Below are 139,972 nucleotides of genomic sequence, written 5' to 3' on the forward strand. Positions count from 1 at the left end.
AATAAGTGAAACATTAATTGATAATATATTCTCAAATGTCATACATGCAGAACATTTAAATGATATTCTGTACTCAGATATATCAGATCATCTACCCATTTTTGTTATATGCTATAATGTCATTAGTGAGAAAACTAGGAAAAATATTTTCGTTAAAAAGAGGAAAGAAACGGAACAAACTATTGATTCTTTAATTTCTGATTTGTCCAAAGAACAATGGCGCGAGATATTCTCGGTTGAAGATGCTAATTTATCATATCAAAACTTTTGCATAGACTCTCTTTTTATATAGATAAGAATATGCCATTTATTTAAAAAAAAGATAATATAAGTATAAAACAGCCATGGATTACTCGGGGGTTAATGAAATCAATTTTAACTCGCAATCGTTTGTATAAAATATCATTGCGTAAACCAAGTGCTCAGAATAAAGATAGATATAAACATTATAGAAATAGATTAACAACTTTAATTCGTGTATCACGTAAACGGTATTATTCAAATAAAATAGAATCTAATCAAGGGAATGTAAAGGTATTATGACAAACAATTAATGATCTCTTAAAAACTAAAAAGAAAGTATGCTCTGATATGATAGTTGAAAGTGGTAATGAAATCACGGACCCTCATTCAATTGCTACTGCTTTCAATAACTTTTTTTGTTAGTATAGGTCCACGTTTAGCCTCGACAATACACTCAAATGAAAACTTTAAGGATTATTTATTTGATGCTAATGAAAATTCATTATTTTTTATTCCAGTGAATGAAAATGAAATATTAGAGATAGTTCGATCGTTTAAGATGAGTAGATCATGCGGTTATGATGGAATAAGTGTGTATTTATTAAAGAAAATTATTTATTGTTTGGCCTCTCCCCTAGTTCATATTTGTAATTTATCACTTTCGACAGGCATTTTCCCGGACTCCTTAAAGATAGCCAAAGTGATTCCTATTCATAAAAAAGATGATTTAACTCAAATAAAAAATTATCGCCCTATCTCGCTATTGCCGGTCATTTCCAAGATTTTAGAAAAAATTGTTTATAAACGCCTTTATTCTTTTTTACAAGAAAATAATACTCTTATTTGCAATCAGTTTGGATTCCGAAAAGGTTTTTCTACTGATTATGTTTCGATACAATCTTGTGATAAAATAACTCAAACACTTAATAATAAGGAACATATAATTGGGGTTTTTATGGACCTGTCAAAAGCTTTTGACACCATGAATCATAACATTTTGTTGCAAAAACTTACTCATTATGGTATACGAGGCACAGCCTTAAACTTGTTTAAGAATTATTTAGTTAATCGAAAGCAATTTGTTTCATTTCAGTCAGTAAATTGCCCTAACTTAAATGTGTTATGTGGTGTTCCACAAGGATCAATTTTAGGCCCCCTTTTTTTTCTTATTTATATTAAAGGGAAAGTCCACCCTGAAATTAAGTTAGTTTTAATAGGAGTAGAAAAATGAGAGAAACAAGTCAGTGAAAGTTTGAGCAAATTCCGATTAAAAATAAGGAAGTTAGGATTTTTGAAGTTGTGATCAATCAAACACAAATTGGCAACTCTATGACGTATCATGCGAGCTCAACTTCCATTTGCTCAGTACTAACAAAATCTAAAATTTTCATTTTCCCTCAAGAAAAATTTCAACCATACATGCACCCTAAATATAATAATTGCAAATATGTTTCTATACTCCCCCTGCAAGGAACAAATATATATTCCGTCATCAATAACGAAGAAAACATGATTTTATGGAATATTATGCACAAAGCAAATGAAGGAGAGCTCGTATGATAAGTCACAGAGTTGCCAATTTGTATTTGATTGATCACAACTTCAATAATTCATAACTTTCTTATTTTCATTCAGAATTTGCTCAAACTTTCACTCACCTGATTTTCTTATTATTCTGCCTCTATCGAAACAAACTTATTTTTGGGGTGGACTTTCCCTTTAATGACATAGTAAAGTCATCACCACTTCTTACTTACGTGCTTTTCGCAGATGACACCAACATATTTTATTCTCATAAATGCTTGAATACTCTAATTTATACTCTCAATAATGAATTAGTTAAAATCTCAACATGGTTTAAATGCAATAAATTGTCCCTTAATTTAGATAAAACATGTTTTATAAATTTTTGTGCTTCCCAAACACACTTTGATCAGGTTATAAACATTGTTATTGATGATATTTCTATAGTTGAAAGGAAATCGACAAAATTTTTAGGTATAACTTTGGATTCAAAGCTTACTTGGAATAATCATGTAAATAATATTACAACATCAATTTCAAGGGCAGTTGGGGTAATTGTTAAAATGAGGGATCTTGTACCCGAGAAAATACTTTATACATTATATAATGCATTAGTGTTACCTTATTTTACATACTGTAATGTAGTTTGGGGGAACTGTAGTATAAGATTAATATAATTTTTCTCTTGCAAAAAAGAGCACTAAGGATTTGTACTCATTCTAATTACTTAGCTCATACAAATCCGTTATTTTATAGATTAAACATTTTAAAAGTGAGTGATTTGCACTTATATCAAACAGCAATCTGTATGTTTAAATACACACAAAATTCACTTCCTCTTTTTCATGACGTATTTATTCCTAATTCCCAGGTTCACTCATATCCAACGCGTAATTGTACTGATTTTCATTTACACAATCCTAAAACTTTGTTAGCGCATAAGTCCATAAGATATCACGGTCCAGACATTTGTACATCTCTCTATTCATTTAAAGCTACACTAAAAAAACACATTATTTCACAATATAATGTATAAAGATTTTTTAAAAAAATTTAAAAAAAGCGTTTTTTCTAAAACTTTAGAAACTACATTAAATTTTGGTCTGACGTTACATAGTAATACTGATGATTCAACATTTTTGGCGCTTGAGGACACTTGCACTTGCACACACACGCACCACTTGCACCCTTGTTTTTGTTTAGTTTCTCTCTTATCTCTGTCATTAACGTATAATTAGTAGCCATATAAATATGAGATTCATATGCTAATTCTATAATTATTTATATTGAATACAACTGTCTATATTCACATTTAATTGTAATATATATCATTTGAGTATCATGGCCCCCTCTTCTTGTTAATTTGCCAATATTTCACATCTCATTTTTATTTTAGCTCGGTTGACCGTCTACTCAAGCTTTTGCTTATAACGGCGACCTTCTGCTTTCTTTCTTTATACACGCAATGGCCCAACGTATAAGTTTACTCTTACTCATGTATTATACATTTGTTTCTATATTTTGTATATTGTTTGCATACCTTATGTTTTATATAATTATCAATATTTGTTGTATAACTGATTTGTTTGATTGCAGAAAATAAAGTCTTTGAAATGAAATGAAATGAAAATATAGTGATCTGCCAGTGTCACAAATGAGATATTGAAATATATGCTCATCTGACCGTAATTGAATGCCTAAAACCCAGAGGCGGCGGAGCCGGGGGTAGGGACACAGTGCCCCCCCCCCCCCAAAAAAAAGTCAGGTACCCCTAAAGTGACCCTTTTGACATAGGAAAAGTGCCCCTTTTACTTCAGATAAGTGCCCCTTTTTATTTCTAATAGTTGTCCGTTCCACATTCTTACGAGTACCTCTTACCACCTCTGATAATGAAGTGCCCCTTCACTTATGATAATTGCCCCTATTTGAATATGAGAGGTGCTCATTTTACTTTAACAAGTGCCCTCTTCTTTTGTAATAAATGCCAATTCTCACCTCTGATAAGTGCACTTTTTTTATTTTGACACAGGCCTCCTTTTTCTTTAAATAAATGCCCCTTTCCTTTTTAAATAAGATCCACTTCCCCTTGTCATAAAAGACACTTCCAACACCTTCGATAGATGCCTCTATTAAAATCTCATAGATGCCCATTTTCCTTTGTAATAAGTGCCCCTTTCAATTCATACAAGTGCTCCTATTCATCTCAGGTGAGTACCCCTTCCTATCTTTGATAATAAGCCAGTTTACGGTTGCAGTCTGAGCATGAGCAGATAAAGGTCATTGCAGAACAAATTTTGAAATACACGGAGACGAAATACTGGATACGTGTTCATGAAAGTTATGTAACATTATTCATTTATGCACATTCAGTGCCATCCATGATACACAGGTGGAAGTATTCTTTGAAAAGGGGAAACAAAGACTATTTATATAGCACCTCCATCGCTGTAGGAGTGATTATTTCAAAATGTAAAAAGTGGGACCTCTTCATGTTTTTAAGATCTGTGGATATTCGGGGTCATTGCAGTAATGTGCTAACCGTGAACTGGTCTATTGCCTCCTTCCAAATCTAAGAGGTCTCCCTTATATTTTGACAAACGCGTTTTTTCCTTTGTATGCCCCATTTAACTCTGTAACAAGTGCCCCTTTCCATCTCTGATAAGTGCCCCTTTTTCACACGTGCCCCCTTATCCTTTCCAATTAGTGCCATTTTCCTTTTGAAAATTTGCTCTTTTTGTTGTTGTTGTAATAAGTGCTCCTTAAAGCCCCACTGTACTACTTGTAGCTACTTAATCGGTGACTATTGGTCCCCCATGATCCTCTTTTTCTTATGTTAATTGAGAGCTGAGTTGATGAGATAGCCACCTGTCAGTGAGCACCTTGGGTGGTCTAATCCCTCCTAGCCAAACTAGTACAGACGGCCTTTAAGACGACTAACCTGGTGTGACTCAACTAAAGAATGACAACTGAAACATTTTTGAGAAAGCATCACAAAACTTTATTTGGAAAACAATTCAAGAAGTGGTGGACGGAAGTAAAGAATACAATGTACTTTGGTTCCTTTGCATGGCTGGAAGGCATGAATACAAATATCAGATATATAGTGGAAGTTTCCATGAGGCATAATTTTGTTCAATTTGAAAGCTCTATACAGTGTACGTATCTCATCTGTAAGTTTAAAAAGTACAATAATGTACAAACATCTCACATATGATACAGGTGGGCAAATTAGCAAAATTCACATTTCAACATTTCATAAAGCACATATATATTTATACAGTCAATATCTTACATAAAAACATGTTCATCACTGCAAAAAGAAACAGAATGCCACAAATCCTGTTAAATTAAAATGTCACATCATATATATATATATATATATATATATATCCCTCTTCAAACTTTACATGCATATTTACATATCAAACTTATAATGCATTATATTTCTGTAAGTCCATTGTAAATGAAAAGTGCAATCTAAATTATAAATAAATAAATCTTTTTCGGTAACTAAAACATCATCACATTCATATATGTCCTCAGATTTGATAAAGCTATTTCCAAATATTCTTTGTATCTGCATACATTATTTCTCAAAGAAATGATGTTCTGTGCAAAGCTAAGTGCCTGTATATGAATTTGTCTCTGATTTCTATTGAAACTGTACAATTCTCAATGTAAATCATGTGTGTTAATGCTCGTCCAGATATACTGCAGTAAACCTTGGCGCTCACACAACAAATATAGCGTTTTCAAAAACATGTATATATATATTGGTGGTTATTTTTTTTTTACCTGACTGCTATTAAGAATGCATAAATGCTTGTTAGTAAGCAACCAGAGGACCAAAGGCTTAAGGTCCTCTATGAGGGATCAACCTGGTAATGAGGATTAAAGCCTTAACAAAGGGCACAAGCGTATCGACTTGGTTTCTAAGCCCGGGTTGCCGGATTACAAGACCACTGAGCTCTGTGCTATAACATACAGCAATGTGAAACATATTAACTTTATATCATCGTTTTTTGTTTAAACTGCTGCATATCTGAACAAGGTTTTACTTATAATAGTACAAGATAAAAGACAATTACATTCTATCTGTTCCATATTGAAAAGAACAGTATAAGGTAATGAAAGAGTTAGTACCTAAATATTCTGATCAACTCAACCCCATTTGGAATGTTCATTTTTCATCATCAGCAAATAAATTGGTTAAATGGTACTGATACCGACTGGGCCCTCCATCCCATTGCATGCTCTTATCTTCACCTAGACTCTGTGTGCACATTGCAGTAACACACCTACCAACATTTCGCAGCAACAATTTAGAATCTCTCAAGGCAAAATAAGGAATACAGTTTACTTTGTATACATTTTTACATAGAATTTTTCAGAAAGACAATAACATTAGTTTGGAAGCAAACAAAGAGAAATCATTCCTCTCATTCAATTCACCTCAGGGCACTTTGTCACATGGAAATTCGTTCAGTAACGATGATACACACCTTGTATATGTATATCAATCAGTTGGCCCTTGTAAGAAAGCCCTGCATCGAATGTACCACAATAACAATGTTAAGAATACTCAAACTGCTCTAGAGCACCCTTAACAGTAATTGTACTCATATTGATATAGAATGTAGGCACTCTATACTCTAGTTTAAATCGTTTGCAGATACTTTGACAGGTTGTATAAAGATAGGCCTAGAAATAATACATTTAAGAGACATGGACCTCAACTCATTTTGGGTATTCAAGTTGTTCAGAATGATAGTACTAGATACTGAAAGATGATTTCAAAAGCAGCATAGAACATTCACGAGCATTTGAAGTTTTGAAACTAGTGTCCTCTCTTGTAAAGAGCTGTGATTGTTGTGATTGCTCCACATTTATTATAAACAATCACAACTTACAAAATCAAATCACTTTATTAACAGTTTCTGTAACTGATATCATGTTGTGATCAATTTGAGTAAGTCGCAGCTCTTTATAAAAACCGGGCCCAGGTTTCTCTGAAATCTGGGGAGTACATACATGTACCATTGTGTTGAAATGACAGTTTTCCACTTATCACAACACACATGAATCTACATTAACTTTTTGTTTAAAGGTGGTCCGGATCATACTTTATACAGTCTGTATGCATAAGCCCTAAGTAAAGGATTTCAATTTTTATCGGGGTCCAGACTTTTTTTTTTCTCTTTAACCTCAATCAGAGGAACTTTATTATTCAAATTGACATTCCTTTTTGTTTCTTTTCCTTCAAATAAACAAATTCAACTCATATACAATCATAAACAAATAAAATATTGCAACGTCCCATTAGTTTGTTCATGAGTACATCTGTTTTCGTTGTCTACAGCATCTCAATTAATTTCTGTACCATATTGTTATTTTCTCTTTTAATACTTTTACAGTTCAAATAAAATGTCAACTCATATTTAAGACTACGATATAGAGTTCTCGCATGTGTTCTATTAAATGATTGTAAATTCTTTATGTGGTTTCTATATATTACATACTCAGCAAAATTTATTATTAAATTTACTAAATGACAAATTGAGTTTTCAACTTCATAACCAAGTATTAAAATCTGTTCAGTCATCTGAATATTTAGACCACATAAATTGAAGATTACACCTGAAACAATTCTCCAAAACAATCTTACGTTTTCACACTCCAACATCATATGCTTAGTGGTTTCTAGCGTATTACATATCTCACATGTATTATAATCTAAGATCTTCCATTTGCATAAATTGTATCGTGATGGTAAAATCATATGCAAAAGTTTAAAGTTAAATTCTCTGATTTTATTATTCCGTACAACATGAAATTTAAACTGTAGAACAGATGACCAATTAAAATCCGCATGTAAGTGTAGTCGTTGTTGCCATGCGTTTAAAATATATGGTTTTTTCTTATTTTTTTGCACAATCAGTGAATATATTATTTTCGTATTAAGTTTTGACAAATCTATCATATCCCCTGTCGAAATCTCAATGGTCTGTAAATCAATTACTTCATCACGTTCTACATCCTGTGATTTACGCAACCATACCAAGGGGAAAGCCTTTTTCAACATAGCAAACTTAAAAGCAAATAACATTTTGGGTAACCCATATCTTTGGGCAGTTTCGTCAGAGTTTTTCCATCGACCGTCATTAAGAACATGGTGTACTCTTTTTATTCCTCCTCTCTCCCACACCTTAAAATGAAGCATTCGGTTCCTTATTTTAATATTACTATTATTCCATAGTATCGTTCTCATTATGTTATTCGTCCCCTCAATATTTACATATTTTAGTTCAGACCATATACAAAGCAAATCAAAGTAAAAATATGGCAAATTTGCTGTTTTACATAATTTTTCCATGTCTTTCTTGTGACAGTTAAATTCTAAACTTAAGGGTATTCCCCCAACCTTGTCAATCCAATAGGAAAACAATGTTTTCCATGAGGTATTTTGACAGTTCAAATATTTCATTATCCATGAAAGACGCAATGCACTAACTCTAGCTTCCAGATCAATCATTCCCAACCCCCCACTTGTAACATCATTAATACAAATATTTCTTCTTATTTTTTCTGTTTTTGAGCGCCACAAAAAGAATCGGGGTCCAGACTTAGATTTTTCGCACCCATGTGTCCTGGGCACCTGTCGTTGTCGAGCCCTAGGATGTGTGTATGTAAGTATGTTGAAAGATTCCTCAATTTCAAGGAATAATCTACAATACAGTTAACTCTGCATAACTCTAAGTCGATTAAGCTAAACTTTCCCTCAGTTGAATCAATTTTGTAACGAACCTATGCAAAAATAATATGATATTTCAACATCCTTACTCCAATTTTGCATAAGACTAGGCATCTTTTGCGGTCCCAACAGATTTTAGTAATGCAGAGTGAACCCTGTACTTCACGGAGCCACTTAACAACGTTTGCTAATAGGGCCTGATGGTGGCTGCCAAGCCTCGCAACGCCCACTTGGACGCAGACACATTATCGTGCTTCACGTCCAGGAGGAACACCGGTGACCTAGCGCAGATCCTGGTGGGGTACACGGGACACAGGTACATCTCACTGGTGCGCTGCTCATTGTACGCAGGCTTCTCACTGTAAGGCATGGTGGTGATGTGGATGATGGGTAGCAGGGTGGCGCCGTGGCGGGGAGGGGAGTCCTGGAGTTCACCGGTCGTCTTCTCCCAGGAGCAGCCCCAGACGTACACACCGTACACAAACATGCCTTCCTGAGGGGGGTCACGAACCTGTAGTTACACAAAGAAAACAAAATATGCAACTTCAAATTCAAGTTTTATTTGTTCCGTATGTTACAAAAAATATAGACATACAGGTGTACATATAAATTTAAAATTATACAATTCATGTATTATGTATGAGCACGTCTCAATGATTCTCAATTCATAAAATAGATTAAGTAGACTGTGAGGAACCTATTGAAAAGCAGTGCTTGTATATTATAGGTTCCTGGTAAAATAAGTATTGTAAATGTAACAACCGTAGCAGTAGAGAAAGACGTAATTTAGAGGGTAGAATTTAAAACACTATGGAATAAGGAAATTTGTATACAAAATAATGCATTATCCCCAATACCAATTAATACTTGTTACCCTGTCTGAGTTAACTGACAACCCCCTCCTCAAACAACCGAAACACAGATTTTAGAGCAGACTACAGCTACAAAACTTACATGATCTTTAATTGATTTGATTTCTGTCTCGAGGACTAAGGCCCCTATTTTTACTCAAATTTTTAATCAGATTCTGGGTTCAACCTTTTGTCTAAAATGGGGTTTCCGTAAGATGTTTGTCTATGGTTTCGTTTTCCTTTTGTCACACATGATCTTAGAGCAAGGGTTGTATCTAACTGAATTATTAGAAAATTCTACTCTCTATGAAGCGGTCCCTTCTCGATTCTAACTAATTTTCAAACTGAGAGGGGCTTCCTCACTGAGAGTGGGGGATTCCTCCTTTTCTTTAATAATCATTGTTTATCAATATCCAAGAACTTATTGAAACACTGGATTCAGAATGTTACTTGTTTAATTTTTTTTTTTTTTTTTTTTTTTTTTTTTTTTTTTTTTTTTTTTTTCTCTTTCAATGATACAATGATTATATTAATTGAACCTGGAACAATGGTCCACATTGATAGCTTCATATCCACATTATGCCACTCTTCTTAAATGATAACACCATAGGCCCTACTCAATATTTTGTGAATGATTATCAATCCTAATGCTTATTGCACCTTTAATTTCTGCAAAAATTGTACATTATTGTGGTACATGACGTTTTATAATTTCCTTGACTGTATAGCCCAAAACAATATTTACGCTCTATTCATATGTATATTTTTGTTATATACAAGAAATTGCTGGTCAGATTTACCTTGAACAATTACACATCTCTTCTTTTTTCTTTTTAATTAGAATTTCTTTGAATGAGACACCGTTGGATCAATTGAATAATGACGATTTATGTTAATTGTGTTCTGGTTATTTTAAGTTTTAAGTTTTTTCTGCATACAAATCTTAAAGCACTCTATTCATTGCAGCTTCATATCCTCTTAATGCATTTATCGAAATTTAATTTAATCATGATTTTCTGAATGATTGTTTGTAATTATTTTGTATACTTATATAATGTGAACCTTGCAATATATTCTATTATGTCTCGGAATGGCATGTGAGGGTGCACATGCCCCCGGGCAACAGGGAAGAATTTCGCTTTTGTGCACCCTGACCCACATGCTATTCCTTCTTTATCTTACTTTGTATTTTTCCTATTTCACTCTGTATACACCTATATACACTGTACATGCTGAATGTGTTTTTATGGTCGAATAAATAATAATAATAATAATAATAATATACCTATGGGTTCAAACTGTGACTAAGAAGATTGACCACTTGTTTAATCCCCCCCCCCCCCCTTCCTCTAACCAAGAACTAACCCACAGATTAAAGTGAAGATTATAGCTATGAAAAACAGTCACAAGAACTTCATCTGTATCGATCATCTTCATCCCTAGCTATAATTTCTGTCTGGGTAGACCACAGGTCCATGGTCAACCCCTGCATCTAAGTAGACTGACCAGCCCCCCTCCCCCTCCCAACAACACACACAATACAAGAATATAAATAAATCATTGATTAGAATCATAACATGGAGAATAATTCCCAATTTTTTTTTAAAACAAATAAACAATAACAACTATAAAATTGTAGAATCAAGAGGACAGTTGACAAAGATGATTGTGAGCATATGTCAAAAGTACAAGTATGACCCCCCCCCCCCCAAAAAAAAAAAAAAAAAAAAAAAAAACCAAAAAAAAAAAAAAATTATAAATAAATAAATAAATAAAAATAGTGAAATGACTTACATGGTCTTTATCCCTAGCCGTGATCTCCGTCTGGAAGACTACCGGCTCAGATTGTGAGATGTTATGTCCATACGCCCTAATGGCATCTTGTTTGAGTAGGGCTAGTAGAGCTCGGGGATGGAAGAATGCTCCAAGCCAGTAGGCAGGGAACTTGTCCTTACCCTGGTGGAGACACAAAGGAGAAATGTAGAAATAGGTTATATAATTTTGCTGCCTCACAAAAGACCTATTCCCAACCGTACAAAGTTTACTTTGGATTGGTACATGTTATTGATGTTGATGTTGATGTTTATGATATATGAATAATTTGGCTATGATATATATCATGGTTTAGAAAAAAATCTCTTTTGTTCTTTTGTTCTTGTTAAAGTGGAGTTGATTTCTTTTCATTTATTCTTGGCATTAACAACAACAAAATTTAAATATACATGTGCATCAAATTGATGATACATATACAATTCTTAGAGAGTTGTCTTGAAAACAAGTTATTTTCAAGGTGTAAACTTTCACCAGTTGCCTATGACAACCATTTTCTTGGCCAGAAATGTTCTTTATGGGAAAAATTGAAGACAAAAAAGCCTTGTTATTTCAGAGCAATCTAGAAACGCCTTATACTTAAAGAACATATCATGAGAATCCCCATGCATTACCTGTACTATAATCCTCTCTAGGTGTTGGCATCGATGACTCAGATCTGACATCCACTGAGCTAGGAACCAGTTAGGAGGTGGGGCGGAGTCACCGCACAACCCAGCCCAGACGGAAGGGATTCGATGATGGAAGAGATCATCGGCGATGTCTATCAGTCGTTCTGACATCTGATCACCGAACGTCTCGTTGGGATTCTCACAGAGGTGTTTCAGTTTCTGTCGGGCATAGAGGATTTTGAAATAAAGTTTAAATATCTGAATAGATTCTAGAGAATAACAGTTATGATAATAATATTCAGTTTTTTTAAAATAAAAGCGCTTCATTTATCTACAATGTCTCTTTAAAGCGCTTTACAGAGATATTATTACCCCAGTCATTGAATTCAGGATTTCCTGCACACAACATATGTACACTCTCCACTCCCTAGGGAGCTTTCCTGCCAGGTGCCATTGTACAGTTGCTCATATTGCAGAACACACTACAATGAATTTTGCATCCTACTAGGTCCCCGTTAATTTATTAAGCATTTACTTATTCATTAATTAACATCAAATCTAACGAGTCAATAGATTTGGCAAGTATTAGTGATTGTGCGCTTCTGTCGGCAACATGAAAAATTGTCTACAAATAGGTATTCTGTTATTCTACATATTATCTATCACAGGATAACTATTTTTATTTGGAATTAAATATTGGCCCAACTTTATCTACATGTTGGTTTAACCTAACAACTTTAATATGAAATTCAACGGGAGGAAACCCACAGGATGCATCAAATCTTTGCTAAACGACTGACATGAGATTTGACTCAAGGTAAATCTCAATAAACATCAAACTTACATTGTAAAAGAAAGCGATAAATAATGAAAACATGAACAAACCACTATACAGCCAAAGGTTACCCGAAAATTTTATATCATCTTTCTCTCATGGATGTTTTCATTATTTATTGCTTTCTTCTCAAGTATTCCATCAACTAATGCAGGACACTCTAATATACTCACGTTGAAGTAGCTTTGAGATCAGCTATGAGTCTGATCATTAAGTCAATCTCTCTCAGAACAAAGCGATTGAAAGGAGTATCCCCACCAATCTTATACTCACATTGAATGTAGCTTTGAGATCAGCTATGAGTCTGATCATCAAGTCAATCTCTCTCAGAACAAAGCGATTGAAAGGAGTATCACCACCGATCTTACGAACACGCTCTGTGATGTAATCCTGTGGAACAAGAAGCAGAATTTTAACAATACGGTACTTGAATGTATAATGAAATGTCCAACATCCAATCTTTCAAGAATTTATTAATTGAAAAAAATACTTTTTTACAACAGGTATTGTCTTTGAGTACTCTTCTGTCATCACCATTTTGGCTGTGTTACAGACTATGAATCTTTGATATGTGATCGATACATAATGAAATTGCTGCCAAGAGGATCATCCATCTTCAAACAAATAATAATATAATAATAAAAATACATTTATAGAGCGCAGAAACTATCCAACATTAAGTATATATTCTACTGCGCTACAAAAATTTATTTCAAGTTTTAAGAACATTATTAGGGGAGATTCCATACAATGTGTTCTGTACAACTTTATCAATATTTGTCTTTGTTTTTATTATTATTATTATCATTATTATCCCAAAATGAAAAGTCTCTTGACATGACCACTGCCTATTAGTAGTGATACTAAAAGAACCATTTTGATGATTTTTGATAAATTGATAAAAGTCATACGTTGTAATGGACAAAATGCACAGTATCACTCTCAGTCTTTTACTACAGTCAAACCTGCCTATAGCGACCACTCAAGGGAAACACAAAAAGTGGTCTTAGTAGACAGGTGGTCTTTGTAGAAAGGTTCCTTTAGTTCATGTTTCAATGAGAAACCATTTTCAAGGGAAACAAAAAGGTGGTCTTTGTAGAGAGGTGGTCTTTGTTGACAGGTAGTCACTAAAGCAGGTTTGACTGTATATGCAACCTTGAAATCACTTTCAAAGGGAACTTACCCTGTTCCATCCTTTGGGGATTTTGCTGACTATGTTATGACATATCTCCCAGATCTCTGTCTCTCGCTTGCTCTTGATGAATGAATGGCTAGCGCTGGCATAGACCCCCATGTCAGCCACGTTGGGCTGGAGGGCTGTACCATTCACAGAGGCAACGGAAGGACCTTGAGGTTGTGGGAGTAAGAGAGAAGAGAGAGGAGATGTTTAAAGATAAAGACTGGTAGTGGTAAAATTGTGGTTCAAGGGTTTTGGGTGCAAAATATCCATTCCATATTGTTTAAATATTGCCTTCAGAGGTTTACATGGCAATACTTCAACTTAAATTCGCAAAACAGCAGAAATGTATGCCCAAATGTTCAACGTTGAAGTGCATTCGCGATATCTATCCATGATAATTTACCAAATATATCAATTATAGTAGGCGGTTTCCCTGTAAAATTTGTACAATCACGTATTAGTCAAAACATATTCTTTCACATGATTGGTAGTAAGAGCTTCCATTTCATTTTTGAGAGGGGGGCATTTCCAAAACTGGTCTTTGCCTTTAATTGCAGGTAAAATACTTACTACTAATATCATTCACTCAATGGCAGCCCATTGTTAAAGAACATTACATGATATTATGCTACCCCCAATATTTTGAGAGGTGCCCTGACAAAAAAGGTGCTTATAAAGGATAAAAAGCTTGATTTATTATATATTTGTAACACAACAAATTGGAAATTTGTCCATGAATACGTCGCAATGTAGTGACCAAACTACCGACTTGCGATACGCATAGACTTAGTGATCTCATATTTCAAACACTCATAACTTTCTTATTTTTGGTCCGATTTATTTCAAACTTTCGCTATTCTGTTTCTCTTATATTTCTGCTTTCATACAAATGAAATGTTTCCAAGGGTTGGATTGCCCTTGAACTCTCTTCTGGCTCTAAGCCGACCAGGGGGATGTTTCACAAAACTTGTCATCAGTGACAAATGACAGTTTTTGTTATAAGCTACTGAAATCCTTGCTTCTGATTGGTTATCAGCAGATTTGTCACTGATTTTTATCATTCGTCGTTGAAAAAAGGCTTTGTGAAACACCCCCAGGTACTCACCATGGAAAGGTGTGGCTGGTCTGGGCTGCAGGACGTGGCTCAGGGTCTTAGTGGACGGCATCGCATCTAGGACTTGGTTGAGTCTTGTGAAGACATACTGGTCATCTCCTAAGACAGTCTGTATATACAGGTTGGTGATATACAACAAGATGAATTATGAAAATGGAGGATTTTCTTTAACAAAATACAAACCAGAATTCTGCAGTACAATGAATTAATATTGAAAACAATAGCATTATATTCCACATCAAATATGCCCTTGGCCTAAGTGAATGACTTTAGTTTGTTTTTAGCAAATCAAGTCAAATAATTCATAGTGCATCTTTGCGCTGATAGCCATTGCTTATTTTCATTCAAAGTTTTGTTTACAATACAGCTATTTTCAAGCAACAAATGTTATTTGTAATTAAAAGAAAGGCTTTTATTTTACCAAATATTAAATTAATAGATATTGAAGACAATCTCGATATTACAAAGTTTTTGGTGGTAAATATTGAATTAATGAACAGGATAAAATACTGAATCACTTAATTCACTCTGCGCTGTGTATTGTACCACCAATGTAAAATGTTAGTAAATTAGTCAAGTCTGCATGTATCAAAGGTTATGAAAGTTGTGCATTAGTGCCTGTGATATCCCAATGAATTTCACACTGTTAAAAATATCTATTTTTGCATCCCCGTTCTTTGCTCTTCATTTTGTTTATCGCCTTCCATCATTCCTGCACCTGTCTCCTTGAATTCCTACTCTGCCAATTAGTATCTCCTTATAGGCTCTTAATGCTTAAAACTCACAGCAAAACATACAATATTTACGTTTCTGCCAGTTTCCTACATTCATAATTGAGCTGTTAAAATAATGATAACCATAGCTTCTGATTTGCCGATATTTACTTTAACCCAAAATTATTATTGCATTCTACATATCTCACAAATCTTGAGTAGATGTAGACATATCAGTACAGTAACACACATGCACAAAGTTTACAAAAAGTAATTCTTATTCATAGTTACATTCGCTATTACCTCCAAGAAGAAGAACATCATCTCTGATGTGTTGTGAGATTGATTCGTCAGATTTCAAATACATGTACTGCCCATATTAAATAATTGTACATTACTTGTTAAGATTGAGATTAAATTACTATTAAGATTTCTTAAAATTACCCACTGAGGTTGAGCTGATCTGGGGAAAACACACATTTTTGAAATTCTCTGTCCTAAGTTACATTACATGTATCTCTCACACTGACTAACCTGACGATGACTAACATATAGTATGGAATTGCTTGAAATTTACTGATACCCATTACAACCTAATGAAAATTGGTAAAATTTAAACCTAGCCCACAGAAACCAATCAGAACAGAGCACATTAAAGTACACAAAATTACCCGAGCACCCAACTGCACATACAGTAGTAATAAGATATCCAATAAAAGACAGAGGAAGTTTAGAGAACCTTACTTTCCCTTTTCAGAATATGACACACGAAAAGCGTAAAGCACAGAGTACTAATAATCCAGTGAAAGATAAAATCCCATATCTTGAGAGAATTTAAGTATCAGCAATAATTTTCAACGTGGAGATACTGAATTGAAGGTACATTTTTCAGGGTTACACAGTGTAATTTGAATAAGAGCCCTGAAAACAGCTGGTGAGTTCCGCTAAGAGCCTTTGGTTCTCAACGTTTTGATCAGTATGCTCTGATTGTCTTCTTGAGAATCAGAGAGATCTTAGGAGAGCTCACCAGTACTCTTTGGGGCTCTTATTCCTTTGAAAGGATTACATGGTGTAACCCTAAAGACTGTACAACATCCTAAGGGAAGTTTAGGAGAGAGTGGCACAACTGGATCAACCATGAGAAACATTGGATCAATGAAGTTCACAAGACAGAGTGATAGAGATATAATCCATTACAGAGGGGTACAGGCCTGCCAATCTACTGAACATTGGTGTCCACAAGACTGATTCAAGCACATAAATGCAAGCTCTACACCAAATACATGAATTTAAACATTAAAGATACTTTCAGCTAATAATACTCACATCGATTGCTGCCAAACTCTGATATATTGCATTGTTTTTCGATAAAAATGCCATACATGGCAAATATGGATAAATAAATGAAAATTAAGTACCGTAGATAAAAATGGCTAATTTTGTTATTTCTTAGGAATGTTGTCAAGAATATTTTATGCCATTTATTGATTGAATTATCAGACATACCCACAAGTTTGTCCCAACACAAAACAGAGAATTTCTCCTTTCTCTACCCCCCTCCCCCAACCATACAAACAAATCATTATGGTCTTTCTTGTAATCCTTCTACTAGTAACACATTTGACACATTTATCTTAATTTTTAATGACTTTCAAATAGGTTTAATTAAGATATATCAAACATGGTTTTCAAAAGCTTTATAATAAAATCAAATTCTTAGAGATTATAATGATGGAGTGTGACCGAGAACTCTTTAATGCATCATTCATGTTTGCCATGACACAGAGATGTCTGTAAGTTCTTTTTTATTTCCTTTCCTCTAATGCTATTGGAAGAGGTCTACCGTCTCTCACACATTAAGATATATCAAATCAAATATCAACTTCTTACAGTAGGTACACAGTTACCATGTATTTGATACTAGATGCACAATCGTTGCAATTGCATATTCATTTCATGACTGGAACATTATGCGAAAAAATAGAGATGAATCTTGCTCTTTTTTTAATCACAAATTATGAAACATATTTCAAATTTCATGTAAAAAGGGAACTTTCTGACCATACACAGCAATCTGATTCCCAAAGATACCATAAAATTCCATTGCAATGAGTGCAGAATGGGATGAATCAGTCAAGAAATAATAGTTTCCCAAGAGAAAAGATGGGAAGGAGAGTTAAACAATTTATGCAAGTGAACATAGAGTTGCATGCAAACAGCCAGAGTATGGCTATTGTTTGAGCCTCAGCAGTCACTTCAATGCGATCCTCCTGTCCATACCAAAATTCCAGAGAATTCCAAGAGTGCATTAGAAGATCGAGTCCATGTTCCCTGGAGTTTGACCAAACACAGACACTTACAAATCAGTCTACCTTTGACAATGTAAAACTGAAGACAATACAGAACTGACAAACTCAATACACAGATTCCATCTTAATAATCAACACATAAATGTAACTCACTTCAAGTAAAATCATAAAAGAACACCAGAAAGGCAAGTACCCCAAAATGCAATTATAGACAAGGGCTAAGTTCCCACAAAAGGAAACCAGTGCTGAGTTCCAACAGCCAAAGTTTACAGCAGAAATTGTAACAAGATATTGATAAATGATTATCAATACTTAATTTTTCTCAAAGAGAAAACAAACAAGAGAGAGCGAGAGGGGGGAATCGAGAGATAGAAGATAGACAGGGGAGAGGAGAAAGAAAAGAGGTGCATAAATATACACATACGCAAAACAGAAAAGAAATCAAATTAAAGAGGCCAAGGGGAGGAGGCAGAAGGGGAAAGAGTCAAATAAACAAAGACAAAGAGATACAATGACATATTCATTCAGAAACAAAAGTTGTAACAAATAGATATTTATAAAGTAGAAAGAAAGATGCAATCAGGAAGAACAGAAAAAGTAAGTAAAACTATCAAAGAAAAAAAAATATCCAGAAGGTCATATAAAGAGGTAATTCCTATGCAGAGAGAGAGAGGTACAGTATAGATAAAAAGAAAAGAAAAGGCGTAAATATAATAAAGAAATATATAAAATGAGGTAGACATCCCTCCCCCCCAGAAAAAAGAAAAGAAAGAGATAAAATGAAAAACCTTTAAGCAAAAAATTTGAAAACGTGGCCAATTTGAATAGAAAAGCAATGCTTTTTAACTTCTCAATGTGTTGCCAATTTCAGGGTTTGAAAGCTTATTTTCCTTTTTTTTAATTCCAAGCATCAAACGCAGTCATACAACAACCTTCACCCAATGAGTGTAGACATGTTTGCCTTTTGGACTCATGTATTGGGTATATTTATATTGCTCAGAATCAAAAGTTATTGAGCTATCGTGAAAAGGAAAACAGAAAGAGAGATAATGAGAAAAGATGGATAGTGAAGATTGAAAACCCACAAGTCAAATGCCTTTCGTTCCCAGATTTTAAAACATCAGACATTCTTACCTTCTGAACTTGATTTCCAGCCATCTTAGGCAAAACAGGATCAAGTTTATAAATCAGTTAGAAATGATGCAAACTAAACATTTTACAAAACAAAAGATCTTTCAAGGGACCACAGACATCTTACAAATAAAGTAGTCATTAGACAGAACACCAATATCTAAACATAAGATTATTTTCGAACTGATGTACTAACATCTGTGTTTAAAATCTCAAAAGGCATTTATGTGTGAGGCTTCACCCTTTATGCCTCTGAGCCCCCCCCCCCCCCCCCCCCACCCTCCATCCCTCTGCAAGCAGATATCAAAGGGATTGGGTATCTTTGTCTCAGATTCTGAAACAAAATCCAGGATTTAGCTCATGCTGAAATTATAATTATACACCCTTAGGTCAGTCAGGAACCAAATGACTTTTTCAAGCCTATGTGTTATCAGTGTCTTTGATATGGTGTAATATTAAAGCCCCCTGTTTGATCATCAAGATATTTATGATTGGAAATCGAAATTTCAAAAAATAATTATTTAAAATACTACATTCTATTGGGGAAAATGAGTATGGTAAAACCGGTCACTCAAAGACTTTTTAATGTTTTGAGGCACTTCATGATCCTTTTGAAGCGCGATTGTTGTAGGGGCTTCAATATCACATCATATCAAAGACACTGCTAACACGTAGGATCATGTATCTCAGATTTAACATCGTTAAACAATGCCTTTAAGAAAAATAACTGGCAAAAACACATCATTTTCATGTACAAGTTAGTTCTATTTCTATTCTCACAATGCCACTCCCTTGTTAATGTCTTATTCAGACGTAAATATAAACACACTTGTTATTGTACAAATTACAAAACATTAAATATGTTGCAATAAAAAAAAAAAAATAACTGCACAACATTATAAACAATATCACGGGTTAGTCACAGATAATATATTTCCATGTATAAAATTGTATATCAAAGCAACAAATATGATAATAACAGTACTAGTAAATTAGTTCGTACAAATATTGTTAACTGCTGTAATCATGACGTATACATGCATGTACACAAATTAAGACTGGTTTAGCGATATTGAAAAGACAACCACTCCGCAAACTGCAGCCATGTTATATCACATTTTCAGCACTCAATTTTGCTTACCACAATACGCCATTCGTCCTATTAAGAAGGTTAGATTGAAAGAAGGTAAGGAGGGAAAATCATGGAAAATTAAAGGATAGATTTTCTTTTAACAGCTGAAAGAGGTTTTGTTTAACTGAATACAACAATAAAGTTCATGCAACATTGCTCATGCATCATGCATACATTGATCACTCCATGCAGGTTAAATAAATAGACTCTGTACTCTTGTGCATAAGCATAAGTTTGGCTATTATATTGCAATATATACCAATATATATGTTCAAGTGCATGCTTAAGCTGGGTATACATTTTATGAAGATTTAGTCTGAAAAAAAATGCTGTAGTAAAAACAGAAGAAAATTATTTCTACAAAGAAGCACAATTATTCACAATACATGTATAGCAGAAATTATGAGCTGTAAAGGCCAACGAAAATGTTTCTCATTTCTTATTCATGCATCTATGGATGTAATGGTCATAATGGTGGAAATTCAGGTATGAGGTTTTCATACAAATAAATAAAAGTAATATTGAATGGCCTGAAGGAGGATACAAAGGTACATTACATTCGCTTTGAGAATATTTTACTCATTATGCCTGTTTCATCAGCTCGAGTTTGCCAAATATCCCGCTATTTTCAGACTCTGAATATTGTCCCGAAGCTCAAAATCGCGTCTTCACCAGACCGATACACTCATCACAAACTAGCTCGGATGGATGCAAATTATCCCGCTATTTCGGAAATAGCGGATATTTTGGAAACAAGACCAAGATTTTTCAGGATATTTTCTCGACCAAATATCCCACTAATTGCAACTGCGGTCTGATGGAGACGCCAATTAACTGGCTTATTTGCGATCTGGATAGGTAAAATAGCAGGCTTTTTGGCAAACTTGGGCTGATGAGGACAGGCCTATTGTGCTGACTCATGAAATACGCTCTTCAGATTGTGCGATATACCTTGAATCCCATTCAAGGCCATTCAACATTATACAGTGCGTCCCAGAAAAAAACGAAACCGAGAACTATCAATGATTTATCATAACTTAATCACAATTATAATTAATAAATGACACAAGACTTTTTGGTTTCCTCTCTTCAAATTGCTTTTAATCACTCATGCGTGAGATATGAATCATATGAGTTGCATCAAATGAAAGAGGAGGATCTAACCTTTTTCAATATGTATCATATATTAATTATAATTGTGATTTAGTTATGATAAAACATCAATAATTCTCGGTTTCGTTTTTTCTGGGACGCACTGTATAAAGTGATTCCTGCATGTTATCACCCGTCCTTGGGGGGGGGGGGAGTGCAGATAGGAGATGAACAAGAAATGAGAATATAAACTTGGCCATTTAATCTTTTTTTAAATACAGTAATGCATGCAAGGCTGTGTGAGGAAAGAGACCATGTTTACATCACCATCGACTATCTACATACTATATACACCACATTTAGTACATTAGAGGTAATAATTTGGATTTGAGAATCTATTTATTCTCTTTTTCCCACATTTTCCAGGAAATCACCTCGTGTATCTTATCAATAGTAACAAACAACGAGTCTTCTGCACCGGTCTGTGGAATAATGGGCGATGAGATGGGAGAAAACAGGTGCAAAATTACGTACTTTTGAAAATACTTTCTTTCACTATACAAGTACCGGTACCTTCTATAGAGTACCGAAGCTGTGACGTCATAAAAATCTATTTTTAGAATTTCTCAATTTTTTTTCTTCATTTTCCGAAAGAACATCAAAAATAATGTCCAAATGTCGAAAAACCAATTGAATATGTTAAATATTGGCTGAGATATGACCATCTGAATAAAGATACTCTCCATAGGAACTCAGTGTTATATGCTCTGGCTCCTAATGGTTAGGAGCCAGAGCATATAACACTGAGTTCCCATAGGACATATATTCATTCAGATGGTCATATCTCAGCCAATATTTAACATATTCAATTGGTTTTCTACATTTGGACATTATTTTGGGTGTTCTTTCGGAATATGAAGAAAAAATTGAGAAATTCTAAAAATAGATTTTTGATGACGTCACACTTCACCACTCTATGTGGATTAAAGCTCTAGCACACATCTATCTTATCATCTACTCCTTTCAAAATGGTTTTGAATTTTGTGATGACGTAAATCAGACGTAAACAAGAATTCAATATGAATTCATTCAGGATATGCCAAAATCTTACAATAAAACATGGTTATATATCCATTTTTAAACACAGTTATAATCACTCTTGGTTATAAAAAATCATATAAGACTGGCAAATATAAAATATGCTGTATATGCTTGTATATTAGATAGTGTCTACATGGGAATCTAAATGCTGAAAGAGTCCAATGTGATGCCAACTACATGTATATTATATGATACAAAATGTATAATATATGCAGAAGTAGCTTATATAGACGCTCTTGATAATGATAAACCTGTACTCGTATACTGTACAGAAGGCCTTCACTAACTATGTAAATTGAAATAAGGTCCGCTGTAGCATCAATTATTCGTAGAGATCAAGAAAACTATGATGTAGAAGATCTTTACTATAATGCTGCATGTATATATTTTCCCAAACAAACTTCATCTTGAAATGGTGTACAGTACATGATGCTACTTCAAACATAGCAAATTTAGAAGACTTTTTAAGACAAATTTCAGATTTTTTAGCCTTCCTCAACAATTACAGGGTTGTCAAAATGTTATGCCAGCAATTTCCAACAATGAAGATTTCTACATAATTGATGCTTCCTACTACAGAAAACAAAAATGTGTAAGATAATGGTTAGAATCTGAGATATGAGCTAAGAAACAAGTAAAGAAGTCTACGATGAGATGTTGCCAATTCAAGCATGCATTGTGTAAAAATTCAGAATAGTGATCATTACCTCGTACGATGTATGCATACCACAGGCCTCTGGGACATCAAGAAAGTGGTTTGGCAAGGCTTCTATGGACTGAGTCAGAGAACTGACTCTCACATAGTTGCTGAAGAAAGCTGGCGGGATGCGGAATTTCACTGTAGTATTCATAGGAGAGAATAATAATAATAATAATAACAACATTTATAATGCGCACATATCCACCCCAAGAGAAAGAGGATAACAAATGACTAGCAGGTGCATTTGTAACACAAAAAGAAGCTGACCACTTTTTGGTAGAAATCTAGTCAGCCATTTTCAGAAACTAATATTGATAAGAGCAACATGCCCCAGTATTTAATTACATGGACATTCGTTCTCATGTGTCGGTTGATAAAAAGATTGCAAGGACTGAACAATCAATGAACAATACTTGGGGGTATAATAAAGGGATAGAGTGCCCATATCTGCAAGTGCATGTGTGACTATGCGATTCTAATAAAACAAAACACGCAACAAACACAAAATCTTCATTATATCTATTATACCAATAGGTATTCTTCCAAAAGTGAGTAAAAACTCATGAGAAAAGTCTAATATAGATCTAATTTTATACTAAAGCTTTGAATGCTATCTTTTATGTTAAGAATTCTAAAGTGCTTGTAAAATAAATCAGAGAGTAGAAATGGCAATCTTTTTTTTGCAAAGTCAAAATGATTTGTCCCCCTTTATTACTGAATTATGACAATTATTTTTCGGACACTTCCTCTTTAGAATATGAGGATTAATATCAGAGTAAGTATTAGAGGAATAAAATAAAAAGTTCTTGTCAATTTAGGTGCGTAGACATACAGTGTAGGGCTCTCCAAAATAATTGATATTATGTAAGACGGAATATCTAAACTTGTGTAGCAATATCAAATAAAAAGACATACACTTGGTAGCTTCAAACTCCCTCTTGGTTGCGTTGGGTCCAATCCAATAATCTACCATGGCCGATAGATTGGTCCTGTCGTAGTCATCGTTGATGTAGCTACCGTAGATGATCTCAGTCAGGATGTACCTCAGTCCCATCCAGGAAATACCCTTCAAAGACTCATTCTCTGAGGGGCTATCACTGAACACCATCCTGGCGATGTTGAATGCCTCCTGAGGGTTAAAGTTAAGATTACAAAAGAATCAGAGTAACTTGTTTCTTGAAGGTGTCTTTGTTAGAATGCTACTTAGTCTCTTCTATTAGATACCCTTCAAAGACCCACAATATTGCATTCCTCCTGCACTAATGTAGGTCACAGAAAGGGCAGATGATAACAAATTAGTTATACAAATCAAAATTCCTTTTGTTTTCTAAGAACCGTTTGTATCAGAGAGCCCCCCCCCCCTTCCATTAATATTTTCATGCACTTCATTACTCTGCTGTAACTGTCAGGTTGCTTAATAAGTATCTTGATGGAACAGTTACATCTTTAAAATTATGCAATTCAACATTAATGTGGAGCTCCGGATTATCATCTTGGCAAGTCAGGTTTTTAGGAGTAAAAAATACCGGGTACTGTACTACTGCTTTTTTTTGCAGGCAGGTGATGAAACAACAGTGTTGTGTATTTGTGTGACAGGCTATAGAATAAACATGTACATCTATACAGTCATGAAGCATTACCAATACATTGTGCAATGACATTGTTCAAATATGGAGTTTTTGTGACAAGTACATTGTTTGTCATCAAATAAGGTAAAGGTAAAGGTACTCACACTAAGCTCATTATGGGAGAAATCCATGACGTCTGGGTAATTCCACCCAGCGAGACCATAGCGCCCTCGCAGTCTGACGGTGGCATGAACCATGGCAATGTTATGAAGTAGAGGGACCCACTCGGACCGGGAGCTAGCCTTGAGCTGCTCTGGTTCAAAGGAGCTGACTGCTCGAAGGAGAGATTCTTTGACAATCTGTGAAGAGGAAAAGCAACGGGATGAAAGGGTTACTGCTTCGATGTTTTGATGTAAACATTTATTCATTTTTATAAATATTTTCCCATTTGCTATGTTTTCTTTATATATATATATATATATATATATATATATATAAATGTTTTTGAATGCTTTTATATATATATATATATATATATATATATGATTGTATGTTTGATGTAAACTTGCATTTTTAGTCTTTTGACTTTTTGACAAGTCTTGAATAAAACCTCATTTGAATTAAATTGAATTGAAAAGTACTACTTGTTGACACCAAAGATATTATCAAGGTGCTTGCACTAACTTAAATTTGTCTAATGATATTACATAATAGATAGAAACACTGTACTCAACCTCAATAGGGCAAGCACATGTAAATAAAATCATTATTATCCTCATCATCATCATCACCACTTTTAACATCACGTCATCATCATTACCATTGTCACAATAGGCAGCAGAAACAATGTCATATAATGTTAAAGATCATCTTCTCATTTTAATGAGTTAGATAACTTCAGAGCAATGTTTATAGCATCCATTATGTCTTCATTACATCATCATCATCATCCCATTCAGCAGCGTCGTCGTCGTCGTCGTCGTCGTTGCCGCCGCCGCCGCCACCACCACCATCACCATCATCAACTGCATCACCACCAGCACCACCATCATCACCACCACTACCACCACCAACACCACCACCATGATAATCATCATCACCATCACCACCACCACCACCACCACCACCACCACCACCACCACCACCACCACCACCACCACCACCACCACCACCACCACCACCACCACCACCACCACCACCATCATCACTACTACTACCACCACTACCACCACCACCACCACCACCACCACCACCACCACCACCACCACCACCATCATCACCACCACCACCACCATATTCATCATCATTCTGCTCTCCATCATCATCACCATGACAACCTCTTCCATGTTCTCCTTACCTTAGGTGTATCAATGACGACCTTGACCCCATACTGCAGGAGCCTGACTGGTATATTCCTGCTGACCTGTGCTGAGATCCACACTCTGAAGGGGCTTTCCCCGCCCTGTTTGTTATCATTCTCTTGGAGTAGAGTCTCTAGTGAGTTCAGTAGATGGGTGGCATTGTGAGCACTCTTCAGCATCACCCACGTACCCTGTGTAGAAGAACGGTCTGTTAATATCTGCATTCTTCATCTTTTAATTGTTTATTTTTTAACAAACATAAACACTTTATTTAATTCCCATTTAATACATACTACTGTTGTTGTTGTTGTTGTTGTTGTTGTTGCTCTTTATTCTTCTACATGTACTCGTAATGCTCTTACTAATAAAATTACATACATGTTTATATATATTTAGTTGTTTACAATTTGATTGTGAAATTCTTTGCGGCCTGAGGGCCAAATTGCAGATTCTTTTGTAATTATAAAAAAAAATATGATAATACATTGTAAAAAGATTAAAGAAATTCCAGCCATTATGAGGTTTGTAAAATACTACAAGAGCAATAATATTTTTAAATAAATTCATCTGATTGTGAGAGAAAAAGAGGAAGAGAGAAAGGGAGAGAGATAGAGAAAGAGAGAGAGAGAGAGAGAGAGAGAGAGAGAGAGAGAGAGAGCTTCCAAAAATGGTAACAACTTCAGCTTTACAGAGCCAGTGTCTAAACATTTAGATATCTCTAGTCATTCACAGAAGGCTTTCAATCCATGCAATTTATAGACTTTGGGATGACAAAGAACAAAGAAGAAGCTCTATCTTTAATTTTTGTGGTCAACATTTTCAAACAAATGGATTTAAGGGTACTTTTTTGACAATTATATATAGCACATATTGAAAGAGGCTTATAGAGTTTTCTTACTTCTTGCATTGCGTGCTGTACTGCTTTCCTGGCTCGTCTCTCCTCGTTGTGTTCAGCATTGCTGAGGTTGACCACGGTGCCTTGGACCTGTTTCTTGGCTGAGAACTCATGGAAGATCTTCTCTGCCACATCCCCCTCCCGGGTGTAGAGAAGCAGAACGGGGATGACGGGAGAGGTCTGCCTCAGGATCACGTTGGGATCAATGGCTACATCATTGGTATACCTGTATGATACAGAAGATTAGGATAATAATGATAATAATGATATTCTGGGTATCTTTGGCGGTTATTCATCAATGTCTCTATAAAGCGCTTTAAAGAATATACTTTTACCCCGATAATCGGATATAAGCTTGCCAACACACAATGCTTATACATTCTCCATTCCCTGGGGAGCATTCCAAGTCAAGTGCTATTTTTACGTACACTCACAATGCTCAGCAAATTGATCATGCATACTTATTCATATTTATATGGAATTACATGTGTCATTTCATACCTTTATTTGCTTATTAGATTCAAATTCAAATTATGAAGAACGAGCTAACTTTCCTATGGGGATCTGTACTTAAAGGCATCGTTTAATAATGTGAACAATATCTGAGATGCATGGCCCTCAGTGTCTGTGATATGATGCAATATTGAAACCCTAAAAAAATTGCCTTTCAAAATGATTATGAAGTGCCTCAAAAAAGTAATAATCTTTGAGTGACCGATTTTAACATACTCATTTCGCCCAATAGACTGTAGTGTTATAAAACTGTTAGGAAAACAAAAAATAAATTTTGATTTCCAATCATAAATATCTTGATAATCAGACAGACAATCGGCTTATAAAAGTCATTCCTGACTGACCTAAAGGTTTGTAATTATCATTGCAGCATGAGCTAAATCCAGAATTTTGTTCCAGAATCTGAAGCAATGTTACTGAGTCATTTTAATATGCTATGCTACAGGCTTGTCCTACGGCACTAAGCATACCTTACCTCTATTAAACCACTACTTACTTCTTGCCAAGTGACTTTCCTACAAACACAGTGGCGGCTTGCATGATCCTATCCGGTCTGAACGCTCGTATGACCATGAGCCTCTGCATGGGATTGTAGTTATCATCCATCTTCTCTGGTAGCGGATGAAGCTCTGGGTTCTCATGCTCGCCTAGGGTACGCCACTGGGTCTCTCTACCGTCCTTAGGCATCCTCTCAAACATGTCCTGGAACCACTCAAAATTGATGGCGAGGGACTGAGGAGAGGGGGGGGGGGCACGAGAATGGAACAGGGTTAGTATTGTAATCGGTATCTGTAATTCAATTATTAGGTATCCCGGGAAGTGTTTCACAAAGACATACTTTAAGTTGGCCTTAACTATGGCAGGCCATTCATGCCACTGTTTGCTCTCACCATTATGATCTTTAGATACGAAAATTCGTTCAATAATAAATTATAAAAAAAGAGTAAATTCTATAGATATGTGACAACGATTTGTACGTTCCTTGAGAGACCAATGCCAGTAATTGGTGAGAGCAAACAGTAGCATGAACTGCCTGCCATAGTTAGTCCAACTTAAAGTTAATCTTAGTCTTTGTGAAACATTCCCCAGATGTGACGAGGGGCAAATAAGCTACAGCTTTATGTCTCTACACCCAAGCAAATAAAAAAGTAAAACCAAAACCTGAATTCTATTTGGGATTGCTTAAAGGAGGGATTGGCTTTGGTAAGCATGAAATGTGTGGATGGTAGTCTCTTAAAAATCAGGACGCAAACATTACATGAGACCTGATTGTCAGTAGTAAAAATCTTAGATTACATGCTCTTCAGCAGAAAAATGAGAGAAACAATTTAGTGAAAGCAAATATCAAATAAAAATAGAAAAGTTATGAAGTTTTGAAGTTTTGAAGTTTTTAATAGTGAAACACAAATTTGCAACACTGTGATCATCTTGCCAGCTCCTCGCCAATTTGCTCATCCAGAAAATTTCATGAAGTTTCATTTTCTTAGTTATTGATGACGGAATTTTTCTTTTTTTCATACAGGGGTTGTATATAAACATATTTGCAACAACTATATATCGAGGGGTCAGTGACACAAAGACGTAACTCCATATTTTGCCAAAATGGGTATTTGATATAAAAATGTTCAGAAAAATGTGGGCTTTCCAGGAAACACAAAGACCTAACTCCACCCAACAACCCATTGAAGTCAATGGCTAATAGTAAAACATAGACTTAACTCCTTAAGGCCCAAGTGGAGATACGTCTTTGTGTCACTGACCCCTCGATATAAAGGGTGAATGAATGATTGAAAATATTCACCTGTAAGGAATGGAACTGATCATCCAGCATCCAATCGAAGGGTTTCCTGATCTGACAGACCCTGTGGTCTGAGGGAGCAGACAGACCCAAGCCACTCATAGTAGCAGAGCCAAGCTGAGGGGAGATCACATACTCGCGCTCACCATATCCTACGTTACCGATCGAATCTTCCACCTGTAATGTAAGATAGTAATTTATAACATTTTAACTTGAAAATAAGTTCAAAATTACATATTTCTATAAGCTTTTACATGCCGTGCTGCAAACTTCCACTTGATTGATTTCAAACAGGTTTATTCAACAGAACTTCAAAGCATAATGATTTAATTTTTTTCCCTTCAAAACAGGTACAAGCTACAATTAATGAATATTATACAACTCACTCCTATATCCTAATCAAATGATTGGTCAAATGTGATCACGTGTGATTCATTTACTGAGACTATCCCACTTTTTTCATGAAAAAGTGTGCAATAGTGTCTAGTACTATCCAAATGATGCATGTTCTCATTTGTTCATTACAGGATCTAGCTACTCTTGTTGAGGCTCTTTGTGCATCTATCATACTCGTACTGTATACTGCATACAGCCTCAACTCAAGTGCGGATAGATCGTGTAATAAACTCATTCGCATGCATCATTAGTGAATTAATTGATGTGTGCTTCTTGAAGAGATGAATGTATTGTCTATTTAACCCCTTGCCTACTGGAACCGAGTAGTCCCTGTATAAAGCCTATGGAAATGAGAGAATTTAGAAGTCAACAGGTCAAACATACCTCCATAGCTAGGAAGACAGAGTAGATATGTCTATCTCTCTCCAGCAGTGAGCGAGCTGTAGCCTGGAAGGCATTGTATGTCAACCGCTCAACGACAGCCTTGACTGCAGCTCTGAAGGAGACAAGATAGCATTTCAGTGGATGAAATTCAATAAATACTTTGTTGCAGGAGTTATCAACTTACTCACGGTGTACAGTACATGAAAGCTTGCAAAAATAAATATGTATTCAAACAAAAAGGTTCAATAAAGACTCAATCATTTAGGTACAAGCAAAAAGGCAAAGACAACTTTTAACACTGTTCGTTGTAGCACACGGCTTTTAGTCCAGTATCAAAGCGATTCTTGAGAAAGACCACCTACTAGCCACTCACAACAAGTATCACTTTTTGTTATCACTCATTTAGTTTGTATTTGATGTTGCTGCAATGAGCTGCCTTTAAATGACAATCAAATCTTTGTGGTACGCTCATTTGTAGGAAAGCAGACAAATCTGAGCATGAATATATATGATTATACAACGTGATGGACATGTGCGCTATATAAGAAGCCGCCATTATTATTATTATTATTATCATTATTATCATTATTATTAAACCTGGTTTTTAAATTGAGACACTATTTTCACTTTATGGACTGATAGCTTCAAATTGACCTGTTTCACATCGCCTTATATTAAAAGGAACTTCATTATACAGGGCTGATTTACTGTAGGTAAACATATATTCATTCATTTCAGCAAGAAGATGGTAACACATAAAATGAGCAGCACTGTCTAGATCATACACAATTTAGATCCAGAACTTAAGTAAAAGGCAAAGACAGCTCATAATGAAATTTATATAAATTAGGGAATGATTCAAATAATTTAGAATGAAAAATATAACACAATTTCACTTCAAGACCTTACTTTATTTGTTTCATCCCCATCACCTCAACATAAACAGGGCAGAGATTTTTAAACTGACAAATACTGAAATTGTTCAAAGAAAAGCCCATTAAATGAATATCCAACAAATGCATTCACCGCACAAATTTTCACAGTAAATCATTTTTCAATTTGCAAACAATAACTTATTTGAAAACCTTCATTTGGACGTCATTGTTTCTGTACCAAAAGTATGAAAACACTTTTGAGTGGGGCCAGAAAATACACACACGCACAGACAGAAAATGACTTTGTGAAATTCACCCATCACTTAATACAAATACACCCCTAGACATCCCTTCACTCAAGGAGAGAAACTTCACAGAGCATCAATTCAATAAAATTTTAGATGGAGTTGAAAAATGGGGCAGTATACTGAAAACTATGTTGTAGAAAGAAGAAGTCAATTGTCATAACAAACAAATTGAAATTGCGCTGACTAAACACTTATCACTGGTGCCTGCGCTGATGCCTCCCATCTTTGTGCACAAACTTTAATAACCGATGACTTAATTGACCTATTCTGGATTTGATTTTACAACTAACATCTTTTTACAAACATAAAAGTTAACATAGTTTTTACATTACCACCCATAGTAGAAACATATCACCACTGTTTCTTCTCCATTGATGATATATCATTCATAGGTATTTTGTTATAACTTTAAATGATGTTTTAGTGAACATATTACATTGTGTAATTTATGTCAGTGCTGAAATTTCAAAGTGCGTTGATGATATAATGCTACTAATCAGACTATTATTCTGCTAAGATTTATGTTAGAACTCAATGAAATACACATGTACTTGCCAAATTGCTTGATTTGTGCCTAAAATTACGATATGTACATGTAAGTCTTCAGTTAGGTAAATATTTTACACCTTCCTGTTAGTAATCAAAAGCATTAGAAAGGATGAAAGTAGATCAACTAAATTTTCATAATTATCTTTAAATACATGAATGAATCAATTCAAAGTGCAATTCTTTATCCAATAAAGATTTATGTATGTACACAATATGCAGATAGCATGAATATTTAATTTCCATGATATTAATGTGGGGTGATTTTTTTTCTTCCCCTTATTCTAGTGTGCAAAACTTCAAACATGTTATGGTTAAATGAAAGTGAGGTATTTCAAAAGAATGAAGGAAAGTGTGTGTCAGAAAAAACTTACGATCTGTGGCCATGCATGAACAAGCAGGAGGATTAAAAGATTGATTAAAATGATTATCCATGCAAGTAAAAGTCAACTAAATACAGAACAGAAATTAAAAGTAAAATATGAAATTATAAAGCATTAAAAACGAAATTATACAAGTAAAATTAATGAGGAATTGTAATGTAGTAGACATGTCAGATATGAAAATTTGAAAAAGAGGAAAAGAATATCTTAAATGCAAACATAAAAGAAACTAAGACTAATTGCTTGCCATTCCTGTACATGTACATGTGCATATGACTGTCTGAACTATTTCATCAGGAATTTATAGCTCCTGCATTTTCAAACTTCTCATGATCGTGATAAACTAGACTATGTATTCAATAAATTGATTGGGAAACTTTACACACATAATACAAAATGCCTTTCAGATATACATGTAGGATGTTAGATCTTAAAACAGATTGCATAATGGTGCTTTTTTTTTTTTTACATTATGGTTTTAAAATTATAGATTGCCAATATAAAGTAGAATGGTATTAGAAACAGTGTCTTAATTAAACGGAAGAACAAATACATTATGGAAAGAATTAAATGGATCATGCATAACACAAATTAGCTTTGGTAAAACTTATTACAAGCAGTTATAAAGATTGGTTATAAAGAAGAATGATTCATGCAATTTAACTTCTAACATTGATTCATGCAATCACTAATGAAAGCATACTACATTTCTTCTGCAAAGCAAAGATATAGGAATTAAACAGATCTTTTTCTTCGAATTGCTTTCTGCAACCTGATTCGCAATTCAATTCTAGTTATTCAACTTGAAGAATGATGTGCAAGAAGGTTGTGTATAAGTTTACTTTTTCTTTGTCTATTCATATCCAGTGTATAGTGATAGAATATTTAGTTAATATTTAGAAAGAGATTTCAATGGGCATGGATAGGAAAATGGGAGAGAATGAGTAAGAGATGTGGGGGTCATTTGCCCATTTTGTCTGTAATTGCTGTGCCAATAAAAAAATTGTTCTTATACACATCTCTTTAAATGCTATATGTGGGACTATCAAGAAGTATTCTCACCTCTCTGAATGCTTGATGGAGATGTCAAAGGTCTCTAAGAATTGTTGCCATGACGTCTGATAGATGAAGTTGACCTCTGACATCCCTCGAGAGACGTCAAAGCAGACCGCTCCTCTACGGGCGATGGAACGGTAGCCCTCCCTCGCATTGTGAATGGCATTCTCTGAGATCTGAACACGTTCTTGGCTACAAGGGAAATCAATATCAAAACATTCATCTTGACAAAAGCACAGTAAAAGCTTTTCAATCTTGGTACTTGGTAGGATTCCTCCAAAAGATGCAGTAAAGGTGTTTAAACTGGAGGTGTGTTGTCATGTGCGGCCACCAACTTAAGGTGCTGGTTTAAGCGCAGATTTCAAAGTATTTAAGGAAGGTTGGGCTACAATTAAGGGAGAAAGACTGTTCCAGTCCTTAACTGTCCTTGGGAAGAATGAGTATGCATGTGCATCCGTCCTGACTTGGTTGATATAGAATTGTTGGTCATGGCCCGTCTTGTTCGTTGTACCTCTGGTGAGATGTAATTGTTGTAGTTGATGTTCATCAAATGTAGATCAACAAGTATGATCAAGTATTTTTGTTGTACTATGCAAATACCTTTTACCTAAATCAATCAATCTTTGAAAGCCATGACAGCATCAAATACTGACCCTGTGTTCAGAATACTAATATTCATTGCATAGGTTCACAAGAAACATATCCTTATATGAAGTAATTAAATTTTTCTTCAGTTGTTTGAACATCATAAAGAAACGTATAACGAAATGTATGTTTCAGTACTGTTTCAAACAAAAAGTTGAAAATGAATCATGGTTCCCTTTCTCGTCTAAGCGTTATGGTATGAAAATCATATAACAGAGCGCACGCTGATGACTGCACGGCTAGTTGTCATGTCCATTTAACTCCTTACAAAATTTAGTGTCTTCATACTGGTACAAACCTTATACATATTCATGTATGTTAATGATTCGCATGAGTAGATGTGAAGATCTGATTTGTTATTATAACCTACGACCGTGTTTGTCACAGGTACTTTATTATTTTGTTTTGTATTAATATTGCTTTTGATGTGTTGTGAATGATTGTAGAATGTAATGTCAACTTGTTGTGACAATAATCTGTTGTTTTCTAGTCTGATAATGCTCCTTTCACTATACAAAGATCTTTTATTCTACATTTCTTTATACAATGTACGTCTAAATTTCCTATAGTCAAAACAGGCTATGGTATCCAACATTAAATTACATGTTATCTATAGAACTTCCTTTCTTTCCATTTTTGTTACAGACTCTGAACTTGCTAGTCTTACCTCTCAACTGTTTCATCGTAATGTTTCTTCATGTCAGCTAGTTTCTTTGTAGTAGCTAGATCATTGAGGAGTCTGTTGTCGGAGGCTAAGCATTCCAGCATCTGGTCTTCAAGTTGATCAAGCTGCTTCATGTTAGAGATCCTCTCCTGGAAATGAAATAACACATAAAAATATTATTATCAACTCCTATCTTCCACTTCTTCTTTTAATTGTTTTGTCATCCCTAAAGTGACCATGCTCTCCTCTTTAATAAAACTTTGATATTCATCTATAGCTCCTAAATCCTTTCTTGATGGACTACATGTAAGATATTTCAAGTTGTCCACCAAAGATTCGCTGAAATACAACAATTCCTTGATTATTGATCGATATATTCCATTCGACCATTTCTCTGCAACAGAGTTCCACAGATAATTATAACTTTTCTCCTCTTATTATGTTCTACTATTTAACCAACAAAAACAAGTTTTTTTAGAAATGTAAATCGTTATATTGATCCTTTTCAAGAACCAAGGGGAGCATAAAGACATGGAAAGGACTGACACTGTAAGAGTGTTCTAGAATGGCAGATAACAGAGATGTGTGGAAAAATGTTGCAATCAAACTGGGAGAAGATACCTGGGCCCGTCTTACAAAGAGTTACGATTGATCTGAATCAATCGTAAGTCCTCTAATTAATCACAAGTTTGCAGTCTCCTATCTTTTGTGTACATAGTTACGATTGATATCAATCGCAAATAAGTTGCGATCAATTTCAACTCTTTATATCAATCACAATTTTGCAGTTCCTATCTCTTATGTACTGTTACAATCGATAACAATTTCAACTCCTTTTAAGACGAGGCCCAGGATAGAAAGACTTTGCAAAGATCTTGAGTGAAGAGCTTACCTTGAGAGCAGTGATCCTATCCTCCTCAAGTCGAGCCTTCTCCAGGGTCATGAACCGATCAAGAAGCTCTTCTTCACAGTCTTCCCTCGTCTGATAGAAGTACATCACGCTGGTGTAAGCAGCCAGCTCATCAGGGACGCAGTGTGGCTGGCAGGTGGTATGAAGGTAGAGACGGAAGCCTGGATGACACTCAACCTCATGGTCAGCAACCTGTTAATGGAAGTCAAGGAACAAGGAGATGGTGTGACATAAATGCTGTTTTTTGGTAACAATGTCATCACTAGCAACACTGCTACCACATCCAGGAGAATCATACTCATCAATTATACTGATTTGCTTTTTTTAAAATTTATTGGAGTTGCTCTTATTGTCAATTAGCAATCATCTATGTCCTATTAGGAATCATTATCATCATCGCCATCAGCTTCATATTCATTATCATCATCATCATCATCATCATCATCACCGCAAAGAATCATCAAAATATAGATCTCAAATAATCTCCTCTGGTTCCTCTTCTCTCCTCCTCTTATCATCATCAATATCATCACCAGTATCATCATCATTATCATCATCATCATCACCACCACCAGCACCACCAGCACCACCAGCACTACCAGCATCATCATCATCATCAACATCATTAATATCATCACCATTATCACCATCATCACCATCAACACCACAATCAATATCATCATCATCAATGTCATCATCATCATCATCATCATCATCAACACCACCATCATCACCACAACAATCATCATCAACACCACCATCATCACCACCACCAACATCATCACCACCATTATCATCACCATCATCACCACAACCATCATCACCACCACCATCATCACCACCACCACCACCAACTTACCATCATCTTGAAGTTGCTCTTGCCATTGATGAACGCTAGTCTACTTCTCAGCAGCCGATAGAATCTTGGATCCTCAGCCAGCTTGTCTACGTCACAGTCCATCAGGACGAGGGGAGTCCCCTCAGTCAGGCACGTCTCAAGCTGGGCTCTAAGCTCCTACATGTCAAGGCATTATGAAAATCATTTAAAAGTGTCAAAGATTTTAAAAATCAAATTAAAGGTGCTATATATAAAAAAATGAACAACGAAAACAAATGAACAAAACACACACTAGGACAAGGATAATCCCCTTATTCAGTCAAATTTTAAGCAAGGCTTTCGGCTCAGAGTTCAGAAGTAGATAAAGCGCGTGTACAAGTAATTGTTGGAAAAAAATTATAGAAATAAACATACAGATATAAAGACCAAAGGAATCCCAATGGTCAGATAAGTCTCAAACTGGATTTTAAGCTCCTACAAAAATAAAAAAATCATGAATTTGAAGGTGTGGGGAAATTCTGGTCAATTTTATACAAAAGATTTCAGAATATCCAAAGTCTCTTTTAATGATGTTTCTTTCCCACCTTTACTATAATACATGTACTCCCTTTAATGTATTTAATCCACTTACAATTTAATTGACAAGATCTTTGGATATAAACAAATTGATCGGATATTGCAGACTTACATGGAACTTGATAACAACGAGCTGGCCGTTGAGATAAGATTTGATCCAGTCTAGGATCCGGCTAGTAGGATCACACAGAAGTGACCAGGCTGTAGCGCTATGTTCTTGCATGACAAAGCAAGCATTGTCCTGGGAATTAGGTGTACTAGGTAGCTTCAATGTCTTCAGCGATTCAATCTCAAACTGGTTATGAATGAAGAGTCAGGAAAATAAATGAATGACATTTCACTGCGAAACCTGGACAAAATTCTTGTATTTGATAATCACCCTTTAGCAACCCTCCCAACCATTCAACATTCAAAGCTAGACTTAGGAATGTCTATGATTCAAAAGTAGGAATATGGTTTACGGTGTGTTGGCTCAGTCAGTAGAGCGTATGCCTCACAACCGGGAATTCAAACCCCGGGATTCGAACCCCGGCCGAATTTCCATTTTCGTTTTAACTTAATAAAATTTGATTTGATTATTATTATTTTCAGGAATCCTCAATCCTCCCTCTCTCTCACATGGTGCACCCGCAAGCTTACTGTATATTATTATTATTATTATTTATAGGACAATCTGCAGACTTTCCTTATTACAAATTAATAATTATTGCAAAATACAGTGCACATTCTCGACTCCCTGGGGAGCCTTCCAGCTAGTGGTACACATACCAATCCAACCACAATGACTTTCACATCATAATGGGTACCCATACAACACTTTGGTGGAGAAAAGCAATGTAGATAAAAATGGCTTGTTCAAGGGACATTTGTAACAACATGGGCTAGATAAAATGCCTTGTTCAAGGGACATTTGTAACAACACGGGCTAGATAAAATGCCTTGTTCATGGGACATTTGTAACATGGGCTTTTTTTTTTTACTTACCGGAGTGTAGAGGAACTGTATGAGGGAGACATCTTTCAGAACTCGTCGTTTCGGGATGGGGAACCCCGTATCCACGCACACTTGGTTGATGTATTCTCCCATGCGCTGACGGGAATCTGACGTCATACCACCGCAGTACGTCAGGAAGGCGGCCGCTGTCATGCAGTTGCTAAGCAACCATTCGTTGTCTGCGTTCTCATCGACGTATGTCTGCCATCGCTCTTTCTCCTGCTGTAAGCTGCAGATATACAATGGTACATGTATATAACTCATACGTATAATCAATATGGTTATCAAAAAAAATATTGAACTTCAGGCAGTACAACTCTTAACTTAAAGCCCCAATACGTATAGTTACGTACACCCTCTTTATAACAAACAATGCATAATCGATGACCATCGGTCCCCCATGATCCTCTTTTTCTTATGCTAATTGAGAGTAGATTTGATGAGATAACCACCTGTCCAGCGACCTTGCAGGGTGATCTAATCCCTCCTGTACACTAGTACAGATGAGCTTTAATATGTCATCTACCTGACAATCATATTGGTGGCTGCCCTCAGTCTCTCATTGCTAGCAGACAGTTCGATCTCCAGAGAGTGCTTCCCAACGACAGAGGCATCAAGCTACACCCATCAAAATCCTAATCCCAATCCTAATCCCAGTCCTAATCCCAACCTAATATCCTTCAATCATGAACTTCATGACCAAAGGTCAGGGTTCACTATTATTAAGTTACCTGACAATCATTTTGGTGGCTGCCCTCAGTCTCTCATTGCTAGCAGACAGTTCGATCTCCAGGGAGTGCTTCCCAACAACAGAGGCATCAAGCTACACCCATCAAAATCTTAATCCCAATCCTATTCCCAGTCTTAATCCCAACCCAATATCCTTCAATCATGTATTGAGTTACCTGACAATCATATTGGTGGCTGCCCTCAGTCTCTCATTGCTAGCAGACAGTTCTATCTCCAGGGAGTGCTTCTCAACGACGGAGGCATCAAACTGTCGCTGGAGTTCAGTGACCTCCTCCTGGAGAATAGGGATGTCAGCCTCGGTGTACTCCTTCTCGGGCTCCGGGGCGGGCTCCACCTCCTTGCTGGCCTCCTTGGCATCCTGGAATCGTACATCAAATGAAACCAAGTATGGAGCTTATCAGAAACATTTAAGAAAAAATAATAAAAACAACAACAATAACTATAAAAGTTACAACAAAAACAAAAATAATACTATTAATACTACTACTAATAATAATAACAATAACAGTAATAACAATAACAGTAACAACAACAAAAATAATATTATTAATAATAACAATAATAATAACAATAATAATACAAATAATAGTGGATTCTTGTAAAGCACTCATGTCAGTCAAACTTGATACTCCTGGGTCCTGTTGCATAAAACTTATGATTGATGGTAACTTTGTCATCAATGGTAACTATCATGGTATTATTGCTCAACAGCCAATCAAAATCAAGTATTCCATGGAAGTTACTATTGATGGCAATTAAAGTTACCATCGATGATAAGTTTTATGCAACAGGACCCTGGCGCTCCATAATACTTTTATCAACTGAGGAAATCATCAGACCTGTTTACTAATGTTGTCCTATTTACATGGATGTTTCTCTCCAGAACCCTTGATTATTATCGACACTATTTCTGCTTAGCATAATGGCATCTCTAGAGATGTAATACGCTTTGCATACAATAGATGTTGTTATGTCTGGCAAGCCTCTGGCAAGCTTTTGAATTGTCACAATATATCTTTGGTACTTCTTTCTACGTGTGGGCAGAAATATATTCATACAGCTTTCTTTGCTGTACATAAAAAGTCATATGGAATGGGTTACTTTTGCATTCAAACAGACTGATGCAATCTTTGTATAGTAAGGTGATGTCAGTATACTTTGAATTCTAGTACATGGTCCCTGAGAAAAAATGATTTTGCCAGATGTTACTCTAAATCAGATACCCAGTACTGTCACAATGTTATTGAGTAGGTACATGTAGACAAAGAGTCAATACTGAGACAAATTAGTAAATAAAGAACAAGGCATGATCGAGGATTACATGCAAGCATAGGTTAGAATTCTAAAAGAGATTTTAATAATCAAAGCAACATCTTTATCTGATTGACATATTTAGCGCAATTTGGATCAAGATATATATATTCATGTATATATTTTTCCCCCAACGTCAAATGCAAAGGTTTTATATATAGTTTTTAAAGCAGGCTTTGTTGAATTAAATGTACATGTCTCATATATGGTTACATATTCTTTTTTAAATGAATATACGATATGAAATACAGCAATATCTTGCGCAATGTTTCTCTCTTTTTCAAATTCACTACATGTATCCCTTTTAAACAGCTACATGTAAGAAAGTTTAAAGATTAGTGCAGAATCATGAACAATGTTGGTCTTTGTTATTCTTTTTGTTTAAGGCTCGATCATCTGAAGTTATCACTTGATTCAATTGTACTCTGAAACCATGCAGAATTGCCATGAGGGTATAAATGGTATTTAGTATACTATATATTTGACAAATACCACCGGTAAACGTAATTATTATTATTTTTTTTTTGCATTTCAAAGCCATGCAATCAAAATCACTTGCAAAAACAATTCAACATCATGCAAGAAAACCAACAAGACTGAGAATTCAAACATCAATAATAAGATAAAATCAAAACAACAACAAAGATGTGCCTTCTCTGATAGATTCCAAATTAAAAAAAGTATTCCTGGAGAATGCATGAAAGACAGAAGCTAAGTTTTATGGCAATAATTTAATTTTCTTTTCTTCAGAGATCTGAGATCACTGTATAGTTCTGATTACATACAGTGTAATGTTGGCTAATAATGCTTCATGCAAATTGAATACAAACAGAATGAAAGGGGGGGGGGGAAGAAACCGAAGAAAGAGAAAAATGCTCTCAAGAAAAAACTTTTCATGGATTTGAACATTTCATGTCATATATGCTTTCAAATTTCAAATAAACAATTCCCATGAGAAACAAGAACAGGGTTATAAAAACGAGAAAAGAAATACAAAAGTAAGACCAAAATAGATGCAATCGAAAGATGCTAAAACTAGCTAAAACTACTTCTTTTTTTCAGAGCATGCATCGATCCTTACCACTTTATCAAGGATATCCTGTGCATTGATACATAACATGCAATTTAGAAAAAGAGAGAGAGAGTAAGAACAAAATGGTTTTATTTTCACAATCATACTTGGATGTTCAGCAAGAGATAAAGCAAACACACAAAGAGGAAGAAAAAAGCATGCTGGCTATTCCTTTTTTGAAAGAAAAACTGAGGGAACAACATCCCCTTGGGAGGACCCGGGTTCGAAACCAAGTAGATATGCTTGTGCCCTTTGGTATGGCATTAATCCTTATTCAAGTCTCTAGGAGAGGTCTTAAAGCTATCAGTCCCCTGGTTGCTGAATTATGAGCATACACATGCTTTTTATTAATAGCATCAATTAAAATCAAATATCAAATAATTTAATAATAATCATATCAATAACTATATTAATAATAAAAAGTCATATCTGTATAGCGCTTAATACTATATTCTATGAAGCGCTTTATATTGCTATCATTATTACCCCGGTTATTGGATCCAATTAAAATTCTGCACATCATAAGTGCACACACTGCGCTCCCTGGGGAGTATTCTGGCTCTAGTCACCAATTTACCAGTGCAAATGTGTGAATCCAACCACATTATTATTTGCAGCCTACCAGTTACCTATTGAAAACCTGGGTGGAGAGAAGCAACATGGATAAAATGCCTTGCTTAAGCCAGGGAACACATCTCCAGTCTTCTCCAGTCAAGTGTTTAACCACTCAACTACGATACATGTACATCTCTACACCGCCGCAGCACTTATGTCCTTTGGCAAGACATTGATCTACATTTGCCACACTCAACCCAGGTGATGTAAATGGGTACCTGGCAGGAATTAATTCTTTGGAAAGCTAGAGCGCCGTGATGACAGCACAGCTAAGGCCGGGGTAATAATCTCCAAGTTTGGAAGCGCTTAGTGATTGTAATAAGCGCTATATAAAAACTGAGAATTATTATTATTATCATTACACCTCCATTGATAAAACTTACCCTTTCATCTTTCTCCTTCTGGAGCCTCTCGGTCTCCCTCTGTTGCTCCTCCAGCTCCTTGACCTGCTTCAGAAGATTCTGGAGGGGTCCACAGGAGTGTGTGTACTCCACCATGGCACAGATGTAAGCCACCAGGTTACCCGCATCCTCCGAGCTGTAACGGGTGGCAGCGATGGTGATGTTGGGGGCGCCGTCACCGGGTGAGGGGCTACGCCGCGATGAGGGGGGCAGCTTAGGCCCACCTGGAAGGAGAAACGTGGGATATATAGTGTTGTTGTAGTAGTTCTAGTGGTGGTCATTTTACCTGACTGCTAAGAAAGCATAACTGCTTGTTAGTAAGCAACTAGAGGACCGATAGCTTTAGGTCCTCTCCAAGAGACCTGGTAAAGAGTATTAATGCCTTACCAAAGGGCACTAGCGCATCACCTTGGTTTCGGACCCGGGTCGCCGAGACCACTGCTCTACCAACTGAGCTATCGCTCCTCCGAATAACAAATGTTACAATTCTAAGGCAAGGAGAAGCATCTTCAGGCTGGATTGACAAACGATCAGTTGCAATTCATTTCAATCATATGGTGAAATAATTGATACTAATGTTAACATTCATTTCACCATACTGTTTTAGTGCAACTATACATGGCTTAAAGTCATATCCGAGGGACGAAGTAATTGAGAATATAAAAGGGTGTTAGAATATCAACTTAGCTTTGAAACAAGGTTTTATTGGATGTAAGATCACTGACTGTTCAATTTACTCATCCCCGAAGCATTCTTCATGTTAATGGTCATCATTTAGACAAGTAAATCTCCATTCAAAGTTTGTTAACAGAAACATATAAAAATTGATTCCAACTGATATGTTTACCCGGTATTTCTAGAAGTGAGCCCTCTCCAGTCACGCCATCGCCATCCTTGTTCTTACTGGGAAGGTAGTACTCTATGTTCGCCAGGATGTTACGATGGAGACCATTCTGCCAAGACACCCCATGGAGCATGTCAACAAACTTGACAGAGTCCTGGAGGAGTACTGCGATCTGTTTCCAGCGCTGCTTGTCTGAGGCTTGGTCTTTGCCCTCTGTCAAGGTTGGATGAAAAGAAGATAGAATAATGTACAATTAATGAATTATTCAAAATTGCTTTTGATGATTAGCTTACTCTGTTTACATTGATGTATATTTCATATGTATTGTAATTTGTAGGTTTGCTTACATTATTTTTTGTTTTGTATTTATATGTAATTGTTTGTCATTGTATTTTGTTTCTTATAGCGCTTAGAGACTTTGGTGGTAAGCACTTTATAAGCACTGTTTGTATTAATATTATTGTTATGATCTTCTATTAGCACCTGAGACAAGTTTGGTGATACATGTTTCTATCATAGCTAGGCTAAAAATGTAAGTTTTTAGTTTTGCATGCTTATTCCACAACATAAAGGTGGCAGAAAGAATAAAAAGAACAACACTACAGGATGTTCTCCTCTTAGAGTGTTCAAGTTAACATTGCATTTGATTGCAAATCATTGTCCTCTTCTACCTGTTGACAATTTTATAGAGAGTACATGGATATGTATTGATTTATTTCCATTTTAGGTGGGATGCATGTATAAACAGTGGTGATTGTTAAGATAAAGAAAAGTATCTGTATAGCCACTTTGGAAAAGGGAAACTAATCCATTCTGTGAAATTAAGATTTCTTTGTCTTCAATTGATTGAGTTATTTATGATTTAACTAGAAATCTATAAAAAGGACATTTCATTGAACCTTTATGTAGAATTTGAAGCATAATTTCAGCCCCATCAGGATTAACAAATTATAAGATCATGCTGAGTATATTCCAGCTTACTATATACGTGTTTCAAACTATAGCCTAAAAATGACAAAGGAAAGTTTGATCCAATTTAACTACCAAGCAGGAAAAAAAAGCTTCCTTGAAAGAATAAACTACAGGCATTTAAAAAAAAAAAATGTAGTTAAAGCAAAATATTTTGACACTAATTTTACTGGAATTTCTACTGCAAGCAAGCATAAAACAATCAAAAACTTGAAAATAAAAAAGATGAAAAATAAAATGCTTCACTCAAGCAACTTCAAAAAAGCATATTAATGTTCCAAAGAAACCCACTTAAAAAATGTCATGCATGTCTCAATGCAACATGAACATACAAAAGAGAGAAAGTTTTGTCAAGTAGAAGAGACAGAGAGACCCATCAGAAATGCCTGGGAAAGTATTTATACATAAAGACAAAATATTGTTACCATTAATCAAAAGTGACATACATGTAGACTGTAATTTCATTATATTAGGAAATATTAAGCATTTCACATCTCCTGCTTACACTTACTCACTCGCTCCCTCCCCCTCTACCCAACCATCACTCCCTCCCTCCCTCACCATCACTCACTCTCTCTCTCTCCCAGCCACCAACTCTCCCTCCCTCACTCCCTTCCTCTCCCACCCATCCATCAACTCTCCCTCTCTTCCAACCACCAATTAACTATCTCTCCCTCCCTCCCTTCCTCTCCCACCTACCAACTCTCCCTCCCTTCCTCTCTCTCTCTCTCCCACTCACCCACCAACTCTCCCACCCACCAACTCTCCCTCCCTTCCTCTCTCTCTCTCCCACTCACCCACCAACTCTCCCCCCTTCCTCTCTCTCTCCCACCCACCCACCAACTCTCCCTTCCTATCTCTCTCCCACTCACCCACCAACTCTCCCACCAACTCTCCCACCCACCCACCAACTCTACCTCCCTTCCCCTCTCTCTCCCACCCACCCACCAACTCTCCCTTCCTCTCTCTCTCTCCCACCCACCCACCAACGCTCCCTCCCTTCCTCTCTCTCTCTCCCACCCACCCACCAACTCTCCCTTCCTCTCTCTCTCCCACCCACCCACCAACTCTCCCTCCCTTCCCCTCTCTCTCCCACCCACCCACCAACTCTCCCTTCCTCTCTCTCTCCCACCCACCCACCAACTCTCCCTCCCTTCCTCTCTCTCTCTCCCACTCATCCACCAACTCTCCCCCCTTCCTCTCTCTCTCCCACCCACCCACCAACTCTCCCCCTTCCTCTCTCTCTCCCACTCACCCACCAACTCTCCCCCCTTCCTCTCTCTCTCCCACTCACCCACCAACTCTCCCACCCACCCACCAACTCTCCCTCCCTTCCCCTCTCTCTCCCACTCACCCACCAACTCTCCCACCCACCCACCAACTCTCCCTCCCTTCCTCTCCTACTCACCAACTCTCCCTCCATCCCTCCCTCTCTCCCAACCACCCACCCACCAACTCTCCCTCCTTTCCTCTCCCACTCACTCACCCACCCACCAACTCTTCTTCCCTCCCTCCCTCCCTCCCCCTCCATTCTTCCCTCTCTCTCCTGCTATAAGAATAATGTTCAAAGAGATGGATATTTTTGCTTACAATGGATCTTCCGGCACAAGCTACATCTAATGAATGATCATAGTACTATGTACAAACAAAACTATACAAACTTTATCACTAAAATCTATGAAAGCTGTCATAAAAAAATAATCACAAATATATCTAGTTGGGCAAAAACATCAACAATAAACAAATATTATGTCTAGATAAGTGTAAGCGTTTCGTATTACTGACTTTGTTATATTTTTTTTAAAAATTAATTCATAGCCTGCTACATGTTCATGTAATTCTGGAAAAACTCTTCCCCTATCATCATATTTTGATTAACATTTATTTAAAAATTAATACGCTAATAGTCAATGTCACAGATAAATTCATCCCTATTTTCACGAAGTGACGGTAGTGAGGACAATCGTCACGCAAATTGAATGAGATTTTCCTCACTACCGTCACTTCGTGAAAATAGGAACGAATTGTGTCAAATGTAGTGCATGCTGACAGTCCAGAGAACTTCCAGGGACTACTCCTGAGGTATCCAATGTCCTTATCCTTCTAAAAAAAATTGTTTGTCTTCCTCACACCACTTCTAATCTTTAGTTCATTCTTTGTGGATTGAAGATTACCAAAAGAAGAAGAAGAACTGGAAAACAATTTCTATAAACATACATAAAAGCTACAGGTGAATGGTGTGAACATGCTAGTACAACTACATGTGCGTGAAGAACTGCAAACTTTGGGTTTCTTTCACACTCTCTCATACCTACCTGACTGATTAGTGCTAGTATCTTTGGGCATTTCACCGGTTAGTAAGGGTGCTGTTTATTGAAAGTTAAAAACTAGGAGTAAAGTTAGTGTCAACCATTTCAACGACACCTGGAATTTAGCGACTTTGGTATGAAAAATGAGCCATCAAAATATAGAAATGAATCATGGGTACAAAATTTTCATCAAACATAAGCAAAGAAAATACAGTTGACTTCAAACATTTCAAATTTCATACTACAAGTAAATTAATTCAATGCCTTTTGTTTTCTTTTGCACAAGCTGCGCCTTGAGCATTTGACTGTCAAGTCGATTTGGTGCCTTATAAATCATATGAATTATTATTTATTATTATTAAAACAGGAGGAGGTATAGGATTTCTTTATCATTAATTTTGCTTGCTTCAAAAGAGAGATACCACATTTGACTGAAATTAGGACAATTGTATTGATTATACATACAGAACTTTGGGGAAAAAAATCATTTGGTTAAGAGCACATCCCTATTGTTATGAGGAAGAAAACAAATTAACTTTGAATATGCAATTTCTTGCAATTTCCTGATATTTTTTGTGCGCCTTTCGTGCCATTATAGGCAGATATGTGCACTAAAGAACTCTACACCGGTAACTATTATTATCATCACCATGTTATTATGCCTTTAGATTTAATTTCCAATGTATATAAAAATCGAAATCAGAGTATGGCATCTTGATTTTTCTTTGCAAATCGTATCAGAAATTTAGGTTTACACACTATCCGAGGGAGAAAAAGGAACAAAACATGTTAGTGCAACAAAGTCCCGTCACAAATACAAGTTTAATAGAGTTTAGTACATGTAGGTAAACACTGGGGGACGGGGGGGGGGGGGGGGGGGGGGGACGGGGGATTCAAACTTAAACAAAACCGACAATACAAAATATAACTGGATCAAGCCAATATTCAATTCAAGTTCAATCCATTATTTTTAGAAAAAGACTTACTTGACTTGGACCCAGTATCTCCTATGCAACGTGAAAGTGTGCGCATTAAAACAATAGGAGAGAGATCAAGGATCACGCAGAGTGTGCATTAAGATATAAAATATCTTGACTGTGTTATTCAGAAGAGTGTGCGATATGAATCAATAAATTCAGTCCTGTTTTGATAATCTGAAGCCTATATGCTTATCAATTTTAGCACTTTATATTTACGAAGTTTGAAACTCTAGATGGATCTTTATGTTAATGATCTGAAGATATGCAGAGATACAAATTGTAGGCTTCCAAAAAGACATATCAATTTTTGTTTGATATTTCTGAGTACACAGACTGCACTAAGAGTATGTGCATAGTGATTGCAAGTTGAAAGGAAATCACATAAAAAACGTTGAACTTTTTTGGACAAAAGTAAACACTATCACCACAAATATAAACACAACTCAAAACATAAAACTTCTTTTGCAAGTAGTCATTCTCGGTGAAGATGCGTAGAACATCCTTCAAAAACCTGTACTTGTTTACGAAATCAATGAACATTAACGATGCAATGCAAACAAAGACAGACACAAAGACTTAAAAGCACACAAAAAACATTCACATCATGAGACTCATTATCTGCAATTGAACTGTAAACCATTTGAAATCAGCCATGTCCATATATTTCCATACATTTCCATATATATCGAGATATATCCATGATTTCCATTATTTTCATTATCCCCATATATTTCCATAAATTTGCATATATTTCCATATATTTCCATATATAGATGTACTGTATCTGTAAAGTGCTTAGAGACGCTCTGAATGTACTCAGTGCTACATTTATATTTATCCAAAATATTATTATCATAATTTATGCCTACCGGTACAACATTTTCTACTTTGTATGAAAATTACAACAGAATTAAGAACAACACTTACAGCTTGCCTATAAGCACACATAGTGACAGGTATATTAGAACATTTTGCAAGAAGCAGATAACATATAATAATCAATTGCCCACCACCAATCGTAAAATACGTATTTTACTTGGTTGGCAAGCTAGCATTAGGGCTTCTGATTGGGCGTGGGCCCCATTTCACAAAACTCGTCATCAGTGACAATGACAGTTTTTGTTATAAGCTAGTGAAATGATTGCTTCTGATTGGTTATCAGCAGATTTGTCACTGATTTTTGTTATTTGTCATTGAAAAAAGGCTTTGTGAAACAGGTCCCAGGTGTTGAAGCCTGTCTGTACTAGTTTAGCCAGGGGGATTAGACCTCCCTGCAAGGTCATTGACAGGTGGTTATCTCATCAAATCAGCTCCAATTAACATAAGAAAAAGAGGATCATGGGGGACCAACAGGCACCGATTAGGCTTTATTTGCTATATAGAGGGCGCAAGTAGCTAGAAGTAGTGCAGTGGGGCTTTAAGAAAGAATGTACTTACTTTGCTTCCACTTGGAAGGGCTCTTCATCCCACCGCTGGACGATGTAGACTGTCGTCCAGACATCATGGAGGCCTCTTCGTTGGATGGTAGATGAAGAGACTTGTCTCCTTGGTAGTTTCCGACGGGTTTGTTCTTCCCTAGGAGGGCCATCACCATCTCCATCACTTGGAGGACGATGGGAGGTGGGTTGGTGAACGACTTGAGACGCTCGATGCATGGACGGTCCACCTTCTCTTTCCATTGCATTACCTGGTCAGTCACGCAAGGATTTCACGTTAATGTCCAATTTAAATATACATCCATTGTCTTATGCCTCAGTCACACCTTTGCGTATTTGGCTGGCGTATTGCTGCATTTTTATGGCAAGCCGCTTTAACATTTATTCCTATTTCTTGATATCAAGAATTACCATTGCTTTACAACAGAAAATCATTTTTTGATATCAAGAATTCATTTCCTGATTTCAAGAAATAGGAATAAATGTTAAAACGGCTTGTCATAAATATGCAGCAATACGCAAGCCAAATACGCAAAGGTGTGATTAAGGCATAAGTCATTGCATAATTTGAAAGTGTATTCACACACCTTTTTATGCGTTCACGCATGCCAAAGCATGAGATATTGAAACAATATTGTAGTCATCCAGGTATTCTTTTTAAAAACAAACTATGAAACATTGTTTTCAAAGTTGCAAGGTCATCCAGGTGCCATAGCGCAAAGCATGAAATACACCAGTTTTCCTGGTCAGCAAAAGCCTTCACACAAATAATACTAGTGATTGACAATCATCCTCATCCACCAACTATATCTGCATCACGTGCAGTTTAAGGAAACACTTTAAAACTGTTGAATAGTAAGCTGAAGATAACTTGGCCTAGCTTCACAGGGAATGCGTGTCTTAGGCCAATGAAACACGATTGCAAGTTTCCTGTCACATTATTTTCAGCTAATAATGAGGCAACTATTTCATTATTCGTTATTTGCAAGATTCCTTTGTGTTAATATATTTTTAATTGTTTTCATAACAAACAGACTGAAAGTGTGATAAAAACAATGTTTTATGAAATTTTTCAAAATAATGAATTATTTTCAGATTTTCAATCAGAAACGTGGGCAAAAAATCATAATGCAGCCGGGCAACGGGAAACTCAATATTGAGTTATAAGGGCCTTCTCTAATGGATTAAGTAGGTTTAGGATCCTACCTGATCATGTATTTTCTGTAGAGTGGCTCTGCATTCATCCATTTTCCTCCTGACGGTGGCGAGTTCTTCCTCTATAGCGACCTTCCTGGACTTGAGATTCTCCTCTCTCATACGATCAAACTCTCGATCATACTCATCCCTCTCATCTGAAAGTAAAGAGAAGTTTGGAGATCATTATGTATGATATTTTTCCGGTGACAAGCCTGTGATAGGCCTTTGTTTGTCCCTCCACATATTGTTATGTTTGTTGTTATTTTGGTCTGTCGCAATGTTGTACTACACCTTAAATTGTTGTTGAATTTCTTTATTACTAGATGGTTATGTTTATAGGTGGTTTTGTATGTTCGTATTCTCATATTTATCGAATTATGGACAGAATGAATTAAATTGAATTGAAAGTTTGGGTATTGTTAGAAACAAACAAGGAAACTTATTATACTAACAATAAAAAGTAATGGTCTATACATGCACATGCCTTATGAAATAGAATGAGCGAGAGATAGAGAAAGGAAAGATTTAGAAGAGGAGGAGGATATGATACTATGCTATATACAAAAAGTATACAAAGGAAATCAAAAGAAGTATAAATGGAGAATGGACGATCTGAAGTTATTTTGTTGCTTATAAAGTGGTACCAACATTACAAGATTCAATCGGACGTATACAACACTGTGCCCTGTTTCGGTACACTGTCTTCAATCATGCATACATGTAGATCTACCAAGGACTAGATAAATGCCAGGATTAGTGACTGTCTGCAGTTTTCAAAAACTGTCATTTGTAGCCGGATTTGATACTTTTTCACCATAATTTTACTACTCTTGAGGTATGATATCAATTTCCAGAGCAAAAATAATTGAACTGATGGGATGAAGTGAAGATGAAGAATCTATTAACTTAATGATTTGGCACCAGTCAACTTTTCTTTTGACTACTCTACATACAAAAGTAAAATCTCCCAATTATGAGCCCATGGGCCCGTTGCATAAAACTTACCATTGATTGTATCTTTGCCATCAATGGCAACTACCATGGTAACAGGGCTCAGCAGCCAATCAAAATCAAGGTTTCCATGGTAGTTACCATTGATGGCAAAGTTACCATAAATGGTACGTTTTGTGCTACGGGCCCAGTGCACCGTTTCCACTACTGTACTCTGTTCTGTAAAGCGCATATAGACATGCAATTATGCTTATGTGTTATACGCTATACAAACTAGATGGAACTTAGACTGCGCGCAGTCGAAAATGATGCCTCCGTCATAGAGCAATTACAAACCAAAACACAAGAAATTTTTCAAATTCAAGTTTCATTGCAATCCACTAACAGGTTCTCAGAATATCGTGATTACAAGTAATTTCTCATATACATATATGACCCTTTGATATTTGACCTCATGACCCTAAAATCTACTCAGTTCATTGGCTCTGCAAGATGTCCTGAGTTAAATAGTAATCCATCTTTCCCTAATGTAGTACCAGCACCAGCTTCAAGATCTTTTGCTCCAGGCCCTCGTCATGAACTCTCTGATTTCTGCCTTGTATCCCTCTCACAAGTCAGGAAGCTCATCACTTCACTTCCTTCTAAACACTGCAAGCTAGATCCGATTCCTACCTGGCTTCTAAAGGAAGTCCTCGATGAACTCCTTCCTCACATAACCAAACTGTTCAATCTCTCGTTATCATCCGGAATAGTTCCAGAGTCTTTTAAGACTTCTCTGCTTCTTCCCCTCCTAAAGAAGCCGAGTCTCGACACGAATGGACTTAAGAACTACAGGCCCATCGCAAACCTGCCATTCCTTGGGAAGGTTTTGGAACGTATTGTGTTACTACAGCTGAAAGCCCACATTGACAATCTCGGTTTGTTTCCAATCCACCAATCTGCCTATCGGAATCATCATTCTACTGAGACTGCAACTGTCAAGGTCCTAAATGACCTACTTCTAGCTGTAGATAAGGGTAATGAAGCTGTCCTCATCTTGCTTGATTACACTGCCGCATTTGACACTATCAACCACGACCTGTTACTCCATCGCTTAGAGAACGACTTCTCCATCACCGGCACCGTACTTCAATGGATTCGCTCCTATCTCATGCACCGAACTCAGAAGGTGATCATCAATGACACCAACTCGGAATCATTTCCCCTCATCTGCGGCGTTCCTCAGGGTTCCGTGGTCGGCCCCCTCCTGTTTATTCTTTACACCAGCCCTCTCTCAAATGTTATTAACCTTCATCAGAATATTCAACACACTATGTATGCAGACGACACCCAGATTTATGTAACTCTTCACCCAAACAGCAGGACAGTAGCCGCGAACAAACTCACCAGTTGCCTCAATGAAATCAAAACCTGGTCTTTTCAAAACTGTCTCTGCCTTAATGATTCAAAATCTGAAATGATTCATATTACTTCTAAATTTCGGAACTCAGACCCCTTTCCTGATCTTGTTATGAGTGATGGCTCTCTCAGTTGTTGTGCTTCTGTGCGTGACCTTGGTTTAAATATTGACAGCAATCTTACTTTCAAACAACACATTAGTAATATTTGTAAGTCTGCTTCCTTTGGTATATATAAGATCAGTAGAATCAGGAGGCTACTTGACCGACCCACAACTTCAAAATTAGTCCATGCTTTTGTCTCGACCCATATCGATTACTGTAATTCTTCTCTTTCTGGCCTCCCTCAGTCACATCTAGTCCCACTTCAAAGGGTACAGAATAGCGCTGCTCGGCTTGTGACTCTCTCGCGTAAATCAGAGCACATAACTCCAATATTGAACTCACTACATTGGCTTAAAATTCACCACCGCATATCCTTCAAAATTCTTCTCCTGTGCTATAAAGCTATCAATGGCTTAGCCCCCTCTTACCTTTCCGATCTCATATCCTTACGTTCCCGTACGTCGTCACGAACACTTCGTTCATCTTCCACATTACTGTTAACACCTGGACCCCGCACTAACACCCGGTATGGTGACCGCGCCTTTTCAGTTATTGCCCCCGCTCTCTGGAACAAACTGCCCGCCTTTATTCACTGCGCCCCCTCTGTATCTCAATTCAAATCTCTACTCAAAACCTATCTTTTCAAATTGTAAATTGCAGTTGTGCGTCGGTCAATGGAGGTGCGCACCATATTTGTATTTGTCTTTATTTAGTTGATTGCCACTGTTTTTCTTACCTTATCTATGTTACTTTTGTATTTTTGCTTTTTCTTCTAATTTAATTCTACGGGTTATAGTCTTCTCTTAATCAGAACACTGTGCGCTTAGAAACATCAGTATTAAGCGCCTAATAAATGTTATGTATTATTATTATTATTAGTTCTAATGAGAATGCGTTCACAAGCTATTTTTGCATACATAATGAGCCCATGACATTTGACCTTTGACCTCATGACCCAAGAATCTACTCAATTCATTGGCTCTGCAAGATACGTACATGATCTAAGTTTAGCAGGAATCCATCAATCTGTTCTAATGATAATGCGATCACAAGATATTTTTGCATACATAATGAGCCACATGACCTTTGACCTTGACCTCATGACCCCAAAATCTACTCAGTTCATCGGCTCTGCAAGTAACATACATGACCTAAGTTTGGCAGGAATCCATCAATCGGTTCTTGAGATAACTCGATCACGAGCTGTTTTTGCATACATAATGAGCCCTGTGACCTTTGACCTGGTGACCCCAAAATCTAATCAGTTCATCGGCTCTGCAAGAAACATACATGACCAAAGTTTTGCAGGAATCCATCAATCGGTTCTTGAGATAACGCGATCACGAGAATGGGACGTACGGACGGACAACCCGAAAACATAATGCCTCCGGCTACTTCGCAACAGAGGCATAAAAACGTTCAACTATTATTATTATTAAAGTCTTGTTTCAATTGACCACACAGTTACCCCCTCACCATCGATCAGGAGCTGATCTTCAACCTCCTCATCACTCTCCACCTCGTTCATATGCAGGAATGCACTGAGACTGTTACTGGCCTCTGTATACTGAGCCTTGGTCTTCTCCAGGATGGTGGCCTTCCCAGTCAGCTGCTGGAGAAGGTCAGCCGTCCTCTTACTCGCCTCCTCGTAGAGGGTATGCAGACGACGGATGTCAAGACGCTTGTTCTTGCAGTCGCTGTAGGTTCGGGCCAAGCAGTTCAGTGCTTTCCTGCAGGTAGGTGATGTAAGAATAAATGATTCATGATCAAGTTCAAGTTCAATTCTATTGATCATGCACAATGACATGGCATAAAAATCATTTTCCGGCTGTTTCTCAATTTATATAACATCAATTAACATAATAAGAGTCAAGTTGACAAGCATAAAACACCTTGTATAATATGCCTGAAAAGTTGTGGATAAACTTTCCATTGTACTTAATTCATTTATGAATGACTTGTTATGAGAGCAAGCATTATGTTTCACTAACTATCGTTCGTTCGTGTCTCCTTAGATCAAGATTACTGTAATCTTGATCTTCGGAGTAGTTGCTACAACCGGCCGTGTCAGACACGTTGCCCCGGGGTGTGAGATAGGACTCTTGTAGCGTGCCCCCATTTAAAACAATTATACAGTTACAGTTAATAATACATTTAATTAATAGTATGAAACTATTAAAATTACTCTCATGTTACGGGAAACTAGATGGAATTCGAGTGCGTGCAGTCGAAAATGATGCCTCCGTCATAGAGCAATTTTACAAACCAAAACAGAAGAAATTTTTCGGATTCAAGTTCAATTGTAATCCATTGACAGGTTCTCAGAATATCGTGATTACAAGTAATTTCTCATATACATATATATGACCCTTTGATCTTTGACCTCATGACCCTAAAATCTACTCAGTTCATTGGCTCTGCAAGATGTCCTGAGTTAAATAGTAATCCATCTGTCAGTTCTAATGAGAATGTGTTCACAAGCTATTTTTGCATACATAATGAGCCCATGATCTTTGACCTTTGACCTTATGAACCAAGAATCTACTCAGTTCATTGGCTCTGCAAGTAACATACATGACCTAATTTTGGCAGGAATCCATCAATCGGTTCTTGAGATAACGCGATCACAAGCTGTTATTGCATACATAATGTGTGCTGTGGCCTTTGACCTTTGACCTCATGACCACTCAATCTAATCAGTTCATCGGCTCTGCAAGTAACATACATGACCTAAGTTTGGCAGGAATCCATCAATCGGTTCTTGAGATAACGCGATCACAAGCTGTTTATGCATACATAATGAGCCCTGTGACCTTTGACCTTTAACCTCATGACCCCAAAATCTAATCAGTTCATTGGCTCTGCAAGATACATACATGACCAAAGTTTGGCAGGAATCCATCAATCGGTTCTTCAGATAACGCAATCACGATCTGTTTTTGCATACATAATGAGCCCTGTGACCTTTGACCTTTAACCTCATGACCCTAAAATCTAATCAGTTCATTGGCTCTGCAAGATACATACATGACCAAAGTTTGGCAGGAATCCATCAATCCGTTCTTCAGATAACGCGATCACAAGCTGTTTTTGCATACCTAATGAGCCCTGTGACCTTTGACCTTTGACCTCGTGACCCCAAAATCTAATCAGTTCATCGGCTCTGCAAGATACATACATGACCAAAGTTTGGCAGGAATCCATCGATCGGTTCTTCAGATAACGCGATCACAAGAACGGGACGTACGTACGTACAGACGTACGGACGGACAACCCGAAAACATAATGCCTCCAGCTACTTCGTAACGGAGGCATAAAAATATTGCATATACATATATTATGAATCAATCGATTTGGTCGATCCAGTTCGATGGCAGGCACTAACTATTAACAATAGACATATACATGAACATGTAGTGCTTGCGAAAGTTGATGACTCTCCCTCTCTTTCTTTCTTATTGTAAAGTGAATATGGTAAGGTCAAGAAAGCATTAACCAAAGACTCAGTGACCTGAATTCACATAGGAGGTTCCCTTTAAACCGTAGTCTAAACAATGGTCTCAACCTTCACCACACGCTTAAAGAGGTTTTAAATATGTATTAAGCCAAATTAACCTCCTATGTAAATTCGGGCCATTATGCATGCAAGCTCAACTTATCTTTCATACTATAAAGTTTTTCCAAGAATGTAATAATTGTACTTCTTTCTTACTTGAGTCTGCCCACTTTGGCAGTATTCTCTTTGCTCTTGTTATTGTAGATGTATCTGAAGCAATCCATGAATCGTCGGAATGTTCTGGGACCAACAAAGAGCTCTTGCTTGCCAGGGTTTCCTTCTAAGTAGTGCTTTTGCTGCCAGAGAAAATAGACGGAAACACATAACATATTCTGCAAAACTAAAGCTGGTGGTCAACTATTGCAATATAAGTACTTGTTTGGCCATGGAGCTTAACATTGCAAAAAGAATTTGCATACAAAAACATCAATATTGGATTCAGGCGATTTGTAAACACAATGAGCCTGAAAAGAGAGGCAGAGAGTTTGGAGTGCAATGTGTTCTACAATAAAGAGCCTGCAAACAGTCCTCTAGACTGTCCCACTTCTGCCTCTATATCATTGTTTCTTGTTCTCTAATTTATTTCTGTCTGTCTGTCTCTCTCTCTCTCTCTCCCATCCCTCCCTTCCCCTCTCTCCTCTTTCTCTCCTTTATATATTATTGTATGATTATGGTATACATGTATGTATAGATTTGTAAGATTTTTTTTTTTTTTTCCTTTTGTCATTCTACTTTGAAAGCTCCATGTAATTCAGCCCTTGGGCTACTACATGGAATTTCTTTTTTGTATCATAATATCAATACTAAAATACCAAAAACAAAAATGGGGATAAGTCAAGGCCTGAAATGGCGCTATGGCCTGAACACAAGCATCTTTATATGTCGTACCTTGATCCTCTCTTTCATGATGAGTTTGGTGTACGGGAGGTTGTCGACTCGCTGAGTGTGGACCTTGACGATCTCTTTCTTGCCATGTAATTTGAGCGTAGTGAGTTTAATCTTGTCTTCCACACTCCCAGCCCAGGGTATCTGGTTGCAATCGCCCAGCGCAAAGCTGTGTATGGTCGACATACAGGTCACAAGGTTTTCTCTGAAAGAACACCAACAAAAGAGACATAAATATCACAATTCCTAAATTTTAACACAAAGTTGGTGAAAATGAACAGGAGTTTTTAATCGAACAATTGAAGCAAAATAACACTAACAGTTTTTCTTATACTGCTACAATATTAAAAAAGAAATAATCATCTGAAATTTAAATTCAAATTCAAATTGGTCTCATAATAAAAATAAAATATGTTAGTGATTATAATGAAAAGTTTAAGGTGAAATGCTTAAATGAAAAAAAAAAAAAATGAATTGTACATTGTGTTGACAAATCAATATTTTCATTTTTTCTATTTTTCTCTTTTTTATTTTCGCTATTACTTGTTGAACTTTCTTACATCAAACGACATGTGGTACCGCAACAAAATGAACAAAACAAAAATTTAAGTTATCTATTTGTGTACACCTTTTAGGACCTTTGATTCATCAAGGAGTTAAAATGTAGGTCTGTGTAACATGGTATAGCATACACGTCACTGGACTGTGGATTGGCATGACATGAATCTACAAAAGCCACTCTCCATCCAGGTGAAGTAAATGGGTACCAGGGCAGCTGGGCTAAATGCCAGGGTAATAATAATACTATGGTGGTGCCCTAGGATGGATGTGTGAAATATATATGTAGCTATTATAATCATTTATCATTCCTGATGGATAGAGGGTTCGTGGTCGAGTGGATATGTCACCTCACCATGGATCATAAGGTCCATGGTTCGAGTCCCGCTGTGGCACTAATGTCGTTTAGCAAGATATTAATCTATACTTGCCACACTCGACCCAGGTGAGGTAAATGGGTACCTGGTAGGATTATTTCTTGAAATGCACTGTGCGCTGTTAACGGCTGCCGGAGCTAAAGCTAGGGTAATAATTTCAAAAGCTCTTTGGCAGCTCATAGAGACATTGTATAATGTGAAAAGCACTATACAAGAACCGAATATTATTATTATATTACCTTGTTTCGATTGAGCTGTCCTTGGCTAAGTGATGCTTCTGGATGTAGTAACCTCCTTCTCCAAGCAGAGCACTCTGAGACCAATCACATACCCAGTTCATCTGCATACCACTCAACAGACCAGGGTATTGACTGTAAGAAAACAATGAGGTTATCATTAACATTTGTTATAAGTTATTTACTTTTAGAAAAAGGGTATTATTCAGTGCAAAGATGAACCTGGAGAAGGGTATTCATGGAGCTTTCATTAAAAATATGATTTGAGAGTGTTTTTTCTAGACTAGCATGTCTTCAGCATGTACCACTTTGTTAATTCATGTACGTCCTAGTACCTTTCCCTTTCTCTAACTTCTATTCTACACCATCTTCATCATCCTCATCACCAGCTTCATCATCAAAATCCTCAACACCATTACCACTTTCATCAACAAGAAAAAAATTCTTTCACTGTCATCATCATCACTATCATCGCCACCATAGCCACCATGCACCATCACCATCATCATCATCAACAAGAACATTCTTTCACTGTCATCATCATCTGCACTATCATTATCATCATTGCCACAATCAGAACAATTCTTTCACTATCACCACCACCATCATCATCATCATCATCATCATCATCATCAAAATCCTCAACACCATTACCACTTTCATCAACAAGAAAAAAATTCTTTCACTGTCATCATCATCACTATCATCATCATCACTATCATCGCCACCACCATCATAATCATCATCATAATCATCAACATGCAAGAACAACAACATAGTGTACTATTAATAGACATGAAGATAGACCACAATGGCATTACAGTAATGGTGGTCATCAATGTTTGAAAAGGAGGCATACTATGGACCAGGGGCAAAAGTTGTCCTTACCTGGGAGCTATCTTCAGTAGCCTGTGAGTGGGTGGCAGGCAGAGGATGATATGCAAATTAGTCTTGACCCTAGACACAAAGAACTTCATGGGGTCAACCAGAACGTTTGGGAAACGTCTCTTCATAGCTGGAGTCAGAGCCTGGTAAGAAAATAAGTCAGATTAGAGATGTGCATAGCGAATCCACTGGGTCCTATCCCTAAAACTGTAGGTGAACGGGATAACCATGTCAAATTTGTCCCTTTTTTTGGGGGGGGGGGAAGAGGGAGACACTATGACCACTAGATGCATATAGTAATTTTCTTTACAATGTATGCTCTTAAGATCACTTTTATATTCTGCTGCCTCATACAACATTGATTATATATTCAAATAGACTATGATTCACATCAGAGCATACAAGGCAATCCCTGATAGATAGTGCATTAATAGTATGAATAAACTGCATGATCAGTGAGTGGCGGGAAAGGCAACTTTCCTTCTTCTTGTGGGTACTGGCCCAAACTCACCAACAGGGGTCATGCAAGCAAGCAAATGTCTTTAAGCAGAAAGAGACACAAATCAGAGGATATGAATATTACCTGTAAGAGTCCATCCAGTTCATCATTAGAGAAGAGAGGAGGGTATTCCCCACATATCAGGATACTGTTGATAGCATCCAGGTACACATCCTCTTTCAGGTCACGACCCTAGAGTGTCAAACAAAGAAACATAATACAGCACATGCCCTATAATCATTATTAGACATGTAGCAAGTGGATTTCATTTCTTTGTCTAATTGTGGCTTTTAAGTATCTTCATAAAAAATCTTAACACGTATATAACCATTATCTGGTTCAGGAAGATTACAATAATTATTTCTTTTCCAAACTTGTGGTAGCTAGAACCCAAATTTTGTTGGTAAAATCTGTTGCCCCTGTCACAGAACAGATTAAAGTTTATTCCTTTTACATCTAGGTGAAATGAACGACAAATCAATGTAGATGTCATTTGAAATATAGTTACCAAGGGTTGGTCAGCTATCAATTACGTATTCAATTCAATTCAATTTCTGTTCATTAATATCAACATATATAATGTACAATGCAGTAGTCCAAGGACCAATAATGCAATGTTTACATAAAATTTGCATAAAAACAGGATGATCATATACACGTACAATTAAAATGATAAGGAAATAAAGTTATGAAAATAAAGTTATGGAACTTACCGTGAACATGAGAGTGAGCATCTTGCCCTCTGTGCCTGATAGCCTGACTGCCGAGCGTAGGCCATCAAAGAATGTATTAGCCTTGGTTGTATCCATGGGATGGATAGGCATGTCGGCTACGTGGAGGGCAAGGTTGACCAGGGTGGTCAGGTGACTACCAATAGCACCTACTAACATCATGCTACCACTATAGGGATTGGGAAGAGGGGAGTGTGAAGAGGGGAGAGGGGAGAGGAAGAGAACAGAGATTAATTACATTGTATAATTTGAAGTACAAGGAGAAATTTAGGTGACCTTTTGTTATCATGATTCTGCTGAAATGTTTGTACTTTTTATACAGTCATACATGTATGTCATAACAATCAATGTAAGTATATGAAAATGAAGATTTGCAACCCTTACTTGGTTTTCCCAAACCTCAGTCAAAAGAATGACACACTATAATATATCAAATAATTTGAAGTTACACGATTACAGAGCAAAAACATTAAAGGATAATCAGCAATTTAAGGATGAGATGTACACATTTAGATGTTCCTCCTTCAAGGGAACATGGTACTATAGTGAAACCTGAATATACACACTGCTCAAAGCAGACAAGAAAAGTGATCTTTATGAGCAGGTGGTCTTTAGGTGTAGGTTCCTTTAATACAGATTTCAATTAGAAACTCTGCTCAGGGGAAACAAAAAATGTGGACTATATAGTGAGGTAGTCTTTCTACACAGGTGGTCGCTAAAGCAGGTTCGACTGTACTGATCTAACTTCGAACTGCTAAATAGAAGGGGACTATATGGTTGATTTCCCCTGATATTATAAATAGTTGCACTGTGCTACAATGCAATGCATTGAATTGCATTTATTTAATGACGGTAAAAACTTGTTTTCAGCTAGAACCTGCTTTTAATACAGCAAGACATACTTCCAAATGATTCCCCAAAATCCCCCTTTGGAAGGCTCGTTTGGTGAAACTTTTACCAGAATTAAAGGGAGTGTAGCTTGGGAAATACTGGTTAACGCCATCTACGTCTTCTTTTGGACAACTGCACGTAAACGAATGGACTTGATTAACGGTAGTCAGCGACTTAATCTCTCTACATGGTCAGCGTTCACGAAACAGACCGAAGTTCTCATCACGCTTCAATTTTGTGTATGTTGAACGCACTTGATTGCTGCGGTCGCATCGTCCGTAGTCGTATTATACCTGATCGGCCCCCGAGTCAGGCCACGGGAAAGACACGTAGTCTCCTCATGCTGCACCCCCTTTAAAATGAGTTCATCTTACCCATGATGGAAGCTGAGTACACGATGCATGCGGATCACATGATAGATGACATCATCGGACAGCATGATGTTCAGAGTGACGTTACCAAACTCCTCGTTGTATCGGGTCAGATGAGACAGGATGCATTTATGCACCTGCTCCAGATTGGACACTGGCTGTAGAATAACCTACATAGGAGTAGGTAGATCATTGATTAGTGAATCAAATTCATATGAATTCATTTAAAATGCAATTAAAGGTCAGTAACAATTTATTAGCTAATCATTTGATTGAGTTTTAAAGATTTAAAGTGCATTTACAAATACAGATATATACAAAAACAATAAGAATATTTAGGACATGAAAAATAGTTACCAAACATTTACTCAAATAAAGTAATGTAATTCTAACGGTAACACAAATATGGCCAATTAGAAATGTAATGCAGATACAAAGTGGACATTAGCAGAAAAGACAAGTTTTTAGGTGTTTCTTGAATGTGTCTAGATAACCTATTTTCTTGAGCAGATTGGGTAGATTGTTCCAAGTTTTCGGAGCAGTGTCTACAAATGCCCGCTTGCCAGCATTAGTGATTAACCCTTTCAGAACAGGATTTTTAAGGGGGTAAATTGATCACATATTATTCTTCAAATTGGAAACAGTCATATTCATCTTTTATCACTTCATTGTTAAATTATCATTTAATGTCTCTGTAAACAATAAACATGGGCAAGAATGTTGTAAAAAAGTAAAAAAATTGGGATAGAAAAACAATGATTTTGAATCTCTCAATATGTTGCCAACTGAAGGATTTTAAAGTTTATTTTTCTTTCTAAAGTTCCAGGCATCTAATGCAATATATTCATGAAACAAAAATTGATGCAGTGTGTGCAGAAATATTAGCCCTTACTACTCCTGCATCTGGTATATTTCAAAGGCTCTGAATAAAAATTTATCGAGCCAAAGGACAAAACGTGGGATGATAGTCTTGAAAGGGTTAAGTTGACTTTCGCCCTGGAAAGTAGAGAATACTCAAAGTACTTACCCTGACAGTCTTCTGTGACATGGAGGTGACTGGTCTCTGATAACCTCGATGCTCGATTGGGAACGTCACAAAGTGTTCAAAGATACCCTCATCATCCTCACACTGGGGGATCTCCTAAAAAAACATAAAAATTTATCAATTCCTAGTAAATATTTTCATAACTACCTTTTCAGACTAGAAGTTGGAAGGTATCAAACCCTTGTGGATGGAACATGGATGAACTTATCAAACAAGCCAGCTGGGAGGTATGTCAAGCTATGGGGCTCAAACCAACTTAACCAAGTAATTTCAAAGTATCTGAACTAATGTTTTGTAGAGGCTAAGAAGAGTTGAGCAAAATAAGGAAGTACATGTATGTACTTATTTATAGATACCACAACTATAAGAACAGTACAATGGGTACATGTACATCTAGACCTCCACTGTGAAAAAATAATGATTAATAATGGGGCAAATCAAGACAAGCCCATTAGATTTCAATTTGCCATATTCATTAAACCTGTGATACAGAGGCGATTTAACCATCTGAAAGAAACAACATGTTGTGTCCACAAAGAGGAAAAATACAGTTGTTTCTATAAACTATTAGTATTAATATTTTTTTAGTTATGTTTCAATTGTCAGTGGGATCATCAGAACTTACTGCTTTGCAGATTTCATCCAGGTTCTTGTCGAACCAGTTGATGTCAGACGTTCGGCAGAGACGATCACGCATGATCCTCTGCACCTCGTGTCGCCATAGCGATGACACCATGTTGATTTCTCCTCTGGCTTCTTCAGAGAGTCTAATCAGACACTGGTGGAAAGAACAAATGCACAAGGGATGATTATTTCAAATGTATTTTAGACCTCTCTTTAGAAATTTTCAGTAGTGTCAGGGCTGTGTTAGAGGCTCATCAATTCCGTTGTTATCAGGTTAAAGGGACTTACTGACTGACTAGCTGAATGAATGGCTTACTGCCCTGACTAACTGACTGACTGAATGTCTAACTAATTAACTGACTGACTATCTGACCAACTCACTAACTAACTAATTGAACGAATGACTTACTGACTGCATGACTGACTGAATGACTAACTAACTGACTGACTGACTGACTGACAAAGTGACTTACTGACTGACTAACTGATCCAAACATACCTGGAATGTCTTGGAGATGTCTCTGAGGGTGAACATGTAATGGTATCGTCCAGGCATTGGTGTGGGACGTAGGACCTTCTGGACAGAGGTCAAGAGCTTGCAGGAAGCATTGACGATAGCATCCTGGAGTTCCTGAGCCAGAGACTGACCGTTGTGTTTGGTCATGTTACCGTCCAGTACAGCATCCACAATGCTGCTCAGCGCTCCTTCCTTGGGCTCAGGAAGATGGATCAGTACAAAGTGACGCTGTGGAAGTAATGAAATTTAGATATACATAGAGATAAAAAAAAGGTTAAAAAAGTATGTTATATCACCAATTTAAGTACTCTAAAATCAGTTTTGTTATTGTTTCATCAAGCTTTCAAAACACAGCTCATCTCATAAGTACATGTACCTTGGGCAATTAAACAGAACAAATAATAAGTTAATATTACGTGTAAAGCTACGGTCACAAAAGTTCGTACTAATTCCAGAGTTTGTAGAGATTCGTAGATGGGGCATAGTTTCTTACGTCCTTCTTACAGAGTTTGTAAGAACGCTGTTTAATTAAGCTACCAAAACATTGCTCTTCTCATAAATACAGAGGGCAAATAAACATAACAAATACAAAGTAAATATCAAATGTTATGTACATTATAGACATTAAATCAAATATTAAAACTAAAGATGTAAAGTTTCATTTAAAGAGGAATTTTAGTTTCTGTCTGACCAGGTATACCAAATGGACAAATAAAGGAGGAATTCTTTGAATGTTTTGAGACAGCTGAATGTAAGTCAAGATTGAAACCATGGTAAATAATGGAATGCAAGAACAAAATATCACCGTCCTTATCATCATCATAAATCATCATCACCACCACACCATCATCATCTTCATCATTATCATTGGCACTATCACTATCGTTATCATTATCATTATCATAATCATCATCAGCACCTTCATCATCGTCACCATCATCATTATCATCATCATCTTCACCACATCATCATCATCATCACATCACCATCATATTCAGCATCATCATCATCATCACCACATCATCATCACTATCATTAACATCTACATCACCAAAATCATCTCCATCATCATCACCATTACTTTATCAATAATCATCATCCTCCTCCTCCTCATTATGATCATCTCCTTACCAGAAGCCTATCTGGTATCTTCCTGCTACTGGAACTGGGATAGTTGTTCATGGTGCAAGCAGACAAGACCACCAGGTCTTCAATGGTCCTCCATTCAAACGGCTTCTGCAGCGTGATAAGAAGGCGCTCATCTAGGAGCTGACGCATGAGCTCATTGCAGCGCTGGACGCCATGCTCGTCGCAGGGTGGCAGGTTGATGTCATCTACGAAGAGCTGGAAACGCTTGGTGTCACGGGCGCCATACACAAATCCTGCAAGATACAGAATTGGATGTTTGCACTTTAAGGAATACTGATTCTAATCATCACCATGCCTGCATTTCACAAAACTGTCCAAGTTCAAGTTCTCCGACAACCTACTGAAAAGTGTGTATTCAATTTAACACATGTTTCAATGGGATGTCAGTGAACTTGTACTTATGACGGTTTTGTGAACTATTGCCCATATTACCATGAATGGCATTGCAGTAATCCTACTATACACCTGGGCCCTGTCTTACAAAGAGTTACGATCGATTGATCCAAATCAATAGCAGATCTTCCAATCAATCGCAAGTTCAGTTTGCAGTCTCCTATCTAATATGTACATGGTTGCGATTGATATCAACTCTTTGTAAGACGGGGCCCTGATGTGTATCAGAAATTTGCCATTAAAAAATTTGTCAATAAGTGTAAAAGAGAAACATAAAGTGTGTTCTATTTCAACAGGCATTTAAAGTATAAAGTAAAAGCAATTACATAAATGGACACGTATTGGAAGGAGGGCTAGCAGTTTTGAAATGGAATCATACATGTTTATGGATAAAAGCGTTTTTTCAACAGATTTATCATTAGCAACTCCCAAGCATTGATATACACAAAAAGGGACTGGTAACCATTTCTCTTACCTTGCCTGTGGTGTATGTTGGTCTCAATGAACTGCTGTAGCTGTGAAGCAGTGGATGCTCCAGAGAATACCAGTCTCTTGGTTATCTGGTTGCTTGAATCTGTAAGGAAAAAAAAATGGCACTTAGATCGAGAAGTATTTCATTCCAAGATGCTTTCTTGCATTACAAGTTTGCAGAAATAAAGTTTATTATTTTGAATTGGGAAGATTACAGGAAGGAACAAATTTAGTTTGACAATCATTGAGGTCTATAATTCACAAGAATTTATTATATGTTAAGCAATAAAATTACACAGGTAGCTCCCTTGTTTTTTCTTTTCTCTCCCTCTGCTGATATTCTGATCATCCCTCTTAAGGGGATGACCTAGATAAGTATTCATACTTTTGTTTATCCCTGCACTTCGTTTAATTCACTTTGAACACTTTTATTTCATGTTTTGTGGAAATAAAAACTCAATTCAACCACTTCTCTCATCCGACAGAACAACCCATGAACTCACCCAGTGTATTGATGAAGTCATTAATCATAGCCGTCTTGCCGCACCCCGGTGGTCCTAGCAGCATCACATGCATGTTGGTCAGATTGGCAAACTCCATCAGAACTCGTGTACGAATCTAATAACATCAAATTACATTTTGACATGAAGTTATTATTATAAAAAATAATCGCTAGTGACATTCGTTTGGTCAACAAGGGATCTAAAAGATCACAACGTTTTGTGTGCTGCTGCTACACTTCGTGTTTTACACTCTACGGGTGGACCGGCGGTCAAATAATTTGATCAATAATTAGAACAATAACGGACAAGGCCTATTGGCTGAAGCACACCGGTGCTCAATCAATCAACGGGCCGCTGGCTCGGTGCGAGACAAATGAATGTCACTAGCGATATTATTTTTGATACTATATCCGCAATGAAATTGACGCATAAAAACATATGGTTACAGAATTCTAGATGGGTGTCCATTACTAAAAGTATGTCCTTAATTGATAAAATAATTGTTTAAACACTCTTCAGCATACATTCCATGTTCAATAACACAATAGTTTCATTTTCCACACTGGTAACTGCAGACGGATCTTCTACAGAGTTTTACAAAACGTTTGGGTATTCCTCAGACATTCTCTGATATATGTTTTTGAAAATTTCATATGAATGCCTGCTTGCATGTCCATGTTACTGAAAGTTGGATAGACTTACAGTGATTGTTACACTTGTAATAACACTGAATTATTTGAATGGTACAGTCAAACCTGTTTATAAAGGCCACCCAAGAGAAACAGACAAACTGGCCACTGTTGCCTTTCTAGACCGCTTCTACAACACACATTTCTTCTTTGATGAAGACAATATAGGTCACCACTATCAACAGGTGGCCTTTAAAGAGAGGTAGCCGCTAGGACAGGTTTGACTGTAGTAAAGAGAATACAGTCAAACCTGCTTTAGACCACCTGTCTACAAAGACCACCTGTCTACAAAGACCACCTGTCTACAACAAGCACATGTTCTGTTTCCCTTGAAAATGATTTCTTGTTGAAACATGTACTAAAGGAACCTGTCTACAAAGACCACCTGTCTACAAAGACCACTTTTTGTGTTTCCCTTGGGCGGTCGCTGTAGACAGGTTTGACTGCATATAGATCAAAATGTGATACACACGGAAGCTAGGGCTACTTACAGTATCGACGGTATCCACCAGGACATCTCCCAGTAGATCCCTGGTGTCTGTGTAGGCTACATCAGGTACCTTGGAGATCCAAGGATCCCATTCACCTGACTCATCAACATAGTAATCAAAGACAGAGATGTCATGGTCGTAGTCAGGCAGACTGAAACATAAATAGCAAAAATAAATAATAATAGTAGGTTCTTGTATAGCGCTCTAGCATTTTAAGGTATTAATTCCTGCCAGGTGACCATTTACATCACCTGGTTTGAGTGTGGCAAATGTAGATCAATGTATTGCCAAAGGACATTAGTGCCGCGGCGGGACTCGAACCGGGGACCTTGTGATCCGACTGTCCCATGACATATCCACTCGACCACGACACCTCTAAAGTTTAGAAAACAGCTCAAGCCATGTACTGATCAAAAGGGGGGATTCACAATTGACAGCGATAACACCAGAAAGCAATGACAGGCCAACGTTTCAGCTCACGGGTCGACATCTTTCAACCAGTGTAGCACGGCAAAATGCCAGCCAGCGCAAATTTTTATTTTGAATTTGGATGTCAAAACCGAACCATCAATTGATTCTGAATGAAACTTTGGCATGATTTTGGACATAATTAAATAACAATGGTCAGTGTTGGCCAAAGGGTGGCTAAATTGACCAAAAGTTTATGAGTAGGGTCAGTAAGATTGATATTTTTGGAATCAGTGCAAATTTTTACCCGGAAAAGCTATTCAAACCTTCCCCACCAAAAACTCTGATAACAATCCCTTATCCCCATGGTATATAACAATACCACAGCCGATTTATTTTTTTGGTCAATTTTTTTTCAATCATGCAGCACATGAAATTCACTATACAAAATTGTTTATGTGTAAACAACAGGGAATTCGGGATGAAAAAGTAGCTGCGCACAACGATGGTCCTGAGCACACTCACTGTGTGTTATACCAAGCAGAAATAAGGTGAAGCGTTTTACCCTCAAGTCAATATTATTATTTATTTGTTAATGTAATGTTTATCCAATACTATGTGAAAGAGCCTTCATTAAGAAATTCATTCCAGCATAGATGCAGTAAGGGGTTGAACACTTACGCTGATGTCAAGGTACGTAGAAGGTCACTGAATCCCTTCCTGTCTGACCCTTCTAGTAGTCCTCCAAACGTCCAGATCAGGCAGAACAAGAAGAGACGTTCAATATGAAGCTCTCCTCCGATCTCAATGTGTTCATTGAGCATAGACTCCAGGAGACCCAGGCAAGTCTTGAAGGTTCCTACTTCGGTCAGAGTGGCAAGGGGTCTGAAGGGATAAATTATATACATTGTTTGTTCTTAGGATCTCTAGATTTTTATCCTACAAAAAAAAAATCATCAACAGATTTTAGGTAAAGTGAGATATAACCCCCCCCCCCCCCTTCCTTATTTTATGATTGCTTTTTCTTTCTTAATGTTGAAGCAACTTGTTTTGTTAAAGGCAGCAGCAGAAGTAAACTGATACACTGCACTAACTTCAAATGGTTTACTGCCTCTTGTATTTTTGATATTTGTCACAAGTAAACTTGTGAAATAAATGTACAAAGCAGAGTTTGAATTGGTGATTACATATTTCACACAATTTATGCATTTTCTATTTAGTAAAGACAACCATTACAGCATGACGCTTTGCGTCAAAGAGTATAGATACACAAATTTAAAGAAAACCCTCTAATTTGTTACATCATTATTTTTTATTTTACTACAAAATTATATGTTACGTTTCCTCACGTACTACGGTACATTATCTAATACTCTAAACAGATACAGATCATGATTAAGAAACCAGAAAGTAGACAGGTAACTAAAGCATCTCAAATTCTTACTTGGTTTCAAAGAGGACATAGTTGACCACTGCATCCATAGTCTTGTTGAAGGCCTTCTGTAGACACTGTTAAAAAACATACACCACAAACCCATATAATCAAATATATTGATACCTTTTTCTTTGTAAATCTTTTTTTATACTTGTAACAACATTGCATCAACATCTAAATGTTTTGCATCCAGATACGCTTGCCCTGATATTAAAATGACTAGGAGAAATTTGTTTTATTATTTAAACTGGGTGTTAATCAATCTGTGATATATATTCTATGCTCTAAGCATATTTGCTCCACATCAATGTTATACCAACGCATCAAATCCTGATTGAAGTCTTCAATGGGTAATTAGACAGTATAAATATATTTAATCAAGTTTAGACTGAAATGGTTGTGAAGAAAACTGAATAGATGTAGATGATATCATGTTATTACATATTCTTTGAAATACACTGTACTGAACACTTTGCACATCGACTAAGAATGCTTTATATAATTTGCCATCCTCCTACTACATGTATGTCAATAATGCAATATGTGACTGTGCTAATAAGAGTAGCATGTTTTCACAAGTACTCACATGGATTTCTTGTTGGTTGCGGTTCTCTAACCAAGCTTGTGCAACAGGTCTCCAGCCAAGCACCTCACGGTCCAAGTAGACAATACCCTGCAATGGAATTGAAAATGAATTAATAAAAGCATTAAAGAACAATAGTATGGCAATATGAAACTTAACTTCAGTGGTTTACTTGTGAAGAGATCTACTCAGAAAACGTTGGGTTTAAACAAAGATATTGATGTATCATTGTTTTGATTCCTGTCACACTATAGACTTGATTGTTTCTCTTTATGATATCCATTTCTAAGTGCTAAAACTAGCCATCTAACACACTTGCAACTACATCGTAGGGCTCGACAGGTCTGGGAACAAATCATCCTGCACAATTCAATAATTCAGAATGATACACGACCTTACAATTATTCTATTCCAAGATACAGCATAACTTCTCCCACCCCCTTGGTGTTTTTTGTCGAAAATCCCTTGACATAGGGATCTGTGTGGTGCCCTACTAAATAAAATGACAAAACAAAAGTTAAAATGTTAGATGACTTTAACTCACAGCTCTCGCAACAGATGCTGGTGATGCATTGGACAGGCTGTCCGTTTCAAAGAGGAGCTTCACGTTATCAGCTAGGAAGAGCCTGTCTCCGTTACGGAGGTTCAGCACTCGGTCATTGTCCAGCACGGTGTTGAAGTTATCCGTCCAGCTGGGGGTCAAGGGACCGTCCAGACACAGCCAGGTCGTACTCACGTTCTACGGACAGAAACAAATATATAATGCTTAGGTTTGAATTTTTAAACGACATGTTTGACAATCAGTTACAGGTTTAAATCCTCCAAATTGAATGAAGAATTCACTATTGACGATAACAATACATTTTGCAACATTTCACTTTTGGCTTAGCCCCATGTTTAGTTCCATGATAACATAGCCATTTTGAAAAGGGCATGGTTTCGGAATAAACAGGCTTTTCAATGATACCAATGTCAAGTATGATAACATAGTGACTAGAGAGACATAAACTCTATAACTTGAATTGCAGATTTTTGTTTGAGGGGTTTATATGGAATTTTGTTTTTTTAACTACAGTGAAACCTGTCTATAAAGACCACCCAAGGGAGCAAAGTGGTCTTTATGTACAGGTTCCTTTGTATACATTTCATGAGAAACCATTTTTAAGGGAAACAACAAATGTGGCCTTTATAGACAGGTAGTCTTTGTAGACAGGTGGTCACTAAGGCAGGTTTGACTGTATATGGAATTTGGGGGGGGGGGGGATTACAGCAATTGCTACTTACCCTGTTTGCTTTCTTCCAGACGTTTGTGAAGACTCCGTCCGTCCAGTCATGGTTCTGATTGATGTACCCGAACATGAGTGAGAGATCATCCACCACCAGAGGGCTGATACGCTGCAGCTTGTGACTGATTGAGGTGATGCTGGAGACACTGCTGCGAGACTGACGTGACTGAGCAGGGTTCACGGCAGAGAGGGCCTCAACCAGGATCTGGATGCAGGTGGATTTGCCCGTACCAGGGCCACCGGCTACGATAACACCTGGGAGGGAGATTGATGATGGGGAGGTGGAAATAAAAAAGAAGGCTATAAATAATCATCATCAATAGTGATCTGTCAGTTTATGACAGGTTCAGTGACCCAATGAAAAATTTATATCAAGTGTCTCTCCAAGTTTCTCGGTCTTGAGCCATCCGTTTCAGCGTTTCATATAAATAATGCCATATGTTATTTTTATTTTTTTAAGTATGCCCATTGATATAGTGCAGCTACTCATCATCATCTAGTGCCGTCCCTTCGGAAGGGGTTGGCGGCTAGGCACCTCCATCGCTTTCTGTCATATAACCTCTTTCTGTCATGTAACCTCTCCGTAGTTAAGACCAGTCCATTTCTTGACATCATCAAACCAAGTGATTCACTGTCTACCCCTTTCTTTTTTACCCTCTACCATTCCTTCCAGCAAGTTCTTCTGCAGTCCTCCTCCTCTCATCACATGACCAACTAGTGCAGCTACTACTAAAATCATACTCTCCTGTGATTATTATAAAGTATCGTATTGTTACCCCAGTTTTAGCCGAACCACCATTAGGTGCTCACTTTAGCCATCCGTGTAGAGGGGTACATGCAGTGATCCTAGACTCACAGGCCAAGTACATGAAACAAATTGAACAACGTATCAAGAACTAAAGATGATGGCCTGTGAGATGGCACAGAACTGTATGACCTTGTGGAAAGACAAGTGTAATGGTTATAGACTTAAAATAACCACAACAAGGGGGGGGGGGTGTTTCACAAAGATCCAAAGTTGAACTTATCTCTGTAGAGGGGTACATTCAGTGATGCTAAGTTGGACATTACAATTATGGAGAGCCATTAGCATCATTGAAAATATTTTGTAGAAATTATTCTAAAAGACATAAAATGTTGATTCAAATTATTTTTTTTTTTCTATTATCTGGGGAGATTTCATGTTTTTGATGTGGAATATATGAAAAGTCAAAAATACTTGAATTTTGCTTTTGAATGTATTTCATTATAAGGCTACAAATGGCTCTCCATAATATTTAAGTCCAACTTAGAGTTAAATTCAACTTAGAATCTTTGTGAAACACCCCCAAGAACATGAAAATAAACTGACCAACCTCTCCAGAACTTACCATGATTAACCTGTGAGATGGCATAGAGCTGCATGACCTTGGCCACCCATGGAGAGGACGCAACGAGTCCATTCTCCTGAGCCTTCTCTATCACCATGTTCTCCACGCTCATCTTGTTGCGTCGGGCTCGGCTGGAGTGAGGGGTAGGTGCATCACCAACGCTGTTGAATACATCCTTGATCACGTTGTTGAAGAGGTACAGCGCCTACATAAAATCAAGAATGATAATAATAATATACCGTACTTACTGTATATAGCGCATATCATAATATGTCTCTATGCGCTGTAAGAAAGAGTAAGAAGTAACATAAGAAGAGTGAGATATGCTCAACATACTTTCTCTCGTTAACATTGGAAAGTATGGTTGAAAAGAAATGTTTTAAGACGCGCCTCAACAGTATCACAGTTTTTTAGATTTTCCGGTAGTCTGTTCCAAAGTTCGGCCGATGCAACCTGACAAGAGCGAGACCCGTAGAATTTAGTATGATATAATGAAGACAGTTGGATGGGTGAATGTGTCTTATTTGCTACAAAGGTGGCCATTAAAGGTAAATTTGATTGTACGTTTAGCTTTAAAACAAGACATGTGAGCAAGAAATTTGATGCTGATATGGGTAAGGAAGTGAACATGGTCTTACGTCAGGTTTAAGCCTTGGTCCCACGATGTCCTGAAGAGCTTGGGCCACCACCGCATGTTCAGCCTTCGCTGCAGGGGTCATAGGGTTAGTGTTTCCTGTCTTCCTGGGTTGCTTCTCAACGGTCTTTAACATGGCTGCAGAGGCTGCAAGATATTAACAAAATTAGTAATAATGATCATATGGCTTCGAGTACAGTGCTCATATTTGCCGCACTGCAATGCTCATAGCACTTCCACATTATTACACCAGTTATAGCAGAGCTACTAAAGTAACTAGTAACTCAGGTATATAACAAGAAAATTAGAAAGAAAAAGAGAAACTAGCTATTTATCAACAGGAATGAGAAAAAGGAAAAGAAGAGTTCCACTCAAAAGAGAAAACAGATTAAAAATGGATATACATATTAAGAGACAAAAATGTAGGAGAGAAATAGAAAGAGAGAGAGAGGGGGTAAGAGAGGGAGAGAGAGAGGGAGAAAGAGGGAGAGAGAAAAAAGGAGGGAGAGGAAGGAATGGGAAAGGGGGAGAAGATAAGATAAAGACTCGAGAAATGTCTTACGCATGGCGCTGCCCGGTTGGACCAGTGATCCTTGGCTGCTAGCCCTAGAGAGTTCCATTCTCTCTTCCTTGGTCAGCTTCCGTCCCATGTTAGCAAACATAACTGTAGCTGCAATGGATCCTATGCTGAACAGCTGGTGATATTCCTTAGACCTACAAAGGAATGTTGAAGAAAAGAACAAATATTAATTCCACTCATGGAAACAGCTTCAGTTTGTTTTCAATATGAATACATACTTTTTTTTTCTTTAGGGGGGTGGGGCGATTTCATAAGAATAGCTGGTAGTACTCCTTTGACCTACATGTACATTGGTAAAATGTACAATAGTAAGATAACCCTTGGCAACAAGTTATGTTTACCTCCAATACAAGTGTTGTCACGGGAGCTTACAATATAAAGAGTATCTATATGACTGTTTTTTATTATTATTTTTTTATTTTCTTTCTTGTATTAAAGTTGGACCTTTCTGGTTTTATGTTTTCATACATACATGGTATACCTTAGGTACCTCCGCCATGGGTTGTATGTGCTTAATTTGCAATTTCATCTAAACTTTGTTGTTATCATTAGATTATTGATGTCAAGTATGATGTCAAGGTCCCTATATACAGAGACCTCCAGCTTCATAGAAAGAAGGAATACCGTCATCTTAAAAAACAAATCCCTAGCATAAAAATAGCACCTCATTTTACATGATTCTCAGAGTTTAGGGTAGCCTTGTCGCATCATATTTAAGAGATAAACAAGATAACTTAAATTCAATATAATGCATCAACATATAGAAATAACTTGGAAGAAAAACGGAACTGAACAAGATTTAAAGTGTGTCAAAGAATCAAAAGCTTTCTACCTCTAAAGATACGTCTAAATGATAAGAAAGCAGATTTTACCAAATAGAAATACTGGAGATTATATCCCAAGTGGACTTCTAAGAATATGTGTTTTTTTTCCCCTTTTTCCATTAGGTGTATTTTATATAAAGCTTTAACCCAAAACCTTTGAGGCATTGAGTTTTAAAAAATCCAATGCTCTTTCTCATCCAATCAATAGCATTCAAACATAATAAAAATAGGCATTTGCAAATGTGAAGTGAACCAAAAACGTCTTCTCCAAGATTCATAATTATTAAATATACACTGTACTTCTGTAAAACAACAGAAATTACGCATTTTAAAACCAAACACATCTAAGAACACAAGTTACGCATTTCAAAACCAAACACACTTGAAAACACTTGAAAGTGTGCACCACTACAGGAAGAAAATGTGCATGTAAACAAACAAAAACACTAACAACATTGAAACAGTCATGTTTGCCAACAAACAAACATCATTTTTATCAGATCATTTAACTATGTTGACATCTGAAAAGCCAATTACTAAACTACTAAAATTCTATCTATAGGCATTCTCATTCACTGATAGAAGAATTATAGACATATCGTCCCTATTTTCACGAAGTGATGGTAATGAGGAAAATCGTCACGTAAATTGTATGCGATTTTCCTCAGTACCGTCACTTCGTGAAAATAGGGACAATATATATAATTATTGAATTGTCTTCATGTACTTTTGATATGTATTTTGGGTTATTAAACACACTAAAATAAAACATCTCTATATCCAGAAAGTCTCTACTATAACAGAAAGGGGTAGATTATCTTCAAAAAAGAAATTATGAATGATAAATTTTGAAAGAGAGAGAGAGAGAGAGAAGGTGGCGAGAGTGAAATGATTAAGTGAAACAAAACAAGCAATTCTACAAAAAAACTCAAAAGGAAAGTGCATATAATCTGGAGCATCAGAAAATCGGCAAACTGTTCTGTAGAATCACAACATTTCAAAATTGTCACATCTGGCACTCAAACAACACTTTGAATACATTTCAATTCACTCACTGAAACCCAAAGGTTGAGAAAAATAGGTGTGCCAACAATTTATATTAGAAAGGCAAAACAAAGTGCGACTATGTATTTTTTCTATAAGATTTACTGACTAATATAAAAGTTGATAAATCATTATGGTATTTTCCTGTTACTTTCTTTTTCTTCTCAATCTATTTAAGTGCCATGAAATTGATGAAAGGGATGATAGTTGACATCAAAAGTAAGTTGGAAAATGCTCCATTAATCAGAAATGCAAATAACTTTCTGATGAAAGATATATGATGTTCTACCATACAGCCTCAAAGTATGATGTCACAATATTGTCTAAGTAGCTGGTTCATAATTTCATGCAGTAAGCAAAGAATATCATGACATTCAATCAGCAATATAAACTTCTTAAGCTGTATACTCTGTCTACTCTCTGCCAAATAAATGAATGACAAATTTCCTCTGGGCTAACACTTTCAGTACTAAATTCTGTTAAAAAAAAAAAGAATTTAGACAGCAATTTGAGAACTGCAATTGTGTAGGTTGTTAATCATTGCCTCTCCATGACAATAGCATATCTCATAACAAAGGATACTGCATGAATTACATTGACCTTGATACCTTAGCTGTATTTTGAGTCATAAAATTCATTGAAAGTTACTGAATTTAGCATGTTACATAAATGGTGACATTAGTGTACCCTAGCCCCTTAAAAGTATTATAGAACCAGCCACCTTTACGCAAGCATGACATCATTAACTTTGGACCCTATGGTGCAGTGCACGTTTTCAACGCAAATAAACAAAAGTGCAAAAGGGCACATCTAGCTCTCAGGTCAGACCCAGGTCAAACCAAGGTCAAACCAAGGTCGAACCAAGGTCAGACTGAGGAGGTCAAAGGTCAATTGTTTACCCTTCCACATCTCGCCATGAGGAGACGGCATGCAGGAGGACGGTAACCATAGATTTGAGGTTAAAGAGCTCCACATCTCCGGGGTTCCTGTGTGCGTGTATGGGAAGGTATGGGGGAGGAGGTGAAAGTGCAGAGGGCAGAGGTCAAAGGTTGTTAGGGTTATGCAGAGAAAAGTTCATTGATAGTAAGGGTTGGTTACATAAAGGGGTGTAGAGTCATGGGTTAGTGAATTAAAGTTGGGTTGCAGAGGGAAAAGATGCCAGATAAAGTAAGGTCGATGAGGATAAGTTAGGGATGGTTATATCAATGAGGTATAGATTCACGGGTTAGTGGATTTTTGATAGGTTCAAGAACATGATGTAAATGAATTAAAGTTGAATAAGATAATTCAGGGTTGGTTATATCAAGGAGGGATGCAGCAATGGATTAGTTGGTTATATGATGAGTGATGATTGGGTTAGGTCAAGTATGGTTGGTTGGATGAGTAAAAGTGTCATACATTAACAATAATAAGATTGAAGAGAGTTTAGGTGTGCCATATTAGGAACAACATTAATGAGAGACAGAGGAGGTTAGACATGACGGAAGAGAACAATGTGTGTAAATATAGAAAGATGATATTAAATGGTTCATGTTATTAAATCAATGGGATCCCACAAAGACACATGTACACACACACACACACAAATGTACATCAAAGAAGATAATTTTTACAAATATAATGAGATATATCACAAGAAAAGGTGGAAAATTAATTAAGAAGGAAGCAACAGTGATATTTTGAGCAAAAATTTGTTAACAGTCCACACGCAGATTACAAGTATACACAGCAATCAATGTTTATGTCAATATTGGAGTGATAGAAATGAAATGGAGAAAAAGTATGGATAAGGGGAAACAAATAAATAAAAATTACTTCAATTGAAAACAAATCTACTGCATCACAGAAGGCCTCAAGTACATATATTACACTTATACGAACAATAATTGAAAAATCATATCACAGAGAGAGTTCATGCAAATTACATATTATTCATGCATCACTACAAAATATATCACTACAAATATATTTAACATGCAAAATATTTCTGTTATTAAGAAATCTGTTGTTGATTAGAAATCATGAGATTCAGGAAAATATCCAAAGAATATTAAATATCCAAATGACATACAGAGACTACATGATGAAAAGTTACTTGTAAAAGAAGTTTACGTATAAATGTTTGCACAAAACCTTCTTGTTACAACACCACAACATTTTGGACTGCCTTACTTTGCAATCGGTGAAGCTTCAATATTTACGAGTACATGTCATGACAGTGTTTTTTAATCTTTGTAGCCATCATGAACTATCGAGTATTCATGGCCAGTACCATGACCAACAAAAGAAATACTATATTTTTCATTTAATGATACAGAAAAATATGTTGGTTGATACTCGGGTTACAGAGCAACCATGCCGTTTTGCACAGTATTCGGTATCAAGTACAGAATTGTATAGCGTCCATACTGTAACGATGTGTTTTTATGACCCGTAATGACACCTCAGTAAAATCCAACAGACATACGCAAGAGTCATAATCCTCAGGTTAAGAACCATAATTGGTACATCTCTATCGTGTTATCGTGTGAGTCAAAAAAAGTTTACACTCAGAAATTTGTCACTTATTTTAAAAGTCAGCTATGAACGAAAGGTTATCATAAATGTTTTGAAAGAGTGTTACAGTATATCCCAAATTGTTTGGTATAATTTTTTTGTGGTATGTGTTCACTCTTGGATGAACAGGAGACATTGTTTGCGAGAGTGAAATAATCGACTAGCGCAAAAGTATTAACATGAGAGAATGAATGAGATCCATAGCAGAAACAAAGTCACACACACACACAAATGTTCTTTGATGTTTGATATTTGAAATATGTGGCATGATTAATTTTGTTAGGGATGTTTTTTTTTATCTGCAAAGACCAAATTAATACCCAAATCCCAATAGTTTTATTCAAACATCACATGTATTACTTTGGCGCAAGTAGATTTTGTATAAGATGTATAATAATTTACAGTTCATGGATGATTTTTAAAATAATAAGCGATTTTCTAGGTGTAAACTTTTTTTGACTCACACTGTATAGCCAAAATCTGCATGAATTTGATATGGTTTATCTTGTTATAGAAGTATAAAAGTTCAACTCACAGTTGATCTTTGCACTGTTGGACCACCATCTTGAGCCTGTCTGCCAGGACCTTGGGAGAGCGGAAGCCGTAGGCGGCGCAACGTGCCTTGAGGATCAGAGACATATCTGGTACAACCAGGGAGACGGTGCGGAAAAGAAGCTTGATGTCCATTGGTATATCACCATGGAGACCGGTCTCGTTGTTGACGGTGATGAAGAGGGCGATGTTGCGACCGAGAGTGATCTGGGAGAAGAATAACATTTTGGAAAGTTATACAAGCAATTTTTTCATTCTTAAAAATAGATTTTCTTCCTCAATCTGTATCAACATCCCCCTGGTTAGATGAGCAATACATATATGTGATTCAAGCTGGCTTTTGCTTTGGGCTAGACTTACTCACAAATACAGGGTTAAGAATAGGGCTGCAATTAGGTTTAAGTTAGGTTTTGGGTAAGGGTTGCATGGGTATGGTCTTAGGTCCATGATTAAAATTAGTATTTTGGCAACTTTAAGAAACTGACCAAGGAATAAATGTTACCAAAGCATGTTTCATAGAACCTGTTCGCAAGCCATATTTTTACTGCAATTCAGAATGATCTAAATATATCTTCCTGAAACTATTACTCAAAAAAATTCATATATTTGCGGTAAAAGAACCCTACCTCTTCTCCATCTCCTAAGACGGCAATCTTCTTCCTAGCCTGTAGGGCCGAGATGACTGCATGGACATGATCTAACACCATGGCAACTGCTTCCTTGTGAAGCAGCTGAAACTCATCAAAGCATCCCCAGCTCCCATCCTGAAACCATGCAAAAACAAAAGGTAATGTGTCAAGTTTGATTAGAGGGAAAGAGTATATAATGCATAGATCTACCAATTCTCACAACTATGTAACACCTACGGTATCTGACCATAGAGGGCAGCACTGGTCATGGGTACATTTGATTAATTTTTTCTACATCAACTTTTTGTATTATTAAATTTTGCTTGGGATAAACAATATGAATGAATTTGAAATTTAAATTTGAAATCTTTATTTGGAATATGTTAGCATTTGCTTGGTAAGAATAATTGACTCATGACAAATTATTACTATAATTATATCATTTTTGAATGATCGTTAATATTTTGTGTCTATGTTTGTACGTTGTATATTTATGCTCGGCACCACCCAGTGAGGAGAGCCTCTTGACAAAATTCCCAATCCTTTTTAATAGGCATTCCATAGGCCCTGGCTGGTTCCCATTATCTTTTATACCGATGTCTGTGTTACATTGCATTCTCCTGGATATTATATAAATAAATAGAAATGAATAATACAAATCATTATGCAAAAAAACAAGGTATATATGACATACATCATACAAATATTCCCCCATTCTGAACTTGAGGGATGAGTTGTATGACAAGATCTTCTTAATGCAGTTGCAACCATGTTAATGTTATCAACAGTACGATACACATTTGTTTGCTGATCTTACCATAGCAAGTCCTTGGACTACCTTTCCCAGTGCGGCAGGATCTGAATGAGGGGAGCAGCCAAACAAGGCAAGGTAGCGGCCCAAGAAGAAAGCTAGACCTTTGACTGTCTCTGTCTTACCCACGCCGGTGCCTCCCGTCAGGGCACTGCCTCGGAACTGGTTCATGCACTGAGGGTGGAGAAGGGTTAAAAAAGGAATACATGATGTGTTCTACAAACTTTTTAGCGTATAATTATCAAAGATGAATTAACAAGCAGAAATGTATTTGTAACCTGGCATATCTACTTGCTAATTTCACAAGGAAATTTTAGATTGCATGAACATCATGAAGCAATAATTCACACAGAAATGGGATTTCTTCAAGAGAATAATTCATGCACTGAGGGTGGAGAAAGGTTAAAAAAAGGATACAACATTTGATATTTACTCTGACAAGTTGTCTCAGTATGGATTATCAAAAGCAAATTTGACTGCAAGTTACCTCTGCAATATGGAGCAATAAAGCGCAAAGTAAATATATCTCAAAAAGAGCTGTACATATCCTTTCTTTACTACACTACCCAACTATTATTCAGGTACAACGTGCTTCTTCGAAACAAGTTTAAAGTACATGTGCCCACATATTCTATCTTGGGGGAAATACACATGCCCTCTAACAGTGGATATGTAGGGAATCTACCTTAATAAATGACTTTTGACTATTGTGTTCATCATTCATCATTTTGTTGGAAAGTATTGTCGATGTGGGATATAAAGCAAATAATCACCGACTACTATGGCGGGTAGGCAAACTATCATCGCCTTGGTGATCTCCTGGGGGTATAGAAGCCCCCAAGATCTCCTCTGCAATGTTAGTCTGTCCAATCGCCAGAGTATTCGGTAATTATTTGTTTACTATCACTATACAATCAAGTCTATCATTGTCATGTGACATCTCTTAGACCAATTGTGCTGTAAGATTCTTGGTATGTGAGATATGATGAGTATCTTACCATTGCCATAGTGAGGAAGCATCTCTCAGTGATGGGAGTGACAACAAGCGACGACTGCCCTCCAAAGAACTCATTACCGTACGGATGACGCTCCTCCAAGATGGTCATCTGAGGCTCATGGCTACCATCTGCAATTTATCAAGAAATATTACATACCGGTAACATGAATGACAGAATACCAATACAGTGGTGAAATGTGTAACGCGCAAGTTTAACAAAGAAGAGATGGAGGTGAGAAACATTTTATTGAATGATATTTTAAACACGATCGAGAGGGGATCAATACAGTTAAAGGGAATTAAAGGCAGAAAAGGTGGGAGTCAAGCTTAACATATTTCTATAAAATATAAAGTAAAGATAAAGGAAAAGGAATTAAGAATTTATAAAATTCAATTTTTTCTTAGTGACTTGAATTTGATAAAGAACAAACTTGGTAAACAATATTTGATGTAACATCACAATATGACATGAATAAATGCCGGAAATTAACAGATATTGTAATATGTTGACCTTTATTGATTTATATATTTTCAATCATATCAATGATTCATTTAGTCTTTTGCAAATTACATTTCCATACCAAATATCACCTTCACAACAAGCATGGTAACCTGATGAACGATGAAATGTAGTAAACAAACATTCCGACAAGAGGAATGAAAGATACATGGAATGAATGACAATGGAATGTAAGAGAATAAGACACACCGGTAGAAGACTGGAATTTGAAACCAACAAGAGTTGGAAGTAGATTTCATGAATAAACACTCAATAGGAAATACTGTTCCCTTTTCAAAAGAAAATGGTCTATGCAACTGGCCTCATCAGTATACATTTATATTTATACTGTTCAGACCAAGTTACATTAATCTTGATCTAAGGAGACACAAACGAACGAATACTGTTCGACCCGAGGGCCCTGCAAGCCTATTATTATCCCTGTGTATTTTGTGTAAAGTGAATTGAGATAAAGAAGGTAAAGCTAGAGAAAAACATCCCAAAACCCAGATGCATGTGCAATATTGCACCAAAGCACCAAAGGAAAGTTTTTCCTGCTGCTCATGCGAGTGCTTGCAGTACAATTATTTCCACTGAAGAATAGCCAGGAATGACGTTTAAAAGACTCTAACACACACAGAGAAAGGAAATCCATTGCAGTGATATGGTTCGTTGAATGATTCTATGAATAGCCCGATGACATGAATGTACACTGTATGATACAAGTATCATATACATACATTTACGCCTTGCTCTCCCTTTGGTAGTAAAGGAAGTATAATTTCATTAAACATGATATTAATCACAATTAATTGTACAGTAAACTTTATTTTCATTTTACATCATCGAATACTGACAAATTACAGATACTCTATACACAAATAACGGGCAAAGATGACTAATTAAACAAATAAAACTGTAAGTTTCCATTTTATCAAAAGAAAAGGATTCCTGCTTTACCATCAAACATTCGATATCTCATATCTAAAATAAATAATATTTAAAAAAAACTTTATTTCTACACTTTGCCCAACCTAGTATGTCTAACAAAGTTGATTCTTTACATACCAGACAAACAAAAAAACATAATGATAGTATTAAACAGTTTTACAATAGTGACATATAAACATTGTGTTATTTACATAATTATTCACTTTTCAATGAACTAAACATGTAAGATATAACTTGGGAACAATATTGCATTGTTAAACTAGGGCCGGACAGTGACAGTCATGTTGTATTAATTTGAAGGGAGGTGTCACAAAAGTTACAATCATATTGCATCTCTGAATGAGTATTACGCAAAATTTGATGTCACTGTGAATAATAAAAGGTTAATTTCTTGTTACCCTTGGCTCCACTATTTAATAGACTTAATAGAGAAGGACCAATGGCTCAGTGGTAGAGCAGTGGTCTTCTAACTGGGAGGTCCCGGGTTCAAAACCAAGTCAATGCGCTTGTGCCCTTTGGTAAGGCATTAGTCCTATTACCAAGTCCCTCGGAGAGGACTTAAAGCCGTTGATCCTCTAGTTAATTACTTACAGGTATATACATGCTTCCTTAGCAGTCAAGTCAAACAATCATCAAAAACATCAAACATCAAACATAATATACGATAAGCAGAAACAATTACATCCATGTAACAAGGCTCTGAGCAGAGATGACTGTTTTACGAGACCTACCTGATCTTTGCTTAGGATAGACTCTGATGCACCTCCGCCATTCAAAATCAGTGAGCTCTCGCAGCTTCCTGTTACCCATGTTATCCAGGATATCACGAAGATAGTAAGATTGCTGCGGGAGGGGAGAAAAGGAGAAACGTGTCATCATAATGAGACAAGGATGATGGTGCATTAGAACAAAAGGTGTACATGCCTAAAATGTATTAAAATCTACACACAGAGATTCTAATACTAGAATGTAATAACACATACAAAACTCAGCTGACTTAGAGCACCTATGGCTTCTGACAAAGGAGGATCGAGAGGAAGAAGCTAAAAATGGCCAATTGTCGAGATAGAAAAAGACTAGATGGAAATCGACTGCGCGCAGTCGAAAATGATGCCTCCTTCCTAGAGCAATTTTACAAACCGAAACGGAAGAAATTTTTCAAATTCAAGTTCAATTGTATGAATCCATTAACATGTTCTTAGAATATCGTGATTACAAGCAATTTCTCATATACATATATGACCCTTTGATCTTTGACCTCATGACCCTAAAATCTACTCAGTTCATTGGCTCTGCAAGATGTCCTGAGTTAAATAGTAATCCATCTGTCAGTTCTAATGAGAATGCTTTCACAAGCTATTTTTGCATACATAATGAGCCCATGACCTTTGATCTTATGAATCAAGAATCTACTCAGTTCATTGGCTCTGCAAGATTCATAAATGATCTAAGTTTGGCAGGAATCCATCAATCTGTTCTAATGATAATACGATCACAAGCTATTTTTGCATACATAATGAGCCGCATGACCTTGACCTTTACCTCATGACCCCAAAATCTAATCAGTTCATCAGCTCTGCAAGTAACATACATGACCTAAGTTTGGCAGGAATCCATCAATCGGTTCTTGAGATAACGCGATCACGAGCTGTTTTTGCATACATAATGTGCACTGTGACCTTTGACCTCGTGACCCCAAAATCTATCAGTTCATCGGCTCTGCAAGTAACATACATGACCCAAGTTTGGCAGGAATCCATCAATCGGTTCTTGAGATAACGCAATCACAAGCTGTTTTTGCATACATAATGATCCCTGTGACCTTTGACCTTTGACCTCGTGACCCCAAAATCTAATTAGTTCATCGGCTCTGCAAGATACATACATGACCAAAGTTTGGCAGGAATCCATTAATCGGTTCTTCAGATAACGCGATCACAAGCTGTTTTTGCATACATAATGAGCCCTGTGACCTTTGACCTTTGACCTCGTGACCCCAAAATCTAATCAGTTCATCGGCTCTGCAAGATACATACATGACCAAAGTTTGGCAGGAATCCATTTATCGGTTCTTCAGATAACGCGATCACGAGAACGGGACGTACGTACAGACGTACGTACGGACGGACAACCCGAAAACATAATGCCTCCGGCTACTTCGTAACGGAGGCATAAAAACTGCTTCGTACACAGATTATATGAGTCTTGATTATTTACTTCATTGTAATTTGGCATACCGGCACAATATCTCTTAATTTTTTTCTGCCATTTTCCCAAAGAAATCATGCGAGTTACATGCCTTGACACTAACAGGTTCAAGGACCTGTGGGCACCCAAAATTTAAGTCTAAACCCCAATTTTGAGTTTTTCCAGAGGGCTCATGCATACAGAATGTAAAAGTTCAATCCAGCCCTCCTTCCAAAAGGGTTAGTGTGGAGCCAAGCTGTCTGTATAGAGAAGAACATCTCTACTGTTTATCTGTGGTAGGATCTTCATCCACGTACAAATTGAGTAAATTTTCATCTCCGTGCAATATGGTTTTAAGAACAATCAAAGACAAGATCATCATTACACTGTATGTACATATCACCATCCCAAATATACATGGAACAATATCTCATAAATGAGCTAGCAACTCGAGATGCACTTATAAACTAAACATTTCTGAACACAAGGCTTCTCTTTAGTTGAATTAAATTATGAATTGCAACCTATGGACAAAAATTTGTCTCACAGATGCCCTTTGTATATCTCCTACAGCATTTACAAGTTTAGGGAAATATCACCCTTAGCCGTTCGCAGTGTAATTTTTGCATTGCAATCCCAAATCATTGCTTTAAAGCCCCACTGCACTACTTACAGCTACTTGCACCCTCTACATAGCAAACTATGCTTAATCGGTAACCATTGGTCCCCCATGATCCTCTTTTTCTTATGTTAAGTGAGAGCTGAGTTGATGAGATAGCCACCTGTCAGTGACCTTGCAGGGTGGTGTAATCCCTCCTGTAAACTAGTACAGATGGGCTTTAAAACCCCCAGGATGGACTTACGGCAATCATGCTCTCCAGACGCAGCCGATGGAGCGGTGTCACGTGTTCCTCAGTGGCCTTCCACGCCCCCTTGGTCAGGACCTGGGTCAACCTGGACATGGTGGTCACAAACTTCTTGGAGGTGTTAGGGATGGCCTTGCGGTCATTACGGATCTCCATGATGCCCAGTTCACACTCCTTGGTCCAGTACATGGTCAGGCCTAGGGCGGCTACTTGGGTCGGGTACTGGGAGGGAGAATGAAAATGAGGAATCATTGTACATGAACAGTTCTATTTTCATTCCCCTATCGATATAACAAGCAGTATTGTAGTGTAACAAAATAAGACATTTTCATGCACGACCATTTGCTTATCAACGTTTGCTAAACAAAAAGTTTAATATTACATTGCCACAAGTTGTATAAAGATCAATGAAAGATGCTATTAGCATGATGAGCTATGCTGATTATTATATATAATTACTCTCTCTCTCTCTCCGACATGCATCTCTCTTTTCTTCACTCTAACCCTGTCCCTGAGATCTTTTCTTCTTGTATATTTCATGGTTTTTACATGCTTTGTGATATATCTTATTAAACATATCTCTACAACCCTCTCATTTTCTGACACTTATCTCAATCACCCTTACAAATGTTTTAACCCCCTCCCCACCTCCTCTCTCTCTCTCTCTCTCTCTCTCTCTCTCTCTTCACAAACCTTCTCTTTATTTTTTCCCCCATATCATAATGCAACAGTCCATATTCAAACACACCAATCTATATTTCATTGATACTATAGGTCACCCCACATCATATTCCTCCTTTCCTAAAACTTGTTATAATATGAAATGTTTCCATACTGTTAAAGAATGTAGATTACCTTGTACGCCAGCTCCTCTACTGCTAGATTGTTCTCCATATCTTGGATCATGTTTGAGACTGTGCTACACATGGTCTTGGTGATGGATTCCTTCAAACCCTTCAGCCACACCTCTACGCCATCTTTGATAGGAACCTACAAAATAAAGTCATACAAATCGTAAGAAAACAGGCAAGTTTGTCAATATACGTCAACTGGGCGGTTTCAATGTTTTGCAAAGTAAAACAACTTTTACAACAACCTGCCATGTCCCTTCTTTAAACAAAATTTGGGCTTACAGAGTTTTATGAAAAAAGCAATTGGAACATGTCGATTATGTAAATTTGCATTGTAATTGCCATACTGAAATCATAGTCAATGGTAATAGACAATATCACTAGAGTGCACAAACCATTCTCTGTTCAAAAGAATTCTATGTGTCACTTTTTTTATCAGTTATCAATTATCATATATTTATACTTTTCTTCTTTTTTTGCAGCTCCATAGTTCTATTGAGCTTTCCAGAACTAGTGTATAAACTTGAGCTCAAAACCAGTAACTGATTGTGATATATAATGCATTCATACCCACTCATTTCCCTGATAACTGTAAATTTAATGAACCCATCACTCTTAATCTGACACTTTTGTTTGTGAGCGTGTGAAAACACAAGTGGTTCCAACCTCTTGGTCCAGACTAAGCATTTCCCCTTCCTTGGATGTGACTGCTATTGCCTGCATCAGCCCTCCCTCTGTACCATCCTGAACACCCCCCTCCATTCCAGTGGCAGCTCCCATCCTGCTGTCAACGGAGAGTCGTGATTGGATGCCTGCCAGCCCATGGCCTGATCCACTCCGCGTCGGGGAGGCATGTGGCTCCTTGGTGGGGCTGTGTAAGATGCCTTTCTCAGGGGATGGGGTACGCTGTGTCTGAGCGGTGAGGGGCTGGATGCGCTCCAGACGGATGTCATACACGTAGTTAAAGATGCATCTACATGTACACATGGAAGAGGAAGGTTATATGAAAAGGGGCATTGGTTAGATGGGAAAGGGGCTCTTTTTTGTAAATAGGGCACTTTTTACATAGGAAAAAGGGCACTTGTCATTAAAGGGGCACCTTTCAGATTTGAATAGGGCAATTATCGGAGGTGAAGGATACAAGAATCTCCCAATCTGATTAAAAAGTACAGTAAAACCTGTATATAAGGCCTGCTCAAGGAAGACAATAAAAGCTGTCTATATAGGTAGGTGGTCTTTATGTACATCTTCCTTTCATACACATTTCACTGACAAACACTGACGAGAGGAAACAGAAAATGTTGTCTTTATAAACAGGTGGTCTTACTATACAAGTTTTTACTGAAATATGATTCAGTACTATTGCATGTAATGCCATGGTGACTTTTTGAGTGGTAGAGTATTTCACACAATGGCTACATCTTGTCTTCTTTTTTCTTTTTTCCTGTGGCTATGTGGACAAGATGAATTTCTTTCTACCAGCCTGGCTTTAGGCCAGTTGCCTTGATGCTGCACTAAAGCACTCAAAGAATTTCTCCATATCGTGTACTCACTTACATGTATTATAACTAGGTTGACATTGACAGTGAGAAATATCTTATTTAAGGACAATAGTTCCATGGATGGAATTCTAAACAATTAAACCACTTGATCCACAGTAATCTCAAACATTCCTTAGACTACAACACCCTTAGACCCTTTTACTTCTCATAAATCAATGTGTACATTTCATTCATCTTTTTCTAGCGATATCTTGTTCTGTCAATAAGCACTGATGCTTCACCCAAGACTTTGCTAGCATTTTCAAATTACTGAACGTTTTAATACAGTTGTTCTTTGTGCGTTTGTTTAGTGTCACAACAATCATTTTTCTATTCACTCAAATCATTCAAACATTGAATACAAGAGACACCTACCTGAGATGAGGTTTGACAGATTCAAGGTCGAAAGGTCGACTGAGGACAGCCAGGAGGACAGGGTCAGACAGGAAGTAAAACCTTGGGAAGACCTGTCTCTTCTTGTCTAGGTAGCCTGTCAGAGACTTGAAGCAGATCTCAAGCTCTTCATGGATGTGACGCAAGACGACTCCTTTAGGCACTTCTCCACCGTAGGTGCACTGCAGAGGAACAGGATAGTATTAAAGCCCCACTGCACTTCTTGTAGCTACATGTACTTACGCCCTCTATATAGCTAACAATGCTTAAGTGGTACCCATTGATCCCCCTGTTCCCCTTTTTCTTATGTTAATTGAGAGCTGATTTGATGAGATAACCACCTGTCAGTGACCATGCAGGGAGGTTTTATCCCTCCTGGCCAAACTAGTGCAGATAGGCTTTAAGATGTAGAAAACAATCAAAGAGATTGAAACAACTATGGCCTATTAAAGAAATGAAGGAGATTGATCTTAACCTAGGATATGTGTTACGTCTCGGTCCTACTCTGGATTTCCTCCAGCAAGATACATCAATCAAATCAAATCAAATATGATACAGGGTTATGGAATAACTTTGTTTATCATTATTAACATCACTGATTAATTCATTACAAAAGCACATGAAGCTCGAAAGCTCTAACTGTTCAATTAAATAAAATAAAAAATACTTACTTGAAGGACATTCCTTGTGTCGTAAGCTCTTCTCTGGATCTTACTCCAGCTCTTATCAATCCTGTTGAAGCGTTTGGCCTCCTGGGGAAGCTCTTTGGCTGTCCTAGGAATACTGAAGACTGCCTCCAGGTACTGCCATAGGTCCTGGACCTCTAGCCACTGCTCCAAAACCTCTCCAACACCTCTGAGTTTCTCTGCCCATCCTGCAGCCTCCTCTCTCAGCGGTCCCACAAACCTTGATGTCAGCATGTTGGCCAGGACGGCCTGGGCGTTCTCCAGCTGCTCCAGAAGGTGCTCCATAGAGTCCTTCTCCAAGTAGATGGGTCCGCGTCTCTTGTAGTCTGTGAAGGTCATGACCTGCTCCGTCCACTCTTCCTCGGTGACCCTGAGCTTCACCTCCAGCTCCAGCTCCTTGCTGGCACAGTGACAGATCTCTTCAATCTCTGCCTGGTGCCTGCATGGTGAGTAGAATAACAACTTGTGAAATTAGTTTCCTAATGAATGATTTATACAATGATAACGAAAATATGCCCATTTCTATAGCACTAATGTCCTTTGGCAAGACATTTATCTACATTTGCCATTCTCCACCCAGGTGTTAAATGGGTACGGCAGGAAGGAATTCCTTGAATGCTGTGAGCACCTAAATTGGTAGCCTAGTAGAGCCGGGTAATATTGGAGCGCTTTGAGCACCTTGCAGGGTGGATATGTGTGCTATATAAATATCCAATACTATTATTATTATAATGCAGCTACTATCAAACTGCGCTGAATACAAAGTATCACATTATTACCCTGGCTGAAGCTTTACCCCCATGATAAGGCAATAACGGGTTCTAGAAATTACTTCCTACCAGGTACCCATTTACTTCACCTGGGTGGAAAGTGGCATCACTTTGCCATTAAACATACTGTCAATTTATTTGAATTCTGCCATCCAATTTGGTTTATATATATATATATACGGTTTTTCAAGCATCCCTAATGGAAATAATACTCACGGTATAAGGCCTATGTCAAGGATATGACACAGTTTGAAGACGTTAGCCTCAAGCTGGAAAGAGCTCCCAGTCACTCCCATCACTTGGAGCCAGTGACGATTGCGGATTTCCTGCAATCAAGAATAATATCAAAACATTTCATGGTCCACTGGATGAATCAAAGGACTACAGATCGAGTGGTAGAGATTTCATATCCCAGCCAATCCCAGGAATACAGTATATTTGTAAACTCTTTACACACAGAATTTTTCAGAAAAAGAGAGGAATCTATATGTATGGTTCAAAACAGTTGTTTGAATGCCCCAAATTAGGAATAATTCCCCCCAAAAAGGAATACTTGGCAGCTATCTTTTATTAGTGATTATGCCAACTTGCTCAATATCACCCACATGCATCATCATTTATCATGGATGAAATAGCATCTGACTTTTAGAACAAAATTGTAAACAGGGGTGATAGTGAGCACTAAAAAAAAAATAGGTTTTTTGTTTTCCCCTCAACCACGCCCCCCTTGAGTAAAAAAAAAAAAAGACGATTCGCGGGGAAAAAATGGCATCTAACAACATTCCCCCCTTTCGAGTAAGAAAATTGAGACAAACTTGGGAAAATTGGGGGAAAAATAGGGAAGAATAGAGATAATAAGAGGGAAATCGAGAAAATCAGGATAAAATAGGGAAGGAAAAAAAAATTGGTAAAAAAAAAAAAAAAAATGATTTTTTTTTTTTTTTTTTTTTTTTAAATCGGGAAGAAAAAAAAAATCGGGAAAAAATCGGGAAAAATAAAAAAAATCGGGAAACCGATTTAAATCGGGTTTTTATCAGGCCTGTGTAAAGGACAAGTCACATCTAATCATAAAAATCTCAATATGCTATAGAATATTAAAAGAATTTTGTTCCTAATAAAACATACATGAAGTGTGTTTTTCATTAGATCAGATACTGTACTGCATAAATATGGGGCAAAAGAACCATAACGCAAATTCCCATTTGTATAAAAGGGGAAAAAAAGTTTGATGTGATGATGCAAAATTGGATTGGACACATCAAACAAGCAGCTCGCATGCTGAAAATGTTCAATTTACAAACAAATTAAAACAAAACTAAAATATATATTGTAAGTCAACTTTTGCAGAAATGATTTAGCATTGGTAAGATGAAATCAAAATTGCAAAACTTTTTATATTGAAAGACCAACACGGTGGAAAGGAGAGAATGGAGAAGAAAAAATTAAAGTTGTTTGAGCGACAGAGTTGAGAAAGTATTTAACAATTGCTATACATACAATTATATTACAAAAATTTAAATTAAGCATAAAAATATGTATTGGAAAAGGTGAGGTTACGCCGTAAATATCAAAATGACAGCCTCTATTCTGTTTTCCCCTCTAATATAAATGTAATGACAGCATTCATCTTAATCAAGAAAGTTGTTTAATAAAATTAGAATGAGTATTTAAATAACAATATAGTGTGATTTAAAATTAGATATTGCACATTAATTGGAGAAAAAGGCCCAAATCAAATAATTGGCAAGAGCAAAATTATTTATTACTCGAATGATAGTAAAAATGTTTCTGGTGATTACCTTTGATGCCAGCTTGTGTAGGATAGGGAAGACATCGAGATAGAACTTGATGCTGTTCTTCATGTTGTTATATGCATCCCAGTCCTTGATCTTATCTGGTAGGCTCTGACACTCATCCCAGTACTGCTCAACCTGGTGGGAAAAGAGACAAGATTGTGAGTATGCATGGTGCTGGTCTACGAATGATCTATGAACCAGGGGTGGTATTCTCAAAACAATGTTATCTTTTGTCAGTGTTAGTTAAACAACGCTAATTGCCATAAGGCATCAAAATATGCCAAGTCATTGATAAATATCGCTCATCATCATCATCCATCTGCCTCACAAGAAACATACTGGTGAATTGTCTTTCCCATTGGTTGCTGCAAAACTGTGAAACCAAATACCTACTGCTGTTCAGACGGCCTCATCTGTTTACCAGTTCAAGAAATTACTAAGTCACATCTATTCTGCTAAAAATAACTTTAATACCAGCCTACATATACATGTACCTAAGTAACCTAACTGATCTCTGAGAAGTGATTAACTTTTGCTTATAAGTTCTGTTACCGCAAGGAAAGGCGCTATATCAAATGTCTTTTGATTGATTGATTGATGAAGTTAAGAGACATCTGTGCAAGCATGAAGGTAAGTGTTAGTTCCAAGTGAACTCTCATAATTGTTCTTGGACGGTTGTTTTAGACTTCAAGGTTTCGCAAAATTGAAGTTTAAAACTATGGTGGTTCCATATAAACAACTATAAACACCAAGCAAAAATAATGACGTTCTAGTGCCTTACCTCCTTGTTGGCCTTTGGTAGATCTGCATCGGCCCAGAGTCTGTCTCTGAACTGATTGTCAAAGGCTATGAACTTCTGGAAGAGACCATAGAGCAGTCCTAGAAGATCCAGTTCCTGTGGAATTAATCAAGTATTATCCAAAGAATAATGACATGTATGTTTATGTTTAGGGATAGTTTATCTTATTGAATTGAAGATGTGACTTTTATATGAATGGGCCTTGCAAGCGGACTGAACGCTGCGATTCTATTCAAAATATCACTCATTTAGTCATGTTGACGTAAATGTAGTTTCTCTGCAATACTTCACATTAGCTAAGAAGCTTATAATTGGGGGAAGGATAAGTTTAGTAGAGGCGAAAAAACATCTTAATCCACTTTCATCAATAAAGCAGAACAATTCTCCTTAAGGAAAGAGTATAACTCTCTGTCTTGCTTTCATGAGAATACTTAGTAGCGATAAGGTTGGATTGCATTCCTATTTTCTACACAAGATAAAATCTCCAGCTCAAGGCTAACGTCTTCAAACTGTGTCATATCCTTGACAAAGGCCTTATACTGTGAGCATTATTTGTATAAGGGAAGCATTACATTTATTAAAAGATAAAATGTGTAGAAAACGGCTATTATCTCAGAAAGCCAATATCATAATTCTTCCACTGATTATCGACGACTACACAAACATTTCTTTATTCAATACCTCTCCTGTCTTGTCCAGTTCAGGGAAGGGCTTACAGACAATACCAAAGAGCCTGGACACCGAGTCTAAGGTCCTCCTCTTAGAGTCATAGAGCTTGAAGATCTCCTGGAACTCATGGAGTCTTGCTACAGCCTCGGCTGGCTGGACGCCTGGGACGGCTGGACCCTGGGAGTCAAAGCTGTTTCTGAACTGTATCACCTCTACCACAAACATCTGTGACAGATATAGAGAAATTCAATTCAATTCAATGTATTTATAATAATAATAATAATATTTGGTTCTTGTATAGCGCGGAATTAATTCCTGCCAGGTACCCATTTACATCACCTGGGTTGAGTGTGGCAAATGAAGATCAATGTCTTGCCAAAGGACATTAGTGCCGCGGCGGGACTCGAACCGTGGACCTTAAGATCAACAGTCCGTACCACTACACCTCTGAGTAATAGAGCTGTGCACATTTTCCTCTTTTTTCTCAATAGAAAATATGTGTAGATAACATAGGAATACAACAAACATTCACGTATTCCTTTAATGGAGCGGCGTTGTGCCCGATAATTTACAAACATGCCTTTCTCACATGTTTTTATTGCTTTTAATACTTTTACAATATGTCAGGATTTAGCAAACAAACGGAAAAAACATACAAGCATGGCCAGATGATAAAGTGTACATTTTGAAATGCCAATTACAGAATCTTGGGTGGAAAAAAACTTGGTTTTGCAATAAATAACATATCCTGGAAAACTTAATAGGCTCCTGAGGAATTAATGGATCACCATGAATTTTCAATCTGTAATCTTAAGGGGTATTTCTGTCTGATGAGTTAATAATAATAATAATATTCAGCTTTTATATAGCGCTTAATACATCTCGGACGTCTCTAAGTGCTTTACAGATATACTATTACCCCGGTCATTGGATTCAGTGCTTGCCCGCACACACTGTGTGCACAATCTCCTCTCCCTGGGGAGCATTCCGGCCAGGCATGACTTGACGCTCAAAAACTGTTTGACCAACAATGACGGTAGCATCCTACCAGGTACCCATTTTAACACCTGGGTGGAGAGTAGCAAGGGTAGGTTAATATCTTACCAAAGGATATTAGTGCCGTGTCAGGATTTGAACCCTCAACCTTCGCATCTGCAGTCAAGCGCCTTAAACCACTCAACCATGACACTCCCACAGTTACTGCATAATTGTATTGCATTGCATCATTTGTGTTTGTTATTGCTTTCGCAAGTGTATTGGGGAGTCACTGACCTTGACTTGTTTGTCAAGCTCCTGCTCAAAGGCTCCACGTCTCTCCTTGAGGAGCCTGATCCGACATTTCTCAGCGAGATCCACCACCTCCTGCCAGTTATCTCTCAGCTTCTCCACCTCCTCCACCTCGGAGCGCGGCAGACGAAGACGGTAGCTTCTATAAGGTGGAGAAAATTATGAGGTATACATGAGAAAGTGTGAAATGTCAACAGGAAAGTCATGGGAAACTCACAACCAATGCTCACAATAATATACTAACATACAGTACCTGCCATTCCCGGCATGCTATACCTTGCGGCAAATTGCGGCACATGATAAAACAATCTTAATTTGGCTTTAGCAATTTTTTACAAAAAAATTATTAAAATCAAAATTTCGAAAAATTTGAAATATGTAGGTCTTTAAAGGTAAAGACCAGTATTGGAAACGCCCCAATTTCAAAAAATGAAATGGAAGCTCTTATTACCAATCATGTGAAAGAATATGTTTTGAATAATACATGATGATAAAAATGTTGATGGGAAACCGCTGACTAATTGATATATTTGGTAAATTAGTGTATCTCTTGCCTGTTGAGAGATACAAATGCACGTGTTGCGCACGTGTGTGTAGTCCCATATACATCTTTCTGTGTACAGTGATTCTAACTTCATGAAGTCTTGGCCAAATTTCTTATCATTTTGATGATTCCAGAACCTTGCAGTACATCTATGCTAGATGATCAACCTTTTCTGATCAATTTCACAATGTTTCTTACACAATGCAATCGCATGACCATAACTGGTCTTTAGCTTTAAAATCCTAAAAATCAGAATATTATGGATTATTTGGAAGGATTGGCAGGTATGTACTAATAATAAGAGCTGAGTTTAAGTTGAGGCATCGCAGTCAGACGAATTTTGCTCAAATATTCACGCAGGATTTAATATATACGCTCTTTCATGGTTCCTGTTGTAGATGCTGCCACAATTACTAGTTCTCAACTTCACTTTCCTTTCTTTAATAATAGAGGAGAAAATGTAAAATATTAGAAGAAAAAAACATTTCACTCAATATATTCCAGGCATGTCATATTTGAAATGCTTCTATTACACACATAATCAGAATGCTGAGACAATGGTAAAACTCATATCAGTGTTTAAATGTAAGATCAGGTATTATTATAATGACCTAGATCTAGATCTTAGCACGTAGAGACTTCAGTGGTAAGCACATTATAAGTAACGTTTTTATTATTATTATTATTATATGGGGAGAGAAAACGTTAAGAATCATAACAGTACTTACATGAGGTCTGCATACATGGTCTCAATGGGTAGATAGATAGCATCGATCTTATTCTCCATATCCCTGACCTCCTCAAGGAGATTGAGGGTGCCATTCAGCTGGTCAAGGGTTACCACATCGGCCATGAGCTTGGACTTGATGCTTGTCCGGTAATTGATGGCATTGTCCAGTTGACGCTGCAATTAAATGCAATAGGAATTAAAGTATTTCTTAAAAGATCTCTTCAGTATCATATCTACTGTGCACAATGTATGAAAATGGATCGTTGTACCAATATATTTTTCCACTTGCATATTAATAACTTCAACTATGTTCCTACAGTACTCGAATTTTTCTCTGACAATTAAAGTGACTGGCTTTTCTCATTTTTAACCTGTTGAGTCTTAAATGTTAACAGGAAATATATTCAACAAAGGGGCAAAAAGCAGCTGCTCAGCCTGAGCCTCTAGCCATGGACCCCACTGCAAGCCACAGGCAACCTAAGGTTAGCTGTGTTCACCGGGTGCGCTCACCAAGCAGCTGATCCAAAAAATAGCGGTAAAAGTTTTCTTCACTTTTCACTGATTATTAACTATCGACTTCGAAAAATATCGCTATCGAACTCAACTGACAGTGTGAAAACTCAGAAACAAATCAAGTTTGCTGTGTCCATATTTCTTCATTTTTTTTGCTCAAATTGATGACGTATTAAAGTTACGATGAAATTGACGTGAAATCACTCAATTCTGTGCTTGCAAGATTCTATTCTGGTGCCCGTACAAAAAGTGGGGCATTGTATAGCAAAACATCAATGCAGTCAATCAGATTCAGATTGCAGAGACATTTTCAGAAATCTCTGAAAGTTGACATTATCAACGATCCTTCTTTCACTTTGAGTAACAAACGCTTCAAAGCCCTGATCAAGAAGTTGAAATTGAGTGGCATTTAAGCCAACGTCAAGTACCACCCACCCATCAGCAAAGATGTCATGGTATTGATTCATAACAGTTTGGACACGAACACACCCGATGGCCTGCAAAGAAAGTCTTTATAGACGTAATGAGGGATGGAGAACCTGAGGAGCATCGAAGCCAACTGATTTCACTTTGCATGAACGAGAGGATGGAGATTTTTACACAATGCGAGACATGAATACCAAAAATCACCAAGATGGCCATAAAGATCGAGGCACAAGAAGGAGAAATGCACTCACTCCAGGGCCCAGGTAATGTCGATCACTGCCCAGTTAAAAATATGAAGAAAAACTTGTCAAAATTAAAGCCCAATTGTGAATTCATGTTGCAGAGGGGCAAAGGCAAATCAGGAAAGAAGTTTGATGCGGATGATTGCTGGTATGACAATCAGGTCTTAGGGAAAATCACTCTTGCAACCATGACTAAAGCAATCACTATGAATGCCAGATGTTCTAAGAACTATACCAATCACTCATTGAGGGCAACAAGTATCTCAATGTTAGATCATACTGGCTATGCCTCAAGAGACATTTTGTCGGGCCACTGATTTGAGACAAGCGTCAAGAACTATTCCTGTACAAGTGAAATGCAGAAGAAAAGTATGTTGCATGCGTTATCAACGATTCATTGTCCAACAACTTCTTCATCAAATGGTGAGAGTGGGGAGAATGATACTAGACCCTCTACTTCTGGTGAAGAAGACCCAAATTTTAACAGACAGTCAATGTCCTGGATGATATCACAAACACAGTTGGTAGTCCACCTCAACGTCACCCCCAACCACTTACTATGAGACCGTCAGTCGGCAACACTGAACATGAGGAACCAGCAAACATATCTCATGGCTGCACTGTTGAAGATGTTCATGCTTCGGTATGTAGTCGTTTGTGAAGTAGGCAACTTGGCGATCACTACATAACACTGAGCCAACAGGTATTACGCTCCTGTGCGTACGTCCGTGGGTTGCCCTTTATATACCCACGCTTTAGCAACTTTAACAATTACCACAACTAAAAAGGAGTGAGAATATAGCCTTGTACATTTGTTATTGTTTTACATTTATGCGTTTTGAATTGTTCCTGCTGTTAACTATTTGGTAAAAATTTCCATGGAAAACTTTGTTGAACTTTTGGACGCACTACTTAAACAACTTTGTTGAACTTTTGGATACATCAGGATCAGCAATATACTAGACTAGGTACTTAGGTGGAGGTAAGTTAGAACTGGTTCTTTTATTTCTTTTTTGAATGTGATGTGAATGTGAGTATGGTACATGTTATTATAAAAGTGTTCAAGGAATGATACAGGTGGAAGGGATATAAAACAAATATTCAATGACTCATTCTTGGAACAAGCTAAAACTATTCACATTCATGCAGGTACATCAATAGTACTATTTAATGTTCCTTTGATGCAAATAGTTTTAGCTAGACCCTCGAGTGCCCTCGAGTGCCATTGTATATTTGCATAATATCTCAAGACAGTGTATCTTATCATACTACAAGTACTTATGTATTATGTATCAAGCACTATAGATATATAATCTATCATTGTATTTTCCATAAAGCCAATGAAAACTCCATCAATCAAGGCTAACACTCATCAAAATGTCTTTCAAAATTTACATAAATGTGTAAACGATCTACAGATCTATTGCCTCTGTGTTGACAGGTTTGCATGAATTCTATCAAGACATGCCAAAGACAAGGCAACAAACAACTATTATTTGTGTTTTTTCTAACCTAATAATCCCTCATCCTTCTGCAAAACCAAGTGGCAGTGACCTCTCAAGAAAAGCCTGGGTCAACATCAACCGTATCAGAACCGGAGTTGCCCGTACACAATATTTCCTGCATAAAATTGGAGCTGATCCATCGCCAAACTGTGCCTGTGGGGAGATCCAAACTATGGATCATATCATAGATGCTTGTCCTATCTACAAATCCCCTCAAGGTGCTTCAGGACTTTGTGAGCTCAATGATGAGACAATCAGTTGGTTAATGAGGATCTTCCTATTTAGATGATGTACTCCTTGATATTCTTTGTTAGAACAAACGATCTCTCATTAATAATTCTTAACCGTTGTTAACTAAAGCTTGGTTTGGTTGCTTTGACATATATGAATGAAAATATGCACGGTCTTTGAGAGGCCTACAGTATCTAACAGTTAATGTGCGAGTGATCAAAACCCACCTTGCCCTCCTCATGCAGCACCTGTGCATACTGTGCCTTCCACTGCATGGCGAAACCATAGAGGGCGTCTGTGATGGGTCTAGTCTCCAGGGAGATTGGACCGATGGGAAGGATCTTTGGAATACCCTGGATCTTATCCTCGATGTGGAGGAGGCGCTCCACCTCTCGCTTGATGGCGAAGGTGCCAGGATCGTTGGCGATGAAGTCGTAGTAAGAGCCATACATGTCGTCCTTCCACAGGAAGTCGTAGAATCGGAAGTGGAACAGGTGCTTGTCAATGTCCCTCTGGAGGTCTAGATAGTGACAATTTAAAGGAAGAGGGTCATCAGTTTCCATGTGCAGAAGGTCCTTATTTGCAGAAACTAGACGTGGGGGGAGTACCATTAGTGGGTGAACAAATCTGCACACCAATAGTCCTATCAAGAAATAACCCCTAGTCTCTCAGAGTCATTAGGTGAGGGGAAAATATAAGATAATGACTTTACCATATACAAGTATGTGGGGGAATGTGGGGAAATGCAGAGCATTAAATAAGGCTGGTTGGTCAAAAAACTTAAAGCTAATCCTTGTGATTGACAACACCCGAATGGTGTCGAATTCCCCATGAGAGCTCACTACTATACATCCTTCTGTGAGTTTATTCTCATTGAATGTATTACATAATATTCAGGAAAAAATGTACAGAAGAAAATTCACATCAATACTTTTGCTTGATTATCATCTTTGACACATCATTTAAGATAATATTTGCATTAGGTTATTCAAAATATTATTAAAAAATTTATTGTTATTTGACATACTTTACACCTCTTTTTATAAGTATACATCATTGATTTTTTTCTTTCTTTATCCAAGAAATTGTTACAGAAAAGTAATTACAGTAAATTAAAGTCTAAATATGCTACTTAAACCTTAAAAAATCTTTTGAATGTCTAACCTTCTACGACACCGTCCAGCTGCCTGAGTGAGCTCTGCACCATGAGTTCATCTGAGATGTCTCCTAGCATGGTCTCCCCGACCCCATCCCCAGCCCACCAGGTCACCTTGTCTGCTACGCTCAGGATGACCTGAGCTATCTGACCCAACGAGGTCTTCACTGCATCCAGGGTCGGCTCGATGATGATCTTAGGGATGGCAAACTTGACCGCTACTTCAAACCTGTGGCAATTGAATTCAGTTAGGACCATTATAAAGTGAATTCACTAAGCTCTGTAGTTGGATGTTAAAGGTATAGACCAGTTTTGGAAACGCCCCCCTCTCAAAAAATGAAATGGAAGCTCTTATTACCAATCATGTGACAGAATATGTTTTGACTTATACGTGATGATACATATTTTGCCGGGAAACCGGCTACTAATTAATACATTTGGTAAATTATCATATCGATCCAGCCTGGATAGATATCGCGATTGCACTTCAACATTGAACATTTGGCATATATTTCTGCTTTTTTGCGAATTTAGGTTGAAGTTTTACCATCTAAACCTCTGAGGGCAATATTTAAACAATATTGAATGGATATTTTGCACCCAAAACCCTTGAACCGCAATTTTACCACTACCGGTCTATATCTTGAAGGATTTTGACAGTACAATATTTTAATTTGCCTCTTAAGATCTTCTTTTATATGCATAATAGAGTATCTATCAAGCCACTACCTGCAAGTATATAGAATGACGCTTCCTTCCTTCTATCCTGTGATTTGGTAAAGGCCACCTGTCTAAAAAGGCCACCTATCTTCAGAGGGTTTTTTTTTAGCGTTTCCCTTGGGTGCTTTAATAGACGGGTTTGACTGTATATTGTTTAAAGCCAAATAATTATGCTGGTGTCATTTGTAAGGCATCAATGTGACATAACGTAATCCATAAGAAACATGTATGTATTAAAACTGTAGGCACCTTAGCTAACAAACACGCATAAATTAAACTCTTTTATGTTTTAATTTGGTAATTCAAACAATGAAGTGATCAAATAAAAGTACAGTTTTACTAAGTTATAATTTTGCTACAATCCAATTAAATTTTAAAATCTATTCATACATGTACATGTATGAACACAACTAACAGTAGAAACATTCATCTCACGTAAGATTTTGTTTTTTCCAATTGTTTGGATCCTCCGACAGGCCATTTTATTCAAAATCTATCTCTGAATAACATATTTGAATACATGTACAAATGAATATCATATACTGCTTGAGAATAAGATATACACAATGTACATGTACATCAACCATAATAAGCGGTAACTGAAAGCGTAGCATATTGATAATAATAATATCTCACCTAAGATGGGTGTAGTCCCGGTTCTTATTCAGAGTCCAGGTCATGTCTGACATGTAGGACATAGACGAGTCTGGTCTGCTGGTCCTGGTCCTACCGGTGCTAGCCCTGGACCTGCCATAGTACGGCGTGGACTCCGGGGACATGGTGTAAGGGGTGCTGGCAGGGGGGGAGCTGGTCTGGTGGGTCTCCAGGTCCTCGGCTATGGTCTCAAGGACGCTGTCACAGCCGGCTGCCTCGGCAAGGGTGATCAGAGAACGACAGATGGCAGAGAGGATGGACTGGTAGACAAGCTCTGAGTGGAAGACTAGAAGAAAAAATGGCACAATAACTCAAATAAGTGTGTTGTGTTGTGTTGTGGACTAGTGGATAAGTCACCCGACTGCACATCACAAGGTACAGGGTTCAAGTCCTGCTGCAGAACTAATGTCCTTTGGCAAGACATAAATCTACATTTGCCACTCTTCACCCAGCTGTAAATGGGTACCTGATATGCTTGAGCACTAGTTACTTTGGCAGCTCGGCTACAACCAGGGTAATATGTGTAAAGCGCCATGAGCCTGGCGGATACCAATTTGGATAAATATCCATCTTATTATTATAAGGGACAAAAGCAGAAAGAACTTACAGAGAAGCTCTGCTACCAGGACATCATCAGCTGTGACATCAGTCACTCCTGCCTCTGACCGAGGGGACGGGAAGGCCTGGAGATGCTTAGTAGCTGACAGACGCTGCTTGGAGCTAGCAGAGAGGCTCTTGGTACCGGTAATAGAGGGCTGCTTGCCCTGGTGGGAGAAGAATAGAATAGAAGAGTCAATGTCAGAAATAATGCAGTGAGGGAGATAGGTGATCTTTGATGCAGTTACCTTATGCATGGTGGTGTGTATAAATTAATTCATGATTTTACAGTTTCACCATGTGAGTCCTGAAAGGGACTGTTTGGTTTGAAATGAGGGAAATATAGTGCCATAAACATGACACTAAAGGAATACAACTACATATACATGCAATAATTCTTCAGTTTCAATAATAAGACAAGATCCAAGCTTTTCTCTTTTTGTTTATCATAAAAACTGTTAAACTATGCTTCCTTTAAATTCAATTCAACTTAATTTATTTGGCATCATAGAAAAAAATCAAGTAAAAATCATACATAGAGAATATGCCAAATTTTGTTAACAATGAAAATTGAAGTCATATTGGAACAACAACAGATTTTTAATATGATTAATTCATTACTTGTTCATTTCATTTGAAACTGCAGAATTCATAGCTAGGTGACTGAAAAACTATGCGTGGTTAAAGCACTGTCAACTGTTTCTGAAAAACTGTTTAAATTTAATTCATTATAATATTTATTCTATGTCATAGGGTCAACAAACAAGAACATCATAAGAGGAGAACTTATTTCCATTCCTTCCAAATCGTGGATTTAAAGAATATAAAGTATAGAACCAAAAGTGACAATAAGTTTTTTCTTACCTGTCCAAGTAGTATGTTAAGGAGTTCATGGCAAGCGCTCTTGATATCATTGACGTAGGCAAAGAGGATCTCACTCTGATCCCCGATGCTGTCTAGCATGACCTCGGTGAAGACATCAGGGGGCTGGGAGAGAGAGTCAAAGCAGCGAGAAATTAAATGATATTATGATAGTTTTATGTCCAACTTGTGTTATCATTTGCTTCATTGAGCAAGTATGTGATCTCTATAAACATCAATGACAAAACAGTAAAATTTACTAGAAATGAACAATACTATCTTGTGTTGTCAGCCACTACTAATTTACTTGGTAATGATACATAATATAACCTTCCTAATTTCAATACAGATACGGTATACAGAACAGAGCAGTTAGTTTACTGGATCCTATTGTATAGTCACTAAACAATAGGATCCATAGTAGAGGAAGGATTGTTAAACTTGGGATAATCCCCTACCCGCCACCCACGTCTGTTGTTACAAACAATGTATCAACCTTGACTTTGCTTGAGGAAACAATGGATTAAAACTTCAACGATCAAGCGCACCCCCCCCCCCCTCCAAGAAGCTCATGGGTGAAATGAAATCTACATGTATATATCATTCTGCTTTAGGATCAGTTGAACTACATGTATACTAAGCTCTTTATCAAAGTTTTAAGCTTACTGTTTACCCTGCCTGTCTCTAGAGTTACTTTCTTATCATTATATAAAGCCACACAGTCATCAAGATTCCAGGTAGTGAAGATTAAATGGCACTATTCCTCGCTTCCTCTTCAATGCCATGATAGAGAATCCTAGCCTAAATCATTTATTTGGGTACTTAATATGACAAGTCATCAGAATGTTCTGGCCTAGCTAGAATAAACGAATGAGATTTCAAACAGCCTAATAACAGTATTCAGGTTTCATCTGAACTGCCTGCATAATTAATTACAACGAAGTATAGTGCTATCTACACCTCATCCCTAAGACTCTAGCTTGATATGACATAACATATCCTGAATGTTAATATCTATTGTACATTCTAGTTCCATATTTAATAATGTAAATTACATAAAATGTATTGAAGCATACATATTTCGTGAAACATTCAAGAATCCCAATTGGATCTGACTTCAAGATAAGACATTAATTTAAATAAAGGCCTCAATGATGACTAAGAGCGACTTACCCATGATCTTTCAAAAGACTTCTCCACATCAAACAGGAAGAGTTCTGATATCTTCTTGAGTTTGGAATCAATCTTGGTATCGATCACATGGTTGACCTGATCAACAATGCTCCTCAGCTTCGCATTGGCTGAAAAAAATTAATATTCAATTCAATGAAAATATGTTTTTATTTATTCAATTGTCTAAACAAAGAAAACTTCATATTTACAGGGGAAATCATGTTATGAACGGACAATTAAAACTTAAACATGGCCTTCCACTTCAAGAGTTGTTTATTTAAAGTCTATTGTCTGCCAAGAGCCAGAAGGCATTAACTCTATGCAAAAATCATATCATTAATGCCCTTCTGGATCTCGACTGATGGCATACAACTTATATTCATTTTAATTGGTTTAATTACCACACTGCAATTACATTCAAGAGTAATACTTATATCAGTCTATAAGGGACTGTAAGAGTGAAAACAAAAATGCACAAAATACTGATCTATATGAATATGTATTCATCTCTGTTATATATTTTTTGTCTGGAAATATATTCTGAATTGAATTGAATTTAATTCATTGCATTATCAAAAAGTCATGACCTTGACCCTTGACCTACCTGTATGTACTTGATGTAGGAAGGCATCGATATTCATAGAGTTCCAGGCCAGTGAAGAGAGCCCAGGCTGCAAGGCCACCATGACGGCTCGAGTATGGGTCTGGAACAAGCCATGGACCGGTTCCCTGATCTTGTAGCAGATGTCTTTGAACTCCTTCAGACACAGTTCAAGATGGTTCATGTAGCTCTTGAAGCGTTGCTCCTACCGTCGGAGGAAAAGCAAAATATTTTCATTGTCAGCTATAAAATAAAGATATTCAAAACTTGTTGCAACATAATGGCCATTAAAGCCCCATGCACTGCACTACTTGTAGCTACTTGCGCCCTCTATACAGCAAACAATGCCTAATTGGTGCCTGTCGGTCCCCCATGATCCTCTTTTTCTTGTGTTAATTGAGAGCTGAGTTGACGAGATAGCCACCTGTCAGTGACCTTGCTGGGTGGTCTAATCCCTCCTGTCCACACACGTACTGACGAGCTTTAAAACTTGTCGCAACATAATGGCCATTACAAATTAAAATGGAAGTAATCATCAAAATTATTTTGATCTCTTTATGTAGAGGCGTCATAGTCGAGCACTTGACTAAAAAAGCATAGATTATGGATTCAGTCCCTGACATGGCATTAGTGTACTTTGGCAAGGCATTCATCTACATTTGCCACTCCATACCTAGGAGAGAAATGGGGACCTTATAGGTGACGAAAGCATTTTTGATAGTAATTGCCATATGCCCTCATGTTGACCATATGGTAGGAATACTCCCCAGGGAGTGGAGATGGTGCACACTGTGTGCCTGAAAGAATCCAATGACCCCATGGTAATAATAATCTGTAAAGTGCTTAGGTACATCTACCTGTGTTGCGCGCTAAATAAATCCAGATTTAGTATCCTACACCATGATCAGTCTACTTTTTCAGCTTTTACTTTAAATTCTATAAGGCGACTGAGAAAAGGTTTTAATAATCTTGAGAATATCTTTATTATAAAAGCAATCATCAACTAGTAAAGCACCAAAAAGTTTTCATCATTTGGAAAGGAGCTAAGATTGAAAGAAGAAGGAAAAGAACATACCTGTTTGGCTACAGCTAGGGCAGACTCTGGGATCTCGATATCCAGTCTCTTCATCCAACGACATTCTTGAACTAGCTGCAGCACTCTGAAAGGTCAGGCAAAGATAGGGAAAATAAACCGTTGATGAAACAGTAGACAATAATTTCAACAGCATCACAGTCTTTAAAACAATGCCAAGTTACCAGCATTCATGTAAATGATAATCGCATTGCTCTGACAGGCATACATTTACAGGTAGCAATATTACAAGTCTTCATCATCTCACATAGACGTATTCTGTACAAACTATAAATCAATGATATGGTAAAACAGATGTAAAAGGTTTTATAGATATGACACAGGAGTATCGTTAAGAGACTGTGATGACGATGATAACGATTATGATTACCATGAGGTTCATGGTACTGATGATGATGATGATGATGGTGTTGATGATGATACAATGGGAAACTTGTAAATATTTGGAGGTCATCCTAAATTTTACAGGTCCTCATTGCCCATGAACCTTAATCTTATTAAACCCTACTTACAGTCTACGCAATTAGGCAAAATAAACTTAGTTTGCAGGCACAAACGCTGTCTGTGCGAGACTATGATGACTGCAAGGTCTACTGCACACCACAGGCTCTATAAGGTACATGTATAGACAAGTTTTGGAAACGCCCCCTCTCAAAAAATGAAATGGAAGCTCTTATTACCAATCATGTGAAAGAATATGTTTTGATTAATACATGATGATACAAATTTTGCTGGGAAACCACCTACTAATTGATATATTTGGTAAATTATTATATCTATTCGGACTGGATAGATATCGCGTAGTCCCATATACGTCTTTCTGTGTACAGTGCTTGTAACTTTACCAGGACTGGGCCAAATTTCTTATCATTTTGATGATTCCAGAACCTTGCAGTACACACCAATACTTATATGCTAGATGATCAACCATTTCTGATCGATTCCATAACGTTTCTTTCACAATGCGATCGCATGACCAGAACTGGTCTATATCTTTAAGCTGCTCCTTCACACTGCCAGAGACTGATAGAGCTAAGGTCGACTCAAGGTTTTAGGAACAAGAAATACCTGCAGACTAAACTAACCTGTCATCAGCATTGACGACCACCTCTCCAGTATTGGGATGCACTACAAGCAGCGTGGCCCTCAGTCCCAACTTGGCTTGTTCAATACACCCCTTCCACTGCTGAAGCCAAAGACTTTCAAAGGTCACTAGAGCCGTAGCGACCCTGTTGTAGAACTTGACGATGCGGGCGAATTCCCGTAGGTGGACCACGGCTCGATTCTCTCTGAACACCTTCATGGGTTCCTCGATGCGCTCCAGGAGCTGCCGGGACCAGTGGACGGCACCAGAGACGGGAGGTGCATTGCGTACCATCGGTGGATCCTCCTATAATTGGAAAAATATTCAACATCATCAGTGAGAACTTTAGCCATTACCTCCCAATTCCAAAGCAAATGCCTCCCTCAAAAGCTGATGCCAGTTTGTACTGTTCTAAGTGGCCACTTTCATCTTTGTCATGCCCATTAATACAAAATTTACACTAGTTGTAACTTTAGATATTGAGAAGTTATCATTGTTGTTAAAGCAAAACCAGTACCAGATTTTTTGTGTGTTTGAGGGAAATATTGAAACAATCATTTTTATGTCAAAGTTAACATTCTATCATATTTGGAAGACTTGAGTACTATATCTACAATCCAAAGTCTTATCAGCAGGAAAACTATCAAATCAATTCAGAATATCATTCCTTTGTTGATTCATATAATATGTCCCTATAATATCACATCAATACCGAGGTCCCTGGTTCTTTACATGTACAAATGATTACAATACTTCCCTATCATCAAACAGATCACAGCAGACAACACCACAACCATGTTTTTATCAATTTAGTCATAGCATTTTTTGTCAGAAGGTCAAGGGTCAACCTACCTTGTTCTTCTCGTAGAGTTCTTTGACTTCTTCCAGATCTGTCTCGTACCACTTGAAGATATCAATGTACTTCTCAGAGACCGTACGCTTCATTCCGTAACGATGCATCACTGGAAGAAACCTGGTGAGTGATAAAAGGTATAGTCATCAATCATCAACATATTATTTTATTAGACAAAGTGACAGGAGAAATGATTTTCAGGTATTTTGAAGCTTGAAGACATCGGTCAAAGTCAATCAATCAGGATCTCTGCTGACTACTTGAGTCATCTTCATCAGTCTCTTTAATTGTATCGTTTTTCACAATTTATTCCAGTCCCTAAAATTGTACAGTAAAACCTGTATATAAGGATCACTCAAGGGAGTCAAGAAAAGGGTTGTTGGTTTGTTTGTTTTCTTTGGGGGGGGGGGAGGGGAGTTCAGCTAGTCTATTAGTCTATTATGTAAAGGTTGCTTTGTTCAATGGTCTTTAAAGATCGGTGGACTTCTAGGTAAATTGCTGTTTCGTCTATAACCACTTCATCAACTACCCAAATAGTCTATTCCCATATGGTCTACACCCAACAAAATGACAAAATGGGCATTAGTCATGCTGGGAGTTAGACCATCTCGAAATTAGACCAAATGACTATTAGCTTAAATGGTCATTAGACCAAATGACTATTAGCTTAAATGGTCATTAGACCAAATGATAAGAAGACAAAGTTATTTTTAGACCATGTGGATAGTAGACAGGCTGGGTGTAGACCAAACGGCAAAGCAGGTTTGATTCTGCATGGTTCCATCAAACGTACACCTCATTATTCAACTCACCTAGTGAGAACATCGAGGCCCTCGTGAGTCTTCATCTTCCTCACAAACACAGCCTGTAGGTACGCACTGAGGTACAGCTCAATCTGCTGTACGGTCGTCAAGAACTCCTCGTACGCCTCATTGAACTTGTCCTTCTCCCGACCTTCGACATCTAGCATGATCGCCGTGGTGATGTTACTCTCCAGGAGCTTCTTCATCGTCTGCATGTGATCAACGACGATCGACATGACGCTTGGACCATCATCATTCACGTCATCGACCTTGTACAGCTTACCTGTAAGTAAATGATAAACCCAGAGGATTTTTTTGTATTAACTTTTTGTTGTTGATGTTAAATGACACAAGAATTACTGCACGTTGTGGACCGATTTTTTCAACGATGAAATACTGTATAACACACATTTTCCCTTAAGTCTGGCCCATGTAAACTCTAGCTTAATATTCAACATTTTAAAGAATACCATAAAAGTTCCAAACTGCAACACATGAAAAAATCCACAGACACATAAATGTAAACCTTACAAGTATCCTAAGTAGATATGACACACTCAAATCTTTATTTTACTCACACTATGACAAAGCTATAATTTCAGGAGGGTAACCGTATAGTGGCAAATATTTCACTCTTCTTATGTTACTCTATCCACCTTTCCATCTTACTCTTTCTTAAAGCGCATAGACATATTGTGATATGTGCTATATAAGTACGGTATATTATTATTATTATTAAATAGAATAGAAAATATCTTACGCAGGAGGGCAGCATTCTGGGCCGTCAATCCAGTACCATTGCTGTTCATTTCATTGATCTCATCTGCGTTGGACAAGGCCTCACTCATGGAGGGATCATCATTAGGACTGTCAGCCCTGGTGCTCACCCCTTCTTCCTCCTCCACGATGCCTTCCAGCACTCCTGCGTGTGTCATGGTGGCTGTCTTGGTGGGACTCACAGATTTGGGAATGTCTGGATGGATCAGGGGAACAATTCACAAAATTGTCTTATCTGCAATGTCTTGTTTTATCTTGTCCTGTTATGAATTGTTTTGTCATGTCCTTGTCTTATCATATTATGTCATTTTATGTCCTTTGTGTCCCGTCTTGTCATTCTTTCGATTATTTAGACACTTTAAAATGGGTTATGAAAATTTGTTATTATATTATATCTATTTTACTGTGATTACTAAGACACTTTAAAAAGATTTATGAAAACAATGTTCATAATATATTTATTCTTAGGAACCTACAAAAACAAGCTATGCTTTCCTGTAGGTTCCTGTTTCATTTCATAATTTGTTAACTTACTTTGTCAACTATGTTCTTTATCGTGTAAACAATTGATATGAAATAGAATAAATTTGAATCAATATACAAGCAATGCTAGACTGTCATTATAAACTACAATATATAAATGCATTTGGTAAAAACTCTCTGTGCTACACATGACAATAATCTTCACTTCATCTGAGCTTTTGTCCTAGGATATTCTCATTTCAAATACCTTGCATTTCTTTGTGTACTTCATACTAAAAGTTGATTTCTTGTAATGTTATTTCAAAGAGGAACCCTAGGTAACTCAAATTTTCACGCAAGCTGCAAATTCAAGTCTTATCTAAATATGAAATGGTAAACCAAACAAACAATAGTTATTTTCTTCTAGTGACATATTAAAGTGCAATACGCTTTACATCTTTTTAATGTTATAACACAGAGCTCAATGAATACGCGGAGAACCTTGTTGTGCGCAGTTGACATTTATTTGCACGTTAGTAAAAAACAAAAAACATAGTTTACCAATTCATATCTGAACACGCCCCTATGTTTCCAACATCTTTTCTAATAATGTCAATCAATCAAAAATCAAGTAAATGAACCAAATTCCCTTCCATGGTGAAAAGACTGCCGTGGTCGGGTGGTTAAGTCGCTGGACTGTCAATCACAACGTCCGCAGATCAAGACCTGCCGCGGCACTAATGTCCTATGGCAAGATACTGATCTACATTTGCCACTCTCCACCCAGGTGTTAAATGGGTACCCAGTAGGATGCGAAAGCTAAATGTGATTAGATTAGCAAGCGTGCGCTTGTAAAAATGATGCCTGGCTGGAATGCTCCCCAGGGAGTGGAGAATGTGCATACATTGTGTGCGGGTAAGCCTGAATCCGATGACAAGGGTAATAATATATATTTCTGTAAAGCACTATGAGGGCATAATTCGGTCCTGAAAAGTGCTATATAAGAACAAACTATTATTTTTATTATTATTTTGATAATGTCAATCAATCAAAAATCGAGTAAATGAACCAAATTCCTTTCCATGGTGGAAAGACTCCACCAACTCACCAAGGGAGTCACTGGCCACACTACCTCCAGGTCCAGCCAGCTCCATGAGCTCATCAGAGGCATCGTCCTCCAGCAGTAGGTCCTCCTTACGAGGGCGCGGAAGACCTTCTGCATTCTTGGCCAGCTTGCCGTACTGGACCAAGGTGTAGACGGCATCAATGACCTGCCGGATGCGGGCGCAGAAGGAGTCCAGGTGACCAAAGATGGATTCCTCATCATTGAAGGCCACTCCATGACCCTGCTCAGAGTCACCTGAGAAAGGAGAAAGTGGAAAAATGTTAAGTTCGTTTCCATAAATATGTATCATTAAGATCTGATTATTTTCATCTGAGGACTATGACCTTATAACTTCACTATCTGAAAGATTCATATCTGAATCGTCTCACTAGACTAATTCCTATCCAAACTACAGACATGTTCATTTCAAGGTCTCTGCAACATCACTCTATACTGCCATGGTTATATACAATGTAGGCTTTAGAGACTTCTTGTTCAATGTAAATGTCTTTGTTTTTGATAATCAATTATTGGTAGTTAAGTTATCAATCTTAACAATAGAATTTCAATAAATAAAGTGAAACCAGTAGGTCTTCCCTGCTAACAAGCATATCCAACAGTGAACATGCACAAATGCAATCTCACACCTCAAACTAAGTCTGTTTCATCATTTCAGTACATGAGATCAATATACAAATGCTGTTCATATTGGAACAAAGAAAGTATGTGCATATCATCAATCCTGACACCATATTGTTTTCCGTCAAGAAAACAAACAAGTCCCTGGAACAAGAACCAAATATGACAATCCACCAACAGACGGAATAACAATGCATTTATTTTAAGTTTACAAATCAATATCATTACTATTCTTAAGACAAATCTCTACACTTACCAGTCAAATTAATCAAGCAGAATTAAAATATCATCAGATTTATAGCAATTCCCAATAGAAAGATTTTTATATACAAAACAAAGCCATTACCTAAAGGATCTATAACCATCTTCAGTGCATGGGACCAAAACAAAAGGGTGAATAATGTGACTGAATGCTCACAGTAAAATTCAGAACAACCTTCAATAAACGTGTACATCAGCAATCGACCCTGCTATCAAAACTTCACCTAACATTAATCAGACTCACCAAAAGACAAATTAGGGATATCTGGAGAAAAAAAGATTAATCATAAAACCAATATGTCATCATCAACAGTAAACAAGGTAGCTAAGTGGAACCTGGGCTCTGGCTGTTTCACCTAGCTACCATAGTGCAGACAGTGTGAGGGGGGGGGGGGCGGGGTGAAGATTGTTGCTAGTACTATATTTAGTATAAAAAGCAAACAACATGGTAATAGAAGATTAAGTGAATATATTACAAGTTTGAAAATGACTATTTTGATCTTATTTTCATTTAACAATTTAATTTATGAGGCAGAGTTGGATTTCTTTATTTAGATTTCACTCACAAATAACTCCAGTTTATTAAGCTTCATTTCCCAAGCACTCACTATCCTTTCAATGGTTCATTAACTATATTCCTCCTACACCTAATATGAAATCACATTAAACATAGTAATACACATTATATACTATATAATGAATATCCAGTCAAACCTGCTTTAGCGACCACCTGTATAGAAAGACCACCTGTCTACAAAGACCACATTTTTTGTTTCCCTTGAAAATGGTTTCTCATTGAAACATGTACTAAAGGAACCTGTACATAAAGACCATCTGCCTATAAAGACCACTTTTCGTGTCTCCCTTGGGTGGTCTTTATAGACAGGTTTCACTGTAGTAATATGCAAAGCACAAAGAGTGAACTGACCTGCAACAGAGGGTGTCTTGGAGGACTTGCCATGGCTGAGCCCCGCCCTAGAAAGCACACCCCTCTGTAGCCTTGAGGAGGGGGCACCTAGGGAGCTGATAGAGGGGAAATGGGTCAGGTTATGGGCCCCTCCTAGTCCGTCCCGTAGGCTTCGTACCATGTCCTTGTATGTGTTCTGAAAGAGAGGGATCATAAAGCGATTACAGTCATTTTCTGTTGAAAGCGGTTATAGTGAATTTCTGTTGACAGCTAGGAATTGCACCATATCCTTGCATGCGTTCTAAAATAGAAGGATCACAAATGAGCAGTTAAAGGGATTTCCTGTTAAATTTTTGGGCCCCTCCTAGTCCATCCTGCCGGCTTTGTACCATGTCCTTGTATGTGTTCTGAAAGAGAGGGATCATAGATGAGCGAATATAGAGACTTTCTGTTGCCCGGACTTATCCAGCATGAACATGGGGATTTAGACCCTCAAAGCAATACGATGGTTACAAGGCTTTACTCAAGATAAATACAATGAGTGCTACAGCTAGAATGATGGTCCTGGAAAATGTGTATCTTGGGTTGGACACCATGTAAATGTGCTAGTGCCTTATTTGATAGGATTTCAAATTGCTAGAAAGCCTAAAGAAATGTCAGTATGGTCCCTTGGAGCATATTGAAAGCATGCAGGCATATAGCCTGCATGCTTTAAACTGTGGCCATATTAAATGAGAAATTATGGTTTAATTTTTTTTTTTTTTTTACTGAAGAATAATGTTTATGATACCAAGGCCACTAGCTTGATATCAAGCATCCTGCAGTTCCAAAACAACTGATAACCTGCTAAATAATGTAGGGTAGCCTGTATGGCTAAGGTAAGAATTAGGTCTAACTTGCAGAGAACAAGAAACATACATCTTCACTCCATGCTTGCCTGTGGGGAACTGCCTGGGATTATGCATGCTTGCAACCTCAGGGGCATATATCTATATTACCTAACATGTACATTTTTATCACAATATTCAAATAACAGAGCTTGTAAATGTAAGGGGGTTCATGAATATACATATATTTGTGTGCATATAAATGACCTGTTCTGATTGTACTGAACCATGAACATGAAAGAAGGAACAAAAGACACTAAAGTTGAGAGAGTGAACATAGCATGAGAGAAGGTAATGGGGATGGTGATATTTTGCATATTGATGAATGCATTACTGAACAAATGAATATAATCCTCCTTAATATCCTGAGAATATAATAGAACCTCACATAGAGAGTGATGCAAGCCTTCATCCTTCCAAGGAGTGTATCGTCTGCAGGCATGACTTCCTTGCCTCGTTTCTTGACAGCCCTGGTCTTGCCCTGTGGGTCTGTACTCAAGATCCTGGTCTCAATCTCACTGTAGAACTTGGGCCAGAGAAGGTCTTCTTGGCCCGGTCCCTGGGTCTCCGAGAGAAGGAACTCCTTGCATGAGTTCACCAGCTGGTTGGTGACCTGGAGTCATTATCAAAGATAGATGTGGGATTGTTAGGAGGAAGATCTCAAGTTATATATTTATATTTCATTTTTTTTTAATAATTATTTCAATATTATGTGTTGGTATATAAGTAAACTATGACTTCACATGCCCTAAGGACTTTATTTATGTAGATCCCTCATCTCATTTTGTTAATGCAAATTATTTGTACTTATATTCAAGGTATTTTTTAATCAATAATGAAATAAATGAAATAAATGAATGAATTTGAATAGGTACAAGTACAATCAGGCCTTCTCATCTAAAGGGAAGACAATTTATTTGATATGATTAGATCATTTATTACCAAATTTCCTTTCACATAGATACAATAAACATAATATACGTATGTATGTAGAAATATGCTAATTGAGGTTAGTGCCATCAATATATATATATATATATACATAGTTATTTGAAATTAAAATTTATTTACAATTAACGTCAAAATTTAAAATTGACAATATTTACAGAAAAATGTTACATTTGAATCAAAAATTTTCTTTCATCAATATTTGTTTGGGGTTTCTTCAGTCAAACAAGTTGAATCACTCCCAAATAAACGAATGTCATATGATACTGATAGGCTCTTCAAATTAAGGTTACAATACAAATGAAATCTCATTCAGTATACCACAAGAAAGGAACAACTGAATTTCGATAATAACAAGACATAACACTTTCAAACTGAATTTCAATCAAAATAAAAACAAGTATTTAGAATATCAATAAATACATGTAGGCCTAAAAGGTGTCCTATTTTCAACGAATCATGATGAAATTATACCTTGGTGAAGAGGAGTCCAAGGTAGCCCTTCCTGGCGTAGAACCTTGAGATAGAATCCATCTGCTTGACGCTGCTCATCAGACCTGGTAGGGCTCCACTCACGATGGATAGAGGGGTAGCTCCATGGTAGAGAAGCTCAAAGTGCCTCCGTAGGGCCTCAAGGTACTTCACCTTGTCTTTCGTCTCATTGGCTGCGTCCGTGATGCTGCAAGGGTGTGTCAGGATTAAAATTGCAGGAATTGAGAATTTAGGAGAGGTATACTGTATTAGAGAACCGGTAATGATTTAATAATATGTCATTATTGAATATAAATTAAATCTCAGTAATAGAGCAGTGGTTCTGTAACCAGAAGGTCCCGGGTTCAACACCAAAAGGATACGCTAGTGACCTTTAATCCTCATCACCAAGAGCCTTAGAGAGGATTTAAAGCAGTTGGTCCCCCTGGTTGCTTACTTGCAAGCATGTTTTCTTAGCAGTCAGGCAAAAGAAACAAAGCAATTTAAAATTGGGGGATGGGCAAAAAAGGGCAACCCCCCCCCCCCCCAAAAAAAAAAAAATGGGTATGCTGTCATTGCTGTGTGAATGAAATGTAAACAAAAACTGTTTATTCATTGCAATGTGTACTTATCATGGTTATAGACAGTAGGTATTATACTGTACATGTATGCATCAAAATAATTATAGTATCCTTGGGCTATATTTTTCATAAGTATTCCAAGGAGCACTGGCACATGGACTATAAGTTCATTAGCCAGGGTGTCCTATCACAAAACCAAAGCTCAAACGATCAATACCTGCCACGTACGTTTGGCGATTGCTAAGCTTTGTGTTCCTGGGCCCTGATTGGCTATTATTGACTAGGCTGTTCTAAGTACAGAACATTGATCAGACTATTTCTTACCTTGCATCAATGGCTTTCCATTTCTTGATGATCTTAGACTTGGATGTGATGAGGACACCAATAACAGTCTTACACTCCTTACCCTTGAGCTGCTCTATGATACTGGACAGCATGCGCTGACGACGCCTCCATCGTTCCAGCTCGTTAAGAGGCCCAGAGGTAGGGTCCATGAACCTACAGTAGAAAAGACAGAGAGAATGCATGATAACCTAATACAGTCAAACCTGTCTATACCGACCACCCAAGGGAAACACAAAAAGTGGTCTTTATAGACAGTTTCCTTTAGTACATGTTTCAAAGAGAAACCATTTTCAAGGGAAACAGAAAATGTGGTCCTTGTAGACAGGTGGTCTTTGAAGACAGGTGGTCACTAAAGCAGGTTTGACTGTTTGTCATATTCAGAAAGTATTCTAGTTTAAGCAAATAAAAAGATGGGACTTTCTTTACCCGGATTTCTATGGGCTAATGATTGAGAAGTACAGAGAAAATATAGAATAACATAAACCCTGTACACGGAACCCATGTCGGAATTGGTTCAGTGCGAGATCTATTTCAAGCAAGTGCATAAAGGTGTGTCGATCAGTCTACTCACAAGTCACTTCTATGTTGATTGAGAGCACATCTTAACTTGAAAAGTCTCTATACACAAGTAAAATTGCAAGCTCATATGTTGAAGTATTATGACATGGAACTACAGTGAAACCTGTACATAAAGACTGCTCAAGGGAAAGATGGAAAGTGGTCATTATAGGCAGGTGGTCTTAATGTGCAGGTTCCTTTAGTACAGGTTTCTATGAGAAATGATTGTCAAGGCCAAGGGAAACAAAAATATGTGGTCTTTACAGACAGGTGGTCTTTATGCAGGTGGACGCTATAGATTACAAAAACAGGTTTCATATACAAAACAAATTATATTTGGGTGATCGATAGACTTTAAGCCTTTCTGCATCTCACCTCTCATCTCCCCCATCAGCCAAGGCATTGTCGATGGTTGAGATCCACTCAGTGACTAGGGCCTCGTACTCACTGACGATACCCTGATCATACGATGTCGTACGATGCTTGCTGAACTCCTGGCTCACGATGTTATCTGGTCTTCTCAGTACCTGCAAACAACACCCAGAAAGTTTTCATAAATAATATAAATCATAACATTTTCTTTCATAAATTTCTTACATAAACATTTTATGTAATTTTATTTAGTCTAGGAATCACCTTATATGCCTGTTGGCTTAATTGTTATTCCTACCAAATCAAGAGTAGTACAAGTTTCTATTTTATCTTTGTTATTAATTGTTGATTTATTCTTTTTGTTTTTAACCAAATGTGGAAATAAACTTGAATTGAATTGATATATTTCTTATAACCCAGTGCACTTATAGCAAATTGCATTTAATTAAAAGTAAATGGGTTAAAAACAACCAAACCACAAAATTAAAAATATATTTAAGTTCAGAAGCAAAAGGTGCATACTACATGTACAAGTATATGATTGTTAAACTTAAGATGAAGTACTGTAATTAAGTCATCAAATTTTGAAGAATGTTCATGGTCTATTTGCTTCTCCTGAAAGAACTATTCTTCTGATGATATAAACCACTCAGTCTAATCACTGAATAACTTTTGTCTGGTAAACTAGTAATCCCTAAATCACTTTCATAAATTGCAAAAGCATAAATACTTGACAAGACATGTACTAATGAAGTCCTTGCCTTCTTTTCCCTTCTTTTCCCTTACAGACCTGAGCATGAATTCTTTTTAAAAATCTAATTATAAATGATTACAAAGTAGATTTACATCTACATACAGTACATGGACGAACAACATGCAACATTACAGCAAAATATCTAATTTTAGATTTCCCTTATGAAAAGAGAGCTATGAATGGATGACTAATACGACACTAACTATTAAAGAACATACAGTAAACATCATACAAAACAGGTACATTACTGACATTGTTTACAAAAGCTGGTTGGAAATACTTAAATAGAGCAAAATTGATGTTAATCAGTCTACAGACATGTTGCCAGTGTATGGGCAAATGTTTTAAATGAGCTTGGCATAATAAGTGAAGCGAGTGATTGAGCATTTCAAAGATCTCTCTCAGAGCAAGTTCTGTTTGCTGTATCGAGCGATTTACTACAAAACAAGTACACCCTATAAGGAACAACAGTAAGTTTTGCATAATATGACAAAACAGATACCCTGATATGTTGGATCCCTATGTACAATTGAATGAATAGAACCTGAAAAATACTCAAACAAGAGAGGTGTTAAACCTGAAATCAATAGAGAATCATTCATTTGATAACTGACTTAAACAGATTCAGGGAAGAAAAAGAAAATACCTAGAAAAGAAAACAAATTGGGAGGAGGGGGTCTACAACATGCAATTTTTAACTAATCTTCGATTCTAGTATGATTTTTTTTCCTGAATGTACCGTACATGTACACTGATGCAAGCACACTAGAGGAGGGGGGGGGGGGAAGGATGGTCTCATTGATTAGCTTTGACAAAATCATGTTCAAGCAAAGCACAATAAGCAGGCATAACATTAATCTACCTTCTGACACATATTCCTGGAAGAAAAAATGTATATATTGCTGGCCTCTTTATTAATACAAATTATGACATATTGTAAGAAAAAACGGGTTATTTGAAATGCAGATGGAAACAATTTTTTTTCATGCGTAATCAAGCAACATGCACATGCATATAATACAAAGTCCCTCACCACCGAAGTATAAAGTAAAGGAGACCCTTGTCTGGAAATCAGAAGCTGTTAGTATTCAATCGAAATGGCAATAAAAACATTATTATTAGTATCACATAGGTTTAAATAATATATATATCCTCAGTGATGTTCATCCTTTTTTTTTTTTTTTAACTGCTAAACAAGGTATAGATGAATGTAGATCGATCTAGACCTTAATGGTTTTAGATCTACCACTAGTATCAGGAAAGATCTATCAAACCAAGAAGTTACTTGATTAAACTAGATCTACATCTAAAAGTACCCAACCACCTACGGACAGAGTTAAACTTCTCCTACAATCCTAATTACCCAAGGTCTCAGCTCAACCCTCTGGAATTCACAGCTCTTAATTCTCCTCTTTCCTCAACCTGAGCTCTTCTCTCTCGCCAACTCTACCCTTGCAACTATTGTTTTACAATACATCCACCAAATTCATTCTACCTGTGCCTCCTGCTATACCCTCTCACTACCAGTTTTAGGGACCTAATCAGACCCTTGCAGCAGTATACCACCAATCTACAAAGTCAACGAAGGAAGGAAGAGAAGAAGAAATACTGTATCTCCATGCAATGCACCCAATGCCACAGTGCTAATCTCTATTGTTTTTGTGCCAGCCACAAATCCCCTGATCCATGGTTCAAGTGCGTGTATTTTAAATCTTTACTATCTGATCCACTACAACTTCTCATCCGTATCTTGTACCTGACAAAAAAAAATTGTACATGAAAGTTCTAGGAAATTTCACCCTCTTTCCATTGATACCAATATCATTTCATAAATTTGTAATTTTGCTGATGTGAATTAGCACTATCCGTCAGTTGTCAAACCAATCTGTTGTCTCATATGGTCTCTGTATTGAATATGTACAGTGTACAGTGCACGCAACAAAGTACTTTGACACTGTGCTTGTTACACTCTTTTGTTTTTTAAATATCCAAGTGTAACTGTTTTATTCATGGAAAAGAAATTGAATAGTCTGTCAGTCCTGCCACAACCTGTGCTGTGTTTGTTTGATTTTTTTTTCATATAATTTAGCTTTCATGTACGCACGCAATGCGCATGGCACAATGGGCATAAACAATTGGCGTTAGTACTTTTGCACAAAAATGTGTGCCTGTACGTGGCACGCAAGGAATGAGAGATTCTGTGTGCACGGCAAGCGACCGGAAACCTGATTTAATATGTGAGCGTGGCACATCAGTGCATTCACAGATCAGTGTTTTTGGCACGATATGAGTAAATAAGCAGTTGAAAAAATTGTTTCCATATAATCATATATATGACATTTTAACTGAGTTTAAAAGAGTATAGTTAGGCCATAAGCCCTCTGCCATCTGTGTATAGCAGCATATTTCATGCAATTTTTAATCAAAAGCAAACTTGTTAAAACATTTTCTTAATTTAACATTGCATCGTCACTTCAAAATTTGCATACAAAATGTGATGGATGGAGTAAGACATATAAATGTTTATGTCAGAGGAAATGCTTAGGCACTTTGGTGATTTGTAACAAGAGTCTACAATACAATAAGTAGCCTAGATCTAGATCCATCTTTTAATGAAGATTTAATTTTGTACGGAATAAAGTTATAGGCCTAGATATTAGAAAACAAAAACAATCCAGGGCAACGTTTTCACGAACACGTCATATGTATGTAGTTCACCGACCTCCCATTGAAACATGAATGAAGGCATTTCAATGGGCTGTCAGCAAAATTGTACTTATTTATGAATTTATGTCAGTATGACCGTTTCGTGAAACGCTGCCCAGGAAGCCAAACTTGTTGTGGCAAAATCAATTCTTCTTCTCTTTTTCTCGTAAAGTACAATCCACCATCAGGTGTATGAATTCTTGAAACAATAATTAACAAATTAGTCCCCCCGAAACAAAAAAAGTATTAAAAGTCATTAACAAGTATAATATTTAGGAACTTCACAAAAGAAATCAAGGACTAAGTCAGACCCTAACTTATTTGAGGTTAGTCTTAATATGTTAATAAACTCTGCACACGTAACTGAAGACTATCAGAATCGGCGCTAGTTCAAAAGTCTATCCAAAATTTGACCCGTAACTCCAGTGTGGAGATACCCTACTAAAACATACCCAAAATGAAGTACCGGTAAATATTCATCAAATGTCCAAATAAAACCTAAAGGTCATAATTTAAAAGTCGATATGTTTGTTACCTGTTTTGTGTCAATTTTCTTATCTCATCTTATTCAGAGTATTTTTCCTAAAAAACGAAGACTTACAATATCCACTTTCTCACGGGATTCACAGCAAACTGAAGCACAACAATTGCATACCGTCCCCATACTCCATAGGCCATACCGTCCCGATGTGTGTTACGTTAGCGACTGTAATCTTAGTAATACGGTCGCTAACTGAACACATGCGCGCGCCCGCACCCCACCGTCGGTACGGTATGCAATTGTGCTGCAGTTTGCCGTGAATCCTATGAGAAAGTGCATATTATAAGCCTTCGTTTTTAGGAAAAACACTCTGATTATAAGATAAGATGAGAAAATTGACACGAAACAGGTTAGGCCTACTTTTAAATCATGACCTTTATTTGGACATTTGATATTGTTTACTTCATTTTGGGGAGGTTTTAGTAGGTTAACTCCACGCCGGAGTTACGGGTCAACTTTTGGATAGGCTTCTGAACTAGCGCCTCAGAATCTTCACTCTTCCATTTAGAAAATTAGAACTTAGTCAAACTCAAACAAAGATGCAGACCTGCTGCCTCGCAGATGAAGGAACGTTGACGGTCTCGCTGAGAGCAGCAGCATAACGTTCCAGATTGTTGAGGCATTGATTCTTATTTTCTTCACTGCACAAGCCCCAGTCTTTCTGAGCCTTCAGAAGAGGAAGGAAGATGTCAGACAGTAAAGTGTTCAGGTTGTCCAAAACACTGTGTCTGAGCTCCCCACAGAAAATATCCTTCTCCATGCGAACTGGATCCACTTCTTTCTCGACAGAATGCCGCAGAAAATACAGACATGTGGTTTCCTCAATGTTGACATCATTAAGATTTGCGAGCGAATCAACAACATGCAATTGCCTGGTGCTTTGCAAGCCACTGGGCTGAAGAGCTGAAGTTTGAGGGCGATCCGAGTAAAAGAAAAGTTTATTCAGACCTCCCTGTCCCAGAAATTGATTGATGAGTTCCAGGGTCCGAGGCTCGCACAGAAAATCTTCCAGCAGTGTCGGGTTGTCATTGAATCCTCCAATGTGGAAAGACTCTTGAATTTTGGTGGCAATCCACCAATGTCTTTCATCCATGTTTGAATACGTTCTTTAGCAGTCACTTGAATACATGGTTATATTTCACATTGCTGTCAAAGTTTAACTAGAAAATACTTGTGAATCTTCTAAAGTTTCGGCTTCGCTGTAAGGCGCCATATTGTGTACGGTAGTTATTGACAACAATCCGGTCTTTTCAGATATCCGACCTAGATCTATCCGACCAATTTCGTATTCATGTAAACGCCCTCTCCGTTATGGACATTACACTTTCTGATAAGGTTTTTATCATAACATTTTTTGTTTCTGTTTATATTTTCAGTATTATGTCATTTCTTTCTTCTATTAAGATCCATAGCGAATCGATTTTTTTTTTGTGCTCAAAAGGTAGTGCGCAGTCCAGTCTCCACAGAAAATGTCCTCCCGTGGCGCGTATTGATATCCATAATAAAGGCGGGGGCAACAGCCGGGGACAAAATTGTATTGACATTTATTTTTTCCCTTTCAAATATAATTTCGGGGAACCCATCCGCCCTCTGCTTGTCTGCAGACCGGGCTGCAGACTACCTTCATGGAGTAGTCCTATATTTCACGGGGAAAAAGCTCATGTGTTAAATTCTTTTTCCATGGTAGTTCAAGCTCAAATGTGGATATTCGAACCTCCCCTTTTTAAATTTGTATAATCACATTTTTTTTTTGGGGGGGAGGGGGTGTTTAAAGTGAAATTGTGCATTTGAAAGACTGAGAGCGAATTAGTAGTCATGGACATGAAGCATCTGTTTTGATAACAAGTTTATATAACATTGGGAAGGAAGGACTGTAGGCCATGGTTATTTAGTCTACCAATTCCAGGCCACCTGTTAGGGTGCTGCAGTGTCTATACCTTTTGTCCTTCTTTTTTTATTTAAAAATTGTATAGAAAGTGACAAATAAATAATAATATTAGTATGTCCGTGATCATGATAATTCACTGGCGAAGAAGCATATAACGAGAAAGAAGATAAGTTACAAGAATGTGGTACTAAACTAACTTGGGGCTGCTGCTTAAATATTTCAATCTGCTTCCGATTAAAACAGAATGTACAACATTATTATTTGTAATTATCCTCCTCGAAATAATATTTCAAGTTGATAGTGCTGTTGGTGCATAATACGTTTTATTACATTTCTTTCTTTTTTAATAATAAAATGAAAATTAATAATGATTTATTTGTATCAATAAATACAGTTTTTGAAACCAAGTTTTCGGAAGAATGACAAGAGCGTGTATGTCCACTAATAAACAGATACAAACTAAGCCAAATTTTCGACGACACATGATTGATGTGTGACATGGAATGAGGACGTATATATAGCGCTAGTGTTTTTTTTTTTTAATAATCATGTTTGATTTTCGAGAAGACTGTAAATATGTTTTTCACAGAATTGGAATAAATTTGGTATTCATAAGTATTACTTTCCGTAATGTGTCACAGCGTTCATAATTGTTATGTGATGCTTAGACTAGATTACTCGGATCCTTTTGATGACGAGAGTGATCAAAATAATACACTTCGACTAGATTTCTAGTCAGAATACTTGACTAGATTTTCCGGATCGTTGTGCAGGTGCCCGTGCATGGGATCACTTTTTCTAGTCAAATATGATTAGATTATATTTGTATTTGACTGTATTGTTCTTAGATTTTTTTTATTATTATTTTTTTTTTGGGGGGGGGGGGGGGGAGTGATTTCACGTTGAGGATTTATTTGGATCAACAAGAGAAAAGAGGTCGTAGGCATCCCCCCATCACATTGCCCCCATTATCCCTTAGTTTGGTCTGAAATTTTTGAAATTCATCCCTTTCCTCGGCATCTCACGAGCAGGTCCGACAATGTTTTGTGGTTGATGACAAGGTAGACAACTCTCTGTCCTCACATAATGACGTAATGACTCAAAATAGGACATCATTTATCTATAGGGTTTGAGTCTGACAAGGACAACCTCATCGATAAATTAGGACGATCTACGTAACAACTTCAAATCGGTTGACATGCTTTAATGAAGGAATGACGTTCATTTATAGAACTACAATGAATTATTTAACATTTCGAAAAGAGTTTTCATGTGCAGGAAAAATAAAACTAATTTATGTGTGGTAAAATTAGAATCCAGGGGGTGTTTCACAGAGATCCTAAGTTGAACTTATCTCTAAGTTGAACTTAACATTCATGGAAAGCCGTTAGCATCATTGAAAATATTTTGTAAAAGTTATTTCAAAAGGCATAAAAATGTTGATTGAAACTCATTCATATTTTCTATTATTAAGGAGATTTCATGTTATTGATGTGGAATTTATGAAAAGTCTAAAATACTTCATTTTTTGCTTTTGGAAATATTTAATTTTACGGCTACAAATGGCTTTCCATAATTGTTAAGTCCAACTTAGAGTTAAGTTCGACTTAAGATCTTTGTGAAACATCCCCTGGTTAGATTGCATGACCATTTTTTTTTAAAGCCCGGGAGAGGGAGGGGGAGACAGGAAAAGTCACAGAAGCAGAAGATAAAGAGAAAGGGAGGGAAAATAGCTTGTGTGTATATTTGAGAGAGGGGGAGAGAAAAATAGAGAGGGGAAAATGGAGAGAAATTAAGGAGGGGGGGGGAGGTAAAGGGGGATACATATAGGGAGAGAGAGAGAGGGGGCGGAGAGGCAGGGAGAGTGAGAAAGAGGAAGATACAAGGGAGAGGGGATCGAGGAGGAGGATGACGATGAGGAGGAGGAGAGCCAGAGAGAGAGAGAGAGAGAGAGAGAGAGAGGGGGGGGGGGGGGGGGGGGGTGGGGAGGATCGAAGCAGATCGAGGCAAAGCAGATGGAGGAGGTTGAGGGATCCATTAGATGGAACAATTGAAAATCAATATTCTTCATCTATTGAATGATAAATCGAAAGGAATTAATAAACACACATTATCATGAAGAAATCATTGGCTTTTGTCATACTCTAATTTTTATTTATATGGCCCTGACATTTAAAATATCACAAAGGACTTCATCTGTTTTTAATCATTATTTTGTTTAATCGTTCTGTGTGTCGAGATCGACACTTGCTGGGAAGTCTGGCCTGATATTAAATTGGTTTCAATAGAAGCAGAAAAATGAGAGGATCAGGTCAGTGAAAGTAAGAGCAAATTCCGATTAAAAATTAGAAAGTTGTGAATTTTAAAAAGTTACAATCAATCAAACACAAATTGGCAACCCTGTAACGTATTTTGAGAGCTCTTCTCCAATTACGTAAAGTCTCATAAACTTTAATTTTCTTCATTATTGATTACGGCAGTGGCGGATCCAGGGGGAGGGCCCCCCACCCTCTGGGAAAAAAATGAGTATTATTACATTTTGTAACGTTAATTTTACCTTTTCTTGGAGATGCCCCCCCCCCCCCTGGCGCTCAAGGGGGGGGGGGGGGGTGCAATTTTTCAAATTTAGTGCTAACTATACCCCCCCCCCCCCCCACTAAGCGAATTTTCGGCTGGCGCGATTCTTAATTTTTTAGGAGCCAAACAAAAATTAGTGCTCACTACCACCACCCCCCCCCCCCTCCATTGAGCGAAATATTGGCCGGCACGATTTTCATATTTCAGCACACTAAATTTTAAATTGATTTCAAATTTGGGCCCCCACCCCTTAGAAATCCTGGATCCGCGCCTGGATTACGGAATAGATTTTTGAAAAGAAAAATATTTGCAATAATTGTATCTAGGGTGTTTGCATGTTTGAAAATTTTCTTGAGGGAAAATAAAGAGTTTCGATAAAGCAAATGAATAAAGCAAAACAAAAAAAAGCCAAGGGAGCTCGCAAGATACCTCACAGAGCTACCAATTTGTGTTTGATTGATCGCAACCTCCTAATTAATAACTTTCTTATTTTTAATCGGAATTTGCTCAAACTTTTGCTAACATGTTAGTTCCTCTCATTTTTTCTGCTTCTATTAAAACCAGCTTTATATCAGGTTAGACCTTCAATATGCATGCAAAATTAGTAGGCATAATCAAAGCTCATAAGTCTTTGAATGGATCTGAACTGGGTCTAGTTTTAATTCTTCTAAAAAAGATTCCATTATTATACAGCAAATGAATGCGTATTGGAGGCGGCATGGGCGTATATGATGACAGATATCCATTAGATGCCCCATTCCGAGGTGGATATTTAGGTTGATGGCCGTGAATAATGCATATACTTTTGCTACCCCCATACATTTGCTGGGAAGAAGCCGGGAGAAGCAGAAACAATATCAGTAAAATGAAGATGGCTCCTGCAAATATATACGCGAAGCGCCTGACGGGAATGAAATGTGTTTATCTAACGAAGATTGTGTCAATGTTGTGAAACCAAGCAACATAGCAGCAGAAAGGTAGACCAATGAAAAGATACAGGGTGCATGGTGTGAGGTAGGCTGAAGAGGTAGAAGAGGAGACGAAGAAAAGGAAGAAAGAAGTAAAGAAGAAGAAGAAGAAGAAGAAGAAGAAGAAGAAGAAGAAGAAGAAGAAGAAGAAGAAGAAGGAGCAGAAAAAGAAGGAGGATGAGGAGAGGAAGAAGAAGGAGGAAAACAAGAAGAAGGGGAATAAAGATGAGGAGAAGAAAGAGAAGAAGGAGAAGAAGAACAAAGAGGAAAACATTTTTTCAAAGAAAGAGACATAATAAAACTGACAGAAAAAAAAGTATTCAGTGGTTTTCCTGTTATTGTCAATTTTATATTTTCCTTACAATGTTATATTTTCATCAAGCTTTGAAGATATTTTTATATTAAAAAAAAAATACAAACAAACATAAGGGGTCAGATAAATATCAAGTCTTTGGCCTTAAGCGGCGGAAAAGCAATAACCATCCCTTTTCCTTGCACATTTATTTATTCTAAATGTTTTGAATGGGACTCTCTCTCTCTCTCTCTCTCTCTCTCTCTCTCTCTCTCCATTCCCTCTCTACAAAGTCCATCTCCCTTTCCCCTCCCCCTATCTCCACCCTCTCCATCTCTCTCTCCAATCTCCCCTCCTCTATCTGTCTCCCTCCCTCCCTCTCTTTCTCTCTCATCTACTCCATATTCTTCTTTCACCTCAAGTAAAATACTAAACAGAGCCTCATATATATTATATAGCATATTCCTTTTTTCTTGAGGATTTTATAATCTTTTTAATTTTGAATTCAGGGCCTAGGGCCAGAGGGGAAGGGGGGTGGGGGTAAATAAGTTTGATGCCCCTGCACAACCATGCGGCTTATGCACTTCAGTCAATTTAGATTTTAAATATGAACACTTTTAAAATTGCCTATAGGCAGCTGTGGTTTTGTGTTCCTTGTGATTTTAACACAGCATTAACACTGATATGTAAGTTATTAATTATGAATCAATATTCAATACCAAATTAGTAGTAGAAGTGGTGGTGGTTATTTTATCTGACAGCTAAGAAAGCATAAATGCTTGTTAATTAGCAACCAGAGGACCAACGGCTTTAGGACCTCTTTGATGGACCTGATAATGAGGATTAATGCCTAACCAAAGGGCACTATAGCGCATTATTTGTATACTGTACCTCCATGCTTGACAACTACCCTGAAATAAATTTCCAACACTACCTCTCAAATGCCAAACTTCAACCCATAACTTAATCCTAACCCTAAACCTAGAACTGGCCTAAATCTCAATCACAACCCAAGCCCTAATCCTATATTTTTTGATGAAACAGAGCCAAGATCAAATGTCGGATTAGTTTTCTGTACATGTACAAAAAAAAGGGTTTTATTATGATTTTCATTGAGGCGGTTTATTGATTTGTGAAGAAATTCACATTTTCATATCACCTGATAACACAATCACACAGACTTTCAAAAACTCGACCCAAAGCAATATCGATAGCCATGTGCGTCACATGACGTGCGAACATGAAAATGACACTGGATATTTTGTGATCAGAATATGCGTTCTATAAGCAATATGATAGGGTACTGAAATTGCCCTTTAGTTCCTTTCTTTAAAGTCTGTGTGATCAGATTCGATGTTTGTTTCATGCAATTTCATTTTCTCAAGGAACATACCAGCAATATACCAAACCAATTATTCACCATACCTTCAACAAAATACAAGCACTCAAATAATTTTTTATCAGGCTATTGCTAAATTTTAATTATAAAAAAAAATCAACCAGCAGAAAATAAACAATAATTAAAACTAAACAAAAGCAATCAAATTGTACTATAAAAACAAAGAAAACAATCAATCTATACCTATCCCAAAATTATACAAATATTATCTACAGCTACATAATAATATGGAAAGCATATTAAAATAATTTAACCAAACACCTCAATTCAAATGTATTATTGTATACAAAATATAAAAAATGCCAGCATAAAATATTCATATAATGGAACATGAATAAAGCAAGATAATGGCTATTTATATACTGAACAAGCCATCTATTCCTACTGCCTTTAACATAAGGGAGTGCCTCCCTCAATATTTCATATACTTACAGCTAGCAATACATGTAGTTATACATTGATTGATTATACTGACTCATATTTCATTATGATTATACATATTTTATATGTTATTATACCGATGCAATACATATACAATGCCATGATCACGTTACAATGACAGTGCTCTAACAGTGGATAAATTGGTGGGGAGAGCGAGAGTAGGAATGATTACCCTTTGTAAATTCATCAACGCTTTGATGAATAGATTCATTCAAAGCAAGCAAGCAACGGTATTCAACTGCACCACTGGAGTGTTGCTTAGCAACCACGTATCATTGTACTTGCTCATCATTTAGAGTACACTTGACATTTTGATGCTTTATTTGACCACTGTCATGCAATACAGAATATTAAACCCTTTGTAAGTCAAGTGCACAATTCATATGATGACTTGTTAAATTATGGCATTCTGCTTCATTTACATGGGTATAAATGTACACATACATATGCAAATTGAAGTTTTTGTGCATAAGAGTGAATATCATATTACAGCTACGTTGTATGGAGGGAGTGTTGGTGTATAAAATTCACATTGCAGTCGAATACAGCGCCAAACATACTTGAAATGAATCAGGGTAGGATATAACCACAATTAGGTAATAAACCGGTTCGTTTGTATGCATAATTTTTAAACAAAGGTTGCTCTAGACAACCTGAAAGATTTCCTCGAGGCTTGGCCTACATAGCAACAAGTAATGTATGCAGAATGGAATAACTCATTACTGGGTCCCCAGGAACGAAACACCCATCAATTTGAATATGTTAGTAAACGGGTCTATATTCCTAGCATTATAGCATGACATTCAAGAGCATTTAGACATGTCAATTTTAAAAATGAATGATTTAAGATAAACTATGAAGAGGTAATTTCACAACAGTTGGATGTTGTATCAACCCTTCATTATACTTATAAATAAAATATTAATTTTTGTACAGAATGACATAGCTCATTTTGTGGTCATTCTGTAACAAAGCTTTGTAAATTAAATATTTCATAAATTTGATATATGGTTGATAGGAAATTCAACTGTTGTAAAAGTATTTCATATCATTCTATATATCATATCATTAATTGTAGATTTTCATTATAATGTTCATAATATTCTTCATTAAAAACTGAAAATGCTCTGGAAATACCGTTCCATAATGCTTGGAAATACCATTTTGTAACGCTTGAAATTACACAGTTCTGGTTATTTGAGCATTCATTCTGTGAAGGGTTAAACAGGTGGGCAAAAAATCAATAGGCCTTGAGTGAGCCTGATCTCAACGCATCCTGCTTTCCTGCTAAGAATTGATTGAGATCCAGGAAAAACATACGAGTCTGTTGGTCTTAGCATCACAGGATAGCAAGAAGATACCACGGTTCAATTTCAAGATGGTTGAACTGTATCAAATATGCAACTCACTCAGTAAACAGTTAGAGAGATCTATACACTTTGCTTTCAATGAAGTCATGACACAGATTTGTGGAGAATATCAAAATTTAACTTCAGTTTCTTCTTCTCATAAAGTGTAAATAAAAGCCTGAGTGTTTGTCTTTTTAAAAATCATCAATTTCAATATGCATTACAGAATTCCCTGTAATACACAAATTACAAGGAGTCAATTGAGAATTATTTAGGCATTTGATAGGCAATTTCATTTCATTCACCTGTTACGAATGAATGTATTTTAATAGTCAGAGTTCAAATTGCATACATTAGTTGTTGCTAGGTAGGACAAACATTATGGCCTGCCCTACCTAACAACATATAATATATGTAATTTGTATTCTAACTATTGAAATATAATTATTTGTAACCGGTGAATGAAATAATTTGTATGAGGGACTTACGGTAAGTATAAATTTGTTACATTGAGATAATGGCCTACAGTGTATTACATTTTGCTTCCAATGATTTCTACATGAATCATACACCAATGCAATAGACTTGTTTACTCATGCACTCAAATATATGGTTGTTTCTTCTACAAGAACCCTTAATGCACATGTCATGGATGTGTATGTATTGAACTCAATTTGCAACATTAGTTGCTGCTATGTCAAGGAAGCCTCAGGGAAGCTGTCATGGCGTTCCAGAGCAACTTCCCTTCCAGACGTACCCATAAAATATGTAAATGCATTAGCATACTGGTCATCTAAAAAAGGCATCTGTATTCACAAAGATACAGCACCCAAGCTCCCCCACCCCCTCAATAGAACATCGGGGAAAGGAGATGAAATGCTTTGCTTTCAGAGTTGTCAGAATGATGAATTGTTTTTCTCGATGCAAGGTTTAATAAACTCGGTAGTGACAAAAACCATAATCCAAAGACAAAGCCCCTGCTGTGTTCACACCCACATAACAATTCTTCCATTATTTGGTTCCGATTTCAAGAGACCTGTTCTCATCAGACTGAAGTTGCAAAATTACCTGCTATTTTCAGACCCTGGATATTTTCCCAAAGCTCGAAATTACGACTTCACCAGAATGATACGCTCATCACAAACTAGCTTGGACAGGCGCAAATCAGCCCGCTATTTGGGAAATAGCGGGCTATTTTTCAGGATACTTTCTGAACCAAATAGCCCGCTAATTGCAACTGTGGGCTGATGAAGGCGCGAATTAACTGGCTAATTTGTGACCGGGCTAGTTAAAATAGCAGGTTATTGAGCAACTTCGGTCTGATGAAGACAGGCCTCTCGAAATCGGACCCAAATAATGAAAGGTGATGGTCAGCCTACTACTTGATACTGTGGTGTCAGAATGATCTATGATGTATGAATAAAACGTTTGCTCAACCGTGGAGTGCGAGGTGAGGTGACGTGGAAAAGGGAGAAAATTGGGGAAAATTCTTGGCGACTGGGAGATTTTTCCATCTCGTAAGAAGTCTCTTCACCTCAATTTAAGCACCTTTTTTGAATGAAGTATGGAGAAACTGAGAAAATATTATCTCTAAAATAAAATAATACATATTGAAACATACAATGGTGGTACGTGGAAGGAATTATCCTACATTTCACAAGTAAAGCCTCTTAGTACATGTACTACATCTCCTGCCTTGGCTCATGACTCAAAAAGATACAAGAACAGGAAGGAATTGCATGTAATATAGATAAGAATTGATTATATAAAAATAAATTACACAAAATGCTATAAGTACATGTAAATGGTAATGAATGTTGGATTATTTTTAATAAGGGTAGCACATATATATACAAATACAAATCAATGAATATCCCTTGACATGAATACTGTAGATTTAAAAAAAGAAGCAAATATTGGAAAACTAAAAAAATGTCACACCTAAGCCAGGCCTACATGTATGCTATTACTGTACACTTATACAATTTTTTTTGGCATAATAGATGCCCGCATATATACAACATTGGTACAAAGTGCTTCTCATATGTATCACACTAAAGCTTCATTTGAAATGCATAGATAAAGAAATAGTGGTGATTATGTAACATAGTATGCCCAAGTATAACACGATTTTCATTTTGTTTGGATATACAAAATGATATACAAACACATGAATATTTTTTTGCTCAAAAACATGTATATATCATACTTTTTCTTCTCATCTCTCTTATGATATTAATAAGACTCCTTTACATATTTCTGTTTTATTTATCACACATTTTTCACAACTCCTGTTCTCACTTTGTTCTCCTTTCACACTTAACTTCAATATCACATATCAAGAATAACCTAGTTTTAAATTATGACACATGTATACATATGTTCTACGTATATTAGGGCGCGTTCATGCTTGATTTTGACGGCCAGAATCAGGCATCTGTTACGCGTTTAGTTTAAAACACGATTGCGTTCATGCTCACTTTTGTAGAATCACTGAAAAACGGCGATCACGATCGCCGATCGTAAACTCACAAAAAGATGCGTTTAAAATAGGTAAACGTGTTTAAATGGGGTCAACGCACGGACCTCTAGTGGGTCTACGTAGCAGGCGCATACAGGTTTGCGAATCTAGCTGAAGGCCACCCAAGGAGAATTGCCTGGAGAAGTGAGCATGAACAGTGCACCGTGGAACTGCGATTACAATGAGCGTTTACGATGAGCGTTACAAATCGCTCATTCTGCCTTCAAAATCAAGCATGAACGTACGCGCCCTTAGTATACAAATACATGGGAGATAAATAGTTTTAAACATATCTTAGCTTTATTCCAACAGTACTAATTGTATTTGACACCTTCAGCAAGTTAAAAATGAGAGATGAAACATATGAGTTCTTTTCACTCACAGATAACTCTCTGTTTCTGGGCTCCAAATATCCACCAAGAATCTCATTTTTAGACTGAACATAGAGTTTATTTCCTACCATAAAAAGATATACATCACCGCATTTTTAAGACTCAATTCCATGCAATAGACTTGTGCATAATAACAAATATCAGTTGTGCTCACAAAGTCATTGGAAGCATGCAAAATAAGAATGGTGTAATCATTTCAATGGAAACACATCTCTTTTTTTTTTGCATACAAATTTACTTTTTTTCTTCATTTTATAATATATTCTCCTTTTAAACCTAAAAAATTGTGCTTGCATGTTTTAATTTTCTCCTAGATATAGCAAAAGTATGCTGCACCTAAAATAAAAATGTTTTATACATCAAACACAGTTGCAGATATACATATATAAATAGATAATTTAGGCACATAACATGATAATATCATATAGAAATTAAAGGCAGTATATGACTTTAAACTGAACTTGAAAACATCATGGCACCAAAACATACTATACACGGTACATTAAGCAGTATGTATCATACCTGTACATCATTTACAAAACCAGAATTAAAGCATCCAGTATATATTTGAGTATGAAAATTTGACAATCGAGTAATATAACTGCAGCTACGCATCCTAACAGCTATGCATCACACGTTCTAGTCTGCACTAATTAATTACACGTCTACCATCATTTGTTCCATGCAATTGATCTAATTCCGTAGCCGTGGGAACACAATGTTCCTAATACAAAGGACCCTGGGCATCTCCCATTTCATTTAAAGCCCCACTGTACTACTTATAGCTACTTGCTCCCTCTATATAGAAAACAATGCCTAAGCGGTGCCCATTGGTCCCCCACGATCCTCTTTTTCTTACGTTAATTGAGAGCTGATTTGATGAGATAACCATCTGTCATTGACCTTGTAGGGAGGTCTAATCCCCTGGCCAAACTAGTTCAGACAGGCTTTAAGCTGAATTTAGTTGTTCCTTGAGCATTTATCAAATGACGGATGATTTCTACCAAACAGCATGTTTCTATCATGTTTGTCCTGATCTCAATGACCCTCTTCATATTCTAAAGTGCTTATACTACAGACAGAATAAGGCCTGTCCTCACTATCTCGAGATTGCCGAATATCCAGCTATTTGAACTATCCCGATCGCAAATTATCCAGCTAATTTGCGTCTTCATCAGACCGAAGTAGCAATTAGCGGGATATTTGGTTGGGATTGTCATCCGAAGATATCTTGGGATAGTTTGCAAAATATCCAGCTATTTGTCCTGTGCGTCTTCACCAGACCGAAGACTCACACTATGCGCTAACGCTGAGCAAAATATCTTGAGCTAATTTCTCAAGGTCGAGTTTCAAGTTTCGAGGTCGAATCTCGAGCTGATGAAGACGCAATTTGTAACTTCGGGGATTATTTCCCAAATCAGAAATAGCGGGCTATTTGGCAATCTCGAGATAGTGAAGACAGGCCTAATGAGAGGAATTCAGAGCACAGACAGATGAGCACAGCTTGACAGCCACAAGTGCACATCTATTAAAATGCAAGTACATGCACAACTCTAGAAAGACAAAATGTAACTGGGGTAATAATGACTCCACATTATACACGTCTTTGTGGAGTGTTGTGTATTTGCTAACATGTAGGTTATAAAAGGACGCCATGACGCAGATGCATCAAAAAGTCAGATTTCAGCTTGGTTGGATCTGTACATAGTATGCTTACCAGGAACGATTACTACGTTCACAGACTTTGAGCTCATTAGGTCTCCAATGAGGTACATAATTACTCTGGTCATGGATGTATAGAGGAAGAGATTGAGACAGGGGATAAAGCTTTCTGTAAGAGGAACCACAAAATGAGAGATGCAATGAGAAATATATTCTTTTTAAACATTACAAGCAAGAAAGATCAATATTAAGATACAGAGACTGATGTAGTCAAAGAAAAGATGAGAAAATGGGCAATAGAGTGGAAAACAAAGTATGGATCCCCCCCCCCCCTCCACAAAAAAGAGAAATTTAAGAGGAAAGCAAATAAAGATACAATTGAGAAGAAAATTTGAAATTAGAAAAAAAAAGGACAATACAGCCAGAAGAATCCAATTAAAAAATTCGCAACCCTGAAGTTAAAAAAAGCTAAACCTCCACACACTGCTAATATGAGAGGTGATTTTGAGCTGTGGACACGGTTGCTAACATCCTTGAGCGCACTGAAGCGAGGCGTATGATTCCTTGAGGTGTCTAGTGTGGTCAAACGTATGGCCGACTGGCGCCAGAAATATGCCTAATTCTGTAATTGCGATTCTTAGCGTGAAGTTTCTGGGTCTACCGTTCCACACTGTTTAATTTGTCAATATTTGGGGTATGACACTGTCCTCTGCTCCAGAGGGATTTAATTCTCTGTACTTATGCAAGGCTTCACCATATGGTGCTACACAACAGTAATTGTCACAAAATTTGCCATATGGCATATATAGGCCTATGGGTATATATGTAGAGTCTCTTTAAATATCACTGGAACACAGCTGTAAATGAAGATCTGATACATTTGTTCTACACATACCGGTACAAAAAAGTGTAATTTCTACACAGAAGATAAAGACTACATGTAAACATTGAAGAGAAATTTCATCTTCATATTTTCATGTTTTTGATTAATCTTCCATTAGATTTGAATCCCTTTAGACTAAATCACTGAGTGAAATAATCAGTCAGGAACGCCACAAGTACTATTGAGCATCCAATAATTCCAAAAGTTAACATCATAAACATACAGTATTCACCGTTCAGTACTCGGGAAAGCTTATATGTGCAAAAATCACAGTCCCTCAGGGATCTTATATAGGACCTTGTTTATTTAGCAATTGCACATGAAGGGGCAATACACGTTCACAAAATTGTGTTTTCCATAGGAATTGGGAGCATTTTGGGATGGGATGGAGTCACTTCCTACACATGGTTTGCACCAATTTATAGCTTATGTGTGCGAAAATCACACATTTCAGTCCCTCAGGGATCTTGTATAGGACCTTATTTATTTATCAATTGCACATGGAACACATTCCAAAACTGTGTATTCCATAGGAATTGGGAGCACTTCCTACACATGGTTTGCACCGATTTAACTTGGACAGCTGGACGACTGTGTGCCCATCTTTTGCCATGGCGATTTATAGAGGAGAGGTGCGAGCGTAAATACAGAGAGGAATCAGAGAATTTTGAACTATAAAGGGCAGAGCAGCGTGTAATCAATAGGAAAGTGAGCAAACATTGGCTGTGATGGACAGCTCTCCAGAGTCAATGTGGGTTGATGGGGTTTGGTCAGAGCGAGCACTTTCCACTCTTCCTGCGTTCTACAAACATGCCAACGCTAAGTAGACATTGACAGTTTGTTTCTACTATATAAGCCTTCAAACTAAGCTCTGATGTTGCAGAGAAAGACTATGCTTTGCAAGATGTGGGGGGGGGGGGGGGGGGGAGTCCTTTCCAAAAGCCAATGGTCAATACAGAATTGACAGAGGCAAGACAGATAATGACCTCTAGTGCAGTGAACTAATCGAACATGGTGGTATTTGTTGTCACATAATTTAGCACTCTCTTCGCTCTCAACAAATGATTTAAATTTGTAGGAGAGGGAATAGATGTAAATGCAACTGATGTGGAAATAACAAACAACACTCCACCATTCCTTCAAAAACTTGTTATGTAACGTCATATCACAGATCTTGAATCAATCTTTTGCCATAACAGATTCAACAGACAACTGAACTAAATTAACTTGGTTTCTCTTTTTCACCTATCCACAAACCCTTTTCTCCACCCTCACCATCAATCAAGGATCCACAATTATGACTTAGCAGGAAGCCTCTGCTGTAATAACAGTCTCAAGTGCTACAATTAACAGAGCTTAACAGTCACCTTTACAGTATATTATGTTTTGCTTCTCCCTCCAGCACTCTCTCTTGATGTACTACAAGTGTATACCATCACCAGCACATTTAGACAATCTCGCACACCATCTTTGGAATATTGAATATACATGTAGCTTGAATTGAAATGGCCATGAGAATCAAATCCACTCAAAGCGATGCCTACGCTGCCTCTGTGCGTGCTCCCGAGATAGGATGAGGCATCCATCAAGGATACTTTGGGCGGGAGGTGAATATTCATTGTTTAGGCAACCTGTCACATAGCATTGCTGTCAATTGTCACCACCATATGTCATAGGCGACATCCGATATCAGTTCATAACCATTGAAACAGGTGTGCTCAGAGATGAGACAGACAGAGAGAGTATCAGAGAGAGAGAGAGAGAGAGAGAGGGGTGGGGGAGAGGGGTACAAAGCAATCACAGTAATTGATGGAAGCAGAAAAATGGAATGAAAATAGGGGAGCGAGAGATAGAGAGAGAGGGCGAGGGAAGACGGGAGAAAATGAATAGATGTTTCACAAATCACATACCCTTTGTCTCTCAAAATCAATTCCTTATATGCAGGAGTGCCATATTGCTTGAATACAATAAAGTCATCAATGTTTGTTCACAAACGGACAGCCAGGTCTTAGTATTATACTCAGATCAGAATTATATACAAAAACCAAAACTACATACATGCAGAAATAATATGGAAGCATTATATTGTTCTACATCGACCACTCCAACTCTTCTTATGTTCAGAAATAGTCTTGTACAATGTACAAATTATCTGGCATATAAAATAAAGCTCTATTACCCTCAAGTGTTTTTGTGCTCTTTTTAAGATTTGATATTTTGGCAAATGAACACATCAAATAACTAAAATTGCATAATGAATACAGCACTTATTGAAATTTTTGAAACATTCTGTTTCTCTACTAATACAATGAATACATCTTTTTACAAATACAAGATCGGTAAGTACATATGCCTTGGTTTATATGTAATGAACTAAGAAAGAAAGAAAAAACCCATTGCAATAGCAGCCATTTCAGTCATGCCATCACAGTGAATATGATTTTCAGTATTCAGTTTGCATTGCATGCTGAACATGATGAAAGTTCATGTACAAATCTCAGTGGCGTGTTCATAATAATGCTCCCCTTAATCAACTGCACATGTGACAATATCTCTGGAGCTATTGCTGTAGTACATTCATCAATGGCTTGAGTTCTACAGAAATATTAAAGGGATCATTTAACAGTGTTAAATCTGAGATACACGGCCCTACGTGTTATCAGTGTCTGTGATATGATGTAATATTGAAGCTCTAAAAAAATTGCGCTTCAAAATGATCAAGAAGTGCCTCAAAAAAGTAAAAATCTTGGAGTGACCGGTTTTACCATACTCGTTTTCCCCAATAGACTGTAGTGTTATGAAAACCGTCAGGCGAACGTTTTTCAAAATTTGTAATTCCAATCATAAATATCTTGATAATCAGACAGGCGATCGGCTTGTAAAAGTCATGGGGTTCCTGACTGACCTAAAGTTTTATAATTATCATTGCATCATGAGCTAAATCCAGAATATGTTTTCAGAATCTGAGACAAAGTTACCGGATCCCTTTAATGGCATTTTAAAACCTGCTTCACTGATGTTTAATCTTAATCACGTTTTCCTCTGATGTGATGGAAGATCCCTGTATGGACAGCGACATGAAACATTTTGCAGTCCATGTGATGTGAGAATTTGAAGTCTGAAAAATTGTGAATTACTCTGCCAAATGATTCCCCAAGCCCCACGAGCTCCTCGAGTCCTTCTCACCATCCATCAATCTTTGTTGAATCTTAAAGATTTTCCAGGGCCCCGTCTTACGAAGAGTTGATATCAATGGCAACTGATTTGCGATTGATATCAATCGCAACTATGTACATAACAGATGGGAGACTGCAAACTTGCGGCTGATTGGAGGACTTGCAATTGATTTGGATCAATCGTAACTCTTTGTAAGATGGTGTAAATTACTCTGCGAAACCCACTGAGATCTCTATCTTCTGATCTTTCAATCTTCCACTATCAAGACATCTCAATCGCAAATCATTCCACAACAGCAAGAGCAAAGCCACATATATTTTTCTTCATAGCTTACAACTTATTCCAGTCCTGCTGTAAAGTACACTGCACAAGCCCAGGATTTTCTCCTTCCTTTCATTTAATCTTCCAATGCCAAATTCATCAAGGTGCAAATTACTCTGCAAAACCCACCGAGATTTCTCTCTTCCGATCTCTCGACATTTTCACAATGTCAAATCTAATGAACTGCATATCATTCTGCGTCAGCAAACCCAGATATAATCTGTTGAGAGCCAGAAGGGCGTTAACTCTCTATTAAAGTAAATGAGTGAACACCCTTCTGGCTACAAAAAAGGCCTGGCTACAAAAAAGGCCTGTCTTCATCAGCTCGAGATTGCAACTAGCGGGATATTTGGTCGAGATAATCATCCCAAGATATCTTGGGCTAGTTTGCAAAATTTCCTGATATTTGTCTGGTGCTTCTTCACCAGCCCAAGACTTGCACTACGCGCGAACGCTGAGCAAGCTCGATTTTCAAGTTTCGAGGGTCGATTCTGGAGCTGATAAAGACATAATTTGTAACTTCGGGATTCCGAAGGATGGCTGGCTGGGTCTGAATTATATTTCCCAAATCAGAAATAGCGGGCTATTTGGCAATCTTGAGCTGATGAAGACTTACCTACAGACAATATATTCTTTCGGCATATCTCCCAATCTTATATGCCAAGTCTTCTGAACTAGTGGCTCAGCAAAACCCCCAAGAGATACCAGCATCCTCACACATCCATCTCTAAATCTTTCTATTTTGAGTCTTTCAAATTACTCTGACAGAAGAGTGGATGAAGCAGGACATCCGTCTTACTCATTTCAAGTTTTCAAAATTGAAAACTACAACCAAATATCTCGCAATCAATCATGCCCTTTTCCATCTTTCACTTTTGCTTGACGTTTACTTTGAGTCTTCTTCATATTCTTGAGTTCTATTCCAAAAGTTGTCAAGAAATCTTTCTGCAATTGTGGTTAATACAACGTATGCAGGAGTTTATCATATTGATGCACATCTGCAAAAGCACTGCATATTTCTTTTTCTTATGATGAAGTACCTATATTTGCCTAGCAGTTAGCGGGGTAGTGATCATTACATTAATTTGCTGCCTTTTACACATACTTCAATAATACAATGTGAAGTTGCATGCTGAATTCTTTCCATGAAGCTCTTCACTTCAGGAAACATTCTTATTAATTGGCCATTTTCGTAATGTAACCAAATTTAACGCATACTTCTTTGAGAAGTGCCTCAATTTTTTTTTTATTTCATTCAACTATTTTGAATAAAAATATATCAATAGGCAGAATGCAAATTGCTTACATTAATTCTTGCTAGGACGGACAAACATCATGGTTTCCCCTACCTATCAACTAGATGCAATTTGAATTCTGACTATTGAAATAAATTATTTATGACAGGTGAATGACATCATTCATGTTGAGGCACTTGACAAGGATGTATGCATTAAACTTGGTTACATTACGAAAATGGCTTATTAAATGCTGGGTCTCCCTTCCTCTGTGACAACTCATTCCTATGGTGTGACCAAGACAAACATCATATCATCTTGAATTTCTATTCAATACTTCCTCTCAGGCTTTCTCCACAGCCACCCATGTCTCAGCCTCATTCACACTCTCAATTAACCCTTTGCCTATGGGAACCTGGTGGTTCCTGTACTAAACCTATGGGAATGACCAAATTCAGTGGTAAATGGGTTAACCATGCCCATTGCGCAAGAAAATTATCCACAAGAGAGTTACCTTTCGGAAGATGGAGTGAGGAGGATTTCATGAGAATATTTCAGTTGAATTTCTAAAGATTTCTCACAAAATAAAGCAAAGATTGATAGAATACTCCATCATTAACCACTGTTCCTTTGTAAATTAAAACTGGGGCCATGCAGTATGAGATCATGTGTTTTCAACACACCAAAACACATTTGATTTCTTGTATGTGATTCAACCCTTTCCTCATG

General features: G+C 37.2%; 2 protein-coding genes across 7 annotated transcripts; both read right to left on the bottom strand.

The window, feature by feature from the left end:
• Positions 1-8,522: 8,522 nt before the first annotated feature.
• Positions 8,523-101,039, bottom strand: LOC577805 (dynein heavy chain 8, axonemal). 6 transcript variants are annotated; one of them, XM_030994720.1, is made up of 71 exons: positions 100,742-101,039; positions 99,394-99,614; positions 98,457-98,749; positions 95,311-95,486; positions 94,024-94,180; positions 92,764-92,976; positions 92,065-92,178; positions 91,287-91,418; positions 89,704-89,813; positions 88,703-89,156; positions 88,014-88,213; positions 86,764-87,070; positions 86,102-86,236; positions 85,244-85,468; positions 82,925-83,036; positions 80,745-80,872; positions 79,753-79,920; positions 78,933-79,070; positions 78,290-78,513; positions 76,098-76,184; positions 73,313-73,464; positions 72,755-72,897; positions 72,117-72,321; positions 70,745-71,001; positions 70,005-70,199; positions 69,464-69,550; positions 68,887-68,951; positions 68,124-68,327; positions 67,035-67,185; positions 65,855-65,969; positions 65,356-65,454; positions 64,470-64,720; positions 63,321-63,566; positions 62,823-62,975; positions 62,180-62,293; positions 61,156-61,322; positions 59,873-60,059; positions 59,244-59,351; positions 58,664-58,803; positions 57,779-57,910; positions 56,608-56,809; positions 55,876-56,015; positions 53,640-53,893; positions 49,720-49,865; positions 48,515-48,764; positions 47,084-47,104; positions 42,823-43,032; positions 41,958-42,199; positions 38,732-38,934; positions 37,818-38,055; positions 36,946-37,128; positions 36,279-36,434; positions 35,402-35,611; positions 34,513-34,658; positions 33,207-33,392; positions 32,136-32,138; positions 30,033-30,144; positions 29,256-29,429; positions 27,951-28,186; positions 26,945-27,167; positions 26,043-26,237; positions 24,850-25,044; positions 24,033-24,246; positions 23,125-23,255; positions 20,234-20,251; positions 14,931-15,048; positions 13,829-13,992; positions 12,919-13,035; positions 11,814-12,029; positions 11,164-11,325; positions 8,523-9,029 (listed from the first exon to the last, which is right to left on the bottom strand). In XM_030994720.1, the coding sequence occupies exons 1-71, from the start codon at positions 100,882-100,884 to the stop codon at positions 8,706-8,708; spliced, it is 12,297 nt and encodes a 4,098-aa protein (XP_030850580.1). In that variant the 5' UTR covers positions 100,885-101,039; the 3' UTR covers positions 8,523-8,705. The 6 variants fall into 6 exon arrangements, with proteins under 6 accessions (XP_030850580.1, XP_030850576.1, XP_030850582.1 ...); XM_030994716.1 differs by lacking the exon at positions 20,234-20,251 and adding an exon at positions 21,751-21,798; XM_030994722.1 differs by lacking the exons at positions 20,234-20,251; positions 76,098-76,184 and adding an exon at positions 21,751-21,798.
• Positions 100,961-121,379, bottom strand: LOC764106 (dynein gamma chain, flagellar outer arm). Its single transcript, XM_030994377.1, has 17 exons — positions 120,686-121,379; positions 116,141-116,292; positions 115,187-115,360; positions 114,285-114,489; positions 113,251-113,475; positions 111,997-112,171; positions 110,172-110,423; positions 108,585-108,797; positions 107,834-108,107; positions 107,021-107,141; positions 106,170-106,474; positions 105,067-105,151; positions 103,995-104,196; positions 103,391-103,518; positions 102,221-102,343; positions 101,367-101,523; positions 100,961-101,019 (listed from the first exon to the last, which is right to left on the bottom strand). Exons 1-17 carry the CDS (start codon positions 121,229-121,231, stop codon positions 100,961-100,963), a joined length of 3,396 nt encoding a protein of 1,131 aa, XP_030850237.1. The 5' UTR covers positions 121,232-121,379.
• Positions 121,380-139,972: the final 18,593 nt, after the last annotated feature.

Source organism: Strongylocentrotus purpuratus, unplaced genomic scaffold (assembly GCF_000002235.5).
Source record: "Strongylocentrotus purpuratus isolate Spur 01 unplaced genomic scaffold, Spur_5.0 spur5_scaffold_21, whole genome shotgun sequence".
Lineage (NCBI taxonomy): Eukaryota > Metazoa > Echinodermata > Echinoidea > Camarodonta > Strongylocentrotidae > Strongylocentrotus > Strongylocentrotus purpuratus.

Excerpts from the sequence above, each read along its gene's own strand:
- LOC577805 (XM_030994716.1), bottom strand. The coding sequence starts at position 100,884 with ATGTCCCCGGAGTCCACGCCGTACTATGGCAGGTCCAGGGCTAGCACC. Across the intron at positions 58,804-59,243 it reads AACTGGATGGACTCTTACAG|GCTCTGACTCCAGCTATGAA; the intron begins GTAATATTCATA and ends TTTTCTTACCAG. Across the intron at positions 47,105-48,514 it reads CCCTTCCAAGTGGAAGCAAA|GAGATACTGGGTCCAAGTCA; the intron begins GTAAGTACATTC and ends CACGTTGCATAG.
- LOC764106 (XM_030994377.1), bottom strand. The coding sequence starts at position 121,231 with ATGGATGAAAGACATTGGTGGATTGCCACCAAAATTCAAGAGTCTTTC. Across the intron at positions 114,490-115,186 it reads TGGAAAGCCATTGATGCAAG|CATCACGGACGCAGCCAATG; the intron begins GTAAGAAATAGT and ends ACACCCTTGCAG. Across the intron at positions 113,476-114,284 it reads TTGGACTCCTCTTCACCAAG|GTCACCAACCAGCTGGTGAA; the intron begins GTATAATTTCAT and ends TAATGACTCCAG.